This window comes from Bos javanicus, chromosome 11 (assembly GCF_032452875.1).
Source record: "Bos javanicus breed banteng chromosome 11, ARS-OSU_banteng_1.0, whole genome shotgun sequence".
NCBI lineage: Eukaryota > Metazoa > Chordata > Mammalia > Artiodactyla > Bovidae > Bos > Bos javanicus.
The window spans coordinates 46,296,012-46,439,099 of NC_083878.1; the positions used below are offsets into that span (position 1 = coordinate 46,296,012).

A 143,088-nucleotide genomic window follows, 5' to 3' on the forward strand; every position below is an offset into this window, starting at 1 on the left:
GTTCTTTGAAGTATTTGCGCATTTTTCTCTTTGGGGTTATTGATAGTCTTCTAGGAGCTCTTTCTGTATTAGGGAGGTTTGACCTTTGTCCGTGATATGAATTGCAAGCCTCCTTTCCTACAGTTTGCCATGTGTCTTTTGGCTTCCTGCATGGTATATTTTATTGTGGCTTTTTTTTTTTATTGTCATTGCTTTAATTTAAAATTTTTTTGGAAATAATTTTAAACTTCAAGTTACAAAGATAATATGGAGACATTCTTATGCGTGTTTCCCAGCTTCTTCCAATACTGACTTCTTTTGTAATCATTATATAATTACTGAACCCAGAAAATTTATATTGACCAACTACTGTTAACAAGTCTATGGAGTTTATTCAGGCTTTCCTAGTTTCTCACCTAATGTTCTTGTTCTGTGGCTTTGTAGTGTATTTCTTTTTAGCACTGAATTATATTCCATTGTCTGGACAAAGGAAGAGACTGTTTATCTGTTCACATACTGAAGGACCTCTTGGTTGCTTCCAAGTATTGGCAATTATGAAAAAAGCTGTAATGTAAATCCATGTGCAGGTTTCTGTGTGGACACAAATGTTCAATTCATTTGGGCAAATACTAAGAAGCATGATTACTGGATTGTATGCTAAGTATGTTTAGTTTTACACAAAACTGACAAACGGTCTTCTGAAGTGGCTGTACCATGTGGCATTCCCATCAGCAATGAATGAGTGTTCCCTCTGCTCCACAACCTTGCCAGCATTTGGTGGTATTAGTGTTTTGGATTTTGGTCATTCTATTTGTTGTGTAGTCATATCTCTTTGTTTTATTTATTTATAATAATTTCCAGCTGCATCACATGGCCTGTGGGGGTCTTAATTCCCCAGCCAGGGATCAGACCTGGGCCCCCAGCAGTGGAAGCTCAGAGTCCTAATCACTGGACTGCCATGGAAGTCCCTTTTCTTGTTTTTTTTTTTTCTTGTTGTTTTAATTTGCAATTCTTAATGACATATGGGAATTGCAAATTAAAACAGCAACAACAAAAAAGGGACAGTTAGAACCAGACGTGGACAGTTAGAACTGGACTTGGAACAATGGACTGGTTCAAAATCGGGAAAGGAGTACTTCAAGGCTATATATTATCACCCTGTGTATTTAACTTCTATGCAGAGTACATCACTCTAAATGCCAGGCTGGATGAAGCACAAGGTGGAATTAAGATTGCTGGGAGAAATATCAATAACCTCAGATATGCAGATGATACCACCCTTATGGCAGAAAGCAAAGAGGAACTAAAGAAACTCTTGATGAAGGTGAAAGAGGAGAGTAAAAAAGTTGGATTAAAACTCAACACTGAAAAAAAAGGAAGATCATGGCATCTGATCCCATCACTTCATGGCAAATAGATGGGGAAACAAAGGAAATAGTGACAGACTTTATTTTCTTGGGCTCTGAAATCACTGCAGATGGTGACTACAGCCATGGAATTAAAAGATGCTTGATCCTTGGAAGAAAAGCTATGACAAACCTAGACAGCATGTTAAAAAGCAGAGACATTACTTTGCCAACAGAGGTCCATCCAGTCATGTGGACTGGATGTGAGAGCTGCACTGTAAAGAAGGCTGAGCGCCAAAGAATTGATGCTTTGAACTGTGTGGTGCTGAAGAAGACTCTTGAGAGTCCCTTGGACTGTAAGGAGATCAAAGCAGTCAAGAAAATCAATCCTGAATATTCATTGGAGGGACTGATGCTGAAGCTGAAGCTCCAATACTTTGGCGACCTGATGTGAAGAACTGACTCATAGGAAAAGACCCTGATGCTGGGAAAGATTGAGGGCAGGAGGAGGAGACAACTGGGGATGAGATGGTTGGATGGCATCACTGACTCAATGGACATGAGTTTGAGCAAACTCCAGGAGACAGTGAAGGACAGAGAAGCCTGGTGTGCTGCAGTCCATGGGAACGCAAAGAGTTGGATGTGACTTTGCAACTGAACAACAAGAAGCTTGGTTTGGACTCCAAAGTCCATGCCTTCTAGAAAGCGGAAGTACTTCCCAGGATCTCCATTGTTTCTCTGGAAATTGTATTCTCATATTATCTCTGATGTAAGCTATTGTTTCTATGAATGCTGCCCTGTTCCATGGTTCCAGATGGTAAATTTCAGCCCTTTAGGTATCTACAAAGGGACTAGCTTGCCCCAAGCATGTCCGGTAGAGGGGGCTTTACAGAAGATTTTGAGCGGACTGGGGATGTCGGGAGGACAGAGCATGGGTTAGGGCGCCGGTGGCACACAGGCAGCTCTGTCATTAGAGGGTCCTTACTTGGGGGCACCATTAGCTTCCTTCACAAACTTTATTGCCTTCCTTCTATCTCCTTTTGTCCCCATCTCTCTAGCTCCCTCCTGGGTGCAAGACTTCTGACTCCTGCAAGAGAATTATCCCCATCCTTCAACCTCACCTTGCTCCAAGGGGCTTAACTGGCCACCCATAACAGAGCATGACCTGCACAACTAGATTCGGGGGCCTGTTGCTATTTGCTTTTCTGGATTTTCCAGTGCTTTCTGGGAACTCTGCTTTCTAAAACTGAGGTATAGGAATTAGGGCATTTCCTGGTGTGGGAGAGATGAAGAAAGAACAGATGGGGAGTCTGTGTGACATGGGTGGGAGCAGATTGAGAAAGGACAATTTTAAAAGATTCTAATTAAAAAAAATCTGGAGGGACTTCCCTGGTGGTCCAGTGGTTAAGACTCTGCGCTGCCAATGCAGGGGGTGTGATTTGATTCCTGGTTGGGGAACTAGGACCCCCCATGCCATGCAACATAGCCAAAAGATTTATAAAAAAGTTTGGAGACAGGGAGGCAATATAAACACAAGGAAAAAAAATCAAATTGTAAATAAGAGTATACAGTGAAGAGTCTCCCCTCTCCACCCGCAGTCCCTTAGTTCACTTTCTTAAAATAACCACAACTACTGGCTTCTTACTGACTTTTGGGAAATGTTTTATGCATATATAAGCATAAATTGTATGTATTAAGTGTAAGTATGCTCCCTCTTTAAAAAAGAAATAGTAGCCTGTTATACATAAGGCTTTTCTTTTAACTTTTGAAAATATAACAGTATATCTTTACTATTTTTAATGGAGCCACTTATAAGTATATTACATAAATACACACACATACAAGCACATATGTATTTTCTTGTATTTGAAACCTAGGTGACCCCCTTCATGCACTACCGGTGATGCTTTCTAGGGCATGGGAGTTTCCACAGGGAGAGGGATTCTGGTTGTCAAACATTCCTTTTTTGTTTTTGGCCGAACTGTCTGGCTTTTGGGGATCTTAGTTCCCCAACTGAGGGTTGAATCTGGGTCCCTGGCACTGGAGGCATGGAGTCTTAATCATTGAACCACTGGGGAAATTCCCTGCCAAACATTCCAGAGGTCATATTCCAGGATGTGATGGCAAGCTGGGAGCCTTGTATCTGAGAGCTCAGAGCTGTGGTTGGCTATATAATTTTTATTTTTAAATTTTCTTGGCTGTGCCACACAGCACGATTTATGCACGAGGCATGTGGGTGCCTAGATCCCCGACCAGGGATTAAACCTGTGCCCCTTGCATTGGAAGTTCGAAGTCTTAACCACTGGACTTCCAGGGAAGTCCCTGGTCAGTTGTATTCTTGCTCCCAGTTATTTCCTGTCTACTCTGTAGAGGGTTCTGCACACTTGGATGTGAGCTCTGTCCCCGTGGGAGGAATATATTGGTACTTCTTCCTCTCACTGGCTCTGGATTGATCACCTTCCTGGGCTAATGGAAGTGAGAGTGATGCTCACCATGTCTGTGTCAAAGCCTCAAAAGCCAAGGTGGGCTTCTTTGTTCTGCCTCTTTGTCCTTGACCATGAGAATGGAATCGGGGTGGTTCCTTCAGCCTGGGTCCTGGAACAAGATGGCATATGGAAGACAGCCACAGTTGAGTCGTATCTGATGAGTAATTCGGGCGAGAGGGAAAGCTTCCTCATTGTAAGTCCCTAAAATTCTAGGACTGTTTGTTACAGCAGCCTCATCTAGTGAAAGCTGACTTACGCCAGGATTGTGCTTTGTTACAAAGTCCAGGTGACTCTAAGGAAATGATACCTGCTGACACTGGCCTCTGGGTTGGATCTGAGTCTACTACCAGTTAATAAAGGAGTTCTGGTTGTTATTACAAGAATCAAGACATGCCACAGGCACAATGATGGCTCTAACTTTGCTCATAGCAGTGCCAATGGCTTCAAATGTTCAGAAAGCCCTTTGGTCATGTATAATGAGAGTCTTAAATAAATTTTACTTCTGGAAATCTAGCCCAAGAAAAAAATTCGAGATGTATGCAGAGGTCCACTGTAAAGTTATTTGAAAAACTGGAAACAATGTCAATACCCCATCACAAGGGAAGAGTCTATACATTATTCTATATGATGGACACTATGCAGTCATTAAAAAGCAAGTAGCTGTGGACTTCCTGGCAGTCCAGTGGTTGGGACTTTGCCTTCCAATGCAGGGGGTGTGGGCTCAATCCCTGCTCAGGGAGCTAGGATCCCACATACCTCAGGATTAAGGGACCACAGCATAAATCGGAAGCAGTCTCATAACAAAATCAATAAACACTTTAAAAATGGTTCACACACACAAAAATCTAAAACTAAATCAAGTAGCTGAATATTTAATGAGATAGAGGAGATGTTTGTATTTTAGTACTGAGTGAAAGAAACAAGATAGGAAACTATATCCCTATGACAATTCTAACAAATTTAGGATCACACTGTTTATTTTTGTCTCTTTTTTCACTTACATTATGTGAATATATATTCCCCCCAAAAGTCAAACGTGTAAATATTTCCATACCCATGAGGAAATAAGGAAAAACAGTGGCTATCTCTGGGTAGCATTTTCTTGTCTGTATTTTCTGTATTTTCCAAACGTGCTCTGATGAATATGTGCTAGTTTTATAATCAGAAGTAAGTAACTGCTGTTTAAAAATAAGAATTATTCCGGTCACTTCTAGGGCTGTGCCTTTGCGCTGTGGCTGCCCAGGGGCCTTAATTGGGGCTCCTCATCTAAGAATAAGCCTGTGTGTTTAATTAGGTCACTCTCCTGCCGACCTAGAATCTTTGCACAGGGCTTAGCTTGTGCTGCCCGAACTCCTGGGATGCACCCTGCCTGAACTTGGAGCCTCACAGCCAGGAGCTGGGTTGCTGCCTGCCTTTAGCTTAGACTGAATTTGAGAAATGTATGATGCCTGTCTAACGTATCTCCCTTAAAAATTAACTGGGACCTAGTTGTTTTATTGAAGAGAAAATGAAGACTCAGGAAGTAAGTGTCCTACCCATTTTTGAAAGAAAGTGAAAGTATGAAAGTGAAGTTGCTCAGTTGTTCCAACTCTTTGCGACCCCATGAATTATACAGTCCATGGAATTCTCCAGGTCAGAATACTGAAGTAGGTAGCCTTTCCCTTCTCCAGGGGATCTTCCCAACCCAGCGATCAAACCCAAGTCTCCCACGTGGCAGGCAAATTCTTTACCAGCTGAGCCACAAGGTAAGCCCAACAGTTGAGACATGGCTAGAGTCCAAGCCAATTCGTCCCTGGGTGGGCTCGAACCATGAACCTTTTGATTAATAGCCAAATGCGCTAACCGATTGCGCCACAGAGACTATCCATTTTTGGATGGATATAATCTTAGCTTCCCAGGTGGTTCAGTGATAAAGAACCACTACCAAGCAGGAGATGCAGGTTTGATCCCTGAGTTAGGAGGATCCCCTGGAAAAGGGCATGGCAACTTACTTCAGTATTCTTGCCTGGAGAATCCCATGGACAGAGGAGCCTGGTGGGCTACAGTCCATGGGGTCAAAGAGAGTTGGACACAACTTAGTGACTAAAACAACAACAGTCTTGGCTGAGGAAACTGCTGTGCCTGGCAGCTATTGTTCATGGTCCCCTGTGGCCTGCCGGGTCTGTCCTGGGTCACATACATGGAGGTCCCGAGAGACTGGTGAGCAGACAGGGGATATTGAATGTGCCTGAGAGCCGGAAGTCCCTTAGAGAGGAGCTCGGTTCAGAGGAAAAGGAGCCCAGTGTGACCAGGCTGGTCCTAGAGGACCTCAGCTGTAGTGGGCCAGCCAGGGCTACTCCACTGATATGGTGTCACTAAAGCCTTTATCCAGGTTTGGTCCTTGTGAGAGTGTGCCACGTGGTGTGCGGTGTGTGTGTGCACTGTGTGTGTGGGGAGGTGTCCACACTGTTGCCCAACAGAAGCTGCAGTGGATTTGGGGGCCAGACCTGGGCCAGACAGGGAGGAAGCAGCTGGAACCGGCAGTTTCATTAAATAAACCATTAATAATACGGTTTTTCCTGTGGTCATGTATGGACGTGACAGTTGGACTGTGAAGAAGGCTGAGCGCCGAAGAATTGATGCTTTTGAACTGTGTTGTTGGAGAAGACTCTTGAGAGTCCCTTGGACTGCAAGGAGATCCAACCAGTCCATTCTGAAGGAGATCAGCCCTGGGATTTCTTTGGAAGGAATGATGCTAAAGCTGAAACTCCAGTACTTTGGCCACCTCATGTGAAGAGTTGACTCATTGGAAAAGACTCTGATGTTGGGAGGGATTGGGGGCAGGAGGAGAAGGGGACGACAGAGGATGAGATGGCTGGATGGCATCACTGACTCGATGGACATGAGTTTGAGTGAACTCCGGGAGTTGGTGATGGACAGGGAGGCCTGGTGTGCTGCAATTCATGGGGTCACAAAGAGTCGGACACGACTGAGAGACTGAACTGAACTGAATTGAACTGAATACAGTGCCACCCACTTTGCAAAGTAGGTTTTCATAGCCGTTTCACATCATGTCACTGTTTCATTTTTTGCTTTTGTTTTTTGTAAATTTTTATTTGTGCCACAGGGCATGTGGGATCTTGGGATCTTAGCTCCCCAACTGGGGATCAACCCCATACCCCCTGCATTTGACTCTCGGAGTCTTAGGCACTGGACCACCAGGGAAGTCCCTACAATCATGTCACTATTGAGGGGCTCAGTTGTCCAGGGGGCACGTGGTTCCCTCCTTTCTCAGACTCCATCAGCCTCCCTGGGATCTGCTTCAGCCCTGGATTGCAGGGCCTGGTCCTCTCCTACACTGCTTCTCATCTGAAACCCTCAAGTCCATCATCCTTAACTTTTTTCCTTGAGGTGTAATGTACAGACAGTAAAATACATGAGTTCCTTCTCTTTTTAAAATTTTTATTTATTTATTTATTCCTGGCTTCTCTGGGTCTTTGTTGCTGCACTCCGGCTTTCTTTAGTTTCTGCAGCTGGGGCCCACTCTCAAGTTGCAGTGCACGGGCTTCCCTTTTACACCAGCCTTTCCTGCTGCAGAGCACAGGCTCTAGGTGCACAGGCTCCAATAATTGTGGAGCACGGGCCTAGCTGCCCCAGGGCATGTGGAATCCTCCTGCCCCAGGGATCAAAACTGTGTCCCCTGCATTGGCAGGCAGATTTTTATCCAGTGCACCACCAGAGGAGTCCCAATACATGAGTTCTTATGCTTGACATTGTGTCCGTGAAATTCCCAAGTTATTGTGGGCAATACAGTTTATTCTCCTTCTAACCCCATTGGATGGATAAGTCACTGTTTATCTTTTCTGGTCTTGATGGGCCTTCAGGTTGTTTCCAGTTTGGGGATTATTGTGAATAAAGATGCCACGAACATTCTTATACATGTCTTTCAGTGGATGCCATTTGAAATTTTTTTTATTGGAGTATAATTGCTTTACCATGTTGTATTAGTTTCTACTACACAATGAAGTGAATCAGCTATTGCTGTTGTTCAGCCATTCCTTTGTGTCTGACTATTTGGACCCCATGGACAGCAGCGTGCCAGGCTTCCCTGTCTCTCAGTTATATGTATACATATATCTACTTCCTCTTGGACCTCCCTCCCACCCCCATCCCACCCCTCTAGGTCATCACAGAGTACAGAGCTGGGCACTCTGTGCTATACAACAGCTTCCTGCTAGCTATCTGTTTTACACATGGTAATGTCTATATGAGCTTCCCTAGTGGCTCAGATGGCAAAGAATCTGCCTGCCATGCAGGAGACCTGGGTTCAGTCTCTGTGTTGGGAAGATCCCCTGGAGGAGGGCATGACAACCCACTCCAGTATTCTTGCCTGGAGAATCCAATGGACAGAGGAGCCTGGTGGGCTACAGTCTATAGGATTGCAAAGAGTTGGACATAACTGAGCGACTAAGCATGCACGCAGTGTCTATGTGTAAATGCTCATCTCCCAGTTCATCCCACCTTCCCCTTGTCCACATATTTGTTCTCTACATCTGTGTCATTATTCCTGCCCTGCAAATAGGTTCATCTGTACCATTTTTCTAGATTCTGCACATTATGCGTTAATACACAATATTTGTTTCTCTTTTTCTGACTTACTTCACTCTGTATGACAGACTCTAGGTCCATCCACATCTCTACAAATGACCCAATTTCATTCCTTTTAATAGCTGAGTGATATTCCATTGTACATATGTACCACATCTTCTTTATCCGTTCATCTGTCAATGGATACCCAGGTTGCTTCCATGTCCTGGCTATTGTAAATAGTGCTGCAGTGTCTTTGAACTCACTTTCTGTCCTTCATCTTCTCTGTCACTCATCGAGACCCCAGGTCCTGCAGCCGCACCATCAGTCTAATTCTGTAACCCAGTCTCATTGCTTTTTTGGCCAGATCAGATCAGATCAGTCGCTCAGTCATGTCCGACTCTTTGCGACCCCATGAATCGCAACACGCCAGGCCTCCCTGTCCATCACCAACTCCCGCAGTTCACTCAGACTCACGTCCATCGAGTCAGTGATGCCATCCAGCCATCTCATCCTCTGTCGTCCCCTTCTCCTCTTGCCCCCAATCCCTCCCAGCATCAAGAGTCTTTTCCAATGAGTCAACTCTTGGCATGAGGTGGCCAAAGTACTGGAGTTTCAGCTTTAGCATCATTCCTTCCAAAGAAATCCCAGGGCTGATCTCCTTTAGAATGGACTGGTTGGATCTCCTTGCAGTCCAAGGGACTTTCAAGACTCTTCTCCAACACCATAGTTCAAAAGCATCAATTCTTCGGTGCTCAGCCGTCTTCACAGTCCAACTCTCACATCCATACACGACCACAGGAAAAACCATAGCCTTGACTAGATGAACATTTGTTGGCAAAGTAATGTCTCTGCTTTTGAATATGTTATCTAGGTTGGTCATAACTTTCCTTCCAAGGGGTAAGCGTCTTTTAATTTCATGGCTGCAGTCACCATCTGCAGTGATTTTGGAGCCCCCCAAAATAAAGTCTGACACTGTTTCCACTGTTTCCCCATCTATTTCCCATGAAGTGATGGGACGGGATGCCATGATCTTCGTTTTCTGAATGTTGAGCTTTAAGCCAACTTTTTCACTCTCCTCTTTCACTTTCATCAAGTGGCTTTTTAGTTCCTCTTTACTTTCTGCCATAAGGGTGGTGTCATCTGCATATCTGAGGTTATTGATATTTCTCCCAGCAATCTTGATTCCAGCTTGTGTTTCTTCCAGCCCAGCATTTCTCATGATGTACTCTGCATATAAGTTAAATAAGCAGGGTGACAATATACAGCCTTGACGTACTCCTTTTCCTATTTGGAACCAGTCTGTTGTTCCATGTCCAGTTGGTTCCTGCAAAAGGAGGTCTTCACCTGTGGCTCCCCCTTCCCTGCCCTCTGCCCTCATTCTACTGCTACTACCTCTTGCCACTGACATCCCACAGGGTCCAAGTCTCCAGTCCTGTGACCTTGGGCCTTTTCTGCCCCTGGTTTTTCTGTAGCACTGTCACTGTTCATGGTTCCTTCTTTCCTTCTGGGGTTGCTGGGACAGCCCTTCCTCCTACTTCTTCCCTGTAAATCTGGCAGCTCCCTCTCAGCTTCTTTTGCTGGGTCCTCTCCTGCCTCGGCCCCCACATGGTTGTTGCCAGGACTCTGTGCTCAGCTTTCTTCTGCTCCTGTCTCTCTGAGGGGCCCACCTGCCACTGGGTCTTCAGCTACCATAGTTGCTCAAGCAACATCCCTCATCCTCAATCTCACTTCCCCAAACCCAAAGGATTTCAAACTCATTTGGTGGCAGCCTTGATTGACCTGACCTGAGGTTGTTTATTGTCTTTGTAGACCTACTTCGTGTGAATGAATATTCATGGCTTGGCAGCAGGAATGCTAATGTATTAGATTATGGGCTGTTGCATCAGACTTCAGCAAGTGTGTGATCATGCATATATACAGTAAATCATGTGTTACCTCCTTAGACTCAGAAAATACTGACTTCTGAGATATATCAGGCCCCAAGGGTGTCAGGTCAGCGCTGGTGGAGCCCGAATGCTCTCTCTAGTTTGTGGACGAAGGCTTTGTCTTAACAAGCCCCTGCTCTTCTTGCTGATATTTCTGGTTTGGTGGTCATATACTTGCAGGTTTCTCAGTGTCTCATCCTCATTTCCCTCCAGAATCCCCTTCGGTTAATCAGTCCCCAGGTCCTGATGAGCCCAGTGACTCCCTGGCCAGCTCTCCCTTACCCCCTCATGAATCCAGGCGCTCACAGCTCCTGCCTGGGCCATGGAGGTCAGCTTGGCAGCTCCCCTCATCCTAGCCTGCCCAGCCTCCCCTGCTCTGACACCAGAGCGGCTTTGACACCTCATCCTGCTCAAAACGCTGCCAGGGCTCCCCACCAGCTGCGGAGTCCAGGTCAAGCTCTTTTATTAGGGCACAGGAACCTTCTTAATCTGGTCTTGCCCCCTCCCCCACCCGCTGTGGGCCCTGGGAACAGTTGTGGGTTCATGACCCCTCTTTCCCCCTTTTACAGCTGCAGTTGCTTGGCTAGGAATTTTTCATATAATCTCCGGGGAAGCTCCTGCTTACTTTTCAAGAGGCTGGTGGGCATCACCTTCTGGAATTGCCCTTATCCCAACAGACGTGCTTTCCTGTCCCTCCGGATGGCTGTGTCTGGACATTGTGGGCAGTATTGATTGGCTTGTGTGGGAGGTTGTGGGGGGAGGTGAATATGGAGGGGTTGGGGGGGATGGGCATGGTGGGGATAGGAGTGGTGGGGGTAGGGTGAATGGTACAGTCAGCACCAATGGGCTCATCCCTTAATGCCCCAAGGCAGTTCAGGGCAGGTGCTCACAATATGCATAAAGGAAAAAAAAAGAGGTTTTACTCAAAAAACAGAGAATCTTAATGTATACATCATTTTCTGTTCCTTTTTCAGTTAGCATAAACATTTCTTGAAATTTCTATGTCATTTTATGTAGTTGAAATTTTATTATTGAAATAAAGATACCAAAAATAAATTAAAATTAAATATGGTCCTGCATTTTACCCAGACCCTCCCCTGGGTGATTCATATGCATGTTAAGCCACTCTTCATTTGAATTATTTTTTTCAGCCTTTGTGTATGCGATTTGTTAATGGTTGACAAGCCTGTGCAAATGCAATTTGGGGTTCTGATTTTCTTTTCCCCATGTGGGAAAAGCATTTTCACGTTTTCTGAGTTAATCTTCTTGACCACAATTAGCAAAGTTTGTGTAATAATTTATAAATAACAGCGTCTCCTCTTCTCTAGATGGACATTGAAGGAGCCTTTGATTTTTCATGAATTCTCTCTCTCTTTTTTTTAAATTAAGGTAGAGTTGATTTACAATGTTATTTAGTTCCAGGTGTACAGCAAAGTGATTCTTTTTCAGTTTCTTTTCCCTGATAGGTTATTGCAAAATATTGAGTATAGTTCCCTGGGTTATACAGTAGCTCCTTATTGCTTATCTATTTTCTGTTGTATACATAGTAAAGTGTGTATGGAGTTTCTCTGGTGATTCAGATGGTAAAGAATCTGCCTGCAATGTGGGAGATCCTGGTTTGACCCCTGGGTTGGGGAGATCCCCTGGAGAAGGGCATGGCAACCCACTCCTGTTGTTTGCCCAGAAATTTTCCTTGCTAGGAAAATTCCAGACAGAGAAGCCTGGTGGGCTATAGTTCATGGGGTCGCAAAGAGTTGGACACGACTGAGCAATTCTCACACACCCACACACAGTGTGTATATGTTAATCTCAAACTCTTAATTTATCTGTCCCCCATCCGTGAATCCTCTTCTTGCATTTAGCTTTTTCTGTTTTCTGTATACTTTTAGGATGGATTCTCAGAACAGGATGGTTCCAAGGAAATGTACATTTTCATGACTTGATCTGCAAAACCAAGTGGTTTTCTAAAGCAAGTCTCATTTCCCTGGGGGACTGGTTGATGACACAAAACACTGTGTGCAGGAGGGGTGGTCATTCTAGGAACACGGCCTATTAGACAAGCTGACCTCCCATCCACTTGAGTCCTGCCTGATTCTGTTGCAGGAAGGCAGATCCCTTCCACGGCCCAAAACTGGGCTCTTGTCTAACACTCAGAAATGAATTGTCCAAGGAGACACAAATGCTGACAAAGCAAGAGATTTTATTGGGAAAGGGCGCCCAGGTGCAGAGCAGTAGGGTAAGGGAACCCAGGAGAACTGCTCTGCTGTGTGGCTCACAGTCTTGGGTTTGATGGTGATGGGACTAGTTTCCGGGTGGTCTTTGATCAATCATTCTAACTCAGAGTCTTTCCTGGTGGTGCACGCATCACTCAGCCAAGATGGATGCTAGCGGGAGGGATTCTGGGAAGTGGATGGACACGCGTTGTCTCCTTTTGACCTTTCCCGAATTCTTCCGGTTGGTGGTGGCTTATTAGTTCCGTATTCCTTATCAGGATCTCCTGTCATAAAACAACTCATGCAAATGGTTACTATGGTGCCTGGCCAGGGTGGGCGGTTTCAATCAATGTGCTTCCCGTAACAATTCTATATGAGATGTGGGGCCTGGCCAGGCTTCAGAAGGATTTACCAGATGATAAAACAATAAAACATTGGGATATGACCCTTCTCTCCTACCCTCTGCTCATTTCTACCTTGGGCTGAACTCCTGACAATTCCTGGGCATTTCTGTTCTTACCCCTGAAGTGCATCTGGCTAATGGGTCAAGTGTAAGAGGGACCAGTAGCCCCAGAAGGGAGGTGACTGTTTTCCTCCTTTGCCCCCACAAACTGCAATGGAGTGGTGACTGATTCCCAAGGGCAGGCTACAGAGAACGCGCTAGGAAGTGAATCTCCCCCCACCCCTGCCGCTAAATCTTCCTACCAACCCACTGCTGGTGGGCTTCTCTGGTGGTCCAGTAACTAAGACTCCATCCGCACTCCCAATGCAGGGGGCCAGGGTTCGATCCCTGGTCCAGAGACTAGATCCCACATGCTGCAACTAAGAGTTTTAATGTCACAACTAAAGATCCTGAGTGCTGCAATGAAGATCAGAGATTCCGTGTGCTGCAACTAAGACCTGGTGCAGCAGAATAAATAAATATTAAAAAAAAACAAACAGTGCTCATGTTGTCTGTGGTGGCGGCTGACCTTTAGAAGGAGGGGTGGTGAAAGGACAGGTGAAGCCTCCAAGGAGTGAGTGAGGTTCTAGAGCAAGTCCTTCACCCAGCCCAGCCTTTGTTGGCCTCTCTAGAAAAAGAGGATAATAATCATGGTGATAATATCTACATCACAGGGCTGAGGTGAGAAGCAAATGAGAAAATGAATTTGGGACACAGTCAGTCCTATCCAGACACTGAATATTTCCAGAGGCATGAGACTCCCAAGGTAGGGTGATCTCAGCTTCCTCTTGCACTCATTACGTCTATCGTTGGCTGGATGTGTTGAATGACTTTTAAAAGCCGAGGTCCTGAAATTTTGTTATATATTAGAGTCACCTTGGTGGCTCAGAAGGTAAAGAACATGCCTACAATGCAGGAGAACTGAGTTCAATCACTGGGTCAGGAAGACCTCCTGGAGAAGGAAATGGCCACCCACTCCATTATTCTTGCCTGGACGAGCCCATGCACAGAGGAACCTGGAGGGCTACAGTCCTGGCGGGCTACTTTTGTGGTTGTGAAGAGTCAGACATGACTGAGCAACTAACACACAGAGTCACCCAGGGAGCAAAAATGCCCCATGGCTGAATCCTACCCTAGACCAGTTCCATGAAACTCTCAGAGAGGGAGGGGTCCCCCCACTAGGCTGTTACTCAGCACTGGCTTTGGCCATCCTTGGCTTCAATGTGCCCATCTGCCCTTGCCTGACTGCTTCCCATTCACTAGAGACTTCATTTTAATTTATTTATTTTTCTTTTGGCTGCTCTGGGTCTTGTTGTGGCACATGGGCTTCTCTGGTTGTGGCTCGCAGGCTTAGTTGCCCTGAGGCATGTGGGATCTTTGTTCCTTGACCAGGGATTGAACCCGCATCCCCTGCATTGGTAGGCAGATTCTCAACCACTGGACCACCAGGTAAGTCATATGTCAGAGGTTTTAAAACTCCCTTAGTCATTCCAACTTGCCAGCTAAGGCTCCACTCTTGTCACTGAAATATAGTGAGATGGGCATCATGCAACTATCTGAGCCCTTGTGAGCAATGCAGACTCCTGGGACCTACCCCATACCTCCTGAGTCAGAAGTTGCATTTTATTTATTTATTTATTTTCTTCTTTATTTTTTAAAAATTTATTTATTTTAATTGGAAGCTAATTACTTTACAATATTGTAGTGGTTTTGCCATTGACATGAATCAGTCTTGGGTGTACATGTGTTCCCTATCCTAAACCCCCTGCCCCCTAGAAGTTGCATTTTAACTAGACTCCTGGATGATTCACATGCATATTGAAGTTTGAGAAGCACTGAACTGGCCTCTGACTCCTGGCTGACCCTTCTCATGTGTCCTCCTCCACCCTGAGCCATGGCAATCCACCCCTGGGTACATGGGACCAGATCATTCTTCTCTTACACTCCTTTGCTCTCATCACCTCCCAGAGAAAGTCTCCACCTGTTAGTGTGGCCTGGAAAGCTGGCCACAGTGAGCCCCAGCTGACACCCCAACTCTGTACCCCAATCAAGCATGTCTGTGACTCCCACATGCTTGCCAGGCTGTCGATCAGCACCCTTGGAGGCAGCCCTTGAGTGGCTAATTCCTCCTCCAGGAAGCCGTCCCTGACCTCCCCTGGGTTCTCTGGGCATGTTTAGTTACTAAGTCGTGTCCGACTCTTTTGTGATCCCATGGACTGTAACCAGCCAGGCTCCTCTGTCCATGGAATTTCCCAGGTAAGATACTGGAGTGGGTAGCTATTTCCATTTCCAGGGGATCTTCCTGACCCAGGGATCAAAACCAAGTCTCTGACATTGCAGTCGGATTCTTTACCACTGAGCCAGTAGGTTTCTCGTTTCACTGTTTCCTATTAATGAGCGTTGTTTGTCTTCTTTCTTGGACTGTCAGCTACTTAAGGGCAGGTAACACTTCATAGTTTCTCTAAAATTTTTATTTTATTTCTGGCTACACTGAGTACTTCACTGCTGTGTGCAGGCTTTCTCTAGTTGCTGCTATGCTATGCTATGCTAAGTCACTTCAGTCGTGTCCGACTCTGTGTGACCCCATAGACGGCAGCGCACCAGGCTCCCCTGTCCCTGGGACTCTCCAGGCAAGAACACTGGAGTGGGTTGCCATTTCCTTCTCCAATGCATGAAAGTGAAAAGTGAAAGTAAAGTCGCTTAGTCGTGTCCGACTCTTAGCGACCCCATGGACTGCAGCCTACCAGGCTCTTCCGTCCATGGGATTTTCCAGGCAAGAGTACTGGCGTGGGGTGCCATTGTCTTCCAGTTACTGAGAGCAGGTCTAATCTCTAGTTGCGGTATGAGGGCTTCTCATTGCAGTGTCTTCTCATTGCAGTGTCTTCTCTTGCTGCGGTTCTCAGCCTCTAGGCCACAAGGGCTGCAATAGTTATAATGCTCAGGCTTAGTTGCTCTGTGGCATGTGGGATCTTCCTGGACCAGGGATTGAACTTGTGTCCCTTGCATTGGCAGGTGGATTCTTGAGCACTGGACCACCAAGGAAGTCCTCTTCATAGTTTTAAATCCAGCTTCTAGCAGAAGCTTGGCATGAAGTAGACACTTAATGAATGCACAGTGTCTGACTAGATGGATTTATGTGCAAGAAAATACGGCACATAATACTGAAATGCACCATATCTCTGACTCTCGTGCAGCTTCCCTTTGCCCTGACCCTCTGTGCAAGCCGGCACTCATCCTACCTAGTCCCCTCCTGTCTCTCCTGATCACAGCAAGGAGAGGTGTGGGTCTCTGTCAGGGGTGGAGCCTGCCCCTGCCTGTGGCTCTCAAGCCTCGTGACCCAGCCTCAGGCATGTCTGGCAGGTCTCAGATGCCCTTCCAACATGCCCCAGGATGTCACCAACCTTATGACCTAAAGCGAAGAGGAATTAAAGAGCCTCTTCATGAAGGTGAAAGATGAGAGTGAAAAAGCTGGCTTAAAACTCAACACTCAGAAAACTAAGATCAAGGCATCCAGTCCCGTCACTTCATGGCAAATAGACGGGGAAACAAAGGAAACAGTGACAGACTATTTTCTTGAAGATGGTGTTTGGTAGCCATGAAATTAAAAGATGCTTGCTTGGAAGAAAAGCTATGACAAACCTAGACAGCATATTAAAAAGCAGAAACATTACTTTGCCAACAAAGGTCCATTTAGTCAAACTATGGTTTTTCCAGTAGTCATGTATGAATGTAAGAGCTGGACCATAAAGAAGGCTGAGCGCTGAAGAATCCATGCTTTTGAACTGTGGTGTTGGAGAAGACTCTTGAGAATCCCTTGGACTGCAAGGAGATCAAAGCAGTCAATCCTAATGGAAATCAACCCTGAATATTCATTGGAAGGACTGATGTTAAAGCTGAAACTCCAATACTTTGTCCCCCTGATGCAAAAGACTGACTCATTGGGAAAGACCCTGATGCTGGGAAAGATTGAAGGCAGGAGGAGGGGATGACAGAGGATGAGTTGGTTAGATGGCATCACCAACTCGATGGACATGCGTCTGAGCAAGCTCTGGGAGTTGGACAGGATGGACAGGAAAGCCAGGGATGCTGCAGTCCATGGGGTCATAAAGAGTTGGACGTGACTGAGCAACTGAACAACAAACCTGCCCCAGACCTGTCTTGGGGCCTTCCTGTAGCACCTCACCCTCTGCCCATCAGGATCACCAAGCTACATGTTTACATTGAGTCTTGCCCCAAGGCCACAGGTGCGAGGCCTTGTACCACGGCCAAGAAGAGGAGCCCAGAACCAAGGTCACCTCTGAAGCTAAATGAGCCCCTTTGTAACTCTTGCCAAAAGCCCCGATCATCACTAACAAGCTTTATGTTGAAAATTAGGCAAAGATGCCCACTCCAGTAATCATCCTGCATACTAAGTTGCTTCATTCATGTCTGACTCTTTGCAACCTCATGGACTATAGCCCACCAGGCTCCTCTGTCCCTCAATCAAGAATACTGGAGTGGGTTATCCTAACCAATCACCTAATGTCAACCTTCTGGCAAGAATTTTCTTTGTCTCGAGGCTATAAAGATTGACAATTAACCCACAAAAACTGTGGCATCTTCCTGGTCTGTCAGGAGGTCGGCCCACTGCACTCACAGTGCCCTTGTTATCTCTGCTCTTTGTTCTTTTTAAACTCCTTTCCTTCCAAAATGCTCTTTGTCTGGAAATTCTTTTCCAACCCGGGCTCAGACTGCCTCATCAGTTTAGGGACAGGAGGGCACTATCTCCCAGGCTGTGGCTTCTTCTACCTCCTGCCAGCCTCAGATCCTGTGGGGACCCTGGGTCTGCAAGATTGTGTTAGGGGTAGACGAGGCCTCACCTCACTCCCTCAGGGGCCAATTTTTCCTAAAAGAGTGGCCCCAAAGTGCTGTATGATGTCCTGAGGGGGAATGTTGGCCCCTCGCCTCCCTACCCCCACCCTGTGCTCTTGTAGGATGGTCAGAATGGCCGAGTGGCCAGTCAGTACGCACGCATACACTCATGCCCACTTTCACATCTGCACTCACACCCACACAACAAACTCCCAGACACTTCCTTTATTTTGATGGTGAGAGAGACAGGATCTTGCAAGTTTCCTAACCTCTTACCCCAAATGTCTCCCTCCATGGTCCCCCACCCATTTAGGGGACTGGCCTTTTCCCTGGGTGGGGCAGGATTGGGGCAGAATTGTATGTGGGCCCTGACTCAGCCCCAGGCCCTTCTTGCAAGTGGAGTCACGTCCCTCCTTATTCACCTGGGGGTAACGGGTGACGTGTCCTTTGGCTGTTGTGGCCACATCAGAGGGGAGGAGCCCCCTTGGACCAGCCCGGGCTCCCATGGCCAATGGCCTGTAGGCAGTGCCCAGCCTCCACTGTCCTCGTGGGTCAATTTCTTTTCAGCCCCTAAGCACTGGGCACACTGTGGGCTACATGAAATCTCTTTCTCTTCTAAACTAATACAAATCCTACATTTCCAGAAGATCTCATTCAGGATGCCCCTTTGTTGAAAAACAAAACAAAACAAAACAAAAAAAACTTCCTGGGATTTCCCTGGTGGTCCAGTGGTTAAAATTACATGCTTCCAATGTAGGGGGAGTGGGTTCCATCCTTGCTCAGCGAACTAAGATCCCACGTGCTGCATAGTGCTGCCAAGAAAAACAAACAAACAAACAAACAAAAAGTCTTCCTGATGACGCTTTCCCTTTGGCACGCCCACTGAAGATCCTGCTGTTGCCATGAGCTTCTGCCCTGCCTGGTGTTACTGGTAACATGAAAACAAGCTGAACCCAGAGTCTCACTTCTGCTGAAATGTCCCTGATGCCAAGATCCACATCTTTGACCTAGGGTAGAAGAAGGCAAAAGTGGATGAGTTCCCACTCTGTGGGCACACAGTGTCTGATGAGGATAGGCAGCTGTCCTCCGAGGCCCCAGAGGCTGCCTCTGTGTGTGCCAACACGTACATGGTGAAAAGCTGTGGCAAAGATAGCTTTCACATCCAAGTGTGGCTCCACCCCTTCACATCACCTGCATCAACAAGATGCTGTTCTGTGCTCTTAGGCTCTGATAGGCTCCAGGAAGGTATGCACGGTGCCTTTGGAAAGCGCCAGGACCCAGTGACCAGGGTCCACACTGGCCAAATTATAATGTCCATCTGTACCAAGCTGCAGAGCAAGGAGCATGTGATTGAGGCCCTGGTGTGTGCTAAGTTGCTCAGATGTGTCCAAATCTTTGTGACCCCATGGACTGTAGCCTGCTGGGATCCTCTGTCCATGGGATTCTCTAGGCAAGAATACTGCAGTGGGTTGCCATGTTCTCCTCCAGGGGATCTTTCCCAGCCAGGGATCGAACCCGTGTCTCCTGTGGCTTCTGCTTTGCAGGCAGATTCTTTGCCGCTGAGCCACCAGGGAAGCCCTGAGACTCTGTTCATGGCCAGATTCAAGTTCCCTGGCCACCAGAAGATCCCTGTCTCCAAGAAGTGAGGGGTTTACTGAGTTTATTAATTATTTTTAAAAAATCTATTTATCTGCCTGCATCGGGCGGGTCTTAGTTGTGGCATTCGAGATCTTTAGTTGTAGCATGTGAACTGTTAGTTGTATTATGTGGGATCTCAGTTCCCTGACCAGAGACTGAACCCAGGTCCCCTGTCTTGGGAGTGCCAAGTCTTAGCCACCGGACCATTGGAGAAGTCCCGGGACTTACTAAGTTTAATGTAGATGAATTTGAAAACATGGTGACAGAAAAGTGGCTCATCCCAGATGACTGTGGTCAAACACATCCTTAATTGTTGCCCCTGGGCAAATGGTAGGCCTTGTGCTCCGGAGAGCCTTGGCGCTGTCCCCTTCTTATCACACTCACCAATAAATTCTACTTTCCTGTTAAAACAGAATAAAGGCCTTCCTGATGTATTGCTCCACTTCCCATCTCGATCCCTCCACATACCAGCCACCCCTGTGTGAGGAAGCCCGGTCTACAGGAAGTTTCTGGTGATTTTGAGAGGGTTTCTCCAAACTCAGGGGAACAAAAGGCCCCTCAAACTCTGTACTGCAGTGGACCAACTGTGTGGAATAATGCCTCCGGCTGAAGGTGGAGGTGAAGTGTGAGCGGTGACTGACCTCCCCCATGCCCTGGGCGAGTGTCAGGTGGCCACGGGGAACAAGGCCATCACATGCTGGGCTTGGACACCTTCCAAACAGGCACAGCCTGGGTGTGAGAGTCAACAGGATTGCAGGCTGAACGGTCCTGTTTTTACGCTGCCTCTGGGTGGATGGGAGGGGCCCGGCTGGGAGCTCAGAAGAAAGTGGGAGCAGAAGTGACCATTCTAGGTGGTAATGTGGCCACCTTGGACCTCCTTAATTAAAATATATATTTTTAAAAGTTGGAAATAATTCCAACTTTTATGAAAAGTTGTAAAAATAAAACATAGTTCAAAGAACATCTTTATTCTTTTTGCCAAGATTTACCTATTGTTGGGAATTCCCTGGCAGTCCAGTGGTGGTGTTGTTGCTGTTCAGTCACTTCAGCCGTGTCCGACTTTTGTGATCCCATGGACTGTAGCCTGCCAGGCTCCTCTGTCTGTGGAATTTTCCAGGCAAGTTTACTGGAGTGGGTAGCCATTTCCTTCTCCAGGGGATCTTACCGACCCAGGGATTGAATCTGAGTCTCCTGCGTTTCCTGTACTGCAGGCGGCTTCTTTACTGCTAAGCCAGCAGGGAAGTCCCCAGTGGTTAGGACTCCACATTTTTCACTGTTGAGTCCCCAGGTTTAATCCCTGGGGCAGAAACTAAAATTCCACAAGCTGTGTGCCTCCCCCACCACCGAAAATAAAAAAGATTTACCTGTTGCTAACATTTTACTCCATTTGTTTTATCGTTTTATCATCTGTCCCCGCCAGTATGCACACACACAAATGGACACGCACACACATATGTGTACATGCATAATTTTTTCCCTAAACAATCTGAAGGTAAGTTACACATGTCATGACCTTCACCCTGAATACTTCGATATTTTCCAAGAATATTTTTCTTGTGGTGTCAACTTTAGAAATTGACCTAGAGCCAGTGCTTTAAGCTGCCGTTGATCTTCTAGTCCTATTCGTTGATCTTATTATGTCCTTGGGTTAAATCCCCTTCCCTGATTGAATATCTGAGAGTAGATACTACAATTAGTTGGCATGTCTCTTTAGCCTCCTCCTCTGAAACATTCCTTCTGCCTTTGTCTTCCGCGCTGTTGAAAAGTCTTGGTGAGGACTCTAAGCAGAGGTGGGTGAAAATGAGCTAACGTACCTCCTGCAGCCTCCATACTCTTGCCTCACCATCTAACCGTTGTTCATTTGGAATTACCAAGTATGGGACTATTTCACTGAAATATTTTCTTCCCCCAAGATAATTTCTATCCCTTCAACAGTGCCTAACTTCATTTAGTTTGGCCATTTTGGAGAGAACAAACTTGTGTTCCTTTTTAAAAGAGGACATGCTACATCCTTTAAGTCTTTCTGGATGATCCACATCAAAACTCTAAATGGAAATCATCGTGCTTTGTTGCAAAACCAGCAATTATGGACCCTTAGGGCCTGTTTGGGTTTCCCTGGTGGCTCAGATGGTAAAGAATCCATCTGCAATGCAGATACCTGGGTTTGATCCCTGGGTTGGGAAGATACCTTGGAGGAGGGCATGGTAAACCACTCCAGTATTCTAACCTGAGGATTCTCCGTGGACAGAGACTGCTGGGCTACAGTTCATGGAGTCGCAAAGAGTCGGACATGACTGAGGGACTAAGCACAGCACAGCACAGGGCCTGTTTACAGCTCTGCACTAAATGATCGCAATTACTCTGCTCTTGGGTACTCATTTTTGTTTTTTTTTTTCCTGATTCTGAGATTCTACTCATCTGCCATTTTTTACAGCTCCTGGTACACTTCTAGGGCTTTCCTGATAATTCAGAGGGTAAAGACTCCACCTGCAGGGCAGGAGACACAGGAGATGTGGGTTTGATCCCTGGGTCAGGAAGATCCTCTGGAGAAGGAAATAGCAACCCACTCCAGTATTTTTGCCTGGAGAATTCCGTGGACAGGGGAACCTGGCAGGCTACAGTCCATGGGGTTGCAAAGAGTCAGACACAACTGAGCAACTAGGCACACTTCTAGCAATTCTTTTTTTCTTTTTACAGTTTATTTTTATTTATTTGGCTGTGTCAGGTCTTGGTTGTGACATGCAGGATCTTTCTTTGTGCTCGGACTCCAGAATGCATGACTCAGTAGTCGCAGCTCAGTACTCCATGGCATGTGGGATCTTAGTTCCCTGGCCAGGTCACCTGCATCTCAAGGTGGATTTTTAACCCCTGAGCCACCAAGGAAGTCTCCAGAAATGACTTCTTTAAATGGCCTTGGGCTAGGAAGATTGGATAACCCAACATGCAAGAATTGTTTGTAAAGCAAGAATCCTAAGTGCTTTTTTTCTTTATTAGACACTTTTATTTATTTATTAAAAGAAAATCTTTTAAACAAAATTCACATTTTATTTAGGTTGAAATTAACTATGCAAAATTGATTTCCTTCACTAAAAATACCCACAATACTTTGTGTATTATTCCTAGGTAAACCACAAAACACTTATATTTTTAGGTTTTCTAGGTTTTGCTTGTAAATCAAGATGAGGCAGTAGACACAGTCATGTCTTCTGCTCAGCCAATAGCTTGATTGTCATGCCACATTTAGTAAGTGAATGATGGAAAATATCGAAGTTTATCATGAATTTTGGTTTGAGGAAGCCACAAATGTGGCAAGCAAACTTGACATTCAGATGAGACTCCAAGGGAAATTTTGCAGAGTTCAGCACAGTAACCTGGAATCTCAGTTTGCCTTTGAGAGCTACGGTAAAGAAACTCTAAGTCTTCTAATAGTGGACCACATTACTCAGGAACAGAAAGATATATTCTCAGAACAGTACCTCAAAGCTCTTAAAATGCTTATCTCTGGTACCCTCTGTCATGGGACAGTCTTTTATTTTTAAAGCACGTGAGTCTCCTGCTTTTGCAACCCTATGTTTGTTGCAGTCTGAGTTCTCTGCTACATTCTAGGTCGTTGTGGTCCTTGGATGCATAAATTCAAGAAGTGAAGATAGTACAATATAGATGAATTGTTCTTCCTTGATTATTACTGCTTTCTCTCTTAAAAAACAGGGGCTTCCCTGATGGCTCAGCTGGTAAAGAACTAGTCTGCCAATGCAAAAGATACAAGAGATGTGGGTTCGATCCCTGAGTTGGGAAAATCCCCTGAAGGAGGAAATGGCAACCCATTCCAGTATTCTTGCCTGGAAAATCCCATGGACAGAGGAGCCTGGAGGGCTGCAGTCCCTGGAGTCTCAGTTGGACACAACTGAGCACCCAGGCACATGCACTTAAAGAACAGAAGGGACACCAGAGACTGTCCTGGCTGACTCCTCCCTCAAACGAGGAGGAGATGGGGGCCCAGGGTGGGGCCAGCAGGGTCAGCAGTGGTGTCTGAAGGTTTGAGGGAGAGGGGAGCTGCTGGACACCACTGATAGTGGGCAGGTGACTGGAGAAGGAACCACTGCCTTCTCACTCCTGGTGGCGATGGCCAGTGTGGACGGGGGAGAGCTAAGGGAGCCCAGAGGGGAGCTGCAGGCCCTGGAGCCGGACTGGCATCAGTGGTGAGATGAATGGGAGAGGGGAGGGGATCATGATAAACACCCCATTTCCTGACATACCCCACACAACATAGCAGCCCCGGGACTGACTCCTTCAAGTACACAGAGATGATGACACTCAAAACACAGGCAAGCCCCTGCTCTCAAAAGGGAACATCCCCTTGTAGGTGGGCAGTGGCTGACCACATGGAAAACTGACTGTGTACGCTCAGTGGGGGGAGGGGCTCTCCCCCTCCCCCACCCCCAGACATGGTGCTTTGTGCTGCCCACCTGGGACAAACATAACATCTCTGAGCTTGGACACAGTGACCTCGATCAGGAAAGTGACACCCCCACTGATCAGGGCACATCCTTGTTCTTGGGGATGCCCCCAGCACACTCCCACGGTGAGAGGAGCCCTGCACACGCTGGCACTTGTGTTCAGATACACACATGTGCTCAGACACACACAGGCCCAGGGAAGCCCTGGCCCTTGGAGTTTGGGGACATCCTCCCCTTTCCAGGATTTTTGTCAACTGCAGCCTGGTGATGGGGAAGATTGGCTGCGGCTTTGACATGGACTACACTCTGGCTGGTAGCAGAGAGGGGGAGGGATGGGGGGTGGGGGAGTGAGGAATTGGGGGCCAGGGGTGCCAGCTGGGGAATGGGCACCAATGGCCTTGGGTCTGCTCGGCCTGCAGTTTACAATTCCCCAGCTTATGAGACACTCGCCTTCAAGTTGCTGCTGGAGCGCCTGGTGTGCACAGGGTACCCGCACGAGATCCTGCGCTATACCTATGATCCCACCTTCCCCACCAGGTGAGCAGAGCCCAGAGGGCGGGATGCTGAGCCGAGTCCCGGCCCTGGCACCCCATTCACAGCCTCTGTGCCCTCACCCACGGGGCTGGTGTTCAACGTGCTCTACGGAAACCTGCTGAAGGTGGATGCCCACAGGAACATGCTGCTGGGCACCCATGGCTTATCCTCCCTCTCAGAGTAAGGCACTGGCTGGGGGGCAAGGATGGTGCAGGAAAGACGTTGGGGCTGAGGGGTGAGTCAAGCACACAGCAGGGGCTTGGCAGTGCCACCTGGAGAAAGAGGGACAGGAAGATGGGGAGAGGTGCGAAGGAGTGGCAGAGCCTGGCCGACCACTGGTGGGCGCTGTGGAGGAGGTGGCATCATGGCACAGTGCTCACTTCTTCCCCAGGGCGGAGGTCTGGGGCTTCTACCTCAGCAAGTTCATTCAGAGGGATGACCTGCAGCGGTTTCACAACCTCAACATGCTCTTCAACCTGCCTGGTGAGGGCTGATGGGGTGAGGGCTGATGGTGAGGTAGTCTCGGCTCTGGCCTGGATCCTTGGACCAGAGACTGACTGCTCTCCCCACCCCCAGAAACCTACCTGTATGCCTGCCTGGTAGACTTCTCTGGCTGCTCCCACTACATCAAGTGCATTCTGTGCCCCTCCCCTCCCCCCGCCCTGGGTGACCCAGCAGGATAGCGCTCCCCTTAGGGGCCAAGCCCTGAAATGGGGGCTCCAGCAAGAGGCAGCGGCTCCTCCTGAGGAACCCCTTCAACAAGGGCTTCAAGAACTCAGTGGGAAGGCCTTAGATGTGGGCGCCCTCAACTCTATAACTGATAGCCCCAAGGGATGACCCTCAGCACAGGGTGACACCCCTCCCAAGAGGGCTGGTGTCCTGCTCACTGTGGATGGAAGGAGTCCTGCTGGTAGGGCTCCAGGGCGGTGGTCACCTCAGGGGCCCATATCAGCCTCCCTCTTGGCTTGACTCAGCTGTGACACAGGCTATCAGCACGGGAACCTCTTCATGTCCTTCTGAAGCCTCTTCCAGGATGTGATGGATGCCATGGATTATGTCCACCTTTTGGTGAATGTCCCAGGACCCCAGGCCACACCCAGGTCCCCAGACTCCATAAGGTTTCACTCTGCTTCCGGTTGAGGATGGTGGTCTGTGTTCCTCCATCTTGGATGTATGCATGTGCACGCATGCCTGTGTGCACATACACACATACACATATGAGCACGTGAACTCACAGCTCTGCTCCCTCCTGCAGGGCTGTCTCAAGGAGAAGACCTTGGAGGACTTAGAGAAATTCTGGAGAAGGATGTGAGTGGCCTTAGACTAGGGTCATGACTAAACCTTGTCCCCCCCTCCCCCAGGGCGGTGGGGCTGCTCCTCCTTTCCCTGGCTCTTTCTTCAAGATGTAGACAGAGCTCTGCACCCTGGCCTTGTTCCTTGCCTTCCTGCCTGACCTGGGGCCCCCTGCCCAGCCATGGGGCTGAAACCTGAGAACAGGCTCCCAGGGCAGCTCCGGGGAGGCCCCACTGCTGGAGGTGGCTCCTCTCTCTGCCCCAGGCATGAATCCTCGTCCTTCTGGACAAGATGAAGGAGGTGGGAAAAGTGTTCCTGGCCACCAACAGCAGCTACAACTACACAGATGTGAGTGTGTAAATGGAGGTGGGTGGAGGGGCGGAGCTCAGCCTCTGGGCCAGAGAACTTTCTTTTCTGGCTCTGGGGAAACTGAGGCCCTGCAGAAACAGTGGGGATGAAACCCTCACTGCTTGGTTGGTATTTTGGGTTCCATTTCTTGACCTTTTAAGGTCTCAGTGAAATGTTAGTCACTGTCTGTGTCTGACTCTTTGTGACCCCGTGGACTGTAGCCAGGCTTCTCTGTCCACAGGATTTCCCAGGCAAGAACACTGGAGTGGGTTGCCATTTCCTTCTCCAGGGGATCTTCCTGACCCAGAGATCAAACCTGCCTCTCCTGCACTGCAGGCAGATTCTTTACCCCGAGCCACCAGGGAAGCCTAGGGTCTCTGTGAAATTATCCATTTCCCCTCCATCTTGCTCCTGTGGTGCCCGGTGTGTCCTGTGGGCTGAGGGCCTTGGCTGCCCCTGGTCCGACCCAGCTAGGTGCCCTAACTCCTGCCTTGTCCTTGCCAGGCCATCATGACCTACCTGTTAGGTGCTGGTGAGGTGAGTGCCATGGGCCTGGCTGGTGGAGGCTGTGTCTAGGGCAGGGAGACCAGGCCACCTTGCTGCAGGTCCCTCCCATGTCCAGCTCTCTCCTCCAGGAGGAACCAAGGGTATGGGAAGGATCGTGTCACCTGAGTGGGCCCGTCGGAACCTCCCCAGTGGGTGCTGGAACTTCCCCAGTGGGTGGAGGCTGGTGACTTCAGCCAGGCTATGGGAGGAGCCTGGAGGGGTGGAGAGACCTTGGAAAAGTGACTAGATATTTGGGGACGGGCTGGATGGGGCAGAAGCGGGTGAGGGAGGGGGTGAGAAGTGGCTTTGGCAGGCCTGGGGGCAGGGAGTGCAACATACCTTGTGGGGACCCAGCTGGCTAATGGGTAAGCAGGGCTCCAGCTTGGGGGTGGGGTGGGGAGGAACCTGTGCTCTCGTCCTGTGTCCCTGGGTCTCTGACTCTGTGCTATGAGGGACTCCAGGGGCTGACACAGCCCACTCGACATCCAACGCTGGCCTCTGCTAATAGCTTTGGAGCACTTCCTGCCAGCATGGCTGGGGATGTTGGATGGTCAGAGGCCCCGGTTCCTGAGCCTCGGGATGTCCCATCTAGCTGAGAGGCCAGGGCTGAGATGGGGAGCTGGCGAGTTTTCACCGGTCCAGAGCCAGGCATCCCGGTCAGGTGTGGGTGGGGCAGCTGTGGGTGAGGACCTGGCTGAGAGCCTGAATCAGATTTTTCAGGCTGAGCGCGCGTGTTGGCATGTGCCTCCCCATGTGCCCCACCACGTCTCGTCCTCCCACCTGCAGGCTGCAGCCAGGCCCTGGAGGTCTTACTTTGATCTGATCGTGGTGGACACACAGAAGCCCCACTTCTTCGTGGAGGCCACAGTGCTGAGACAGGTCAACACGGTAATGCAGGGGTCGAGGCCTGTCCTCCGTGACCCATGGACTGCACTGTGGGGAGGGAGCCCGCCTCTCAGGCTTGACCTGCCCTTGGTGGTGGCTGCTCTGCTGTCTGTCTGTCCCTGGAGGCAGGGATCCAGGGAGGGGACTCCTTCAGGGCCCTGTGGCCCCCTTCTCTCCTTACCCCATAGCTACCCCTGCTAGTCCCAACCCCCCACCGTCTCTGACCAGGGCAGCCCTCTGCCCCCTCCAGGACACGGGCAAGCTCTGTGTTGGTACCTACACTGGCCCCCACCAGCCCTGTGCTGTCTACTCTGGAGGAACCAGCTCCCCCTTCTCCCTCCCTCCCTCCCATTCCTCCTTAGCAACCCACCTTCAACTAGAAGCCCACATCCCAGGCCTGCCCACCAGGATGGGACTAGGAGCCCCTGTCCCCAGCCTGCTCGCTAGGACAGGAAGGACTGTGAGTGGGCCTGTCCTCCCCTGGTCCGGCAGGGTCATTGGACGTGGTATGTGAGCTGCTTGAGGTGCGGGGGAAGGACATCCTATACATTGGGGATCACATCTTTGGGGACATCCTCAAGTCCAAGAAGCCGCAGGGCTGGCGGACTTGTCTGGTGGTTCCTGAGCTGTCCTGGGAACTGGGCATCTGGGCCCAAGAGAAGGGTGAGTTGTAGGGGGCAGACCAGCAGGGGGCACTGGCCAGCAATGCTAAAGCCTGCACCATGGTCCTTATCTCCTCTCTCCCATGTGGGGTCAGTAGTGACCATGATCATACTGTCTGCTCTGTGGTTTATGAGAGTGGATCTATTTATTCATGAGGAAACAGAGACCCAGAGAGGTTAAGTGTCTTGCCCAAAGTCACACAGCCTGAAGGCATCTGTCCCACAGGGCTCTCCCTGCTCTGCCCTGGGCGGAGTCTCCCTCAATGTAAGGAGAGGGGCAAGGATGTTATGCACACAGCTGGGCCCGGGGCAGGGGAGTGGGGTTAGACTCCAGTGATCTTTCCACCCTGACCTCACTAGCTGAGCTAGGCCCAGGACAAAGTGGGCAGGGCTGTCATGCCCCCTGTCACCTGTCTGCTTTTCAGAGCGAATGGAGATGCTGAAGAGGCTGGATGTGCATCTAGCGGACCTGTACCAGTGAGAGCCCTGACCTGTGACCCCTACCCCAGGAGGGGAGCAGGATGGAGGGTGGTAGTCCATGTCCACGCCTGGCAGCAGGATCCACGCCAGGTTGCTCAGGAAATCACGATCTGTTTCAGACTGGGCTTCCCTACTAAACTGGACTCTGACCCCCTTGAGATGCTCACACTGACCGCTAGGCCCTTCCTCCTGAACCACTGACCCTGTCACACGTGGGCACACACCCAGCTCAGCGCCCCCACTGGGTGCCCGCAGAGTGCCTCCCACCCCATGGCATCTGGGGAGGTTGTACCCGGAGACTCCGGGGCCCCCAGCTCCTCTCCTCCTGGGTCAAGTGGCCATTTTTGCACCAGGCACACAGATGGCAGCAGTTACGGCCTGCAACTCATCAACTCCACCAAGAGGGAGATTCAGGAAAGAGCAGGGTGCTGAGGAGGAGGGGGTGGGCCTGGCGGGGCGGTGGGTGAGGCATGTGACTCCAGGTTGCCTGCCTGGATTAGCTCTTTCCCAGGTCTCCAGAGCCCTATTATGACTCCCGCAGTCTCCAGGAGTGCCACTGGGCCTTGTTAGCCTGTGCCCTCTGCTGGCCCTCGTGCTGAATGACAGCCGTGTGCTCTTGAAGGCTTGAGGTCCTTCCATCTCCACCATTAACCTTGAGAACTGCCTGCCTCCTGCATTGGGTCCTCAAGTGACCGACTGCCTGGCTCATGTCTGGGGTCAGCCAGGCAAAGGGCCTGAGAAGACCTTTTGGATTTAGGGTGGATGCGCTGGTGTGTCTGGGTAAGGAAAGGACACGTTCCCTAGTGTCATTCCTGACCAGTCACTAGAGGTGGAAGAGTCCCACAGGGGTTCAGGCCACTCGACCTTCCCAGGCCCAGTGGGGACCAATAGTGTAGGACCTTGGCTGAACCTCTTGTGGGGAATTCAGTGCTTTCATGCCATGTGATCCTCCCACATCCCCTCGAGGGGGACTGGACAGGGATCGTCACCCTTATTTTATAGATGGGGGAACTGAGGCACAGAGAGGGTAACAAAGACATCCTTGGTCACTCTGGGAGTAATATTGGACCACTTTTCTTTAAAAAAAAATAAACTATTTGTTTGTTTTTGACCTGGGTCTTCACTGTTGTGCATGGACTTTCTCTAGTTGTGGCATGTGGGCTTCTTACTGTGGTGGCTTCTCTTGTCACGGAGCACAGGCTCAGTAGTTGTGGTGCACAGGCTTAGTTGTCCCCGAGGCACGTGGGACCTTCCTGGAGCAGGGATGGAGCCCGTGTCCCCTGCACTGGCAGGCAGATTTTTAACCACTGAACTACGAGGGAATGAATGCTTTTCTAGATTCTGAAAGCAGGGCCTGTAATGAGGCAGGGGCCTGCTAGTGGGGTGGGGCAGGAGTGGGCCTGGGTGTGTGGGTCTTACCAGAAAGTAAGTGACGCTGAGAGTGTAGAGCAGGCTGGTCGCTCTCCAGGACCAGGCAGGAAAACAGGGAGTGGGACCTGGGGCCAAGGAGAGAGAGCCGCCCCACCTCCCAAAGCCCGGGCTGGCTGAGCGCCATGGCAGCTCCTTCCTTCCCTGCGGTGGGCGAGGGCCTCAATGTCTTTAGGGGACTGTTTCCCAGGAGGGCAGAGCTGGGCCTGACCCTGGCAGACAGGCTTGCTTGTGGGTGATGCAGGTCCTGTGCGTGGGGGTGGGGGTGGGAATGGGATCTCGAATCAGTGAGCTGCCCCTCTGCCAGAGAGTCAGCCGGGAGCTGGACCTGTGCTACAGTGTGATGGGCAGCCTGGTTCCGGTGTGGTTTCCACCAGACACTCTTCTCCAGCCAGCTGATGCACTACGCCGACCTCTACACAGCCACCTGTCTCAGTTTCCTGTACCGCCCACTCAGCTCGCTGTACCGGGCAGCTGGGGAGCTGGTATGTCCCCGTGGAACCTCCCTAGCATCCCTGAACCTCCATCTCAGAAGGACCCATGGATGCTTGACCCTGCCAAGAGCATTTGAGATCACCAGACCCCCTTCTCCCATCTCCAGGCACAAACGGGCCAAACCCTTGCAGATAACTGTCTCATAAAGAATGCTCTGGAGGGGTTATGATTCTATAGATAAGATGCCTCTGCTGAGAAGTTTTCCTCCTGCTCAATTTTAACTCCTGCTTTAAACTGAGACTGCATTATCTCCCTAGGACACATGATACCGCTTTCAAGGAGGAAGGCTGTGGTCCCCTTACCCTCAGTAATCGCAGTACAGTGATCGCAGGGAAAGTGGACGAAACAGCAGACTGCATAGTAAACACTCCAGCTGGTTTTCCTCTGGAAGACCTGGAATGCTTCTCAGTCAAGAGCAATGAGGTGAAGGCGACAGTGACGCCACAGGGTTCATGGAGGGCATGAGACTGACCAGTGCAGAGCTCCCCAGGGCATGCATGTCCCTTCTCCCAATGAGCAGTCATTATTTCCATCTTAGATGATGTACCGTCTGCAGTCAAGGATCTAGACTTGAAGCTAGTTCTCTGGGGTTCCGTGAACCCTATTTTTCTTGCCACTCTCAGCTGCCTTCCTGATAATTGAGAGCAGGAGAAACCATTTTATGTTTCTGGGCTGGGTGTTTTTTTTTTTTTTTAATTGATTCTGCTTAATGCTTAATATAACTCAGCAAAGTAGGTTTTCTTCTCCTCATTTTACCACTGGTGAACTGGAAATGCAGAGAACCTAAATTACTTAGGTTCAGACTGCTGCTAGGTAGACTGCAGAGTCAGGATTTGAATCCAGGGCCACTTTGTCCACTGCGTCACACTGCCACACTGAGCTCTCACTGTGCAGCCTCGTCTCATCTCTGGGCTTTTAAATGAGCAGGCTGGAGGATTCCTGTAGGCAAAATGGGGGGTCTGAGGCATTATCGTGCAATTAGACACCGTTGCTAAAGTAGAGACCAGACAGATGAAGAAACAGCATCAGGAGAGCCCAGGTGAAAGAGCTAAAGAAACCTGAACTTACCCAGCAGTGCTGCCTGGGATTTTTGAGGAAGTCCATCTGCCAGAAACTTCCTCCTCCTGCTGACCCTCTTGGGCTCCCTTTTCTGTAGCATCACTGGGCAGGAAGCTGGCAGCTGTGGGCAGAGGATGGCGTTGGGGGTACTGATGTGTAACTGGGGACTCTGGAAGGCCTCAGCACTGCTGGAGCTCCTCCACCTCCGGTGTTGGTCCCTACAGGTGCCCCATGAGACAGCAGTGGAGCAAGAAAGGGCTGCTCTGGTTCCCGCCTTCAGCTTCTTCTCTTGCAGCCAGAGGGTGAGTTACTGGAAAGTGAGGGCTGCCAGCTGACTGGCCGGGGAGCTCAGAGACTTGGGGGCTCCTCTTGGGCTACAGCAGGGGTCCCAGTGGAGCAGTATCAACCCGAGGGGTTATTTGGGAGGTCTGCGGGAGCTATTTTGTCTTCTAGTACAATCATTCCTGAATATTCATGTAGGAATACATGTTATTTTATTATACGTTGCTTTTCACTTCTTGTTTGTTATAGTTAAGGTATGATATTGATTGTTAAGATTATAGAGACAATCATATTGTCTATGAATCTCAATTCATAATCAAGAAGAGCAAATGAAAATATTTATTTAATTGAAGTATAGTTGATTTGCAGTGTTGTGTTAGAAAGTATTTGGTTTTAAGACGAGGCAGGGGGTCTGAGAGGGCCAAGAATCACTGGCTCTCAGACTCACAGGTCCTGCTCAGCTGACTGAATGGGGTCCCATATCTCCCCACATCTCTTCTGGATCATTCCTCTGACAGATCCATCCTCATTCTGGGACAGGTGACAGGACACAGACTCTCCCCGGCCAGGCTTCCTCAGCAGGTGACTTTTATGGACACAAAGTGGAGGGGCTTCTTCTTCGCCCGCTCTGTGACTCTGCCCTCTGAGTGGAGACCCAAGCTTTCCTGAGTGGCAGGCTTGGCTCCTCACCTAGTTCTGCAGCCCTGAGCCCTGCAGGAGGGTTCCTGTTTCTACCCTGGTGTTCTTAGGGCTTGATTTTCAAAATGCCCATCTTATCGGTTCCCTTTAGTGTGGTGGCTCCAGGCTCAGTGTACATTCTTTCCATCAGTGTTTTTCACCAGGTGCCTCCCATATGCCTGACAAAGTAGAATCTGAATTATGAGCCACTTTACTCCTGCCCAGGAGAAGCTCAAAATTCAAGTACATCAATAACATTAAATGGCAAGGACCTAACAGAAGCAAAAGAAGAACTGAAGGTCTTAATGACCCAGATAACCATGATGGTACGGTCACTCACCTAGAGCCAGACATCCTGGAGTGTGGAGTCATGTGGGCCTCAGGAAGCATCACTACGAACAAAGCTAGTGGAGATAACGGAATTCCAACTGAGCTATTTCCAATCTTAAACCAGTGGTTTGCAACTATTTTTTCCCTCCCAACCCACCAGGGGACTAGACCCACTCCCCTCTGTAACTGTGGGTTCTCTGGGGATGTGTTGGTTACTCTATCCTCTCATCTCCATCCCAGCACAGACTAAGGCATTTGGACACATTTTCTACCCCTGGCTGGGAGTCACTGTGTGAACCTGGGAAGGTTCCATAACCAGCTTTCTTTGTTTCTTGTAAGGCTGAGGGCAAAGCGAGAAGGACCAGGAGGGCTGCATGGAGGCAGACTGAATCCAGGACATGGCTGGCATCACCATCCTCTTCTATGAGATATTTTTCAGATAACAGGAAAAATATGGGAGAGAGAGAAAGCAACCATATTGAAATCTAAATGTAACAGATCTGGAACCCAAGAGCCCCTCTTTTAGGGAGGAGGAAGGGGTCTTGGTCTCCCTGGCTGCTGGGCCATTTTTGTGTACTAAGTGGAACTATTTAACCCAGTTCCCCTGAGTGTATCCTTTCTCATCCATTTTTATTTCTATCAATGTTTTAAAAAATAGTGTTTCTGTGCACTTTTGATTCTGTTACTAGTAACGACAATGGCTATCGATGACTTCGTTAACTGTTCTTTCCAGTCACTGTGAAAGACAGCGAGATAGTCTTTGAACTTGATGTATATACATGCATTAAAATCTATGAAAAGTCCTACTTGTGATTTTAAAACTTGATTCTTCATTCTAGTTGGAGCTCCTCCATGGTGTTAAGCCCTTGCCCTTTACTGAATTTGAATTCACTTTTCTTGTTAATGGTATCATCTGGAGGCTTTTGTTGTTCAGGCTCTCAGTCGTGTCTGATTCTTTGCAACCCCATGGACTGCAGCATGCCAGGCCTCCCTGTCCTTCATTCTATCTCCTGGAGTTTGCTCCAATACATGCCACCCAAACATCTCATTCTCTGTCACCTCATTCTCCTCCTGCCCTCAGTGGAGGCTTAGAAGGAATAGATGTTTGAAATGAAAGCATGTGATCCAGTTCACTAGTTTTATTTTCTGTGGGTAAATAGGGGAAACATTTGGAATATCTGAGGATAAATAAGGGACAACAGGCCCTGTGCTCAGAGTTCACACTTTTTGACATCTCCTGTGCATTTCAGAAGCTTCCAGACCTTTCATTCTTCTTCCTGTGTCGACTTTTGTGCCTCAGAGTCACCAGGGGCAAGTTTTCCAGGAAAGGACTAGGTACCCCTGACCTTGTGTCTTTATTTTTTAAAGAAACAGAAAGTATATTTTTAGCTGTTTTCAGTCTTTTAAAACATTTATTTGGCTGCACCTGGTCTTAGTTGCAGCATGCAAACTCTTAGTTACGGCGTGTGGGATGGAACCCGGGCCTCCTGCATTGAGGGTGCAGTCTTAGCCACTGGGCTTTCAGAGAAGTCCCTGGCCTTGTGTCTTTAAACACTAGACTCTTATTAAAGGCCTGCTGCTGCTGCTGCTGCTGCTGCTAAGTTGCTTCAGTCGTGTCCGACTCTGTGCCACCCCAGAGACAGCAGCGCAGCAGGCTCCCCCGTCCCTGGGATTCTCCAGGCAAGAACACTGGAGTGGGTTGCCATTTCCTTCTCCAATGCATGAAAGTGAAAAGGCCTAGAGGATAGTATTTTACCAGCAAAACTGCTCAGACCCTAGGGTGCATGCTTTTCTTTGAAATCCAGTAGCATTATAAACGGAGAAGGCAATGGCACCCCACTCCAGTACTCTTGCCTGGAAAACCCCATGGATGGAGGGGCCTGGTAGGCTGCAGTCCATGGGGTCGCTAGGAGTCGGATATGACTGAGCGACTTCACTTTCACTTTCATGCATTGGAGAAGCAAATAGCAACCCACTCCAGTGTTCTTGCCTGGAGAATCCCAGGGACGGGGGAGCCTGGTGGGCTGCTGTCTCTGGGGTCGCACAGAGTCAGACACGACTGAAGCGACTTAGCAGCAGCAGCATTATAAAAAGTATTTTGTTAATACTACAAAAATGAACACTTAGAATTCCCTCCTAGGGCAAAGAGAATGCAGAAATGGCCTGGGGGATAAGCAGCCTGGCAGAAGATCCTTAAGGGGTCTGAGGAAGAGATGAGGCAGAGGGAGGGGAAAAGGCGTGGAGAGGGGGAGGGGGAGGGGGAGGGCAGACCCGCAGAAAGAAGAGGTGGTCAAGGCCCCTTCCTGTGCTTCTCCTTCTATCTTACCTCTGCTCCTCCCTCAGGTCTCAGGGGCTTCCCACCTCCCTGATCCTCTTTCTCAGGATCATCACACCCTGACATTTGTGATGCTCTAACATGTGTCCCCACTAGACTTGTGGCTCCATGGGGACAGGTCATTTGGGTCACCACGGTATCTCTGTTGTCCAGTGTCCTGTTTTATTGCATGAGCCACGTAACCTGATTTATCATTACTCTGGGTCGGCATGTAGACTTGCAAGGAAAAGAGTGGGGCTACAGATATATCATAAAGACAAGAGGAAGTGGGGAAAGGCTAGACAGCTTTGGATTAGAACTCTGCTCAACTCCTAGGAAGTCATCTGTATTTCTATCTGGGGGCTGTTCATTTGATGCAGTTTGTGTGTGTGTGTGTTAAAAAAAAAAAAAAACAACATTATGTCAGGACTTCCCTGGTGGTCCAGTGGTTAAGACTCCACCTTTCAATGGAGGGAGTGCAGGTTCAATCCCCATTGGAGAACTAAGATCCCACATGTCATGCGGCAACTAAGCCCGTGTCCTGAAACTAGGGTTGACATATATATGCTGCTGCTGCTGCTGCTAAGTCGCTTCAGTCGTGTCTGACTCTGTGCGACCCCATAGATGGCAGACCACCAGGCTCCTCCATCCATGGGATTTTCCAGGCAAGAGTACTGGAGTGGGGTGCCATTGCCTTATCCCATATATATGCTATCATGTGTAAGTATTAATAGATAGCTAGTGGGAACCTGCTGTATAGCAGAGGGAGCTCAGCTTGATGCTCTGTGATAACTCTGTGATGACCTAGAGGGGTGGGATGGGGTGGGGAGCATGAAGGAGAGAGGTCCAAGAAGAAGGGGATATATGTATATATATACCTGATTCATGTTTTTGTACAGCAGAAACTAACAATATTGTAAAGCAGATATCAGTTCAGTTCAGTTCAGTCGCTCAGTCGTGTCCGACTCTTTGAGACCCCATGAACTGCAGCACGCCAGGCCTCCCTGTCCATCACCAACTTCCCGAGTTCACCCAAACTCACGTCCATTGAGTTGGTGATGTCATCCAGCCATCTCATCCTGTGTCGTTCTCTTCTCCTCCTGCCCTCAATCTTTCCCAGCATCAGGGTCTTTTCAAATATGTCAGCTCTTCGCATCAGGTAGCCAAAGTATTGGAGTTTCAGCTTCAACATCAGTCCTTCCAATGAACACCCAGGACTGATCTCCATTAGAATGGACTGGTTGGATCTCCTTGCAGTCCAAGGGACTCTCAAGAGTCTTCTCCAACACCACAGTTCAAAAGCATCAATTCTTCAGTGCTCAGCTTTCTTTATAGTCCAACTCTCACATCCATACATGACTACTGGAAAAACCAAAGTTTTGACTAGACAGACCTTTGTTGACAAAGTAATGTCTCTGCTTTTTAATATGCTGTCTAGGTTGGTCAGAACTTTCCTTCCAAGGAGTAAGCATCTTTTAATTTCATGGCTGCAATCACCATCTGCAGTGATTTTGGAGCCCCAAAAAATAAAGTCAGCCACTGTTTCCCCATCTATTTGCCATGAAGTGATGGGACCGGATGCCATGATCTTAGTTTTCTGAATGTTGAGCTTTAAGCCAACTTTTTCACTCTCCTCTTTCACTTTCATCAAGAGGCTCTTTAGTTCTTCACTTCCTGCCATAAGGGTGGTGTCATCTGCATACCTAAGGTTATTGGTATTTCTCCTGGCAATCTTGATTCCAGCTTGTGCTTCATCCAGCCCAGTGTTTCTCATGATGTACTCTGCATATAAGTTAAATAAACAAGGTGACAATATACAGCCTTGAAGTACCCCTTTTCCTATTTGGAACCAGTCTGTTATTCCATGTCCAGTTCTAACTGTTGCTTCCTGACCTGCATACAGGTTTCTCAAGAGGCAGGTCAGGTGGTCTGGTATTTCCATCTCTTTCAGAATTTTCCACAGTTTATTGTGATCCTCACAGTCAAAGGCTTTGGCATAGTTAATAAAGCAGAAATAGATGTTTTTCTGGAACTCTCTTGCTTTTTCGATGATCCAGCAGATGTTGGCAATTTGATCTCTGGTTCCTGTGCCTTTTCTAAAACCAGCTTGAACATCTGGAAGTTCATGGTTCACATATTGCTGAAGCCTGGCTTGGAGAACTGTGTGAGATGAGTGCAATTGTGTGGTAGTTTGAGTATTCTTTGTCATTGCCTTTCTTTGGGATTGGAATGAAAACTGACCTTTTCCAGTCCTGTGGCCACTGCTGAGTTTTCCAAATTTGCTGACATATTGAGCGCAGCACTTTCACAATATGATGTTTTAGGATTTAAAAGAGCTCAACTGGAATTTCATCACCTCCACTAGCTTTGTTTGTAGTGATGCTTCCTAAGGCCCACTTGACTTCACATTCCAGGATGTCTGGCTAGAGGTGAGTGATCACACCATCATGATTATCTGGGTCATGATCTTTTTTGTATAGTTCTTCTGTGTAGTCTTGCCACCTCTTCTTAATATTTTCTGCTTCTGTTAGGTCCATACCATTTCTGTCCTTTATTGAACCCATCTTTGCATGAAATATTCCCTTGGTATCTCTAATTTTCTTGAAGAGATCTCTAGTCTTTCCCGTTCTATTGTTTTCCTCTATTTCTTTGCATTGATCACTGAGGAAGTCTCTCTTATCTCTCCTTGCTATTCTTTGGAACTCTGCACTCAAATGGGTATATCTTTCCTTTTCTCCTTTGCTTTTGGCTTCTCTTCTTTTCTCAGCTATTTGTAAGGCCTCCTCAGACAGCCATTTTGTTTTTTTGCATTTTTCTTGGGGATGGTCTTGATCTCTGTCTCCTGTACAATGTCACAAACCTCTGTCCACAGTTCATCAGGTACTCTATCAGATCTAGTCCCTTAAATCTATTTCTCACTTCCACTGTATAGTCATAAGGGATTTGATTTAGGTCATACCTGAATGGTCTAGTGGTTTTCCCCACTTTCTTCAATTTAAGTTTGAATTTGGCAGTAAGGAGTTCATGATCTGAGCCATGGTCAGCTCCCGGTCTTGTTTTTGCTGACTGTATAGAGCTTCTCCATCTTTGGCTGCAAAGAATATAATCAATCTGATTTCAGTGTTGGCCATCTGGTGATGTCCATGTGTAGAGTCTTCTCTTTTGTTGTTGGAATAGGGTGTTTGCTATGACCAGTGCATTCTCTTGGCAAAACTCTATTAGCTTTTGCCTACTATACCCCAATTAAAAAAACAAAAAAGAGAATCGGTTGTCTCATATTGGAAAGTACAGGACTTGGCTGGCTCCGGGCTTTAGCCCGGGGATCAAATGATGTCACTGGATGTCACCACACTTTCTCCAGCTCTCACGCTTATTCCATTTTGGTGCCATTCTCAGGTAGGTTCTTTTTCTCCATGGGTATAAGTAGATTTACAGATTCCCATCCTATTTCTTTGGCAACTCTACCAGGAAAAGTCTCACTGGTTTTGTGTGAGCCACAACCGCATCGTCCAGTCAATGTCATTAGCCAAGAGGTACTGGGTGCTGGTCGGCCTGACCTGGGTCATATGCTCTGGTGGGTACAGTCCATTCCTCTTAAGCTACAAACTGTGAGCAGGAAACAAGTGGTCCTCAGGAAATCAGGGTGCTGTTTTTTAAAGATAGCTATCTATTTTTATTTATTTGGTTGCTCCAGGTCTTAGTTGTGGTATGTAGGATCTAATTCCCTGACCAGGGATTGAACCCACGACCTCTGTATTGGGAGTGTGGAGTCTTAACTGCTGGACCACCAGGGAAATCCCTAGGGTGTTCTTATTAGGACTGCATGCCCGGCAGGAACGATGGATGTCTTTTATAGCAGGAATAACCAGTAGCTAGTAAACAGTAATAACTGTCATACCTTCTCCCTTCCTTGTCTTCTAGTTCCCAGGCATTCTGCACCTGATGTCAGCACATAACCCTCCCTATTTATCTTCAATACTCACACTCCCCTCTCCTAAGAAGCTGTCCCTACATATTAGACTTAATTCTGTTTAAAGCCTGTATCTCCGCCAATTCCCTGTGAATCTTCCTGCCAAGCAATTAAGGGCCTGCCTTCTTTCCTTCCCACCTGCTCTGCTTTCTAGGAACAGTTATTTACTGAACAAGAAGGTTACTGAGAACCTACAAAGAGCTCCAGAATCAGGGTGTAGTTTTCTGCAGCTGCTGTACCATCCACTATCATTTCCACATCCTTTTAGATCTTGAAGATGCTACTTAGTCTAATTAGGCTGTTTAAATCCTCTAATTTGTCAGTTTGAAAACTACACATTATTAGATTCCAATAATTCATCCTGCATTGTCAGAACCCAGAATGGTACCGAGACATCCTGCTAAGAATTGGCAACGGTAAAGTTGCTCTTTTGAGAACTAGGAGGGATGTGCTTGACTCCTGTTGTCTGCTGATTTCGAATATTTGATTTCTCCCAGTCCCATTTTCAGTTTCTGTTCCTTCTAAGCATTATTTGGCCTCACAGATCAAGTGAGTCTGTCTATGAGGGGAGGAAAGGGCTGGCTGCAGGGATTCCTGCATTTTCGTTGTGGTGATAGTCTATTTCTCATCGAGAGTTAGTCTATTAGCTGCAGGGTTTTATAGCTCAGTTTTATGAATCTTGTTTTTATAAATCTTAGAGATGGCTGCTTGCCTCACAGTGGGAACATCCACATCCTGGGTGAAGCTGGGGGTCAGATCAAGGTGAGTTCTCCAGGGTAATGGGTGTTCCCTGTGAGGGCTACTAGTGTTTCCCAGTTGATGTTGTTTAGTCACTAAGTTGCGTCTGACCGTTTGGGTCCCCATGGACTGTAGCCTGCCAGGCTCCATTGTCCATGGGATTTCCCAGGCAAGAATACTGGAGTGAGTTGCCATTTCTTCCTCCAGGGGATCTTCTTGACTCAGGGATCAAACCCAAGTCTCCTACTTGTCAGGCAGATTCTTTACCACTGAGCTACTTGGGAAACCAGTGTTTCCACAGACACACCCCTAATTCTCTAGGCCAAGCTACCATCACAGTTTTCTGTAATAAATAAGATAAATAAGCAGGAGTGAACAAAGGTTAATTTTTTAAGATAATATAAATATTAAGAAAACAAATCTAAAATACATCGACTAGGTCCTTCTATACATTATATTTACACTGATTCTGATTGGGAAAGGCAAATGGGGAGTCTCTGGGGCTTAGGTGGTCTTCTCAGGCCAGATGTTCCCTACAGAGCATAGAACTGAAGAGGCAAGGGTCCTCTCCCTACTGCTCTCTGCTACTCCCTTTTGCTTTTATCTGAAGCATTTCTGAATAATAAATGTAAACTAGGTTTGAATATAAAAAGCTTAATGACCACCCCAATTCAGGATTGTGTATCATTATAGGAAACAAGGCACAGAGAGGATGGGAATTACCCCTCATCTCCAGGGATCTGTGAGGGAAGTCAAAGATCACACAGAAAAGTCATTTGTGATCTCTGAGCCAAGGCACGGCTGGTGTAAACTCATCAGCTAAATGAGGGCATTTGACCAGATGGTGGGTTACATTCCATCTAAGTGGGGATGGCCAGTGTCTACGCTCAGGTCTTTCAGGGTGCGAGGACCTGCCCTCTCTGCTAGGGTGGATGCAGGAAGGAAAGTTTATTGTATTGTGGATCTGACCTCCTGATATAAAAAGTAACTATGGTGGGATTAAGCTAGGTCAATAAAATTCAAAAATTTTCTGTATTTGTGGGATATATTAATTTTCAAAAGCTGGAAATTTATGTATGCTGTAAAACTGTGGCCAACTCCAGTCTTAAATAAACCAGACTTTCCTGCAAGGATATAAAATTTGAGAGTCGGTCCTGATGAATTACTTTTCAAGTTCCAGGGGCCCATGGCCTGCATCCACAATGCCTCTCTATTATACAGTTTCTCCCAGGTCACCTGGGTAAGTGCATTTCTTGTCTCACGGAGGCTCTGAAATGTCTCTTAAAAAAGAAAGCACTGAGAAATTATGATTCAGAGACTGGAAACCCTAACGTTACAGGCAAAGCCTCATTTTTGCGGAATATAAAGCACTCAGTCTCTTCCACTTCTAAGAGCTCGTTGAGAGACGCCACCACGAGGTCATGTTCCTGCAGCATTTCCGGGTAGCGGGACACGGCTCGTTCAATCCTGGCTGAACGCCTCACGGGTGTGATCAGCTTCATGTCCTGCACCTCTGGCATCCCATTTATCCTAAGAGAGCAAGAGGTGCATTTAAAACCCTGTAACTCCTTTCAAAATTCTACTTATTATTTTCTTCTTATTCTCTAATAAAACATGAGAGAATTTCAACGTTGGCTGATACAAGAGATGTATCTAGGGCAGCTCTCATCCTAAGATGGATGTTCCCTGAATGTTAGAATGAACTGGGTGGACTCCACCATCTGTTCTCAGATGGTGTCAGCAGAGGGATTTCATTGAATGAAGTGCTAAGTGTGGTTTTGTTTGAAGTCAACTACTTGGCAGTTGGTGTTTGTTTATTCCATGAACTTCCACAGAGTTGACATCTTTTGGGGAAATTGGGCCTAACACCAAAAAAGGCTGGACTAAAGAATTTAAAGACACTTTCTAGCTTCGACAGTAAAATCCAAAAACATCTTTGAAGATGGTGGACCAAACCACAGATGGAGACTGGAGCAAATTGGGCATCTTCCTGGTAAAGGCTTTAATGCATTCCTATAACAGCCTGAAAGATAAGCTGCTGAGACTTTCCACGGAGTGAATCCTGGCCACAGGATACAAAATCACAGATTACATTAGTCTTATAAAACTCATAGCCAGTCTGCTGAAAATGCTCCTAAAAATTCCCGAGCCAGTGAGAGGTGGCTTTCACATCAGCAGCTTAACTTCACCCACCCATAAGTGGAGTATAGTGGGGAAATGATACATCTGAGAGAGGTGTTTAGAGTGGAAGAAGCCCAGCCGTGCTCCCCAGGAAAGTAAGACAAAGAACTGTGGTCTTGGTGCTTTTGTTTGAAATTTTCCTTTCAAGAGCATGAACAATGACATTGATACCCTGACACAGTTCCTTAAATTATTATGGATTCTGTCTTAAACTTCCACTTGTTTTAGAACCAAACACTTGATATGAGCAAGTGATAGATGAGCAGCCTCTAACTAGTACAGTCCTGACTGCCCTCCTTGTTCTTACAGGTTATCCATGGCCCCTTCCTTCCCATAGCTCCAGAGGTTGCCCTTGCTTAGCAATTAGTGCAGCACCCCCACTCCTGACCCCCAGGAAAGGTGGATGGGATCTGCCATTGCAGGACAAATGAGGGTGAAGGGGGAGGACCGATTTCAGGAGGAAGGGGTGACTCCACTCCAACATCCCTCCTGAGTCTGGCCACTCCTTCCTCACAGGAAGGTCAGATCTCCTTGGAGGTGCTATGGTCGGGGGGTGGGGGAGGTGGGTGTGTGTACCAAGGACTGTCTCCCTGGCATGGGCTCCACCCCCCCCCTCTTTCCCTTGACACCAAAGATCGATGAGATCACCTAGTCCTCATATGAGGCAGGAAGTATTCATATCACTAATCTGCTGGTATTCCGGATCTTCGGAGGAGAAGCTGACAATTGGATTTAATTTAGACCTGCGAACACAAAAGCTTTACAGTGTGCTTACCGAGGGATTGGGGCGATCTGTAATTTGATACCAGGATGACCATCCTGTTCTGACTTTGTTATTTGGGGTGTTACTGACATCTGTTCACTCTCTTTTGGGGAAAGGCAAGATGCCCCAGATTCCGTCTTCTTGGCCAGCTCTTCTATTGATGTTATGTTAGTTTCAGCAACTAAGGAGTTAGAGGTCATTCCTATGTATATAAGGTCAAAAGGAAAGACTTAGTAATTTAATATTGAAGCTAAAAAAAATCAATACAGTGAAACAGGTATATCTCCATGACTTCTTAGTGATCCTTATGGATTCCATATGCTAAATAAAGAGTAAGTGATTTAGAGTGGGACTTACAACTAGTTTTTCCCACTAAGCCTTGTAGTAACACCCTGCTGCATTAAGCCTCCTCCTAACCAGTCCTCCACACAACCTTTGGGCCTGTGAGAATAGATCCCTGCTACCCTTTCAACATTCTGAATGCATCCCCGGTCTCTTACTCACTCTTGAGGGAGCTCCCCTAGTGACTAACCATTGGCCTCCTCCCCTCATTCCACACCTTGGGTCAATTCTCCTAACTCATTAGGGTTAACCCACTTGACCTTCTGATCCCCTCCAACCCAGGGATGACCATATGGCTCTCACCTTGGACGTAGGTGTAAATGTCTTGTGTTAACACAATGTGCATCATAGCCTAACCACCACAGCAACCAAAACGAAGGGAAGGAAATTTGACTGAGACATACTGTGGCTGGAGGCTGAGACCCCACGAGAGGCCAACATGTGGAAAAGGCATGAATTCTTGTCTCTCTCTCTCTTTTTTAATCCTTTAAAGAACACTGCCATATATTATAAATAAATATCTGAATTGTAGCATCATTCTCAGTATCATTGAGTATATATATATACTACAACTTATTCCTAAAAGTAATGGGTTAGTTGGCTATAATTCTACATGGCTTGATTGAACTTTGGTTCCCCAAAGTTCAATCTACTCTTAATGGAAAAAGATTTGTCACCTTTTAAGATTATATAAGTAATCCATTTCATTTTCTCAAGGTGTCTTCCCCCCAACCCTGATCATATCACAAATATAATAATATATAATGTGCCACTCGCTTTATTTGGCATATTTTTCATAAGGGCTCTCTAAAGGTTTTGGCCAATAACAGCAATGGTGAATGAACTATGTGAAATGATTCCTGAAATGGCTATGTTATAAAGGTAGAACATGAATTTGGATGTATCCGGGTTGGTGGGCATGTAAAAATTAAACACATAACTTAAACTAAAGCACCTCTCCTCTCTGGCTCAGTCTCTCCTGGTAAAGAGCCTCTTGTCTTCTCTCCAGGGAAGCAAGTCACCGTGGTCTAGGATGCTCTGCTGGGAACCTTTGTTTGGTGTTGGAGCAGTATATTTACTTGTAATAACAGAAATCAATCAGCTGATGATGAAAGCTGAAAGGTCCACACCAGGGAAACCAAGAAGTGAGAGGCATTTCAGGAACTTATAATTCTTTCCCTATTTGTGTTCCTCAGTGACCTTTACGTGAGTAGCTTGAGGGAATGAGTTTAAATACAAAATAGCAGTACCTTCTGTGGTTCTGTTTCGGTCTTGCAAAATATTAAGGACAACTTCCCGCAACTCTTGTATTGGCTAGAAGGAAGAAAATACATGAATGATATATTAAAAACATTCATGGAAAAAATGATCCAAGGAATTTATGATGTTGTTTAACATCAAATAGACTTTTTATAACAAGAATGTTTCCCTTTTTAATCTTTTGTCTAATTAAAAGGCTTCAGTTTTAGCTTTATAGGAAAAATAAAGGAAGAGAAAAAATACTGGTTAAATGCTGGCATGCTTGACTTTAATGAAGTGATGAATTTATGGAACGTTGTCTATAATAAAATTTCTTTAAATCAAATTAGGTTTCTTATTGACTAACATGATCCCATCAAAGACGTATTCCCATATAAAGACTCTAATCCAAAGATATATAACTAAGCTATACAGAAAATTGATATGTTTTCAGTGTTGTCTTAACTGAATTTTTGTTTTCATCATGAAAGTCATATATGTCCATACAGACAACTGAACAATAGGTCAAAGTTAAAAGGGAAAACTACCCATAATCCCATCATCTACATATAACCTTTAGTTAGCATTTTAGACAATTTCCCCCCAGCTTTTCCTTTAATTCTTTTATTTGGTAATGTAATATAAAAAACACTAAACTAAAAGCTATCACAGAAAAGTAATTTTCTGATAAAATTATCTGAGATAGTCTTCCTTTTTTCCCCCCCTTCTTTTTTAAAGTATGTAAACGATGCCATGAAACAGAACATCACAAACGAACTATACTTTCTCATAGGAACACAGTATTTGGAGGCTGGTCTTCCTGACCTGGGACCCTATATCAAATAAATAACAGATATAAACTGAAAATAGAGCATAAAAGCAAAGCTGTCTATACATTTTTACAAAAGCTAAAATACTTAAGAGCTAAATGCTTAAGGAAATGGGAATAAATGTACAAAATACATTGCAAAGCATCTTAACTATATAAAACACTCATTAAGTGTATATTTTCACAAGCTTCTAGTTAAAGATGATAGACTGAGTACACAAATATGCCTAATCCCTCTTGAAACTCTTCTGAAATGATTTTAAAAAGGGGTTAAAAGGAGGCAATAGCCACAGAGAATAGAAGAAATAGCAATAAGAATGTAGAAGGAAGAGGTAGCCAGCTTGACCAACGAAAGAGTCAAATTCTATGCTGGCAGTTTGGCTGAGAAAGAATCTGATTCAACCTCAAAGCCTCTGAAAGGCTCAGGAATTGCTGGAGGGCTCTAGAGCATCTGTCAAAAAGCAGTCAAACCTGGGAATTGCCTGGCAGTCCAGGGATTAGGACTTGGTGCTTTCACTGCCAGGCCTGGATTCCATCCTGGTCAGGGAAGATCCCCAAAGCTGGTGGTTTGGCCAATCAGTCAATAAAAATCATTAGACCTCCAAATCCACCCTGTATCCCTGAACTCCATGCAGACTGCTGGCTCTGTCCCGCCCACCTTCATCCCAACAGGGCACCAGGCACATATGCTCCAAGTCTCCGGATGATATCATGCAAGACTGAGGGTGGGAGTGTCTGTTGAAAAAAGGGATAAATGGAAGTTTCCATGCTGAAGGTTGAGACTCCCAGCTCCCTTTTCTCCAATAAAGGGGAATTGGTAGCCTGATTCCTGGTTCTCGGGAAGGAGGATAAATGAGCCTTCTTCAGAGAATATGACCAGCCTTAGAAGAAAGATCTCTTAGATCTTTCTTAGATCTTAGAGGGGGTTCCTCAATCAGCTGACTCAGCCAGATCACTCTATGGTAAAGCCTCATCTGTGACCAGAGTTTTTAATAAGTTTTTAAAACCCACTTCATACACATACAAATGGTCCAGTTTCACCAGCATCTGAGTAAAGCCTCTAATGAATAATAGAGAATACAACCTTCAAAAAAAAGGATATGAGAGAAGAAAAAGCATTGGAAAAGAATCAGGCAGTACAGGAAGAAAAGGTAACTTGATAGTTCTGGTGAAAGGAGATCCCAGAATGACAACTGATAAAGATGGGGGTGAAGAACCACCAGTTGGCCACTCACCACAACCAGAGAAAGCCCAGCAGTGCAACAGTGAAGACCTAGCATAGCACCACCACCATCCCACCCCCCCACCCACCCCCCGCCAAAAAAAGAAGAATAACCTGAGGAGAAGAAATCAACAGAATGTAATGTTTTGAAAGTATTGAAAAGTATAGATAATTATAGAAGAGTTTGGAAATACTAAGCAAAGGGAAAACAAGAAAATAATTTCAGGAAAATTAGAAAACCATACTTAAAAGGCAAAGTAACCATAGTATGTACTACATGGATCAGTATATACTTCTCACCTATTTACATATTATAGGGAAAAGAGTTTTAAAACTATTTGATGCAGTCTTTGTTAAATTATATAGAGACAGTGGTTTTACTAGGTTTTAGAATTACAAGTTATTTCATGAAATGGCTCTGAATGATTGATCTATGGATATTGATGTGTTGGGTTTAATATATTTTTTAGGTTCTTTATGGTGAGGTATGAGTATTGGAGGAGAAGGCAATGGCACTCCACTCCAGTACTCTTGCCTGGAAAATCCCATGGAGGAGTAGCCTGGTAGGCTGCAGTCCATGGGGTCGATAAGAGTCGGACACGACTGAGCGACTTCACTTTCTCTTTTCACTTTCATGCATTGGAGAAGGAAATGGCAACCCACTCCAGTGTTCTTGCCTGGAGAATCCCAGGGATGGGGGAGCCTGGTGGGCTGCCGTCTATGGGGTCACACAGAGTCGGACACGACTGAAGTGACTTAGCATAGCATAGCATGAGTATTGGATTTCTAAGTATTGGATATTGATGTTATACTATAATTTTCTATGCTATTGCTTTCCATAAGTGCACATTTCTGCAATGAGTTTTAAGTGAGACATATTCACTTGACACCACCCTTATGGCAGAAAGTGAAGAGGAATAAAAAGCTTCTTTATGAAAGTGAAGGAGAGTGAAAAAGTTGGCTTAAAGCTCAACATTCAGAAAACTAAAATCATGGCATCTGGTCCCATCACTTCATGGGAAATAGATGGGGAAACAGTGAAAACAGTGTCAGACTTCATTTTTTGGGGTTCCAAAATCACTGCAGATGGTGACTGCAGCAATGAAATTAAAAGACGCTTACTCCTTGGAAGGAAAGTTATGACCAACCTAGATAGCATGTTCAAAAGCAGAGACATTACTTTGCCAACAAAGGTCCATCAAGTCAAGGCTATGGTTTTTCCAGCAGTCATGTATGGATGTGAGAGTTGGACGGTGAAGAAAGCTGAGCTCTGAAGAATTGATGCCTTTTTTTTTTTTTTTTTTAGAATTGATGCTTTTGAACTGTGGTGTTGGAGAAGACTCTTGAGAGTCCCTTGGACTGCAAGGAGATCCAACCAGTCCATCCTACAGCAGATAAGTTCTGGGTGTTCATTGGAAGGACTGATGTTGAAGCTGAAACTCCAATACTTTGGCCACCTCATGCAAAGAGTTGACTCATTGGAAAAGACCCTAATTCTGGGAAGGATTGGGGCCAGGAGGAGAAGGGGACGACAGATGAGATGGCTAGATGGCATCACCAACTCAATGGACATGAGTTTGGGTAGACTCCGGGAGTTGGTGATGGACAGGGAGGCCTGGCGTGCTGTGATTCATGGGGTCGCAAAGAGTCAGACATGACTGAATGACTGAACTGAACTGATTCACTTGACAAGAAAGTGACTCTATTTGTTTACATGTGACACTATTTTCTAGAAAATAAATATTTTAATTAAAATGTTCATGAAGGACATATTGTACTTCATATTTTGCATATAACTTTATGAAGTTATATTTAACATTACATTATATAACTGCCATTTTGCAAACAACAGAGAACTCATATGAAAGAGGAGTTTTAAGAAGTCACCCATTTAAGACAGATACTTACTGTGGCCCCATTTCTAATGGCCTCTTCGTAGAGCCCAATAACATCAAAGGTGCCTTTGCTTGCCAACAACTTTGCTTTGCAGATCCAAAATTTAGCAAATTTTTCAGCCTCAGGAATACTGGACAAAATGGCAAATACTTCATTAGAAAGTACACCCTGGAAAAAAGAAAAGTACCCAGAGGTAATTGTTACTTGCTGTTATTTTCACATCTCCTAATACTTACCATAGCAGGTATGCAGAAATCAGTCTGATAAGTGGTTTTTTTTTTAATTAAAAATATTCAATTTTACTGAAGTAGTTTATATAATAAAATGAACCTATTTAAATAGTTTGAGGAGTTTTTGCACTGATGATTAAATTTTAAGAGACCAAATAGAAAAATGTTTATCATAGCTCAAAGTAAGAAATTGTTCTACCTGTTTATGTAAACCCCAAACCTAACCAAACCCTAGAGTAATCAACCTTCCATGTACTTTTTACATAGTCATAACAACGTGAACATTGAATAGTGACCAGAATTTCTGCTTAACTAACAGAAGCATAAGGATGCATAGGTGTGAAAGGGTCATGGATGTACATATGTATGTGTTGGGGATCCATGCACGTATATGTGTGTGTGTGTGTGTGTGTGTGTGTGTGTGAGTCATTCAGTCGTGTCCAACTCTTTGCAGGTATATATAAAGAAGGTTAAACCACATACAAAGGAACTTTATAATGGCTTCATAGGTTTGGACCCTTTCTGCCTTGTACTGAGAGCAGCGCGGTGACATGGACTAGAAGGAAAATGGGAGCTACTATGCTCAGAAATCCAGGTAGTGGCACACTGAACCAAGTAGCACCTCCTACTCTTCCTGACATGGGAAAGACAAAGGGGTAAGCTCACAGTCAAGAGTCACTAATTTCTGAGGAAACCAACACTGCATGAAAGAGGCATAAAATGCAACAACCAGAAGAATGAACACTGCTGCAAAGAGCTGAGGGCGCAAAGAGGAATAAATTTTAAGAGTGTTGCAGTCAATATCTTCAGAGTGATAAAATACTGCCATCATAAAACTAGAATCAATGTTATGAAAAAGAATCAATAGATGGGCAGAACAGTGGCACTGTTGAAGAATAATCAGTGAGCTGAAAAATCCAGCTGTGGAATTCTTCCAGAACCCAGTGAAACAGAACAAAGAAATGAAGTATATAAAAGAGTTCTGGAGGACACATGTATACTCTATATTGGATATATTTATTAGATACATCTATATTGGATATATTCCAATATCCATGTAACAGAATTTCTTCAAAGACACAGAAAGAACAAAGCTGAACATGCATTGCAGTTATAGAAGAAAATTCCCAAGGATTGAACAGAGAAACAAATGTTCAGACTGCAAGGTCCCCAGAGAGCTAAGCAAGATGGATGAAAAAAGACCTATACTAAGAAAACCAAGGATAAAAAGAAAATCTTAAATTCTTCCAGAGAGGGGGGAAAAAAAACAAGATTACCTACAGAAGAATGAGAGATTGACACGAGACTTTACTAAATCAACAATTCCAGATGCAAGAAAGAAAATGAAACAGTAACTTTCAAATCTTCCAGGAAAAACCATCTGAATTTAGACATTTCCCCCAAACTATGAATCCAACATGAGGATGAAATGATGACATTTTTATAAGCATAACAACTCAGAAAGTTTACCATTCAAAAACCATAAAGTTATTAGTGAATGAACTTTAGAATTCAACTGGAAGACTTGAAACAAAAATAGCCACAAGAAGAATATGATATATAACTGCACACCATGTTTGAACTCATACTTAGCACTTTCTTTTGTGATTTCAAATTATATGCTTTTTTTATGAAATGAAAACTGGATCAAACAAAGACATGAAGAAAAATAAACCAAAAAATACTGCATGTAAATTGAGTTACTAAATAAAATTAAACACATATGTAATTACATATATGTTTAAATAAAGTTAAACATATATGTAATTATAATAAATGTACATGGGCTAAATGCACTTTTTAAAAGCAGAGAGTTTTCCATATTTTGTTAGAGAAATTAAACTATGTATTCATATGAGACATACCTTTAAAAATAGAGAGATAGGGAAAGATTGTAACAACAACAAAGCAGGTGTGGCAAGATTAATATCAGATAGAAAAATCAGAGCAAGTCATGAATCTTTATGCACTTAACAACATAACTTTGAAAAATAGAAAGTAAACATTGATAGAAAGACAAAGTGACATTATGAAATCACAGTGCTAGTAAAAGACTTTGGTATATTTTTTTCAGAGAGCAAAAAAAAGCAAGTAAACGAACAAAAAAATAATCGTGCTATTTAAAATTTCTAAGTTTGATCTAATGGATATCCATGTAGAATTTTCTATTCAGCAGAGAATACATACACTTTTCAAACACTTTTGGAACATTCACCAAGGCTGATCAGACATTAAGATCAGAAAGAAAATTTCAACAAATTCTATAAAGCAGAACACATATAGGCTACATTCACCAACCACAGTGCAGTATAATTAAAAACTGACAGACAGGTAGCCAGAAAAACAAAAACAAACAAAAAAACCAGATACCAACAAAACCAACTACCTATCTGGAAGTTAAAATACTCTTCTAAGGTAACTTCTGGGTTGAAGACCTCAAAATGGAAATGTCAAACTAGCAACAAATGAGAACGTGTCAGTTATTGAGCTTCAGTGTCTTAGCTCTAAACCCACCTTTTATCCTCTGCTTTGTGATACAGAATTCTGTAAGTCTATAAATCACTTTGTTTTGACAGCAGTTCCTTGATGGGCTCAGCCAGTGTGGGGCAGTAGAGGAAGGCTGCAGGCTGGAGAAGAGAGGGGACTTCCTCTTTTTCGTTTGCTTTCATCACCCCAGGCTCTTCACTCTGGCAGCAGCAGTTGGTTCTAGCCTCTACCTTTTTCACCCTGGCATGCACGGATCCTGTCTCACTGTGCTCCTTCAGAGGCAAAAGCCCCAACTGGGTAGTTAGCATCCTTTTCTCCAGGTCTGAATCCCAGCCCCGTAGGCCCCTCCTGCAGCTCCTGTGGTGCCAGCATCCTTAGAGTTGGAGTCCCATTTACACCAGGGTTTGTCTCTCCCAGCTTCTAGGTTCTGACGTCCCCAACCTCTCTTTGTTCCCCTAGACCCAGTGGATGCTGCTAGCTGCTTCCTGCAGTTATTGCCACTGTTACCTGAGATTCATTTCTGCTGTCCGTTCTGTGTGCAGCACCCCTATCTCCTTTGATGATTCCTTTATCATTTCTGTGCACACAGGCTCACAAAGTACTTTACAGGCAGCATCTCTGCCTCTTTGTAATGTGTCCATAGAGTCAGAAGGGACTGGGCATTTTTGACCCCCAAAGGCAGCCATTAATCAATGACCATGGAATGACTAATGCCACAGTTTCCTTGCCCCGATCAGGACAGCTCTGAGAGATGAGACCGGCACTGTCTCTGCAGCTCCCAGGTGGGACTGTGACGCAGCGACTCTCCATGAACTCTGCTTGAGACCATGCCTTGCCTGCCCTCTTTCTCCTCCTGGTCCCACATCCCCAAATCCCCTTCCAGTTGTCCCCTGGAGCCTCTTCCTAGTAAACTACTTCCACACAAGTTCTCCTTGTACGGTCTGCTTCCAGGAAACTCACATAAAACACTGTGAAAGTGATTTTCATATTACATTCTTTCTACTGAGATTGCTTGTGTTTCTGTTTTCCTGACTTGACTCTTGACTGATATGAAACATTACCTAGTCAAACCTGAAGGATAAGACCAAAGCCAAGTTTGGAGGCTAGGCCTTGCCTTTTGACTATAGCTTCACCTCCAAATGTCAAATGTGAACTCTTTGGACCTTGATACACAAAGAAGGCAAAGTTCCTTTTGGATCATTCTGGATCCAGACTGCTTGGGTTAATTTCCCAACTTCTCTGGGCCTCAGCTTCATTTATAAAGTGAATATAGTAATAGTTGTTATGATAATTATATGAGATAAGTGAAGTGCTTAGAACAGAACCTGGCATACCAGGAGCCATTATTTAAATATGTATCATTATTATTATTACTATCACTCCTCCCTATTAAAAGGAGTAGCTAAATTTCTGCTTAGACAGAGGTTGTCTCCCTGAAACTATACTTAAGAAAAGTGTTTAAAAACCTTAAGACTTGGCAAAGCTTTGGAAGATTATCGTTCTCACTCACCCTTTCAATGAGCTGCAGACATTCTGTCAGAGTGTTGTTAATTTTATTGGACAGTTCAAGTTGTGCTTTCTTTTCTTCCTCTTCTTTTTCCATACTCTTCCAGAATGAAATATTCATTTCCTCTATTATTTTCCTTTTTGTTTTAAGCTCCATAGGAGGCCGTTTATAGATTTTCCCCTTAGATTTCCGCCATTCTTCCAACTGTTTCCTGTTATACAATTAAAACAGGGAACAGGTTTAAGGTTTTTTTCTGGTACCTGGATAAGATTCTAACATACGGTGAGCATAGATTAGCACTGCACACCTTCAACTGCAAAGTCGGGAGAATGTTTTGAAAACAATTTACTAATTGCTACGGAGGCACTGGTTGCTCCCACCCTTCAGAAGGTAGATGCCAGATGGAGTACTAGGATTACAACATGTGGTTAGCATCTCCATCTTCAAATTTCTTAACTTCCTGATTGTTATTCAGTCGCTAAGTCATGTCTGACTTTTTGCGACCCAGACTGCAGCATGCCAGGCTTCCGTGTCCTTCACTATCTCAATAATTCCCTGATTATTCTTTAATATTATTCCCTGAAAATTTTTATTTCACCTGTATGCTACTTCTGACAGTTGCTTTCTTAAGACATCCCTCCATCTTCACGATCACTAACTCAGCACTCCATTTCTCTTCTCATAAGCTCTGTATCTGCCACTCAACCAGATGTACCAAACCTATATTCTGCACTCAGTAGGGTCTTGGCCACTCAAAGCAACCCACTTGGCCCAGTTTCTTAAGCCTCTCCTCATGACACAGGACCCCTGCTTCCCCTAACAAGGGCAATAATTTCAGGGCTCTTTTCTTAGGTAGCTAGTCTCTGATGGCACCAAGTCCTAGGCTGCACCCTCCCCATACTGTTCCCACTCTGCACTCCTGCTTTGAGGCAGTCCACTCTTGGGGGTGGCACCAAAACACGAGGACCCAAGCATCTGAGTGTAGGCTCTTCTGCTTCTCTAAATCACAACTGCACTTTCATGACTCACAAATGTACATTTCAGCCCAGATCATTCCCTAGGGCCCCAAACTTTGTAAAACCCTCTGCCTAATTGATATCTGTTGTTTGATGTCTGGCAGGTATTTAAAATTTAATATCGTCCAAAACAAAGCTCTTTATTTTCATCTCTAAATCCTTTCCCAGAGCCTTCCCTACATTGGTAAATACTATCCCCACTTACCCAGCTGCTAGGGCCTAAATCCAGGAGATGTCGTGAGTAGCCCCTTCTTTCCTCGAATCTGACACGTCATCGTGTGGTCAGTACTGCTTCTGTCCCCACTGCTACCATTGGTCCAGTGCACCATTACCGTCTGCCTGGAGTGCTGCAGCAAGCCTCCTAAGTCACCTCCTTGCTTCCACTCTAATCCTTTTCCAATTTATCCTGTGCACAGCTGCTGGTGATCTTTACAACATAAACCAGAGTCACTGCCAGGAACTTCTCATGGCTCTTGGTATAAAATTCAAAATGTTCTCCATGGCCAGAGCCGCAGAGCAATGTGCCCCCTGCCTACTCCAGACTCACGTCTCACCACTCTCCTGCTCACCCCCTGCCATCCAGGAGCCCTGGCTTCCTTCCAATCACCTGACCCAAACTCATTCCTGTCTCAGGGCCTTGTATTATCAATCTTTGGTCCTCTACTCAAATGATACCTCCTTGAAGAGGTAATTTTCTGTAATTAATCTTATTTAATCAATGTGTTGATTTTCTATTAATATCTTCTGCACTGGAATGCAAGGTCTGTGAAGATGGAAACCTTGGATGGCCTAGTGCCTAGCACGGTGTTTGGAACACAGTAAGTGTTTGATTGCTGTAAAATTCACCTTTTCTGGCACACAGTTCTGTGCGTGTCAACAAATGCATGAATATCATGTCACCATGATTACAATCAAGATATAACACCCTTAAAGATTCCCTGATGTTTCTTGGTGGTCAGCCATGCTACCCACGTCCAGCCTCCAGCAATCACGGATCTGTTTGCTGTCCTTATTTTGCTTTTGCCAGAAAATCAACAACTATTAACGCTCTTAGAATTTGCCTTTTCTAAAGTCAACTCATTCCCAGGACTTGAAAGCCATAGATTTGTTATTCTAGTACTTTCCATATACACACCAGAAAAAAACCGTTCCCTAAGAGTAGACTGCGACTGTGTGCACACCACTATATCTCTCAGTTCCTGACACATTGTAGGTGCTGAAGGAACACCACAGGAATGAGTGAAGATCTATTCCCTCTACAGACTCCTTCTCTTTTGGTCATCAACGCTGGCCAATTGTAATCAGACTATCTTATGATCCACTGTAGGTTATGTGGTCTAGACTGTGAGCTCCAGGGTAGGGACCCTGGCCTCCTCGTTCACCAGCTCCAGGTCTCTGCATTCAGTTTTCTCTCTGTTAAGACTTGTCTTTCTTCTGGTCACTGTCCTTTTTCAGCCCAGTTGTCACTGTTGAAAGTACCTCCCCTGACCTTTCTATCTAAAAAAGTCATCCCGGCCTCCCTCTCTCAATCACCTCACCCTGAATCAAGTTGTTTATTTTCTCTTTCTTCAGGGGGCAGAGAGCTTGTCAGTTGTGTTCAGGGCTGTATCAGAAAATAAATCCTGCCCTCACTTCACTCTGCTACACCTTTTAGCTACCATCGTATTTTATGTGGTCCTTTCGCCCTTGTCAGGAATCTCCTTATTTTCTACTCCAACCAAGTATACCGAGGTGCTTCTCCTGGGATGTTCACCACATCGTGAGAACATATATGGTCCTGTGCAGAAAGTGTATGAAGTCCTTTGGCTCAGTTTCAAGCATCACCTATGTTAATGCCTGAGGTCCTGATTTCTACCATCTGAACTCTATGTGAACTGCTTAATTCTCTCTGCTTCAGTTCACTTTCCAAAACTTGGCCTGCTCAGACTCATAGAAGTTGCCTGCTCCTTCTTCCCTGATAACCTTTCTGGCTTTACACACTAGTTGGCTTGATGAGGGATTACCATCTCTGCACTTCCTATCTATGCAAGTTCACTACTCTGGCTGCTCCCACCCTGCCTCTGTTCTGTCCCTGTGGGGCAGGCACTTCCTGCATGAATAATCTACCTCTGCAACCCCTACTTCTTGGTCAACTATTTTGCTTGAATTTCTTTAAAAAAAAATTAAAAGAAAACTAAAAAATAAATTATTTCAAGCATACAGAAGATTACAGAGTACAATCTCCACCCAGTTCTATCAAGTCTTAATATCTGCTTTGAATTTTTAAGAGTTATAGCTAAAAATTACCCAGGAGCCATTATTTATGACCCATTTCCTGACTTTAGCACTCCTGATAGTCAATTTGCCTAGCCATCTTAATTTGCAAAAGTATGGAATTAAAATAAAGTACCTTCGATCCTCTGCCGCGATCTTCTTACATGGATTAGTTTGGGCCCCATTCGGGACTCCTCTTCCACTTATGGTTGGGCCACCAGCTTGAGTCCGGGGAGCTGTCTTGTTTAGAAAACATTTCTGGGGAGGAGCGCTTTTGAACTTGGAGTCCAGAGTCCGCGCTCTTTGTTGACAACTGTTGTTGCATTTATTCCCAGTGGCTCCATTTGCTCTTATGCTAGGGGTGCTTGGAATGACCGAGTTAAAGCTGCCAATAGTCAAATTTGGCCTTTGGCTTATGGCTTTTGATTTCTGCAGTGCATATGATGTCTGAGGTCTACAACAAGCCTGAGTGGGTTTATGATCTTGCTTAATGTTTGGATGTCTGTGGTTACACCCTCCTTGAAGCACACTGGGGTGTGTACTGGGTTTGCTGTGTTTTACTTTCTGCTCAGTAACAGTGTATGACTGTAACTTAGCTTCATTTGGTCTTTCATACTTACTTCTATTAACCTTTATAGACTTTATGTCCTTAACCACTGTTTTCTTTGTGGCTTGAGTCCTATTAAGTGTCTGGACAAAGTGAGAAGGGAGGGTTTTGGGGGGTTTTCCCCCTGGTCTTATAAGGTCTGCTACTCTAGAGAGTTTCTGAGACTTCCCTGGTGGAACACTGATTTGTGTTTCTTCAACAAATGGTTTAATAACTCCCTCTTTCAGAGCAGCACTGTTCACTGAGCTTTTGTCCAAGACTTCTCTAGTAGAAGCCAAACTGCTTTTGGTTTGATTAGTTTGGGGCTTATTTATGGTCCAGGATTCAGGATTTGGCTTCCTTTCCGAGTTTGGTAAGTCTTGGGGCAAGTTCTCTTTATTCATCTCTTTTAGACAGCCACCCAGGGATTCATTTTCAACATGGGTATTGTCCACAGGGTCTGTACCTTTAGCAGTTCTTTGATCTGTTACCTGCTGCTTTGTAGTTTTCAGTTTCTGTATATTAAGTGATCCCATGGTTTTTCTTGGCTGTTTTCCATCAGTGGACGATCCAAATCCACGCAGCTGTTGACTATTGCCAGGAGGCTTACCGTTTGGGTTAGAAGAAACACTTTCTGAAGTGAGCCTTTTGCCTAGTTTTGGTGGCTCCAACTTTGGCCTCTGGGACCTGGTGATATTGGCAGGTCTGGATTGCAGTTTAATGCTGATGGATCTTGTAGTTTTGACAGGCAAGGCAACATGGTTGGTAACATCTTTTTTGGGTCCAATAGTCTAAAAATACAAATAAATTAAAGGTAAAAACATTAGTCCATTGTTTTTAAAGTAAAAAAAAAACCAACTAGTTATTTTGTTGATAACTTAAGAAAATTGACTTGACAAAACAAAGATTCACTAACAGATGACTTTTATAACTTGAGTTCCTATTAGAAATATATTAGAATTAATAGAATTCTAATAGAATTCTGCAGATCTGCAGTGAACACACAAAAATTGCTGTTTAACAAAATAAACAAGTACTTGCTGAGTGCTCACGGTATCCCAGTGATGTATCCTTCCTGGAATTCCAGAAAGATACAAACATAATAAACTTATGTTAGGGTACCTCCTGAGTTCCTCCTCATACTTTCGTTTGTTTTTTTTGTTTTGGTTGTATTGAGAGGCAAGTGGGATCTTAGTTCCCTGACTAGGGATCGAACTCGTGTACCCAGCAGTGGAAGTGCTGAGTCTTAACCACTGGATCACCAGGGAAGTCCCTTCCTTGTACTTTGTATTGCTACACTAATTCTCTTAAAACAACACTGCCTTTGAAAGGTCAGAGTGTCACTCAAGGAACACTGTCTCATCCTGGAGATTAGTGGTATGGAGTGGTGGGAGATGCTGGCAGGCCTGACATACTGTGAGACAACTCTGAATAAGCATCAAATCTCAGTAGAAAGTGAGTCATATCTGTGAAGTTAGGACAGGGTTTTAAGGTTAGATTCTACATTATTCATAAGTAAATATTTCAGTCATGTGACTTAATTTTGGGTAAGAAAGGGAGGACTAGGTAGCAGAAAACTGAAAACTAGGGAGGGGTGTTTAGAATTAATATGGTAAAAAACAGAAACAGGCCACTGAGGATTCTACAGCATCCACACTGAAAGTGATTACTTAGAAGGGAGAATTTGTCAGAGATTTATTGACTATCTAGGGAAAGATATGTCAGTGCTAGAGCTACGACTTTCTGCTTTTGGTTTGGTTAAATGATGAATAATTACTATGTAAGTTTCATGAATGTGTAACCAGACCCACTTGGCATTAACGGCAAAGACTAATTTCTACTTACAGATTTAGAAGGTGGAGGATTTGGGCAATTATTCTTGGCTTTTAGGTAAGGCCTAAAAAAGATGAAATAAGATTAATTCTTAGTACAGAAGAATCAGCAAGGCTTGGGAATACAGTGATTAAAAATATTAAAAAATATTATGGTTATAATTTTAAATCATTAGCATTTCCATGTGGTAAAAAATTCAAAAATTAAAATTAATAAAAAGTCTCCTTATCAACCTTTCCTTAGTCCTATTATTCCACTCCTTGGTGACCATGACCACTCTTACCTATTTTTTTTCTGTGATCCTTTCATAGATGTCCTATACATAGATACAACATTCTAACAATATTAATAAAATATGTTTTCTTCATATCTGCATAGTCTTACTCATTTAAACATCATTCTCTGAACAATGCAATGTGCCAGTCACTAGAGATTCAATGCCAAATAAGTGCTTCTTTAAAACACATGTTTGTTTTCTATGAGTCTGTTTTGCAAATAAATTCATTTGTATTAAATCAGCTACACTTCAACTTAAAAAAACTTGCTTGTTTTTTAAGTGTCTTCAACTAGTTAATTTTTAGGTGAGGAAAGCGATATAAATAAAAGAACATAGAGGCACACATGAAAACTAGCTAGTGAGACAGAAAAATTAAAAAAAAAAAAAGAAAAGTAGAGGAGAATTTAGATTCAAACTTCACGGATCATAAACTGCCAAACAGGAACTTTGATCAGGACTTGATGTTTGTTTCTCTGGTCTTGGATGCACATCCCAGGAGGGCAGGGACTGCTTTGTTTTGGTAAGCACCTTATCTCTAGAACCAAGAGGGATTGATACATTATAGGTATTAAGTAAATTGTTGAATAAATGAATTAAGTTTATTTATTTAATCAAGGAAATCAAGTCAAGTAAAAACTCAAAGTAAAAGAAGGCAAGAATATACAATGGAGAAAAAGACAGCCTCTTTATTAAGTGGTACCAGGAAAACTGGACAACTACATGTAAAAGAATGAAATTAGAACACTTCCTAACACTACACACAAAAATAAACTCAAAGGGACTTCCTCGGCAGTCCATTGGTTAAAACTCTGCGCTTCCAACGCAGGGGGCATGAGTACGATTCTTGGTTGGGGGAACTAAGATCCCATATGCCATATGGCTCAGCCAAAAAAAGAAAAAAACTCAAATTGGATTAAAGATCTAAATTTAAGGCCAGAAACTAATAAACTTAGAGGAAAACACAGGCAGAATACTCTTTTACATAAATTTCAACAAGATCCTTTTTGACCCACCTCCTGAAGTAATGGAAATAAAAATAAACAAATGGGACCTAACTAACCTTAAAAGCTCTGGCACTGCAAGGGAAACTATAAACAAGATGAAAAACTCAAAGTAAAAAGAAGCTAAAACAAAGGCTGAAAGCTAACTTAGTTTGTAAAAATTTGTTTTCAACTAAAAATTTAGCAACACGTTGGGGAAAAAAACATATCAGTGCTAAGGTAAGCATGGTGACACCATTGAGATGACAAGATGCCAACAAAAGAGAAAAGTGAGGCCGTCATATTCTGTTCACCTCCACAGTCAGTGCTAAGAGGAATACCCAAGCACATTCTCAGGCTAGAGGATGGGGATGTGCAGTTTACAGTGGATGGATTATATAACTGGTTTTCATTTTAGAAAGCAGCACCAGGACCAGGACCATCCCTCTCCCAGCAAACAAAGCAGAGATGGGAGAAGCTTCCAGCATTGTAGGTGCTACTGTAGACCCTTCTCTCTCACCTTGGGAGACTCACAATAATACTGCTTTTAATCTTTGCCAACATTTTTATCACAACTGCACCAAAATGCCCTTTTTGAATAATCCTAGGATCCTAATGCAGTCTGAGCAGACTGCAAACAAAAGGGCTATGTTTTGGCAGAGCTTTAAATTGCCATTAGCAACCAGGGCAGCAGGACTTGCATAACTGTGGGAAATAGACTCACTTGGTGTTTTGGCACTTCAGTTTTCCCTTGGCTGCTAGGTACTCCTGCAGCTTTCTCTGCCGCTCTTCTGCAAAACAGGCAAGCAAACAACAGAATTTTAGCTCAAGATTTTAACAAGCTTACTTATATTCCAAAAGAAGGCACTTTTCTGTATTGACTTTGGTGTTGGACCATAATGTTTTAAAGTCCCTAGCCTTACAGACTTGCCTCCAGGTTCACATCAACATTGACAATAAAATTCATATGTCTCATTCTATGCTAAGCTCTTTACACTTACATTACTTCCTTTAATCTGCACAAAAATCCTATAAGGTATTTTACAGTCTGAAATTTAAACATGGATAAATGCTATACAGGGAATTTCCTGGTGGCTCAAGCAGTAAAGAATCTGCCTGCCAGTGCAGGAGATCCTGGTTTGATCCCTGGGTCAGGAGGATCCCCTGGAGAAGGAAATGGCAACCCACTCCAGTATTCTTGCCTGGGAAATTCTATGGACAGAGGAGCCTGGCGGGCTACAGTTCATGGGGTGGCAAGAGTCTGACATGACTTAGCAATTAAACAACAACAACAAAATGGTATACAAAGCCAGATTTTGAAACCAGGTTTATTCAACCCAGAGCCCTTGCTCGTATCCACTGTTTTCAGCTACAACCTATCAAGCTTTGCATGAAGAAATGCTATTACTGGCCCACCTGAGCTGGTGAGTTCAGGGCTTTATTAATCCCTTCTGACAGGAATGATGATTTTTGCCCACAAACCCTTTCTTTTGGAACTAAGGACAAAATAGGCTAGGCTGGAGGTTCATCACAAACATCTATCCATACAGTGACTTTCTTTCTAAGCAAGCCACCTGTGAGGGGATGAAAAGTTAATATTTCTCTCTTTGAGAAGTTTCATCCTGGTAGTGGTGATAAAAGCAGGTCAAAGAAAGAACTATGGGAGTCCAGAGGCAGGAACTGAGTGAGGGGAGCGGGTCATTGGAAAAGGCTAAAATTAAGATGGTTGTGGTGTGAAAAAGACCCTTGGGAGTCTCTTGGACATCAAGGAGGTCAAACCAGTCAATTCTAAGGGAAATCAACTCTGAATAATCACTGGAAGGACTGATGCTGAAGCTGAAGCTCCAATACTCTGGTCGCCTGTTGCAAAGAACCAACTCACTGGAAAAGACCCTGATGCTGGGAAAGATTAAAGGCAGGAGGAGAACGGGATGACAGAGGACCAGATGGCTGGATGGCAACATCGACTCAATAGACTTGAGTTTGAGCAAAGTCCAGGAGACAGTGAAGGACAGGGAAGCTTGGTGTGCTGCAGTCCATGGGGTCTCAAAGGGTCAGACATGCTTTATCGGCCAAACAAAAATAACAGCTGTGTTTTGATATCTGGTTCTGATCTTTCCCCAGGAGACAGCTGTGTTGAGACGGCTGATGGAGCTGAGAGATGTGGCTGGAATCCCAGTTCTATTATGTCTAGCCAGTTAGCAAACCTTGCTGTTGCTGACCAGGTAAAATGGGGCAGAAATGCCCATTTTTAAGGGCTGTTGTGTAAAATGCCTAGGGCAGTGCTTGGGCCCTGGAAACAATCAACAGGTGTTATTGCAGAAATTAACAAAACTGTGCATTTTGGAGCAGGTGACAGGTATCTGAGCAGGAATGTTTAAAAAGTCAACAAAGGGCTCCAGACACATTTAGGAAAGTCAGGGAGCCCAGGACCTTCAGCATCGATGCAGATTTAACCCATCAGCCTCCAGGGCGCGTCTGGGTGAGACCCGCCTTGACAGCTGTCACAGCCCGCTCGGGCGGGCGGCGTTACCCCGAGGGCCACACCCCGGCTCTGCCTGAAGCCAAATCTAGGCCGCGAGAGCGCTCGGCTTTCCACTGGTTGTGCGATCTCGGGCAAGGACCCTCGGTTCTTTACCCAAACGAGGTGACAATGACAGCTTTTTGCAGAGCTGCTGCGGGACTCTTTGGGAAGGTGCCTGGAGGCGTGGCCCCGCGCACAGCCTCCCAGCCCCCCAGCCCCGTTTTCTCACCGAGGCCTGGAGCGTGGGCTTGGGTCAGCCCCCGCAGAACCAAAAACGCCCACGGGGAGACAGAGGCAGGCAGGCAAGCGATCGGGTCACTTCCGCTCACTCGGGGGCCTCCCTTCGTCCCCGCCCGTAAGACAGCTGCTGGAGGTCATACTCACCCGCGGCGGCGGAGAGTCCAGGCCGCACCATGATTCTCAAACGACAGTTTTTCTTCAAAGGCCGCGCCTGGAGAGAAAGCCGGAGCGCCGCGCTTGCGTCCGCTCTCATTGGCTCCCGTGGGTTTGAAACCTGCCAATCGGAAATAGGGGAGGGCGGGCCCAAAGGAAATAGAAGCGTTTCGGTTGGCTCTACCCTTCAAGCCCCACCCTGGGGCCATTTGATTGGAAGAATGTACAGGGAAAGGGCCGTTGGCATTGAAGATGGCTGGTTGGGCGGGAGGCGGAACCCTCCCCACCCCTTTAAAGATGAGGTTTCTGGGTTGCTGTGGTTTCAGTTACGAGAAAGGTGGCCAGGACTGGCGACGGGGAGCTGCACCCGGGCCCCACAGACAAAGCTCCTCCTCCGCCGTTTCAGGTCCTTAGGTTCACATAAAAATAGTATAAAACCAAAATGATGAATTTGGCAGCTCCTCACGAGTATACTTCCTACTTTTTATGGATCTCTGAAGTTAAATGATCTTAGTTCTTAGTACAGCAGTTCCTGGGTGCTCAGTCGCTTAAGTCGTGTCTGACTCTTTGCGACCGTATGTGCTGTAGCCCGCCAGGCTTCACTGTCAATGAGATTCTGTAGGCAAGAATACTGGAGTGGGTTGCCATTTCCTCCTTCAGGGGATCGTCTCCACCCAGAGATCAAACCCGCGTCTCTTAGGTCTCCTGTTTGGCAGGATTCTTTGCTATTAGCGCCTTCTCTGGTGGCTCAGAGGTTAAAGCGTCTGCCCGCAATGCGGGAGACCTGGGTTCAATCCCTAGGTCGGGAAGATTCCTTGGAGAAGGAAATAGCAACCCACTCCAGTACCCTTGCCTGGAGAATCCCATGGGGCTACAGACCCCACCCACTCCAGTATTCTTGCCTGGAGAATCCCATGGACAGAGGAGCCTGGTGGGCTACAGTCCATGGGGTCGCAAAGAAGGGAAGTTATGACCAACCTAGATAACGTATTCAAAAGCAGAGACATTACTTTGCCAACAAAGGTCCGTCTAGTCAAGGCTATGGTTTTTGCTGTGGTCATGTATGGATGTGAGAGTTGGACTGTGAAGAAAGCTGAGCCCCGAAGAATTGATGCTTTTGAACTGTGGTGTTGGAGAAGACTCTTGAGAGTCCCTTGGACTGCAAGGAGATCCAACCAGTCCCTTCTGAAGGAGATCAGCCCTGGGATTTCTTTGGAAGGAATGATGCTAAAGCTGAAACTCCAGTACTTTGGTCACCTCATGCGAAGAGTTGACTCATTGGAAAAGACTCTGATGCTGGGAGGGATTGGGGGCAGGAGGAGAAGGGGACGACAGAGGATGAGATGGCTGGATGGCATCATCGACTCGATGGACATGAGTTTGAGTAAACTCTGGGAGTTGGTGATGGACAGGGAGGCCTGGCGTGTTGCGATTCATGGGGTCGCAAAGAGTCGGACATGACTGAGTGACTGAACTGAACTGAAAAATTAATAAATAGGAACCCCCAGTAGATTAGGGAGACCAGCAGGGGGAGATGTCATATCCTGTGACCATAAGTAAATAAGTGAAAGTTGCTCAGTTAGTCTGACTCTTTGCGACCCCATGACCTGTAGCCTGCCAAGCTCCTCTGTCCATGGAATTCTCCAGGCGAGATACTGTGAACATAGCAAGCCCCATAATAAGAAGAAAGACTCCTTTTCCCTGACAAAGACTTGCCAATGAAAAGCCAGGGACTCAGTTTATTACAATCCCCTTTCCCCAACTTTCTTTCTCCCCTCTTTATAGAGCATTTTTCTTCACTTGACTTGAATGCGGTGGCTTGCTGTGGTTGCAGACCTCAAATTGCAATTTATGTAATTCTTTATACTGAAGTTGTTTCAAAGTTTAATGAACAAATTATCAACTGCATGCAGTATTTTCCTTGCATTAGTTTCTACAATTAAAAAAAATAGTGTTAAAACGTCTGTTTATAAAAAAAAGAGACATATTTCCTTCTGAATGAAGTCAGCATCCTGTCAGTAAGGAAGAAGGGGAGATGGTGATTGTGTGGACTACTAACAGTGTTCATCATATTCTTCTCTCTCTGATGTCACTTTTAAGATTTTACCTACTATAAACCTACTGACATCTTCCAAATCTGTATCTAGTTCTAACTTCTCTTGAGTTCCAGACACATCATCATCTGCTCATTTTACATGGGTGTCCTGCCATTAGCTAAAATCATGTATCTAAAATGGTACTCATTATGTTTTATCCTGGAGCTTAGCACTCCATGCGTGCTCAGTTGTTCACTTGTGTCCAACCCTTATGACCCCATGAATTGCAGCCTGCCAGGTTCCTCTGTCCATGGGATTCTCCAGGCAAGAATGCTGGAGTGGGTTTCTATTTCTTCCTCCTGGGGATCTTCCCCATCCAGGGATCGAATTCATGTGTCCTGCATCTCCCAGATTGGCAGGTGGTTCTTTACCACTAAGCCACCTGGGAAGTATTTCCACCAAAAATACTGATTAAGACACCACTGCTCACCCACTACACTCAGTGCCCACAACCCTGCATCAGGCCACCGCCGACCCATGCCTCCGTAAGAGACTCCTGAATACACATGGGCAAGTCTGGGTCAGTCTCTTTTGGGTCACAGCTCCTTTCACACAAGGTTCTGTTTGTGCCCTCCAAGAGTCTTCTCCAGTCTTGTGTAAGTTCTGGTGACTCTATTGTGGTGTTAATGGCAACCTCTTCCAAGAGGGCTTATGCCATACCCAGGTCTGCTTTACCCAGAACCCCTGCCCCTGTTGTAGTTCACTGCTGACCTATACCTCTGCAGGAGACACTCAAACACAGTTCTGTCTCAGTCTCTGTGGGGTCTCTGGGTCCTGGTGTGCACAAGGTGTTTTTGAGCCCTCTTAGCATCTCTTGGACGTGGGGTAGCTCCTCTCGGCCATGCTTCTGCGAGGTCCATCACAGCTGGCATGCTTCTGCCATGTGGTCCATCGCAGCCGGCATCAGTTTTCATTCCAATCCCAAAGAAAGGCAGTGCCAAAGAACGGTCAAACTACCACACAACTGCACTCATCTCACCCACTAGTAAAGTAATGCTCAAAATTCTCCAAGCCAGGCTTCAGCAATACGTGAACCGTGAACTTCCAGATGTTCAAGCTGGTTTTAGAAAAGGCAGAGGAACCAGAGATCAAATTGCCAACATCCAATGGATCATCGAAAATGCAAGAGAGTTCCGGAAAAACATCTATTTCTGCTTTATTGACTATGCCAAAGCCTTTGACTGTGTGGATCACAATAAACTGTGGAAAATTCTGAAAGAGATGGGAATACCAGACCACCTGACCGGCCTCTTGAGAAACCTATATGCAGGTCAGGAAGCAACAGTTAGAAATGGACATGGAACAACAGACTGGTTCCAAGTAGGAAAAGGAGTACGTCAAGGCTGTATATTGTCACCCTGCTTATTTAACTTCTATGCAGAGTACATCATGAGAAACGCTGGGCTGAAAGAAGCACAAGCTGGGATCAAGATTGCTGGGAGAAATACCAATAACCTCAGATATGCAGATGACATCACCCTTATGGCAGAAAGTGAAGAGGAACTCAAAAGCCTCTTGATGAAAGTGAAAGTGGAGAGTGAAAAAGTTGGCTTAAAGCTCAACATTCAGAAAACTAAGATCATGGCATCTGGTCCCATCACTTCCTGGGAAATGGATGGGGAAACAGTGGAAACAGTGTCAGACTTTATTTTTCTGGGCTCCAAAATCACTGCAGATGGTGACTGCAGCCATGAAATTAAAAGACGCTTACTCCTTGGAAGGAAAGTTATGACCAACCTAGATAGCATATTCAAAAGCAGAGACATTACTTTGCCAACAAAGGTCCATCTAGTCAAGGCTATGGTTTTTCCAGTAGTCATGTATGGATGTGAGAGTTGGACTGTGAAGAAAGCTGAGCGCCGAAGAATTGATGCTTTTGAACTGTGGTGTTGGAGAAGACTCTTGAGAGTCCCTTGGACTGCAAGGAGATCCAACCAGTCCATTCTAAAGGAGATCAGTCCTGGGTGTTCATTGGAAGGAATGATGCTAAAGCTGAAACTCCAGTACTTTGGCCACCTCATGTGAAGAGTTGACTCACTGGAAAAGTCTGATGCTGGGAGGGATTGGGGGCAGGAGGAGAAGGGGATGACAGAGGATGAGATGCTGGATGGCATCACTGACTCGATGCACATGAGTTTGGGTGAACTCTGGGAGTTGATGATGGACAGGGAGGCCTGGGGTGCTGCAATTCATAGGGTCGCAAAGAGTTGGACACAACTGAGCAACTGAACTGAACTAAGCATCTCTGGTGGGTGTGGGATTTGATTCTAAACGTGACTTTGCCCTTCCTACAGTCTTGCTGGGGCTTCTTTGTGCTTGGACATGGGGTATTTCCTCAAAGTCGCTCCAGCGCCCTGCAGCCGCTGCTCCAGTGCTGCGCAGCTGCCACTCCAGTGTAGCAATGTGTGCATGGGACCTTTTGAAGGAGGTCGCCATTATCTTCATTACCTCCATCACAGTTTGGCCCCAGGTGGATGAAAGGAAGGGAACACAGCCCCACCAATCAACAGAAAATTGGATTAGAGATTTACTGAGCATCCCTCCCCATCAGGACAAAACCCAGTTTCCCCCTCAGTAAGTCTCCACCATCAGCAAGCTTCCATAAGCCTTATATCCTTCCCCATCAGAGGGAAGACAGACTGAAAACCACAGTCACAGAAAACTAACCAATCTAATCACATGGACCATATCCTTGTCTAACTCAATGAAACTATAAGCCATGCTGTGTAGGGCCACCCAAGATGGTCGGCTCATGGTGGAGAGCTCTGACAAAATGTGGTTCACTGGAGAAGGGAATGGCAAATCACTTCAGTATTCTTGCCTTGAGAACGCCATGAACTGTATGAAAAGGCAAAAAGATAGGACACTGAAAGATAAACTCCCCAGGTTGGTAGGTGCCCAATATGCTACTGGAGATCAGTGAAGAAACAACCCCAGAAAGAATGAAGAGATGGAGCCAAAGCAACAACAACACCCAGCTGTGGATGTGACTGGTGATGGAAGTAAAGTCCGATGCTATAAAGAGCAATATTGCATAGGAACCTGGAATGTTAGGTCCATGAATCAAGGCAAATTGGAAGTGGTCAAACAGGAGATGGCAAGAGTGAATGTTGACATTTTAGGAATCAGCGAACTAAAATGGACTAGACTGTGTGACTGTAACTCAGATGCCCATTACATCTACTACTGTGTGCAAGAATCTCTTAGAAGAAATGGAGTAGCCATCATAGTCAACAAAAGGGTCTGAAATGCAGTACTTGGATGCAATCTCAAAAACAACAGAATGATCTCTGTTTGTTTCCAAGGCAAACCATTCAATATCACAGTAATCCAAGTCTATTCCCTGACCAGTAATGCTGAAGAACCTGAAATTGAATGCTTCTATGAAGACCTATAAGACCTTCTAGAACTAACACACAAAAAAGATGTCCTTTTCATTGTAGGGGACTGGCATGCAAAAGTAGGAAGTCAAGAGATACCTGGAGTAAAGGCAAATTTGGCCTTGGAGTACAGAATGAAGCAGGGAAAGGCTAATAGAGTTTTGCTAAGAGAATGCACTGGTCATAGCAAACACCCTCTTCCAACAACACAAGAAAAGACTCTACTCATGACATCATCAGATGGTCAGTACTGAAATCAGATTTATTATACTCTTGCAGCCAAAGATGGAGAAGTTCTATACAGTCAGCAAAAACAAGACTGGGAGCTGACTGTGGCTCAGATCATGAACTCCTTATTGCCAAATTCAGATTTAAATTGAAGAAAGTAGGGAAAACCACCAGATCATTCAGGTATGACCTAAATCAAATCCCTTATGATTAAACAGTGGAAATGAGAAATAGATTTAAGGGATTAGATCTGATAGACAGAGTGCCTGAAGAACTATGGACAGAAGTTCATGACACTGTACAGGAGGCAGTGAGTGATTAAGACCATCCGCAAGAAAAAGAAATGTAAAAAGGCAAAACGGTTGTCTGAGGAGCCTTACAAATAGCTGAGAAAAGAAGAGAAGCCAAAAGCAAAGGAGAAAAGGAAAGATATACCCATTTGAGTGCAGAGTTCCAAAGAATAGCAAGGAGAGATAAGAAAGCCTTCCTCAGTGATCAATGCAAAGAAATAGAGGAAAACAATAGAATGGGAAAGACTAGAGATCTCTTCAAGAAAATTAGAGATACCAAGGGAACATTTCATGCAAAGATGGGCACAATAAAGGACAGAAATGGTATGGACCTAACAGAAGCAGAAGATATTAAGAAGAGGTGGCAAGAATACACAAAAGAACCATACAAAAAGATAATCAGGATGGTGTGATCACTTACCTAGAGCCAGACATCCTGTAATGAGAAGTCAAGTGGGCCTTAGGAAGCATCATTACAAACAAAGCTAGTGAAGGTGATGAAATTCCAGTTGAGCTCTTTCAAATACTAAAAGATGATGCTGTGAAAGTGCTGCAATCAATATGTCAGTAAATTTGGAAAACTCAGCAGTGGCCACAGGACTAGAAAAGGTCAGTTTTCATTCCAATCCCAAAGAAAGGCAGTGCCAAAGAATGCTCAAACTACTGCACAATTGCACTCATCTCACATGCTAGCAAAGTAGTGCTCAAAATTCTCCACGCCAGGCTTCAACAGTATGTAAACTGTGAACTTCCAGATGTTCAAGCTGGATTTAGAAAAGGCAGAGGAACCAGAGATCAAATTGCCAACATCTCTTGGATCATCGAAAAAGCAAGAGTGTTCCAGAAAAACATCTATTTCTGCTTTATTGACTATGCCAAAACCTTTGACTGTGTGGATCACAACAAACTGTGGAAAATTCTTAAAGAGATGGGAATACCAGACTACCTGACCTGTCTCCTGAGAAATCTGTATGCAGGTCAGGAAGCAACAGTTAGAACTGGACATGGAACAGACTGTTCCAAATCAGGAAAGGAGTATGTCAAGCCTGTATATTGTCACCCTGCTTATTTAACTTGTATGCAGAGTACATCATGAGAAATGCTGGGCTGGATGAAGCACAAGCTGGAATCAAGATTGCTGGGAGAAATATCAATAACCTCAGATATGCAGATGACACCACCCTTATGGCAGAAAGTGAAGAACTAAAGAGCCTCTTGATGAAAGAGGAGAATGAAAAAGTTGGCTTAAAGCTCAACACTCAGAAGACTAAGATCATTGCATCTGGTCCCATCACTGCATGGCAAATAGATGGGGAAACAATGGAAACAGTGAGAGACTTTATTTTTGGAGCTCCAAAATCACTGCAGATGGTGACTGCAGCCATGAAATTAAAAGACGCTTGCTCCTTGGAAGAAAAGTTATGACCAACCTAGATAGCATATTCAAAAGCAGAGACATTACTTTGCCAACAAAGGTCCATCTAGTCAAGGCTATGGTTTTTCCAGTAGTCATGTATGGATGTGAGAGTTGGACTGTGAAGAAAGCTGAGCGCCGAAGAATTGATGCTTTTGAACTGTGGTGTTGGAGAAGACTCTTGAGAGTCCCTTGGACTGCAAGGAGATCCAACTAGTCCACCCTAAAGGAAATCAGTCCTGAATATTCACTGGAAGGACTGATGTTGAAGCAGAAACTCCAACACTTTGGCCACCTGATGCGAAGAGGTGACTCATTTGAAAAGACCCTGATGCTGAGAAAGATTGAAGGCAGGAGGAGAAGGGGATGATAGAGGATGAGATGGTTGGATGGCATCACCAACTCAATGGACATGAGTTTAAGTAAACTCCGGGAGTTAGTGATGGACGGGGAAGCCTGGTGTGCTGCAGTCATGGGGTCGCAAAGAGTCGGACATGACTGAGTGACTGAACTGAACTGAACTGAACTGAGCTCACCCACTCTGCAATAGCGGGAAACTGCGAATCATCTTGAACTACTCCTTCCCCATTAATTCCCACATCTAATTCCAAGATCTCTTGATTTCAACTTTTTCCAACTCAACATACTTTGTATTCATGCTTTCCAAAAGGATTCATTAGTCTTTAATGTGGTTCTGAATGTGTGAATTTGTATAAACACATGAACACACATGCTGCGTTTAATACAAGTTTTAAATGAACCAGGGAATATTATCATTCCTAATGCCATTTATGCATACTGATAAGCTAAAAAAGAGGAGAGAAAAAGCATAAAATCTGGGTTTAGTTTTGTAAAGTAATACTAATTATAGTTATTTTTATGAATTCTTATCATCTGTTCCTAATTATACCATGAAGTAAACTAATGGTTAAAATGTGCCAGATTTATTTTTTTAAGCTTTATTCAATTATGATTGATAATAATGTGTCAGTTCTCATTGTTGATGGTAATGTAACACTACGATTGGATCATAACTTTTAGAACCTAGAAGGAACATTGCTTATGTTCCAGAAACGAAAGTTTAGATAACGCTTGTTTCATGGTTGCTAAAGTTAAGTTCATCCCATTTTAGCTAGTAGGATTTGATAACAGATGAAACTGAGTAACACAAAAATGCCAAATCAAGTTTAAAGGCAGAGGAGTGAAAGATTTTGGCCAACTACCATCTCAGACAAACAAGGCAATTAATATAAATTTATTATCATAATCACAGGGCTCCCAGGTACTGGAATACAGAAGTTCATGACAATGGAAAAGGCACTTTGAACCAAAGTGTGTTAGTACCTCGGACTTACTCAGCCTAGAAAACACTGTCTACTATTATTGAAGATACCTGGTCATACTCAGAGATTGCAAGGAATTGCCATAAATATAATAATATGTTATAAATAATAATAATATCTTAGAAATAATGCTTATAAATATATATGCATATAAATAATAACTTAAAATAACATTTCATGCTTTGCATTTTTCTTGAGGCTCAGCTTCAAGAAAAATTTTACTTAAATGAACTCATTGGCATAAAATACTGTTGAGGTAGGAGGGCTATAGTCATCATTACCTTGATTTTGAAGATGGTCAAACTGAGACCCCGGAGAAGGCAATGGCACCCCACTCCAGTACTCTTGCCTGGAAAATCCCATGGACAGAGGAGCCTGGTAGGCTGCAGTCCATGGGGTCGCTAAGAGTCGGACATGACTGAGCGACTTCACTTTCACTTTTCACTTTCATGCATTGGAGAAGGAAATGACAACCCACTCCAGTGTTCTTGCCTGGAGAATCCCAGGGACTGCGGAGCCTGGTGGGCTGCCGTCTATGGGGTCGCACAGAGTTGGACATGACTGAAGTGACTTAGCAGCAGCAGCAGCAGCAGCAAACTGAGACCCCAGAAACTTATAGTATTTGATAAAGGGTCCATCAGTGGCTTAAAAGTAGAAGCTGAGCAGTTGGAATGAAATTGTGTGTCCACAGCTTATTCCAACTGCTGTCATGGGTATTAGTATTCTTATGCCTTAGTTTACTCATCTATAATATGGAAAGAACCTTTTGTAGCCACAGATAGTAGCCTCAGTCCTCCCAAGATTATTGTGCAGAATAATAATTAAATTGATTGGTAGTTTGCAAAGTATAGGGTGTTCTTTAAATAACAAGCAACATTATATGTTAGTGTTGGACTTTGTGTTCTCTCTTACAAAGAGAGTAAACATTCATTTAGAATTACAAAAGCTCAGCACATGCTCAGCGAGTGACTAACAGTGAAGGGCTCGACTCCTTCATGTACATAGTACATACGGATGGTCACCACTTTACAAGTAAGTAGAGTGCACAGTCAAGGCTATTTTTCCAATATCTGAAAGTCAGTGATCGAGGGCGGCCCACTTGCCATGTGCACCAATTTTTCTTGCTTTGTGGCAATAAACAACTTTGGATGGGCAACTGATTTGAAGTAGTCCATAGAGCCATGCTTTTCCCAGAAGAAGAGGAGGTTGGTCTCATCTTTGATGATTTTGGGTGTCTCAGGCATCTCCTAGGATACAGAGAACAAAGATCTGTTAGAGAACAAGAAGATGCTAAAAAAAGAAGTGACCTCAATCCTTTGGCATTTGGCCTTCGTGAGAAACACAGCACTTTAGGACTATGACTACGTAACATGATGATACAAGTTCTTCATTTGTTCATTCCAAAAGCGTTCATTACATGCCTATTAGATGTATGGCCCCATCTATTCATAATAATTAATTTCCTTAGTTAAGTGGAGAGAAATCCAATTTCATCATGCAGATTGCCAAGTACACTAGTGTCTCGTTGTATCCTGGCAGGTAGGGTGAAACATTGCCTCTAACACGGGCATAAAGCATTATCAAATTAGTGCTCAAATCTGAGCACTAATAACTCTAAGCCCTGAAAACCTTTTGACCTCTAAATGTCCAAAGCATACTTTGGGAAAATAATTTAGAATTCAGACATGTTTATCTCTGTATTTAAGTCAACAATTGAAAGTAAAAAAAAAAAAAAAACCCACCTCAACACACACAACTTCCCAGGCATATCAGCAGTCCTTTGATATGCAATCCTTTGAAAGGCAATCCTTTCAAGACAATTTTTTGACAGTTGTAATCTCTTTAGATCATACTCCTCTTGTGAGTATGAGAAAAGTCTAAAAGTGCTTTCATGGAAAAACAAAATTAAAATTCTAACTTGAGATGCTTCTTTGTTCTTTTAATCTAAAAGAACTAAACATCCTTTTGAGGTTTCCCTGGGGTTTTCAATGTCAACAAGGATTTTGTTTTCCAAACCTATTTTTCTCCTGTTTTTTCCCCCCTATCTCAGTAAATGGAATCTCCCCTCTTCCTTCTGTTGGTTCAATTTCCAAAATATAACCAGATTCTGTCTCCTTCTTTTCACTTGTCTCACAATTCTCCTCACTCACCCCAACTGTTATTACAGCATCCTAATTGGACTCTATTGCCTCCTTTCTATTCTATTCTCCAAGTTAGAAAAAATATACAAAAACAGGACACTTCTCAGTTTGAATTCCTTTCCTCTACTTATCTTTCCTCTTTTGCAGAGTACCCTAGCTTCCAGATCCTTGGGTGTTCCTTCTGATCTTTAAAACTCGCCTGTAACCTCTTGAAGGTCTAGGGCTAGGCGCACTCAGACCTCTCTATTTGGAATGCTCGCCCCATCACCCCTTTGATGGTATACTCCTTTCTATTGACAGCTCTCATCTCACAGGGAGCTCTGTCTAAACAGTACGGTCCTATTTTCTCTCTCAGCACAATGTTCATTGGCTTTACATCATCTTGCCCTTTTTTTTGCTGGTCATTTGGCTCATCTACTGTCTGTGTCCCTTGGAAGATTGAGTTCTATAAGACTTTGGCTCACTACTGTCTACTGAGTTGTTTGACACTCTGCTTGAAAACCAGAAGGCTCTCAATAAACAACGTTTGTTGAATGAATTCACGATTGAAGCTACTGCCCTACTCTGTAGACATCACTTTCATCTCACTTCATCCAGGAAAGAAACACATGCACCCACATAAATCCTAGTTAGGGAGGGACTGGGTGGTGAATTATACATTTAGTGAATAAGAGTCATCTACTAGTCAGTGGAGAAACATTTGGCTGTAGTGGGCATGTGTTTATGTCTTTATGTTCGGACGGGAAGGTGGTAGTGGAGATGAGGCTGATGACACAGAAAACTGGCACCATGAAGAGAGGGAGGAGGTGGAGTCAGAAGGCCAGGGTTTGGGGCTTGGCTCACAGCTTTCTGCTTTGTACCCTTCGACAGGTGATTCATCCTCCCTAATCTCAGTGGCTTACTGAATTTCTTAGAGGCAGACTCCATTGTCCTAACGCCTACTATCACGCAGGTCAGGTAAGTGTCAGTAGAGCTCAAAGAGGGATGGAATAAATAGATGCCCAGGAATGGGAGGTGAATAAGGATCAGGCAGGGAAAAGAGCAAGAAGAAGGCAATTTCCCTTTTATGTACTTTGCCACTGCCATCTTGCTCCGTCTTGCTGTCTCACAGATCCTGCCTAGAACTGCCTCTGGGGATAGTGGGTCAGAAGTAGGATGGGAAGGTAGGTAGGCAGGTGAAACTGTGGTAGGAAGGAAAGAACTGGGTCATCCTGCTATGGGTGTCTGCCTCTTGGGATCATCTACAAATGCATGGGCTGTAAATGAAGGTAAATTGGAGACTGGGAACAACTGACCTTTAGCAAGACGGGTTCGTCTTCATTTTGAGCACTCACAAACAGTTGAGTTTTTGAGATTCTTAGAGTCACAGGAAGCTGAGAATCCTCTTCTGATACATAAGCAACCATGTCAAATTTCACTGGCAAAGAGAAAAGCCAAAAAAGAAAGTAAATCCATTGTATTTGTATAAAATCAAGTGTTCATGAAGATGCTGTGTGTGTGTGTGTGTGTGTGTGTGTAGTTATGTCCCCAACTATGATGTAAGTACCTGAAGCTCAGAAATGGAATTTATATTGATACATCTTTGTATCCCTCACAATGTCTGCCATATTCACTAGGCAAGTAAATACCTAATGACTTTAGAATTTTCTATGTTGAACGAATGTTTGTGGGTGGAGTATTATTGAATCTCTTATAATTATGTTAATGGGATAAGACCCTGGAATTTGTGAAGTCATGAGTAAAATGGGGAGATTTAGGGAAGCTGATCCATTCATATGTTGCTAAGAATAGTGAAAAGCAGTTCAGCTTTCCTTAGAGAGCAATGCTTAATAAGAGCTGTAAAATTATTTATGCCTAGAAATCCAGCATTTGGAATATGCTCCAAAGAAATATCCTCATAGGAAAAGAAATAATTTATACAAAGACATGTGCAACTGAATTATTTAGAGGAAACCCTGGGCACCTGCATAGCAACATGACTGAATATCCTAGTGCCATTAAAAATGGCAAATAACATATACTCTGTCCATATATGGGCAAATTATGTGAAATAATATCAAGTAGGAAAACAATTTATTTTGTAGAACACAAGATAATTTGTGAATGTCATAGAGTAGAAAGCATGTTAGCTGAAATATACCCAATCAGAAACAGCCCTGCTTGTTAGCACAGAGTAACCTCTTTTGATCTCTGGAAACCATTTTGTTTACTGATGACATGTCCTTAAGCTAAAAATATGTGCAACATGGAAGCTGGCTCGGTGTAACAAAATTTCTTGGATCCTAAATTTCATTCTTCAGAACACATGCAAATCTTCCTGTTTTTTTTTTTTTTCCTTTAAAATTATTGGGTGCTTTGCATCACAATTATGTTATCAAAGATAAGGATTCTTTCTAGTTTGGTGTTATTAGGAAGTTTGATCAGCAGGCTCCTCATTGGCTTCTGAGTAAATTTGGGTAAGTCATTATATATTTCTGAGACTCAGTTTCCTTACCTTTAAAATCTGAGGATAAGAGTGTCTCAGAGAACCAAGGGAGATAATACCTCAGAAAGCTTTTTACTGCACTTAGTGCTTTCAGAGCTAGGACACTTGTTAAAGCTTTCAGATTTGGCTGAAGTTTCTGGCCTAACCCAGAAGTTTTTTTCTTTTTAAACCAGGGGTGAAGTGTTTCATGTGCAAAGCCAGGAATCTAGAAAGGTTTATTCTTTAAAAGCAGAAAGCTTAAAAGAAATGCAGAAATAAAAAGGTGAGAAGAGGGCTTCCCTGGTGGCTCAATGGTAAAAGAATCCGCCTGTGAATGTGAGAGACAAGGGTTTGATCCCTGGTCCGGGAAGATCTCACATGTGGTGGACAACTATTTAGCCACTGCTTGAGAGCCCAGGAACCACAACTACTGAGCCCTTGTGCTACGACTGCTGAAGGCTGAGTCCCCCATAACCCCATGCTCTCCAATAAGAGAAGCTACCATAATGAGAAGCCAGAGCACTGCAGCTAGAGAGCAGGCCCTGCTCCCCACAACTAGAGAAAAGCTCTTGCAGCAATGAAGACCCAGCACAGCCAAAATTAAATAAATTAAAAAAATCATTTTTTTTTTTTAAAGATGGGGAGATGACAGAATTGTCCATTTACCTGCCTCCTCCAGATTATTTAATGTAGTAGCCGTCAGGTATGGACCTGACATATCTCGAATTATACTTTGATTGAGGGCGTCGTTCAGGATGCATTCCTGGTGGATGACTCTCATAAAGTTGTATTTCACGTTACTCTGGAAGCTGTAATGTGCTGATCTGGGCTTGATGATTTCTAAAACCATTATCACAAGCTTAGATTAATGTCCAAGTACAAACACAGATGATGTATCTTCTCTAATACAAGCATACAAAGTAGTTATTGAAGGCACCTGAAGAATATCCCCAGGGAGGTGAGGAAATTGACACAGAAGTGAAATCACCCTATCAGCGGAATTGATTTCAGGATTACCCCTGTGGTTGCTGCTGCTGCTGCTGCTAAGTTGCTTCAGTCGTGTCCGACTCTGTGCGACCCCAGAGATGGAAGCCCACCAGGCTCCCCTGTGGTTACTTATCTCTAAAAACTTTGATTCTTCAGGCAATGGTGGTTTTTTTTTTTAAGAGATCACATGTACAACTTTTTTGGTTGTTTGAAGGTTTGGAAGTAACTGGGAAGACTCCTTGTATTCTTCAACTACATTTTCGAATGAATGCACCCTGAGAAAAGAATCCACTAAAAATTTTATATGTCACTGAGGTGCCAGTATAAATGTCTGCCATCTTTTTGCTTTAAAAAAGTTTTTTTTTTTTTTCTATCTACCACCTTTCTGAACGGTGGTATGTTTCAAAGCTTTACAAATCTTCATGGCTCTGAATAATTTTACTTCCAGGAATCTTTTATCACTGAGGAAATATATGATGACAGAAATCAAGATTTATTACAGAAAAGACTGTAAGGAAAGTAATGTAGTGCTAGCAGTGGTAAACTCTGTGGGGTAGTGTAAGTAATTTTATTTTTTTTCTTGTATTTTCTAGGTGAACACGTGTGATCAACTGTTACTTTAAAAATATTAGATTTATAATTCACGAAGAGGCTTGTACAGAAGAGGCATGGGAGAAAACTCATGACATCTATAGTCAGGTAGAAGTGATATGATTTGATGCTCTACCCTTACACACTGTGAGATTTTGGGCAGGTCACTATCTCACTGAGCTTAGTTTCCTCACATATAAAATGAGAATGCAGGGTTGTCTGAAGGTTAGAGATAATGCAATCATTAATAAGTTAGTAGTGTTTGTAGTATTAGCAAAAGTAATAATAACAATAATAGCGAACATTTATTAGGTATTTTCTATGTGCCAGGCATTATTTTCGTTCAGAAGCTAGCAAGTGTTGACTCATTTAATCTTCACAACAAGTAGGGGCTTGGATTAACTCCATTTACAGTAGAGGAGACCGAAGAACAGAAAGGTTAAGTAACTTGCCCAAGACATAACTAGTATGTGGGACAGCATAACTTGTAAGTGGTCACTCACTAACGGTATATAATTACTTTCTGCCAACAGGCTAGAAGTCACATGACTTAATCATATGGCCACCAAGTAAGCCTGTGAGCACATATGCTAAGCTCAAGTACCTACTGCTCTCTGCCCTTTGCAGAAGGACAAAAATTAATTTTATTTCTTATAATTATCAAATGGGTGGTTGCCCTCTTGTTACTCTTATTTTAGGTTTTATTTTCCCCTGTACTCTGCTGTCTGCATTTTCTTGAAAACAGAAAACAAGGATATTATTGTGTTTGACCCCTTACCTTCTTCTGTGTTATTGGCAATGGCTTCCAGGTCATCATCGGTGATGAACTGATTTAAACTCAACCGTCTCTTCTTCAGAATCTTCCCACTGGCTGCCACCATCACCACATTCTCCTTGAAGCTAAGCCTGGATGTCTTAGAGGTTTCCGAGGTATCCAGGGACATAAACTTATTCATCTGGTCCTCACGAAGTGGCTCATAGCTTGCATCATAGAAGGACTTCTGCGATGAAGGAAAATAGAAACTAAGAGGCTAGTGAACAAGACTCCTTTACAGTAGGAGTTTTATTCAACAGTCTCAGAGAGAAGAGTGGCCATTTTGGCCTTGGCGACCCACGTTTCATTGGACTTTCTCTCCCCCCACTCTCCTTCCCCCTTTCCTCTGTATCCCTCCCCTTTCCCCTTTTCCTCCCACCTCTCCTTTTAGGATTTCCCTCAAAGGATGTGATCTTGGCAAGGTTTTTTGTTATCCCTCTTCAGACTCAAAAATGAGACCTTGTTATACTTAGTGAAGTAAGTCAGAGAAAGACAAATACTGTATGATATCACTTACATGTAGAATCTAAAAAATAATACATGGCTTCCCTGGTGGCTCAGTGGTAAAGAATCCCCCTAACAAGGCTCACTTCCACAGGAAGCTCTGTGGAGCAATTAAGCCCCTATGCCACAACTGTTGAGCCTGTGCTCTAGTGCCCGGGAACCACAACTACTGAGCTCACACGCCGCGGCTACTGAAGCCCATGCGCCCTAGGGCCCACGCTCTGCAGCAGAAGCAGCCACCCCATGGAGAAGCCCGAGCACTGCAACAAAGAGTTGCCACTGCTTGCTGCAACTAGAAAAAAGCCCGCGCAGCAGTGACCCAGAACAATCAAACATAAATAAATAAAATTATTTAAAAAATAACTTGAAAATACAATGAACCCATATACAGATCAGCAATAAACTCACAGACATAGAAAACAAACTTAATGGTTACTAAAGGGGAGAGGGAAGGTGAGGAGGGATGAATTAGGGGTATGAGATTAGTAAATTCAAACTACTATGCATAAAATAGATAAGCAACAAAGATTTACTACATAACACGGGAAATTATATTCAGTATCTTGTAATAACCTATATTAGAAAATCATCAGAAAAAAATGTATCACTGTACTCTACTCCTGCAGCTAACACAGTATTGTAAATCAACTACACTTCGGTAAAAAAAAAAAAAGATGTTGTGATGAGACAGGTCTTCAAGTGATGCTAGTGAGTAACTTAGCCTTCCTGTTAGTTCTTCCCAGAAGGCTAAACGTCTACTTGACAAGGCTCAAATATTTTAGGAATACTCCTTTAGATACAGATACAGCTTTTAGAGTCACTATCAAAGACACACAAAGCAGGACCTATACTGTTTTGTGGTCTCTTAGCGAAATAACACAGAATCTGAATGACTGCAGATTTTTTACTTTCAGTTGGCCTGCTTCCTCCACCTCAGCTTCATGGACTATTAGATCTAGAAAGCGGTCTCTAATCTCTGGAGCTGATGTTAGAGAGGATATCCACAACGTATCATTTAAGACCCCTGGGGAAGTAGCCCAAGGGGGCTGGCCCGGGAGGGCATAAGCAACTTTCTGATGGAAGGCTGACCCAGGAGATTTCATTCTTGGAGTTTCAGGTTCATTCTGCTCTGTTCTGGGAAAATCCACTGAGATGAAGGGTGCCATCAGCTGTTAGTCTAGAGAAGGAGCTGGCCTCACTTATCATGAAGAAATGAATCTCTCTGGACTTCTAGTGAAGGCAAAACAAATGCATCTAAGATTCAAGCTGTTGCTGTTCTAGTAGAGAAAATACTGTGTACGGATAGCAATCTTCTAAGAATTACAGTCATTTGCTTACCTGATTGAGAGAGAGGTGGTCAATTTCAGAAGTATAGTCTTCATTTTCACTGTTAAACAAGATGATGAGAATTTAATTCTGTTTGTTGTATCACTACATTCACTGGGCAACATATTTTAATAACCAAACTAGCCTTGGGTAACACACATGCATAGCCATTATTGTCATCTTTGAAAATTAAGGACTTCTATGCATTCACATCCATACAGTAATTTGTACCTGATAATCTGAAATTAGTAATCATCAGGCCAGGCCTTGAACTTTACTTGTATTCTATCAATAAAAATGAGGCTTGGCCAATTTACTATATAGCACAGGTACTGTAACCTATAATGGAATATAATCTGAAATACATATATACATATATAACTGAATCACTTTGCTGTACACCTGAAACTAACACAACTTTGTAAGCTAGCTATACTTCAATTAAAAATTTTTTTAAATTAGCTCCCCCTTCACCAAAATAAACAAATAAATGAGGCTTGGCTAACGGATTGAAGAGTGGTAATTGAATTTCAGGGAAAAAATTTAAACTTAAGAGAGAAATCCTTTTGAAGCACTTCATCTAAATTTGAATCAAATAGGTTATTTGTTACACTTTGCTTTCATGTATTCACTAAAACAGATTTAATCATTTATACTTTGCAAAACATGCAGGCAATATTTCCACTGTCTACTTTGTGTTAGTGTGTAGGTAATGTGGAACACTGCATCTGTTTAAGGTGTTCTACAAGTTAAACTTTTTATTTATTATCTTTCTTTCGCGTCTGAATGAGACTGACTGCGTAGGTTTCACATGCTCAAATTGCTGTGAAGCCATTTCCCATTCCAGATTGAGATCAAGAAGTTTTCCTAAGAAAGGTTTCTCTTTCTGACAATCTATTACTGTAGCAGGGCATGTGAATTTGACTGAAGCTGGGTCTAAGTAGATGTTGAGAATTGCTAGGAGTCAGGAGACCTTAAAAGTAATCTTTCTAAAATGGTCATCTCCCTGTCAACAATTTCACCTTGGTTTACCTACTAGATGCTTAATTTCCCTGAGTCTTCTCTGAATCTGCCCTGACTTCAGAGATAGAACACATCTCTACAGCCTCTGCTGGTCTTGCCCCATTGATAGTTACTGTAATCCTAGCTGAATTCTTTCTTTCTTTTTAAAAAATATTTATTTTATTTACTTGGCTCAGCCAGGTCTTAATTGCAGCATGTGGGATCTAGTTCCCTGACCAGGGATGGAACCCTGGGTCCCCTGCATTGGGAGCACACAGTCTTACCCACTGGACTCCCTGGCAAATCCCTCCTAGCTGGATTCTAATGTGCCTTGCTTCCCTCATTAAGTCACAAGAGACAGAATCTCTTTTCTACCTGTAACAGTTCTTCAGGTCTTCAAAGAGGTCAGGGACTTTGGCCATCTTCACTTCTGCAACAGAAAACACCAGTAGCTGTCAGTCTGGCCATTGTGTGAATAAGACACCTGCAAGGGGAACCACCTCCCTTCTAAGACACTTAATGAATGACTGAGCTCACACCCAGCATTCTTCTTTTCACTCCCTTTGAATGATCTGCATATGTATTTGCCTCCTCTGCTAGACTGTAAACTTCTGTTAGAATCTCGGTATCTCTTAGGCATCCAACCCAAAGCATTGCATTTGGTAGGCATTTGATGAAAATTTGAATAAGTAAAAAATCAAAACTGAAAAACCTCAACAAGCATGAAATATTTAATTTATACAGTTGCAAGAGAGAGAAAGAGTTAGAAATTCCCAGTTTTCTCTGAATAGTTTTTGATAGCAGAGAGTACCCCCAAAGGAAGGGTTGGCTGTAATCTCACGCTCTCATAGGAAACCAGTTCCTCTGTTGCTCAATTTCCCACCAGCAGAGAATCATTTTCTGAAATCTGACTATGATTCTAATTCACCCGCCAAACCAGAGTGGGACGGCAAAGGAAGGAAGAGGCTTCAACTTCAGAGAGGGCAATTTGAGAGATCACAGCCAAGGAGGAAAAGCAAAAAATACTATAAGAGCCAAACATGTGATAAGGACGATACCTTTGCTGAACCGAGCTAGCAACAATGAGATGACTGGCTCCCTCGTCTTCGCGTGGAGGCTTGAACTGAGTCAGGCTACTTCGCCTTTTGTCTGCTCCGGAGTGGGCGTGGCCACGATTGCGATTGCGTCACTGGGAATTTACAAGAATTCTGTTTTGTATGTCAGTTCATTCAACCTATACCGGTCCAAATAATGACAAATTATATACTTGAATATAGTGTTTCCAGGAAAAATTCCTAGAGATTCCAGGAGTTTCTGACTTGATTCATTTATTTATTGCTTTTGCTGTTAACAGTTTTAAACGTGTGGTCTTAGAAAAGGGGGAAAGAGCAAGAAATTTAAATTTCTAAAAGTATTTGATGGGGGAGGGAGGGAAAAGTCCTCAAAGCAGAATTGTAGATGGTTAGAGTTGGAGGGGTGCTTAGAAGCTTGTGTTTCGGCTTAATTCGTTTATTGCACCCCGGGGCTGAGTATGACTTGACAGCCCCTGGCAGCTAAGGAGTGGGTCTTGAGGGAAGCCTATCCATCTTTTCTGAAGAGGGACGTTTGCTTGAGTAGCCATAAATCACTCTGAGTGTGGGAAGACAAGCTCCCAGTTAGGGCAGGGTAGAAGACGGAAAATCGACAGTCAACCACTGAAGTCAATCCTTTTACTCCTCTGAATACTGTCAGTCTGTTTCAGACAGAAGTGACAGAGCTTTATGAGAAAACTCTATGCCCTGGCTCATGTTACAGCAAAGTTACCTTCTACCAGAGCCCAAGGAGAAGTCTAGTCTTCTCTAGGTTAAACCCAAGGTATATTAGGATAGCTGGAGACTCAGGGAGTAGCTGGATTCAAGGGAGATTGGGTGAACTTCCCTGGTGGTCCAGTGGTTAAGACTCCACACTTCCACAGCAGGGGGCATGGCTTTGATCCCTGGTTGGGGAACTAAGATCATGCATGCCATATCGCATGGCCAAAAAAAAAAAAAAAGATTGGGAGAAAGGAAGGAGGAACTCTTATACATGAAACTGATTCAGTGTTGCCTGGCTGTTATCATCAAAGACTTTTTAAGTATCCCGAAGATGGCCCAGTTCAGGTGGCAGAACACCAGACTCAGCAGATAAATGTTTCTGTTTTCCTGGTTGGAGTTTAAGCCACATAATTTTAAATAAAAGAAATGGATGGAGGAATTAAAAAAAAAGGTAAAGAGAGAAAGGCAAGGCACCAAAGTGCAACATGTTATTGAAAAGCAAAAAAGCTTAGAACCAGAAGTCAAGTGTGAGTAAGGTATGCTGTTTGGTTTTGTTACTTGTAAATGATGAGGCTGATTTTGTGATCATTAAGGTCTGTCCTAGGTGCAAAGTCTCTGGTTCTGATTCTGTAGCCCAGTTCAGTTCCTCCTGGTCATAGACCTGGTGTTATAATAGTTATGAACAAGAGCCACAGAAATAAATGGTATCCTGGATGCTGTCCTGTGCTTAGTCGCTCGGTTGTGCCTGACTCTTTGTGACCCCATGGAATGTAGCCCACCAGGCTCCTCTGTCCCTGAGGATTCTCCAGGCAAAAATACTGGAGTGGGTTGCCACGCCCTCCTCCAGGGGAACTTTCCAGCCCAGGGATTGAACCCAGGTCTTCCGAGTTGCAGGTGGATTCTTTACTATCTGAGTCACCAGGGAAGCCAATCCTGGATGCAGGCAATGTAAATGTAGGACCAGGCTGGGTCCAGCTTGGGGATCTCAGAATGGATCCTCTTGTGGACAGTGATGGCAGCCAATTCTCTACATCTGTGCTTCCCTTTGGGCTCCCCTGGTGGCTCAATGGTAAAGAAGACGTGGGCTTGATCCCTAGTCAGAAAGATCCCCTGGAGAAGGAAATTGCAATCCACTTCAGTATTCTTGCCTGGGAAGTCTCGTGGACAGAACAGCCTGGCAGGCTATAGTCCATGGGGTCGCTGAGAGTTGGACATGACTGAGCACACACACATGCACGTGCTTCCCTTCAGGCAACACAGAAATATTAAGCCCGATCACCCCCTCTTGCCTCCTACAGATCTTGTGAGAACTATTACTAAGAAACAATTGCAAAGCACATTGTAAATGTGGGCTGCTATGGAGATGCGACTAAACAAAAATAATAACAGCGCTAATGATGGATTCTGTTTCTTGGGAACCTGTATAGTCATCACTGTAACACTTTAGTTCACTGAAGAAAATATCGTTCATATGAAAATAGTAATTGGAAACTTCGATAGGGAGGACATTTTCAGGTGAAGGCCTCCACCGAAACCCTGAAGATACCCAGTTTCTGGGAGGGATACATACCACCTCTTTGGTAATCCAGGAAAATACCCTTGGTTGTATTGGCAGTGGCAACGCCCATCCTGGCCGATGTCACATCTCAGTTGTAGAAAATTCCTCAAATGTGGTTGTTGAATTCTTCAAGGAGGGTTTGAACGTTTCTTTCTAGTCAGCCAATTCTGGTTGGAGTCTTTTTCCAGGACGTGACTTTCCTTGAAACCAGTTTTCAAAGAAAGAACAAAAATGTGGGTGAGGTTTAGAGAGTGAGAGGTCCTTGCTTTGTTTTGGGGAACTGCTTTTCTGTGAATGTGAACAAAACTTGACTTGTGAGTAAGTCTCAGCATCAGAACCCCTCTTTCTCAGAAACAGAGAGAGAAACTTATGGAACCCCAAGAGTGTTTGGAGGTTGTCCTGCGACTGGGACTTTGGGTGGCTTCATGTTATACCCACTTCTTGATTCTGAGGAGACCTCAACAATCCTTCTTTAGTCCTATTTACCTACATCATTAAAAAATTTTATGGCTCACTTCTTCTGTGGCGGGTATTTTGCTGGGCATCGGTATATTTTCTTTCATGATTCACAAAATTAGGTATGTGGGATAGATGATGTAGTATTTTGGTTGGTGAGTAGATACGTTTTACGAGCTTGAAGGCTGTGGGTCCAAAAAGTCACAGTGATACTTTTCATTTGGAAACTGCTTTACGTAGTTCACAAAGAGCTCTCACCCAGGCAGTCTCGCTGACTACCTGCTTTACCTATGAGAGATATGGATCACCACGCCCTTTTACAGCTGAGGACTCTTGAAGAGGTTAAGTGACCAACCTACAGTCACAAAACCAGCAGAAGCAGCTCTCGAACTCAAGTTTCTGATTCCAAGCCCAGGCTTCTCTTCCCACTGCATATAGATTGATGCTTATCTCTTATCACCACCAATGCCAAGTGACAGGGCTGAAATGGATTGTTCTTGAAGATCTTTCCTGCTTTAAACAGCCTATCATTCAGTGATTCTGGGGTTCTTTGTAAAAGAAAAAAAGATAAACAAGGAAATGTTTGAAATAGCTTCCCTCTCTTCGTCTCCAATGAAATATCACTTTTTTCTCTGAAATACAAGAAAGGGGTGAAGGTGGTGAGTGTACTCGAGCACATAGTCCTGGTAGAGTCTGGCTGAGGACTTTAGTGATGCTCTTGCCTTTGTACCATGAAGATGGGAAACGTCTATATGCATCTTGGGGACCAACTTTAAAATCATTGCAAATAGTGGGATGTAACAGGGTGTCTGAACAGAGAGAGAAATGTAACTCCTCTCTGTGAATTATCGGGGGATGCAGTGATGAGGTGAAAAGCCTCTTCAGAGAAATAAAGTGTGCAGAAACCATCACATGCAGAGATTTTTGTTTTAACTGATGCCCTACGTAGTTGTAATCTGCTTTTTTAAAATTTAAATTTATTTTTAATTGGAGGATAATAGCTTTACAGTATTGTGTTGGTTTCTGCCATATATCAACGTGAATCAGCCCTAAGTACACCTATATTCCCTCCCTCTTGAACTTCCCTCCCACTTCCCACTCCTATGATCTGCTTTTAAATTCCAGTTAGTGGGAAAGAGGAAAGGATCTAACAGGTAACCTTGTCTTTGATGTTCTGGGTGTTATACTACATTATCTCCTTTAATCCTCTAATCACACGTGTGGTATGAGGGCAGTACTCTTATCACATTTACAGAAGAGGAAGTCAAGATCCAGAGACTTGAAGCAGTCTATCTAAGGCCTCGAGGTTACCAAATTGCTGAAACAGGATTCAGAGTCCAGAGTTTCCAGAGTTTCACTCAACCACGAGGGACTCTCTTTCTCTTAGTGTGACCTCCTCCTTTCTTTTGCCCTTGTTGATGTCTACTTTTTCCTGCTTTGTCTTGTTAGTCTATCAAAGGACCTAGAAAGATATGTTGGAGAAGGATGCACTGCAGACACTCTAAATTAAACTCTTACTTGATCAAAGAGGGAGTCACTCAGAGGGAAAGTAAAAAGTCCCAAGGTCACACAGAGACCTCATTATGAGAGTGGGAAGGAAAAATGAAAACCGTTTCTTGATTTCAAAATACCCTACTATCTAGCGCTACTGACTCTTTTTAATTTTATTTTTGGTTGCATTGGGTCTCTGTTGCCACTTGCATGTGGGCTTTCTCTAGTTGCAGGGAGCGGGGACTTTTCTTGTGGAGCACAGGCTCTAGGCATTCGGGTTTCAGTAGCTGTGGCATGGGCGTTCATTAGTTGTTACTTGCTGGCTCTAGAGTGCGGGCTCAGTAGTTGTTGCACACAAGCTTAGTTGCTCTGAGGCATGTGGAATCTTTCCTGACTAGAGATCCAACCCATGTCCCCTGCATTGGCAGGTGGACTCTTACCCACTGTGCCGCTAGGGAAATCTGACCCTGGCTCTATGATAAAGAAAGGTTAGGTTAAGAAAAAAATCTTTTTATGGTGTCTCACCAGTATGTGAAAAAGGAATTAACAAAATGAGATTCCATTCAGCAAGCAAAACCATCTGTATTTTCTACTCTTCTGGAAGCTGACAGTAAAGGCATTCATCGATAATCCCCTCAGATCAGTTCAGTTCAGTCACTCAGTTGTGTCCGACTCTGCGACCCCATGAATCGCAGCACACCAGGCCTCCATGTCCATCACCAACTCCCGGAGTTCACCCAAACTCATGTCCATCGAGTCGGTGATGCCATCCAGCCATCTCATCCTCTGTTGTCCCCTTCTCCTCCTGCCCCCAATCCCACCCAGCATCAGGGTCTTTTCCAATGAGTCAACTCTTTGCATGAGGTGGCCAAAGTACTGGAGTTTCAGCTTTAGCATCATTCCTTCCAAAGAACACCCAGGCCTGATCTCCTTTAGGATGGACTGGTTGGATCTCCTTGCAGTCCAAGGGACTCTCAAAAGTCTTCTCCAACACCACAGTTCATAAGCATCAATTCTTCGGTGCTCAGCTTTATACAAACTGAGATAAAAGTGTTGTGAGAGCATCGAACAGAAGAGCTAGTCTGAGATTGGGAGTGGGTAGTTCAATGGGAGAGGGAAGAGGGAACATTCCAGGCAGCACAAAGGCTGTGGGGGTCAAATGATGAAATGAAAGTAGGGCATTGAGGCTGGAGCCTAGAGTTGATGGGGGGAAGGGACCTAAGAAGGTGGTGAGATTAGAGGGGAAGGAAAGCAAGAACCTGTCAGACAGGGCCTTGTGTTGCCCCCACTAAGCTCTTTACCCATTTAATTTTGGGTAAACTTTGAGCAAAAAACTAAGATCATGGTATCCAATCCCATCACTTCATGGTACATAGATGAGAAAACAGTGGAAACAATGGCTGACTTTATTTTCTTGGGCTCCAAAATCACTGCAGATGGTGACTGCAGCCATGAAATTAAAAGACGCTTACTTTTTGGAAGCAAAGTTATGACCAACTTAGACAGTATATTAAAAAGCAGAAACATTACTTTGTCAACAAAGGTCTGTATCTTCAAAGCTATGGTTTTTCCAGTAGTCATGTATGGATCTGAGAGTTGGGCCATAAAGAAAGCTGAGCACTGAAGAACTGATGCTTTTGAGCTATGGTGTTGGAGAAGACTCTTGAGAGTCCCTTGGACTGCAAGGAGATCCAACCAGTCCATTCTAAAGGAGATCAGTCCTGGGTGTTCATTGGAAGGACTGATGCTGAAGTTGAAACCTAATACTTTGGCCACCTGATGAGAAGACCCTGATTCAGGGAAAGATTGAAGACAGGAGGAGAAGGGGGCAACAGAGGATGAAATGGTTGGATGGTATCACCGACTCGATGGACATGAGTTTGAGCAAGCTCTGGGAGTTGGTGAAGGACAGGGAAGCCTGGTGGGTTGCAGTCCATGGGATCGGACACCACTGAGCAGCTGAACTGAACTGAACTGAAACTTTGGGCAGGTGCTCTGAGAACTCAGAGAGCAGAGGGGTGGCTGTAACTTTCTCCAGATGGAGAAATTCAAGTTGGCAGAGTCAGGAAGGGACAGTTTCATGATCGGTTAGCAAATCCTTATTTAGCTGTGATCTCCTCGCTTTGCATAAAGCTTATTTGTTCCCTAATGTATGTGCTTTCTTGTTTCTAAATTCGCTTTCATTTTCTCTTGGGGTGGTGGTAAATAGGGCTGTGTCCCCTCCTGGCCTTCTCTCTTGACCCTGTGTCCCTTTTTCTCTCTTTCACAGACAAGCTATAGAAACCAGAGCTCATCAGAAAGCTTCCTGTGTGGCAACAGACATGTTTGGGCCTGTTTCTCATTTTCTTCTTTCTGGCTAATTGTGATTGCTTAGTTAGAACTGCATTTTTAAGTAATTTCATTTTCTTTTGAGTCATTTTTTCATAGGAGTCATGTTTATCTCTGGTCTGAACTTGTTTCTCAGTTAAAAAAAGCTTGTATTACTTTTATGGGTTCTAAAACATGCAGATTAAATATTGCCAGGGAAATTTTTAAAAAATGAAGAAAATACACCCCCTCTTAAATTGAATAACTAGAAATATTCATTATTACTGTTTTGGTACATTTCCTTTCAGTCTCTCTTTTTTTCAAGCCATGAATCTATTTGTTTCATACAAATGAGATACTCCAAGTACTTTCATATTTGCTTTCCTGGGATTTAGGGAGTATATATTTGGTAGACCATGTTCATCAAATATTTGTCTCATTTCTGGGGTGAATTAATAAGTGTCTGTCTTTATTTCCTGGTCTCCCTTGCAGTTAGATTAGATACACAGTTTTTCCAGCTAGTGCCCTGTGAGCCGGAAGTGAGACAGGACTTGTCACATCTCTAGGGTGATGCAATCAAGGGCCAGTGTTCGCCACCATCATTGCCAAGTTCCCCTGATGCAGCAACTTCAGAGGTCATGTGTTCCAGAGGGTGTGGTCACAAATGCATGAGGTGTGGGCGGAAAAAGCCTGCGATTAGAACAATCTGCATTAGTGTTAACAGTACTGAGATTTTAGGACTTATTTGTTACCCAGGTATAACTTAACCTATTCTGACTACTACTATGTATGCTCATCCTTCCTTTCTCTATCACAAACTCTAAGATGACATATACTTTTCCTCAAAACTCCTCTTTCATACAGTCGATTCCTCCTTGGACAAAAGTGTGTCTTAGAATTCTTCTGGTTACATTCTTCAACCTCTGGGAGATGACTATTCCACTAAGGTCAATCAAGAATATAATCAGATGTTTTCATTTTGGCTGAATTTCAATTTCAGATATAAAGATCAATTAACTGTGAAAGCAAAATAGCCAATGATAAAGTTGAATTAACCTCCCGGAATAGAAACACATAATAATTACATTAAAACTCTAACCTGTATACGATACTTTACAGTTTTTCAAAGCATTTTTTCATCAACAAAACTTTTGAGTTGGCCCAAAAGTTTGTTTGGGTGTTTCTGTATAATGCTATGGAAAAAACCTGAACAAACTTTTGAGCCAACTCAGTATAAGCACTGAATACAGCTTATTATGCATGCAAATGTTAAATCGCAAAGGTTCCATGCCCAGCACATGATTCTCTCCTCCCTCCCTTTGGTATGAACTCCTGGAAGCTGGAGAGAATGCTCCCTTGATAAGAGCAATTGTGGCCCAGGGAGTGGAGTCACAGCTGTGGCAGACAGGGCAGTGGAAGAGGCAAGAGATCTTGGATCTGACTCTGACCCTAACCAGTTGGTGACCTTTGGCAATTACCACACATTCCCCAGGCTTTCCTTATCTATAGAAGGAGGAAGTTTTACTGAATGACTGTACGGACTTCTAGCCCAGATTGTCCATTCCACATTTCTTGACTACCCTGAACATGACCGTGGCACCTCTGTGCCCTTGAAATGTTATGTTCCATTGTGTAGAGCCTACACTGGACTCATTCCGCACTATGCTTTGGTCAAATCTTTCTCAGTCACACATACAGTTGAATCACAAAGACATATATATATTTTTCATGATTCCAATGGCAAATTTGATTTGTCACTCTGAATATAAATAGAAATAATTTCCTTTTCTAGGACAGAAGTACGTAACAGTTGCTGATAAATTGGAAGGAAATGGCAGTTGTACTCTTATCTGTTAAGTGATGATGACTCAGGCTTGTTTTCTAGAAAGCTTGGTATACATAGAGGACCATCTGAGTCCTTATTACCCTCAAGAAAAGGAAGTTTAGGTTTCTGAGCCTGAAAGGCTGGATAATTGTTGGAGTATTTTGAAAAAAGATAAAAGAACATCTAAGAAAAAAATATGATCTTAATTTCCTCCTTCCATCCAGGGCTGTCCTCAGTAGACCACTATATTCTCTGCAGGTTGCTCAAAGCACTGACTTCCTTGGGAGAGAAGGGGCAGCCTAAGAGAGCCTGGACTCAGCAGGGGGACCTGGAGGCAGAGGGGAGCAGGTGATTCTATAGAGCACACTTCCATGAAACCTTCCTGGAGCCCTCTTGACAACCTGCTTCACACATCCATCCTGTGTAAGGCATTGTATTGGAAGCCACATGAAAGAGGTGAAAAAGAACTCCATTGGGCCTTAACAGCCTTGGAACTTGTGGGCAAGACCTGTGCAGATGCTGACAGGACAAGCAGAATAAAAAAAGTGCTGTAATAAGACAGAAGCAGATAGATGGGAAAGGAGTTACTGAAGCTCAGTTGGTAAAGAAGTGAAATGAAGTTGCTCAGTCATGCCCGACTCTTTGTGACCCCATGGATAGTAGCCTGCACCAAGCTCCTCCGTCCATGGGATTTTCAAGGCAAGAAGTACTGGAGTGGGTTGCCATTTCCTTCTCCAGGGAATCTCCCCAACCCAGGGATCGAACCCAGGTCTCTCACATTGTAGACAGACGCTTTACTGTCTGAGCCACCAGGGAAGTCCAGGTTCCAGTGACCTAGGTTTGATCCCTGGGTTGGGAAGATCTGCTGGAGAAGGGATAGGTTGTCCACACCAGTATTCTTGGGCTTCCCTTGTGACTCAGCTGGTAAAGAATCTGCCTGCAATGCAGGATACCTGGGTTCGATCCCTGGGTTGGGAAGATCCCCTAGAGAAGGGAAAGGTTACCCACTCCAGTATTCTGGCCTGGAGAATTCCATGAACTATATAGTCCATGGGGTCACAAAGAGTCGGACACGACTGAGCGACTTTCACTTTCAGGACCTCTGAGGGCTGGATTTTAGCTTTGTCTCAAAGAATTAGATCTAGATAGTGGAGAATGGACAGTACAGGCTGAAGAAATAATGTAAGTAAAAGCATAAGACATTTCATATCTGTCTCCCCTGCTCTGTGTGTGCTCAATTGTGTCTGACTCTTTGTGACCCTATGGACTGTAGCCACCAGGTTCCTCTGTCCATGGGATTCTTTTGGCAAGAATACTGGAGTGGGTTGCCATTTCCTCCTCCAAGGGATCTTCCCAACCCGGGGATCAAACCTACAAGTTTGATCCTGTTTGTCTCCTGCACTGGCAGGCAGGTTCTTAACCGCTAGTGCCACTTGGGAAGCCCACTGTGCCCTGGGCAAATTCCTTAACTTTTACAGCTTTAGTTGCCTTATCTATAAAACTGGGCTAGTAATTCTTTAGGAATTTTGGAAAGGTTAAATGAGGTTGCAAAAGTGTTCAGTTTGTTTATTTATTTATTTAACTCTTATCTTGAGATTTTTATTATTCAGTTAGCACATTAGCTTAAGGTATAGTTCTGCTACTAAAAGGAGGAATACTGAGTCATTTATTAGACACAGAACTTGAAACCACTCATTCTCCCCAGTGAACTTCAAATTTCTAGTGCATCTGCAGTCAGGAAATGCCAATCAGTTTTTAAAATTAATTTTTAATGGAGTGTAGTTGCTTTACAATGTTGTGTCAGTTTTTTACCATACAGCAAAGTGAATCAGCTATACTTACACATATATCCCCTCCCCTTTGGACTTCCTTCCTATTTGGGTCACCATAGTGCATTAAGTAGGCTTCCCTGGTGGCTCAGACGGTAAAGCATCTGTCTACAATGCAGGAGACCCGGGTTCGAGCCCTGGTTTGGGAAGATCCCCTGGAGAAGGAAATGGCAATCCACTCCAGTACTATTGCCAAGTAGAGTTCCTTGTGCTATACAGTAGGCTCCTCCCACTCCCAGAGCATTCAGTTTACTACTAGTTTCCTTTTCCTTCTCCCCAAATGTCCCACATTCTCCCATCTTTCCACCCTTCCTCAAGCTATTCCCGCTTTGGGATTTATTCCGCCTCTTCCATCCATGGAATTAGGACCTTTCTTTCCTAGCCCTATTCCCTCCTGGACACAGAATGGAAAGCATAGATTTGCTGCAGGGAATGTCAAACGTAGCTGGTAAGAGATCAGGTTACAGTCAAAGGAATTCTAATGCAAGCTTGTCTAGAGTGGGTATAGTAGGCTGGAGTAATTATTAAAGGTTATCAGTTCATTCATTCATAGAAGATGGGGATCTTTGATCTGGGAACCTGTTTGAAGCCAGAGAGTGATTAGGAGAAACATGGTTCTGGGAATTCCCGGACGATCCTGTGGTTAGGACTCTGAACTTTAGCTGCCAATGGTGTATGTTCAATCCCTGGTCAGGTAACTGAGATGCTACAAGCTGCATGGCACAGCCAAACCCCTCCCTTCCCTCTGCCCCGCCCCCAAAAAACAACCTCATGGATCATTTCTGCTAGCCAGAAACCATATCTTGCACATGTGATCACAATTGTGGGTGGTTATTAAGAAAGCTGTCATGTGGGATGCTATGGAGATGTATATGGGGTGGGGGAGGGGAGAACTGAATCTATTCTTAAAGGGAAACAATGTAATGCATAGAAAGAGGAGAATTTATCCCGATGAATGTGCAAGTAGATGTAGGGAAAGCGATTCACATCTTGAGCAATGAGAACAGCATGCATGTTGGCCCCCAATCTAGAAGGACTATGGTGTATTAGAGAAACTGAAAAAAGGGCCAGCTTGGCAGAAGCCAAAATAGTGAGGGGACTTTAAGTGGCTTGACGTGAGGGTGAAGGGGTTGTCAGGGCTAGGTCATGACTGGCAGCCTTGTAAACACATTAAGGACATCAGATTTACCCTGAAGGCAGTATCGAGCTGTTTTGAGCAGGTAAAATCAGGTTTGTATTTTTAAAAGATCTGTATTGTGTTTAAACTGGAGAAATCAAATGAGGGGAGAAAGCTACTGAATCCTCCCAGTAAGAGATGAGGATGGCTTTGACGTGGGTCCTGGCAGTGGAGGTAGAGAGAAAGGGTGTATTTGGGTTATTAGAAGGTAGAACCTACAAAACTTGATGATTAGACAAGGGATGTGAGGAAGATAGATGGCTCCAAGAAAACTATCCTCTCGGATGGCTGATGTATTTTATTAACAGTTATCCCTATTGTGGAAGGAGCAGTGAGGGGAATAATTACAGCACTATATTCTAAGATAAATGGTAACGGACTTGCAGAAGAGGCTGTGGAGTGGGAGGAGCCTGTGACTGAAGCCAGTGGGAGTTGGGGCCATATGTTTACAGCTCAGAAAGAGCCAATGGGCTGGAGATGGTGATGTGGAATCCTTAGCAGTGCAAGTCTTGAGAAAGGGTGAGAGGCTCTGAGAGGTGCAGCTGGCAGTCAGAGGGCAGGTGCCTGGGAAAGGGTGGAAAGAGTAAATGGGAAGCCAAGGAAGTAGGGAAAGCATAGAGAGTGTGAGTTCCTGGGAGTCAAAGAAGCTGCCAGCTCTGGTCCATCCATAGGGCACAGTGCAGCTGAAGCCATCGGCTCACCTGTGGTGTTACTCATTGCTCCTTCTAGCTTGTTCTGACCTGTTCCAGCCCTTTCATTTTAGTCACCCCATGGCCTATTGTGCCCCAGCCTTTTCGTGGCTTAGAGGAAAGTGATCTGATAAAATCTTCCATGCAAAATTTCCAGGACCAAATATAGTGCACCTTGCAGATATTGATGTCTCTTGAAAGAAGAGCTTGGAGAAAGCAAGGTCTTAGGCTGGGCCTGAGAACTGTGCTTTGTGAGGGTACTGACCCACTGCTGTGCAGTGCTGTGCTCAGTCATGTCTGACTCTTGTGACCCGGTGGACTGTAGCCTGCTAGGCTCCTCTGTCCATGAAATTTTTCAGGCAAGAATACCAGAGAGGGTTACCATATTCTCCTCCAGGGGATCTTCCCTACCAAGAATGGAATTTGCATCTCCTGCATTGGCAGGTGGATTCTTTACCACTTTGTCAACTAGGAAGCCTTACTAACCCAATGAGAAAAGTAAATACATGAGAATTAAGGTACAATGTAATTTAAAATGTTAGAAATTAACATTGGGCACTGTCATGCTTTATTCAATACTTGGATAAATAATACTTAAATCCAGCTGAGACTGAAGGTAAAAGAGGAGAGAAATAACGATATGTTGAAGAGATCAATTGAGAGCTTGTGTCAGAGGAAGGAGAAAAGATTGAAGAGGTGGGTGGGGTTCCCAAGTTGTGGTGGGCATCACTAAGTATAATATCTGAACTTCCATTTATGTCCAAGAAGGAACCCCTGGAGTGTTTGGAGCAGAGCAATGCTGCATGGGGGAAATTTCTGACAGTGATTAGCACAGGAAGTGAGTCAGGGTGGAAGCTCAGTCTGCTCCTCCAGGTGAAAAGTGACAGAAGGCTGGGCAGAGGGAATTCGTGATGGGACCGGATGGAGAAAATGGATCAGAGAGGCCCAAGTGGGGAAAGAGGAATGGACCCTGATGGGTCCTGGGTGTTTGAGAGAGAACGAGGACTCTACTGTGACATCAGTCTGGACAATAGAATTGGAGAAGTCTGGAGGCGGAAATGGTTTGGGGAGGAAAATAATGATTTATGCTCTAGACAGTTTGAGTCACATGGGGTGGGCTTCACGCATAGAAAGCGTTTCCCGTATTTCCCCATTTTATTTAGTTCTGCTTTGTCTGTGGTCCTGAGAATTTCTACAAAACGGAACCAGTGGCCTTTCCTTGCAGAGTTTGGAAAGAAGAAATTCATAGAAACAAAGTGAAAAAAAAGGAAGTGACGTATTCTCTGTCTCATAGGCTTGAGGGAGGAGACAGGATCTTCTGAGGCTCAGTCTAAAATTTCCTGAAATGTAGCCTGAAAGGTGGTGGACTCCATGTCAAAGCCAAACTTCCAGTATTTAAAAGCAGTGGGGGAATACTTACGTTAATGAATGAATGCTGTTCAGGAAGGAATCATCCACTGAAAAAATGAAAAGTTTACCTTCTCCATGCCAAAAAGTGCTGGTCTCTCAGTCATGTCAGACTATGTGACCCCATGGACCATAACCCACCAGGCTCCTCTGTCCATGAGATTCTCCAGGCAAGAATGCTGGAGTGGGTTGCCATTCTTTCCTCCAAGGGATCTTCCCGACCCAGGGATTGAATCCGGGTCTCCTGCATTAGCAGGCACATTCTTTACTGTCTTAGCCACCAGGAAAGCCTCCAAATTCAAATTCAATTCCAAATAAATGAAAGGCATAGACATTAAAAAAAAAAAGAAATCATAAAATTATGAGAAGAAAGTAAAGGCAGATATTTACATAATTCTGGGTCTTGGTTGTGGCATGTAGGGTTTTTAGATGGCCTGTAGAATCCTGGGGACGGCGGAGCCTGGTGTCCGACTCAAGCGACTTAGCAGCAGCAGCAGCAGTGAACTCTTAGCTGTGGTATGTGGGGTCTAGTTCCCTCACTAGGGATCGAACCCAGGCTCCCTACACTGGAAGCACAGTGTCTTAGCCACTGGACCACCAGAGAAGTCCCTATTATTACTTTTTAAAACTTCTTTATAAAATAATAATGTAAACTCATTGACTCCATTGAAGCAAATATGTTTTTTCCCTTTTGGTCTGCATTTCAGTTCCCGAACAGTGTTTATGGTCCCATGTTATAAAAACAAATAAGACTGGTTGGATATATACCAGTATGTCACAAACAGAAATATTTTGAATTTTCGATTACAGATATTTAAAATTTTCTTCTTTGTGCTTTTCTTTATTTAAAGTATTTCAACCACAAACATATATTACTTTTGTTATACTAAGAAAAACATTTAAAACTGTTTAAAAGCATTTAAAACATTAAAAAAAAAAAGTCTTTCCCAATTGCTTATGAAAATTTTACAAGAGCTCTTCCTCTGGCCTTCAGCTCTTGGGGTTTTTATCTTCTGGGCTTCTGAAGGGGGTGGTTATGCCTCTTTTCATTGGATATGTTGATAGTTTTTTGGGTAGCAGATCATTGTATAAAAGTCCCTCCAGACTATTCCTCTCCAGTTGGCCTGGGCCCATGTTTAGCTTTACTTAATATTCTGGGAAATCTTCTTTTTCAGCCCTCTTCACTATAATTGAGCCAGGCCCTAGAACTCATTACTTCATTTCCATCCACTTGCGTTGTCTTAATGCAATCTCTTAATGTCTAATTTGGCATTTCCTGTCTCAGTTCTTGAGTTTCATTAAACAGAGACCTTAGAAAACTCCTAGTATGTGATCGACCATACCTTACTTCTTAGAATTTTGGACTGTTTTCCTAGTCCAACTCTTCCTCATGGTAGAAGTAAGTACCTTCACCTGCATTTCTTGCAAAGACTAGGGTGATGTGAGAGATGGGGGTACTTGTAGCTTTGTGAAGCATGCTTCCCTGATGGCTCAGTGGTAAAGGATCTGCCTGCAAATGCAGGAGATGCGGGTTCAATCCCTGGGTTGGGAAGATCCCGTGGAGGAGGAAATGGCAACCCACTCCAGTATTCTTGTCTGGGAAATCCCATGGACAGAGGAGCCTGGAGGGCTACAGTCCATGGGGTCGCAAAAGAATCAGACAGGACTTAGCAACCAAAACAACAAACAACGACAAACTTTGTGAAGCAGCCCACTCTGCAAGTGGACAGCTCTGCTAGTAGAATGTTCTCGCTTTTGGTGAATGAACTGAAGCCTGTAAGTACCTCTGTGAGTTCCAGCTGTTGATCCAAGATATATCCGAAAAGATGCACGGAAGTTAGGACACCACAGCAGAGCTCTTGAGGAAGGTGATGACATTGATCATATGCACTGCCCCAACCCCCGCCCCCTGCCAAGTTTTCTCTGAGTTCTCTTCACATAGCTTGTCTCTCAGACCCCTCACTGAGCTGGTTTCTCTCCTCAGTGAAGGCTCAGCTTTTCTGTGGCCCTCCTGAAATATGTGGACTCCTGAGTTCTCCAGGTGTGAAGAACAGTATGGGCTGGCCTTTCTGCTGCTCATGCTCTGCTCTGTCTAATGGAGCTAAGGTGAACCACATTCTTCTTTATTTTAATTACAATTTAAAATTTTTTTATTTTTTATTTTTATTGAAGTATAGTTAATCTACAATTTTGTGTTAGTTTCAAGTGTACAGCAAAGTTGTTCAGTTATACATCTATCTATCCTTTTTCAGATTTTTTTCCCTTATAGATTATTAAAAGCATTGCATATATAGCCAGTAAAAACAATGAAATAATGCCATTTGCGGCAGCATGGATGGACTAGAGATTGTTGTACAGAGTGAAGTAAGTCAAACAGAGAAGGAGAAATATCGTATGACATCCCTTACATGTGGAACCTAAAAGGAAACGATACAAATGAACTGACTTACAAAACAGAAAGAGACTCACAGACTTAGAGAATGAACTCACGGTTGCTCGTGGGCTGGGGTGGGTTTGGGGGAGGGATAGTTAGGGATTTTGGTATGGACATGTACACACTACTATATTTAAAGTGGATAACCACCAACAAAGACCTACTCTATAGTACAGGGAACTCTGCTCAATGTTATCTGGCAGCCTGGATGGGAGGAGAGTTTGGGGGAGAATGGATACATGTGTATGTATGGTTGAGTCTCTTCACTGTTCACCTGAAGCTATCACAATATTGTTAATGGGCTATACCCCAAGACAAAATAAAAAAAGATTGAGTATAATTCCCTGTGCTTTACAGTAGATCCTTATTTTGTATATGCTATGCTGTGCTTAGTTGCTCAGTTGTGTCTGACTCTTTGCCACCCCATAGATTGCAGCATGCCAGGCTCCTCTATGTGGGGATTCTTCGGGCAAGAATATTGGAGAGGGTTGCCCTGCCCTCTTCCAAGGGATCTTCCCAACCCAGGGATCGAACCCAGGTATCCTGCATTGCAGGCAGATTCTTTATCGTCTAAGCCACCAGGGAAACCCAAGAATACTGGAGTGGGTAGCCTACCCTTTCTCCAGGGAATCTTCCCTACCCAGGAATTGAACCAGTGTCTTCTTCATCGAAGATGAATTTTTTACCAGCTGAGAGACCAGGGGAGCCCCTATTTTATATATGGTAGTGTGTATATGTTAATCCAAAACTTCTGATTTATTTCTCTTTCCCCCATTCCCTTTGGGTAACCATCAGTTTATTTTCTATGTCTGGGGTTCTATTTCTGTGTTGCATATAAATTCATTTGTAACACATTCTTTTTTTTTTTTTTTTTAAATCCTCAACAACTTTGTCTCTAGGCCTGGCGAAGCTATTTATGTTAAGGATTGGGTTGAGAATGATTGAGGAGATTATTGGGAAACTACAACTCCATTCAGCTTTGGCGGACAGATTTCACATAGGCAGGGTTCCTGCGTGGTTAATGCATCTGTGGAGAACTAGTTCCTTCACTTCTTGCTGCAGGAAGGAGAACCTGGGCTTTAGAGTCTGACAGACTGATGTTTTCTAGCATCTGAAATGGGGTACCTCTCCTTATAAGGTAGGTGTGGAAATCAAACAAAAGGTGAGTTTCCTGGTAAAAAAAATAAATGCTCAAAAATATTCAAATTCTCTGCTTTTGCATCTGATGCAGTCCTTAAAATATTTGGAAATTTGCATCTCTCATAGAAATGAAATTTCTGTAATATGATAGAGGAAAACTTTATTCACTGATAAAATTTTGACCAACCATGCTGCCAAGTCGCTTCAGTCGTGTCCGACTCTGTGTGACCCCATGGACTGCAGCCTACCAGGCTTCTCCATCCATGGGATTCTCCAGGCAAGAACACTGGAGTGGGTTGCCATTTCCTTCTCCAATGCATGAAAGTGGAAAGTGAAAGTGAAGTCGCTCAGTCGTGTCTGACTCTTAGCGACCCCATGGACTGCAGCCTACCAAGCTCCTCCATCCATGGGATTTTTCGGGCAACAGTACTGGAGTGGGGTGCCATTGCCTTCTCCCTGACCAACCATAAACTTATGCAAATCAATTGTTCTAAAGTTTCCCATTTTACAGATAAGAAAATTGAGCCCCTGGGAAGTTGAGTGAGTTGCCCATGGCTACTTAACTCATATTTTACTAGATATTCTGTCTTCTCTGCAACATTGTCTCTGTGTCTGTGCCTTTGGTTAGGCACAGTTTAACCCATAGGACTACCAGTTAGTAACTGATTCCATTTACTGGAAGAAGATTGATCAATCAAGCAACAAATATTTCCCCTAGGCCTGGCATTGTTCTTGGTGCCAAAGAAGATACCGGTGTACTCTAGACTCTTTAGACCTCATATCACACCTACAAGAATGTCTGCTATGAAAAAGACTGACCATACCAAGTGTTGATGAATATGTAGAGGAATAGAACTTTCATACTGTACTGGTGAGAACGAAAATGATACAACTGCTTTGGGAAACAAGGTGACAGTTTATTCATTTAAACATTTATTTTACCATATGACTCAGACCTTCCACTTAGGTTTTTATTTATCTAAGGGAAGTGAAAACATATGTTTAGACAAAAGCATATACAAAAGTATTTATAGTAACTTTGTCATTATTTGAAAATGGCAAGGACTTCCCTGGTGATCCAGTAGCTAAGACTCCACACTCCCAGTGCTGGGCACCTGATTCAGTACGTGATTGGGGAATTAGATCCCACATCCTGCAACTAAGATTTGACATGCTGCAACTAAAAATCCCTCGTGCCACAAATAAAACGTGAAGCAAGCAAATATGTAAATAAAGATAAATATTTTAAAAGTGGCAACAACCCAATGTCATCAGTAAATGAATGGATAAACAAACTGTGGTACATCCACACACAGTGGAAAACTGCTCAGCTTCCAAAAGGAATAAACTGATGACATACACATCAATCTGGATGAATCTCAGAATAGTTATGCTGAAAGAAGCCAAACGTGGAAGAGTACATGTTGTATGATTTCATTTATAGAAGGTTCTAGAAAATACAAACTGACTTATGGGGCAGTAAGCATTAGTAGTTGTCTGGTTTTGGGGGCTGGTTAGGGGAGGGGGGGTTACACAGGGGCATGAAGAAACTTTGGGGGTTAATGGAAATCTTAATTATCTTGATTGTGGGGATAGTTTCACGGGTGTATGCCTTTGTCAAAATGATCAGACTGTACTCTTTCAGTGTGTGCATTTTTTTAAACTGGTCAGTTGCATCTCAATAAAGCTGTTAAAAGACAAAACAAAGGTACTCTGGGTCTCACAATTGTGTGGGTGTAAAGAAACTGCAAAAACAAATAAGGACCTACTGTATAGCACAGGGAACTCTATTCAATACTCTGTAGTAAAAATGGGGACTTCCCTGGCAGTCCAGTTGTTAAGACTCTGTGCTTCGCATGCAGGGGGCATGGGTTTGATCACAGGTCAGGGAACTAAGGTTCTGCATGCCACATGGTGTGGCCAAAAAACAAAACAAATATGGAAAGGAATCTAAAAAATAAGTGCATGCATGTATGCATGCTCAGTCATGTCCAGCTCTTTGTGACCCCTTGGACTGTAGCCTGCCAGGCTCCTCTGTCCATGGAATTTTCCAGGCAAGAATATTGGAGTGGATTGCCATGTATATGTATAAATGATTCACTATTCAATAAATCTGAAACTAACACAACATTGTAAATCAACTACATGCCAATAAAAATAAAAAAAAAAAAAAAAAGAAGAAACTACAAAAGCGTAATTCCAGTTTCCCCTGACTGCTGTTTCCTTCTGGCCAAGAACTCAGAGTCTGCTCCTGTGTCTCACCCGGCTTATCTTAGAGGCAGAGATAGCTTTGACACTATCTCATATGTAAATTGGCCTGGGAATTACAGTCTCCACAGTGGCACTGACGCTGCTCTTGTTGGGAGTGGCTTGTGATGCTTCTTGAGGGCATGGTGCTGGCCCTGCTGCCGGGTATCAGCAGAGAAAACTGATGTACAGGCCAGAGGCACGGTCCCTCCAGGAGGGGCTGCCCTCTGAGGACCTGCCTGTGGACAAGCATCAAGGCTATTCTGCATCAGGACGGAAGAGAGCAGATCATGTCCCTACCACCTGCCTCTGTGTCTTGGGTACTTTTTTACCCCCACCTCTCTTGGAGTCTCTGATGAGATAACTCTCCCAAGCCCCTTCTCTGGTTTCAGTGCCTGAACAGAGGCACTTACTAAAGAAGAATGCCACAATGTTTCCTCACCGCAGATTCCTGGGTGGATTCTCCTGCCCCCGCATTCAAATCAGCTCATGCCAATGAGGGACTTCCTGCTGCTTGCCCCACCTGCTCATCTGACCTGCCTGGACCAGCTGTCTCCAAGCACTGGCTTGACCTAGGTTTCCACCCGGCCCTCCCATCACTCAGGGCAGGCTCGGTCTGGTTGGCAAACCCCAGACATGAAAGACTTTCCCTACTCCCCACTGCTTCTTCCTAGGCTCCAAATCAGGGAGGAAGGTAGGACAGAGGAAGAAGGGCAAGGAGGAAAAAGTGAAGGAACCGACATGCCTCTTTGTCCCAGAGCCATGGGCCAGGCTGAGTGGGACCCATGAGAAACTTTGAATTAGATGTGAGATTGGTATTTTTGCTTCCTGTCCTCCCCTGCCAGTTCTCACCACAAAAATCCTTAAACATCCAGACAAGTTTGAAAAGTAGCACAGGTTCTTCCTGTAGCGCAGGTGGTCCAGTGGTTAAGAATCTGCTTGCCAATGTGGGGGACACAGGTTCCATCTCTGGTTCGGGATGAGTCCACATGCTGTGGCACTAGTAAGACCGTGTGCCACAGCTGCTGAGCCTGGACACCCTGGACCCCATGCTCTGCAACAAGAGAAGCCACCACAGTGACAAGCCCCAGCACTGCAGGGAAGCAACTAAACCCACTTGCTGCAGCTAGAGAAAGCCCACCTGCAGCAACGAAGACCCAGTGGAGCCAAAAATAAAAATAGATAAATAAATTTAAGCAATTACTGTTTGTAATACTTCTCCCACCTTCAGATATACTTGGTGTTCCCTAGTTCAAAGACACTTTATTTTACAGCCTTTACAGAATCAATTTGTTGTCTTGTATTAGCATGGGAAAAATGATCTGTAGATCTACTTATTAATTTTTTCCCCTAGTAATGTCATTTTAATTATTGTTTGTTGTTGTTGTTTAGTCACTAAGTCATGTCTGACTCCTTGCTTCACCATGGACTGTAGCCCACCAGGCTCCTCTGTCCATGGGATTTCCCAGGCAAGAATATTAGAGTGGGTTGCCATTTCCTTCTCCACTTTATTATCCAGATGTTAAATGACTATCATATTGCTTTTCAAAAACACTGAGCCAGGCAGCAACAAATGAGAATTCCCTCACAGCCCTGTCAATACTTCTGAAAAAAAAAACAACTTTACTGAGGTAAAAACAACTTTACTGAGGTAAAACCAACATATGATAAATTGCGCATGTTTAAATTGTGCAATTCATATGTTTTGATGTACCCATGCAAAACCATCACGACAATCAAGATAGTGAAGGCATTCCTCACTTCATAAGTTCCTGCAGGCCTCTTGATAATTCCTCTCCCCTCTTTCATTTCCAGCAAACACTGATCTGTTTTCTGTCACTGTGACTTAGTTTACATTTTCTAGAGTTTTATGAAAATAGAATTGCACAAGATGTACTGTTTTTTGGTCTGTTTATCAGCTTTTAAGCAACTTTCCATAGTTTAACCTCTACTCCCTTTTTCAGAGATACTAGATGTTGCCTGGTTCTCAGTTTTCCCTCTGCTCACTTAAGGTCAGCTTCCACTGGTCCAATTACTGCTTTCCAGCTTTCAATTTTTTTTTTCCCCCTTGAAAAACTCCTGTGTGAGTCTGGGAACTCTTGCATCTCTATTGTGAAGGTGAACTCAGCACAGGGCATGCCAGGGAGCTGTCTGGTCTTCACCAGACAGCTCCCATTGTTGCTGTCTCCTTTCCTGTTCTCTTCATCCTTGTGGGTTTGTGCCTTTAAAGACCCCTTTAATGTTATTTTAGTGGGTTTGGGAACAGAAATAACAGTAGTGAATGAGTTCATATCTGCCATCTTTATCTGGAATCTGAGACTGTTCAAAAATGGAGATTATTCGAGAGAAAGCTCTGCACTGGTTGGAGGCATCAGAGGGCTCTGACAGCATGTTTGAAGCAGTTGCTGCAGGAAAACAGATGAAAAGATATACTGCATTCTTGGTTTAGAAGAATCAATATTGTTAAGATGACCCTATCACCCAAGGCACTGTACAGATTTACCGCAATTCCTATCAAATTACCGATGGCATTTGTCATAGAACTAGAACAAATCATTTTAAAATTTGTATGGAAACACAAAAGATCCCAAATAACCAAAACAATCTTGAGAAAGAACAGAGTTGGAGGAATCACTTTCCCTGACAATACCACAAAGCTACAGTAATCAAAACAGTATGTACTGGCACAAAACCAGACATATAGATCAATGAAACAGGATAGAAAACCCGGAAAAAAAAAAAAAAAAAACAACCCATGCACTTATGTCAGTTAATCTATGACAAGGCTCCCCAACTGGCTTAGTGTTAAAGAATCTGTCTGCCTATGCAAGAGACACAGAAGATGCAGGTTTGATCCCTGAGTTGGGAAGATCCCCTGGAGGAAAATATGGCAACCCACTCCAGTATTATTGCCTGGAGAATCCCATGGACTAAGGAGCCTGGTGGAGAAGGCAATGGCACCTCACTCCAGTACTCTTGCCTGGAAAATCCCATGGACGGAGGAGCCTGGTAGGCTGCAGTCCGTGGGGTCGCTGAGGGTTGGACACGATTGAGCAAATTCACTTTCACTTTTCACTTTCATGCGTTGGAGAAGGAAATGGCAACCCACTCCAGTGTTCTTGCCTGGAGAATCCCAGGGATGGGGGAGCCTGGTGCGCTGCCGTCTATGGGGTCGCACAGAGTCAGACACGACTGAAGTGACTTAGCAGTAGCAGCAAGGAGCCTGGTGGGCTATAGTCCAGGGGGCTACAGAGTCGGACATGACTGAGCACAACAACACAACACAACACACACACCGCAATCTATGACAGAGGAGGCAAGAATATATAATGGAGAAGATAGTCTCTTCAATAAGTGGTGCTGGAAAAACTGGGCAATTACATGTAAAGGAGTGAAATTTGAATATTCTCTAACACCATACACAAAAACAAGCTGAAAACAAAATCATTTCATGTTGCCATTCGTGCTGTTCAGACTGCCCAATGTACTGGTTATGTTTACTGTTCAGTAAAAGCTCGTTTCTCCTTCCTTCCCTCTCTGTCTCCCTTCATCCCTCCTTTTCTTCTTTTATTTCAGCAGCTGATGTGGGGAAACTGCCCAGGAGGAGAACGTGCCTGCCGTGAGTAAGGGTAAATGAAGACAAATGAGATGCTGCAGCTTAGTTTAGGATGCTGTGAAGGTCAAGAGAGGCACCTCAGGAGTCAGTTAAAGGTGAGTCTTCCTGCCAAGAAAAGAAGAGGGAGAAAGGGAAGGGAGTTAAGATAAGCCTCTGAGTAAGGGGATTCTGAGCTTCCCTGGTGGCTCAGATGGTAAAGAACCTGCCTACAGTGCTGTGGGTGGGAAAGTCCCCTGGAGAAGGGCAGGGCATTCCACTCCAGTATTCTTGCCTGGAGAATTCCATGGACAGAGGAGCCTGGTGCACTACAGTCCATGGGGTTGCAAGAGTCAGACACGACTGAGTGACTTACATTTCATTTCTAAGGGGTTCCAGGGCCTGAGGCCAGGAAAAGACTTAGTTTTTATTTTGGGGACTATGCTACATGACATGTGGGATCTTAGTTCCCTGACCAGGGATCAAACCTATGCCCCCTGCAGTGGAAGCATGGAGTCTTCACCACTGAATCATCAGGGAAGTCCCAGGAAGAGAAATTTAAGAGCGTATAGTTTCTGAGGTGGCAGGAACTCAGCTGATGAGGAGCAGCCTGAAGGCCTGGACTTTTTTGGTGACGAGGTAGAAAGTTCCTTCCTCATACAGAAAGACCAAGTGGCTGATGAGTGGGTGGGTGTGGAGGGACAGGTTTGGGAAATAGGTTCAGGTAGAGACTACAGAGTTCGTCTAGATGAGTTTTTGTTATCCTAATCTTAGTAAATGGAATCTAAGGCTTCCTGAGAGTGGAGAGTGGCTGGGAGGAGGAAGGGTCTCTGGGGTTTAGGCCCTGAGAAACTAGGGATCCCCTGCCCAGGTGTCTCTCAGGGGCTCTGCTAGGGTCACTCCAAAGGTAAGAGTCTCTTAGCCCTGCTAGATAGTATCGGCTGAGAGAATCTTATTATAGCATTTACTTCCTTTTCTTTCGATGAAAGTTTAAAGGTCACCATTTGCTCTTGCAAAGGAAGTTCCACAAATATTCCATGTGCAGCTTTAGAAATAAACAGCAGGACATCAAGTTCATTGCAAACTCCCTGTTCTGGGGGAATTCCCAAGGAAGTGGAGGCAGAGTTCTGGGAGAGACAAGACGAATTCAGAGTGATTACTCAGTAGCTGCAGCAGGGACCAGAATTTCCCTGCACGTTTCCCAGGTTCTCATTTGCCAACTCAGCCTAGAGGTATTTGTTGACAAAAAAAAAAAAAAAAAAAAAAGCTGTGGGTGAAATAATTTATTTTTCAGGCATTGGCCTCCACCCCTGCTTGGCTTGGAGGACTGGTTCCTCTTTGTCTGGGATGGCAGAGGAAGAAGGCCCTGGTGTCATTATGGAGGAAAGGGAAATGGGTGGGTATCCACTTGTAACAGTAAGCAGAGCTGAGTATCAGCTGTGTAGACATTCTACAGGTTGTATCTGAATCCCCATCTGCCACTTTCGAGGTATTGGCGAGGACTGTGAATGGTTCTGGGACATCCATCCCCGCTTTGGGGCAGATAACCCAAATCTCACTTTCTATGGATGGAGGGTGGGAGGTTAAATGTAAGTTATGCAGCCATACTGCAGGCCAGAGAGTAACATGCCAGAGTCTCATATGTCATTCATCATTTGCGAATAGCTGTGGTATCAGGTTCAAGGTTAAGGCCTTCCTACTAGCTCTGGGGAAACAAAATTTCCCTATTAGGCTGAGATACTTCTGAATAGAGAAGCACTTGGAGGGTTGAGGGACTAATGTGTTATTTCCAGATGCTTTGCTTTAAAAATATAGATTTCTTGGACTTCCCTTGTGGCACAGTGTTTGGCACATCTGTCTGCCAATTCAGGGGACACAGTTTCTATCCCTGGTCCAGGAAGATTCCACATGCCTCAGAGTAACTAAGCCCATGTGCCACAACCACTGAGCCTGCACTCTAGAGCTCACAAGCCATGACTATTGAAGCCCATGTGCTGCAACTTCTGAAGCAAGAGGGTCCTGAGCCTGTACTCTGCAACAAGAGAACCCACCTCAATGAGAAGCCCATGCACCGCAATGAAGAGTAGCCCTCGCTCGCAGCAGCTAGAGAAAGCCCATGCAAAGCAATGAGGGCCCAGCACAGCCAAAAATAATAAGTAATAAATAAATAAAAAAAAATAAAAAAATGTATACTTCTTACTCAGGTGAGGGAGCATGGTGAGTCCGAGCAGGACCAGAAGGACAAGGACAAAAAGAGGAGGGAAGAATTCAGGGTATCAAGTATGACAGTGTGTATTAATTAGGTTGGTACAAAAGTAATTCGGTTTCAGACCGTGAATTTTAAATCATTATAACTAGGTTAAAATCATTATAACATCTTTATTAATCAAAATAGGAACCATTACAATCAACCCATTTTTGCCAATGAGAAATGAGTTTATTTATTCCTGTAGCATAAAAATCCATGCTTTTGGAGTCCACGAACTCATAGAAAGTATTTTCTGCCTCCTGCGGCTTGTGGAAGCACTTTCCCTGCAAAAAGTTGTCAAGATGCTTGAAGAAGTGGTAGTCCGTTGGCAAGAGATCAGGTGAATATGGCAGATGAGGCAAAACTTCACAGCCCAATGCATTCAACTTTTGAAGCATCTGTTGTGCGACGTGCAGTTGGGCATCGTCGTGGAGAAGAATTGGGGTCGTATTGTTGATCAATGCTGGCTGCAGACATTGTAGCTTTGGGGGCATCTTATCAATTCACTGAGCATACTTCTCAGGTGTAATGGTTTTGCCGGGATTCAGAAAGCTGTAGTGGATCACATGGGCAGCAGACCACCAAATAGTGACCATGACCTTTCTTTTTTTTTTGGTTAAAGTTTGGCTTTGGGAAAGTGCTTTGGGGCTTCTTCTCAGTCCAACCACTGAGCTGGTCATCATCAGTTGTATAAAATCCACTTTTCATCACACGTTACAATCCAATTGAGAGATGGTTCTTTCTTGTGTAGAGTAAGAGAATGCTTCAAAATGATGATTTTTTCAATTTTTGGTCAGCTCATGAGGCATCCACTTATTGAGCTTTTTCACCTTTCCAATTTGCTTCAGATGCCCAATGACCATATAATGGTCAACATTTTTCTTTGGCAACTTCTCATGTAGTTGTAAGAAGATCAGCTTCAATGATTGCTCTCAATTGGTCATTGTCAAGTTATGATGGCTGGTCACTATGGTCCTCATCTTCAAGGCTCTCATCTTGTTTGAAAAACTTCTTGAACCACCACTTCACTGTATGTTAGCAGTTTCTGGACCAAACGTGTTGTGTATGTTGTCAGCTATCTTTGCTACTTTATGATCCATTTTGAACTTGAATAAAAAAAGAATCCCTCAAATTTGCTTTTTGTCTAATATCATTTCTATAGTCTAAAACAAATGTAAAATAAATAGCAAGTAATAAGTTGTTAGCCAAAAAAAAAAAAGCAAGAAATGAGCATTAAAATGATGTATAACATAACCACATTTATTTAAGAATGTGTTCCAGTAGTAAAGAGCAAATTTCAACAATGCAAAACTGCAATTACTTTTACAGGGGAGATGGCTGAATAGAGGGAGAAATGTGCCTACATTTGCCCACCCCTAAGTCCAACTGATAGTCATTTTGTACTTTATTGAAACAACAAAGACAGTAGGGCAAGAACTCTCTTATTGTCCACTTGAAACACCGAGTTCACCTATCTCTGCTTCTATTATGGTGGACGAAGTGTCCCTAGGGACAATGGTCATCTTGAACTCTGGCTTCTACATCTCCCCTCGTGCCCCAGCCCATGGTCTGTTCAGGACCCTTTTCTCAGCTACATCATCCATCCCTCCCTCTTTCCCAGGTCTCTGCCTAAGTTCTGACCTTGTGAATAAGTCCTTTTTGACCCCACATCCCTCTTCAGCCACCACCTCACTTCTTTGTGTTCCTTCCTGGAGGGTTGTAATTCTGCCCTTTCTTCATTCTACTCCAGTGTGATTTCTGTGGCCACCACTCCCCTGATGCCAAAGCCAATCCTTGACCACCATCTTGCAGCTGGTTCTCTGTCCTCATCTGCCCCAACCTATCAGCAGCACTGGACACAGGTGGCCACTCCCTTGTTTTTGAAGTGCTTCCTTGCTTTGGTTTGTGTGACACTTAATTTTCCTGGTTTCCCTCTTACTTTTCCTCTGCCCCTGGTTGCGCTTTTCAATCACCTTTGCTGGCTCTTCCTCTCCTACCTCTTAATATTGGCATGTCCCAGGCTCAGCTTTGTGTCTGTCTTCTTTAGTCCCATGCTTCATTTACCCTCTGTTTGTCCACTCCTAAGTTTATATCTTCAGCCTGTGTTTGTTTTCTCTGAGCTTCAGACTTGTACATCTACCCAACTCTTTGCCATCATCACTTGAGTATCTAATTGATATCTCAAACTAAACATGCCCGAATGAGAATCTTTGACTCATCACCTACTTTAAGCCTGTTCCTCTCTTGGTCTTCCTCAGTAAATAGCACCAAGATTTACCTAGTTAATCTTAAGAAGTTCTCTTTTCAAAAAACTTTTTATTGGAGTATAGTTTATTTATAAGTTTGCATTAGTTTCTGCTGTTCAGCAAAGTGAATCAGTTATACATACATGTGTATTCACTCTTTTTTAAGATTCTATTTGCAGGTCATTACAGAATAGAGTTTCCCTGTGCTATAATTAGGCCCTTATTAGTTATCTATTTTATGTATAGTAGTGAATATATGTCAATCCCAATCTCCTGAAACAATTTTTTTTAAAGAAACTATCTGATTCATTAATTTTCCTCATTCCCATATCCAATCCACTAGGATGACTATTACTTCTACCTCTGAATTGTATCCAAAATCATTTTTTTCTTTCTTTGTTTTTCTCTAGAGAAATTTGGATGCAACATATTCTGAGCCACCATATTCCTTGGATGGTGCAGTAACTTCCTAATTGGTCTCTCAGCTTCCACTTCTGCTCCTGGCCAATCCATTTTTCACACAATGGTTACAATAACGCTTAAAAAATGTAAATCTGGTAGTGTTACATTTTACTTAACATCTTACAATGGTTTCCCAATAATCTTATAATAGCTCCAAATTCCTCAAAATGATTTATAAAACCTGATGATGTTGGTCCTTATCAGTTTCATTTCATACCACGCTCAGTAATGTGCTGAAGCCACTTACATCTGCTTCTGAGATGACTCTGTGCCAGGCTTTCCAGGTTCGCATTTATTGATACCATGTTGGTAGCTTGAAGTTGGCCATGATGGAACTATTGACACCTTGGAAACTGGTATATGACAAAACCCAAGAATTTTTGTTTTCTCTCAGAGGGTCTCCTCTTTCTTATGATGCTCCAGCCACACTGGCCTTCTAGCTTTTACTTGAATTCATCCATCAGGTTGCTGCCTTAGGGTCTTTATGCTTATATAAACTTATAGTTCTCTTGGTCTGGATTGTTCTTCCTTTCCGTGGTTGACTTGTTCTTATCATTTAGTGCTTAGTTCAGAGTCATCTCCTGGGAGAGGTCTTCCTTGATGAACCTCCTTAATTCTGCTGTGTCACTCTGTTTTATTGCTGACACAGCATTTACCTCTAACTGAAGTAATTAAGTTTAAATTTTATTTATTTATTTTCTTTTCTGCTGCATGGGGTCTTCACTGCTTTGTGTGGGCTTTCTCTAGCTGCAGCGAGCGGGGGTTCCTCTTCTTTGTGGTGCATGGGCTTCTCATTGTGCTGGCTTCCCTTGCTGCAGAGCTCAGGCTCCGGGCACCGGGGCTTCAGTGGTTGTGGCTGGTGGGTTCTAGTGTGCAGGTAGCTGTGCAGGTTTTAGTTCTGTAGTTGTGGTGCCCAGGCTTAGTTGCCCCAACGCATGCGGAATCTTCCTGGACCCAGGATCCAACCTGGGTCCCCTGCATTGGCAGGCAGATTCTTATCCACTGCACCACCAGGGAAGGACTAAATAATTTTTTTACATGGTTACTGTTGTCTCTTCACATTAAAATGTTGCCTCCTGTTGCCTCCTAGTACCTAGAACAGGGTCTGGCACATGGTTGGTGCTCACTAAACATTACTGAATGAATATGTTAACTTCTTTATGTTCTTTATCCTCCCGGGCCTTAATTTCCTCATCTAAAACAGGATCACTGAGGTGATGTCACAAGATGGTGATAGGAGACCCCATTCTCTGTCTCCCAACAAGGATCAACACTTAGACAGCTATCTATGAATGAAAACAGCTTCAAGAGAGCTCTGGAATCCACTTACAAAATATCAGCAAGAAGGTGGAAGAGAAAAAGAGAGGAAGAGAAAATCTGAGCATAACCGCACAAAACGGGAAGGAAGAATAGTTCCATTTTGCCTACATCATCCCATCCCTCGAGCCAGTGTTGCACAGCACCAAGAGGGAATTCCCCAGCTTGAGAGAGTCCCTGTTTCTGGGAAGGCAAAAGCAGGATCAGCCACCAGCTTCCCTTTTGGGGCACTACGTGAAGGACTCACTTCATTTTCACCCCACCTGGCGACAAACTACACTTACGTCACATAAAATAGTCATTAAGTGAAGAGCTGTAACAAGACACAAGGTAATTGTTTAATAATAAAGGTGTTAATTCATCAAGAGGATATAATAGTTGTAAACATGTATGTACTCGACATTGGAGCACCTAAATCTATAGGCAAATACTAGTATACATGAAGGGAATAATAGACAACAGTACAATAATAGGGGACTTTCAACAATGGATAGCTCATCTACACAGAAAAGCAGGAAAGACATACTGAACATGAATTGTGCTTTAGAGTAAAAGAACCTAACGGACACATATAGAACGTTCTATCCAATAGCAGCAGAATAGATGTTTTTTTTCAAGCACGTGTGGAACATTGTCAGCATGGATCATATGTTAGGTTACAAAATGTATCTTACACATTGTGTATGCTCAGCTGTGTCCAACTTTTGCGACCCCATGGACTCTAGCCCACCAGGCTTCTCTGTCCATGGAATTTTCCAGGCAAGAATACTGGAGTGGGTTGCCATTTCCTCCTCCAGGGGATCATTTCTTAGCAGATTTTAGAAGATTGATATCATACCTAGTAACTTTTATGACCACAGTGCTGTGAAACTAGGAATCAATAACAGAGGAAAAAGGAAAATTCACAAATCTGTGGAAATTAAGTGATACCCTGAGGAACAACCAATGAGTCAAGGATAAAATAGAAAGGAAAATAAAAAAATCTTGAAACAAACAAAAAAAGAAACACAATATACTAAAACTTACAGAATGAAGCAAAAGCAGTGCTAAGAGGGAAGTATATAGTGATAAACGCTACATTAAAAGAAAGGAAGTATTGCAAATAAGTAGCCTAACCTTACTTCTCACAAAAGTAGGAAAAGAATGAACTAAACCTAAATTTAGCAGAACAAAAGAGGGAACAAATTTCACAGTAGTAATAAGTGACATAGAAATTAGGAAGACAATAGGTGAGAGTGACAAAACGGAGTTGATTTTTTAAAAAGATAAACACAGTTGACAACCCTGAAAAAAAAAGAGGATTCAATAAGCAAAATTATAATTAAAGAGAGTTTTCAACCGTGATTTCAAATCACAGAAATACGAAGGAGCATAATAAATGACTATGAACAATTATAAGCCAACAAACTGGACAACCTAGAGAAATGGATAAAACCAATACAATATTGTAAAGTACAAAAAAAAAAAAAAAAAGAGAGAGAGAAAGAAATAAAAGAAAAGAAATATAAAATACAAAAAAAATTTTTTTAAAACACCAAAAAAAAAAATAGAGAAATGGATAAATTCCTAGGAAGGTATAATCTACCAGTCTAAATTATGAAGATATAGAAAGTCTGAACAGATCAATAATGAATAAGGACTTTGAATCAGTAATCAAAAACTTTCAACAAAGAAAATTCTAGGACCAGATGGCTAGTGAATTCTACCAAACGTTTAAAGAAGAATTAATGCCAATTCTTCCCAAAATCCTTCCAAAAAATATTTAGAAGAGGAGGGAACAGTTTCAAACTCATTTTATGAGGCCAGCACTACCCTGCTATCACAACAGGCTACTAAAACTACAGGCCAATATTCCTGAAGAATATAGATGCAAAAATTCTCAAAAAAATTTAGCAAGCCAAATTCAACAGTACATTAAAAGGATCATACACTATGATCAGGTGGGATTTACTTCTGCCATACCAGAATGTTTCCACATTAATCAGTCAATGTGAAACACCATAGAAATAGATAAAAGACACAAATCATATAATCATCTCAATAGATGCACAAAAAGCACTGAACAAAAATCCGCATCCTTTAAAAACAGAACTACTGGGGACCTCCCTGGTGGTTAAGACTCCACAATTCCAGTGTAGGGGGCCTGGGTTCCCTCCCTGGTTGGGTAACTAAGATCCCACATGTGGCTCAGTGTGACCAAAAAGTTGTTGTTGTTGGTTAGTTGTTCAGTCATTTCTTACTCTTTGCAACCCCATGGACTGCAGCACACCAGGCTTCCCTGACCTTCACCATCTCCTGGAGCTTGCTCAAACTCATGTTCATTGAATCAGTGATGCCATCCAATCATCTCATTCTCTGTCGCCCCCTTCTTCTCCTGCCTTCAATCTTTCCCAACATCAGTGTCTTTTCCAATGAGTCAGTTCTTTGCATCAGGTGGCCAAAGTATTGGAGCTTCAGCTTCAGCATTAGTCCTTCCAAGACTGGTTGGATCTCCTTGCAGTCCCAGGGACTCTCAAGAGTCTTCTCCAACACCACAGTTCAAAAGCATCACTTCTTTGGTGCTCTGCCTTCTTTATGGTCCAATTCTCACATCCGTATATGACTACTGGAAAAAAACCATAGCTTTGACTGTATGGATCTTTGTTGGTAAAGTAATGTCTCTGCTTTTTCATATGCTGTCTAGGTTTGTCATAGCTTTTCTTCTGAGGAGCAAGTGTCTTTTAATTTCATTGCTGCAGTTACCATCTGCAGTGATTTTGGAGCCCAAGAAAATAAAGTCTGTCACTGTTTCCATTGTTTCCCCGTCTATTTGCCTTGAAGTGATGGGACTAGACACTATGATCTTTGTTTTTTTTTTGTTTTTAATGATCTTTGTTTTTTGAATGTTGAGTTTTAAACCAAAAAGGAAAAAAAAAAAAATGAACTATGGTGTGATTCAAATGTCCTTAGACTTCATCAGCCAGAGAATCTATGTTATGTGGGCTTCTGCTTGGACTTGCTGATGTGTGACCTCTCCCTTCTCGCCTCGTCTCTTCCACTGTGTCAGGAATTTCCCAAAGCCATGGTGCAACCCAGGAGCTTCAGAACAGATCCACACACGTTTTTGCTTCCTCTCATTTGCACATGGCTTCCTTGAGCTCCAGTGTAGGGGAGGGTTTCCCAAAGTTGCTCTACAGTCTGTAAGTTGAATTGGGAGGGGCCTTCAATACTTGTGCTGGCCTTTGGCTTCTCCTAAGCAGCATGAAACACAAAAACTCTCAACAAGTAGCTCTCTGGCCCTAACTTCTCCCTCCTCTGAGAACACAAAACCAGTCTACCAGAGCATACATGTAACCTCGCTGATGTAACAAAACATCGGATTTGTCTAATCTTTCACCTTTTTAGAGCAGATATTATACATGTAAAATATGCATTACCTAAAACATACACACTATACTATATATCACATATATTATGTGTGTATATATGTAATGAATGTATATAATATGTATTATATTACATATATATACATGTAAATTATGTATACAAGTATCAATATGTATATAGCAAAGCTAGATACAAACTAGGGTAATAATATAGTTCACTATTTTCTCTGGGCAGGATTGATTTGCTATCCTATGGGAAAAAAATGATTCACCACTCATCCATCTTCTGCAGATCAAGATCTAACTCAACACCATCTGGGCCTTGATCAATAGTAAACAGTAAGTTAAACAAAAACACTTTTCCTCTAGAGATTTTCCTGGCGGCTTAGTTGTTAAGAATCCACTTACAAGGCAGGAGAAGCAGGAGACCCAGGTTTAATCCCTGGGTAGGGAAGATCCCGTAGTGAAGGGAATGGCAATCCACTCCAGTATTCTTGCCTGGAAAATTCCATGAAGGGAGGAGTCTGGTGGGCTACAATCTATAGTCACAGAGAGTCAGACACAAATGAAGCAACTTAGCGCGCACGCACTTTCCTCTGGAGAAGGTGTTCAGCAAACTGACCCATGAGTTTAATCTGGCCTTTTGTTTGTTTTTGTAATAAAAATGTATTGGGACACAGCCTGTCCATTTGTTACAGGTCTTATGCCAAAGCAATGGTGTTGACCAATTGTGATGGAGATGTTATGACTCTCAAGCATAAAAGATTTACTATCTGTATTCTTCTAGGAAATAAAAATATTTAGAACATCTGGTGCCTTTTAGGCATGCTAGTTAGATGCTGCAGCTACTGCTGCTAAGTCGCTTCAGTCGTGTCCGACTCTGTGCGACCCCATAGACGGCAGCCCACCAGGCTCCCCGTCCCTGGGATTCTCCAGGCAAGAACACTGGAGTGGGTTGCCATTTCCTTCTCCAATGCATGACAGTGAAAAGTGAAAAGTGAAAGTGAAGTTGCTCAGTCGTGTCCAACTCTTCGCGACCCTATGGACTGCAGCCTACCAGGCTCCTCCGTCCATGGGATTTTCTAGGCAAGAGTACTGGAGTGGGGTGCCATCGCCTTCTCTGAGTTAGATGCTGAAAAGGTGCAAATAGTTTTTTGTCTTTTCCCCATTGGATAAATTTTCTCAACATAATGTTTTTACTCTTATGCCTGCCTTAAATGGGCAGTTCTGCCTTAGTAAGTCCAATTGTTTAGACTTTAGTGATGTCAGTCGGTAAAGAGAAGGGGTCTAGGATATGCAGCAGAGATTTTAACAGAGAGCTTGGAAGAGAAAGGGTGGAGGCAGCTGTGAAGGAAATGGATGGAAGAGATAGGGACATTCTAAGAAATGGTACTCAGGGACTTCTTGGCAGTGCAGTGGTTGAGACTTGGCCTTCCAAATGCAAGGGGTGTGGGTTCAATCCCTGGTGGATGAGCTAAGATCCCACAAGATCTACAGTCAACATACAAAACCATAAAACAGAAGCAATATTGTAATAAATTTAATAAAGACTTTAAGAATGGCCCACATCAAAAACAATCTTGAAGGGAAAAAAAGAAGAAGTGATGCTTGGGCTATGGACACTTTTCATGGGGTTTGTGGAAATAAGCCAAGAATCTGAATTACTTGAAAATTGCTTTTTGTGGCCAAAATGTGTGTGTGTGTGTGTGCGCGCGTGCTGTGTTGGGTGGATGTTTTCCCTACTAGGACTCAGCCCTGAGACTAGGCAGCAGAGTTGTCCATCATTTGAGATTCAAAGGGGCCAGTGAGAATGAAGCATTCAAGGACTGTTAACAAGTTGGGAAGAAAGAAGAAGCACAGCATCCTGAAGACCACTGGGGACCAGCTTCTCTTAGTGGGATGACTTCCTGTGATGTTAGTTAATTCTTTTTTTTTTCCTTAAGGTTTGAGAGTTGCTTGTGTGGGAACTTCCCTGGTGGTCCAGTGGCTAAGACTCTGAATGCAGAGGACCCGGGTTGGATCCCTAGTCATAGAATTAGATCCCACATGCCACAACTAAGACCCAGTGCAGCCACATAAATAATTTTTAAAAAAAAGGAGCAATTTTTGTGTTTAGAAAAAACATTTATTTGAGCCTAAATTTGTTGTGAACTATACCCATTATTGGAGAAGGCAATGGCAACCCACTCCAGTACTCTTGCCTGGAAAATCCCATGGATAGAGGAGCCTGGTGGGCTGCAGTCCATGGGGTTGCTACAAGTTGGACACGACTGAGTGACTTCACTTTCACTTTTCACTTTCATGCATTGGAGAAGGAAATGGCAACCCACTCTAGTGTTCTTGCCTGGAGAATCCCAGGGACGGGGGAGCCTGGTGGGCTGCTGTCTATGGGGTCGCACAGAGTCAGACACGACTGAAGCAACTTAGCAGCAGCAGCAGCAGCAGCATACCCATTATAAATTTAAAAACCAAGATTTTTCTTAATAAATTCAAATTACAAACCTTGCTATTCTATTTATAAGGCTAATTTTTGATACAGCAATGAGAAAATCACTCTCATTTTTTAAATTAATAGACTGTTATTTCACTGCTTAAAATATTAAATCTCATTAAATATTTAGCTTTTATTTTAGCATAGTAAATTGTGTTTTCCTTAAATATTTTAAGCTATAAATTTAATATACCTACAAATTTAGTAAGTGATTCTTGCAAACACTTCAAAAACCTGCCAGGGGCAGATTTAGAAATCTAGTGAGTAAAGTATTTCTAAACACCTAAGCAATTTCTATAACTCCAAAAAAAGAAAAAGAAAAAAGAAATTAGTAAATTAGGCTCTAAAAATTCAAACACTTTTTACCAACATAATCAAATTTTCTATCCTTCAAATTAAAATCAGAAGCCTAATATCAATTACACATTTCAAATTGGAATGGCAAAGTTAATATTTCAAATTCTTTAATGTTTCAATTTTTTAATGGTTTCAGGCACATTAAATAACGAAGACAGTTTACCAGGAAAATCTTAGAAACTTATTTCTAAACTAATACCAAGGTGACAAAACAATGGATGTTATTTATATCATCAGTTCTACCCTTTTTTTTTCTCCTTTAAGTACTTTCCCAGTGTTGTTAAACTCCTTAACAGAGGGGCACAGATCATAGATTAACTGTCTTAGATGGTGTGTAGGTCAAAGATTCTGACCCTGAGGTTCCTGGGTGAAAGATTTAGGAATTTGATTTGGACCATTGGCTTGAAAATCTGAACCCGTTAGTGACCTCTTTTTGGATAATTCTCGACGCAAACCACAATGTAACACACTCAGTCAACCCTTAGTGTTGGAGTCAGGCTGCTGAGTCAGTGGCAAGCCTTCGGATCAGACTTTTTAGCTGTGAGTTGATTTCACAACTAAGCCCTATGGACGTCTTTCAAAGGGCACCCTTAGGCAATTTTTATCTTAACAGCTTTTCATCTTTTCCCCATCTCTTGTGTATAGATAGAATCTTGCCTGTTGTCTGGATTGTAGTTAATATCTCCCATTGGTTTATCAGTTGCAACTTTCTTTACTACCTGAATTTTTCGCCAAGTGTTCGTTGATGACTGAGATTCTGTACTCATTGTATTGATTAATGGGAACTTTAATACTCATACACATAACATTTCAGCATTCTCATGCATTTACTGCCTGTGAAAGCCACTGTTGACAGTCATCATGTAATAATGAATAAAGGGGAGATGACTTTCAGGGCCTTCTAGAACCTGGTACGACCTTAAAGGAGGTGAAAGTCTGAAAGCGTTAGTCACTCGGTCATGTCTGACTCTTTTGATTCTGTGGAACATAGTCCGCCAGGCTCCTCTGTCCATGGGATTTTGCAGGCAAGAATACTAGAGTAGGTAGCCATTTCCTCCTCCAGGGGATCTTCCTGACCCAGGGATCGAACCTGGGCCTCCTGCACTGTGGTCAGATTCTTTACTATCTGAGCCATTAGGGAAGCCCAAAAGAGCTGATGGTAAAGCACAATAATGTTTGGGGCTTGGCAGAGGAGACTCCACTAGAACATACATACATAGTCGGGGCAGCTCAGTCTGCTGGATCTGAGAGTAAGAGTGAGGCAGTGAAATAGTCCTGCTTAGGGAATCAGGAGAGGAGAACCCAGACTGTGCAGGACTAATGACCACAAGGACCTTGACAGCTGGCATCACTGAGCACTCTGAGCTGTCTCATTCAGAAGGCAGGAAAGAGCTGCTTCGTATTTCCATCCTAGGAATGACTGACCTACCTGCTGCTGTACCCATGTATATCCCTGCACACCTGCGCCAAGCATCACCTCCCCTGTGAGCTACTGAAGGTTTTGGCTCCTGTGATTCTCCTTTTTCTCTCCCCTCTACTGACTGACTCATATAAACCTCCCTGTGTGTTATAACAGCTCTTACCTTAAACACAAAATCCTCTTTTGACCCCACAGCCCCCTCCAGCTACCTTGGCATTTGTCTGGCCTTCTCACTCCCACTTTTATTTCACAGCAGAACTACTGAGAGGAGCCTTGCCTACTCACTGGCTTCACTTGCTCGCCTTCTATTGGATGTGCTCAGTCACTCAGTCATGGCCAACTCTTTGCGACCCCACGGACTGTAGCCTGCCAGGTTTCTCTGTCCATGGAATTTTCCAGGCAAGAACACAGGAGTGGGTTGCCATGTCCTCAGCTTTGTCCTTGCTTTTTTCTAAAATGAAAGAAAACATTATTTACTTATTTATCTATGGTTGCACTGGGTCTTCATGGCTGCGTGCAGGTTTTCTCTAGTTGTGGTGAGTGGGGGCTACTCTTCATTGCGGTGTGCAGGTTCTCATTGCTGTGGCTTCTCTTGTTGCAGAGCACAGACTCTAGGACACACAGGCTTCAGCAGTTGTGGTACTTGAGCTCTAGAGCACAGGCTCAGTAGTTGTGGTGCGTGGGCTTAGCTGCTCCTTGGCATGAGGTATCTTCCCGGAGCAGGGATCGAACCTGAGTCCCCTGCATTGGGAGGGGTTTTCTTGACCACTGAGCCACCAGAGAAGTCTTATCTTCATTTTCGTTATGGCCACACACCGCCTCTTTCTCACTGAATCCAGTGGCCAGGTCCTCATGTACTCAACCTGTCAGCATCCTTGGATTTGGTGGACCCCTCTTAATCATTTTTCTCCTGTCATTCTCTTCCTTTTCCTGATTTTTCTCTTCCCTCAGTCTTTCCTCCTCCTCAATGGGCAGCCTTCAAATCAAGCTTTTGAGCTGTGAGTTGATTTCATATCTAAGCCCCATGGACATCTTTCAAATGGCATCCTTATGCAGTTTTTATCTTAACCGTTTTCATCTTTCCCTCACGCAATGTAAATAGATAGAATCTTGCCTCCTGTCTGGATTGTAGTTAATACCTCTCTTTGAAGGCTCCATTTCTCCCTTTCCACCTCTCCACGTAGTGCCTCTGGCTCGGTCTTTGGCCACTCTCTCTTTTATAGCTACGTACTCTTAGTAGCTATTCTCACGAGACCCCCAGCATTTCATACCTTTACATGCCAGTTATTTCTGAATCTGAATCTCAAGGAGTATGCCCATTTTATATTCTCATAGAAGTCTCATATGAAATGAAGTTTTCACTCCTCAAATGAAACTTGGACAAAACAAGACTTCTGGACCACCCCTCCCCTCGCCATACCCTTTGTTCCTTCCCAAGTCTTCCCCACTTCCATTAGATACCCGCATTTGCCCACTTAACCAGCTTTCAGACCTGTGAGTTCCCCTTGATTACACTCTTTCCCTCACCTCCCACATTTACTCCATCCGCCAGTTCGGTAGTCACTACGCCAGAACACATCCCTTCCCACCTTCTCTGCTTTTACCCTAGTCCAAGGTAACATTATCTCCTCTGTAGTTCATTGCCACAGTCTTCCAACTTGTCTTTCTGCTTCCACTCTTAACATCCTCTCCTCTGTCCCCAGGGTCCATTCTTCACATGACAGCAAGAGTGATAAAGCCTCTATGACGTCATCCCTTCCGGGTGTAGTATGCTTTGTGTAACATGCTAAGTCCAAACTCCTTACACAGAGACCTGGCCCTGGCCTGCCTTCCTGTCCTCCTCTCCAGCTCTCTCTCTCTCTTTTTATTTTTATAATTTTATTTATTTATGTATTTTTGATGGTGCTGGGTCTTCACTGCCTCGAGGGCTTTTCTCTAGTTGTGGCGATCTGCGGCTACTCTCTAGTTGTGGTGTGCGGGCTTGTTGTGGATCATGGGCTCTAGGGCACATGGGCTTCAGTAGTTGTGGCATGTGGGCTCAGTAGCTGCAGTTCCCCGGCTCTGGAGCACAGGCTCAGTAGAGCAGTAGGGGCTTGATGGCTCTGAGGCATGCAGGATCTTCCTGGACCAGGGATCGAATCAGTGTCTCCTGCATTGGCAGGCAGATTCTTTACTACTGAGCCACGGGGGACATCCTCCAGCTCTCGCTCCTTTGCCCTTTCTGCTTCAGTCACATGACCTTACTTTGATGGGATTCAAAGCAGGCCACCTCCAAGTATGTCACTTAAATGTACTGATTCTTTTGAAATAAAGTTACTTTGGAAACAGTGTAAGAAGAAGGCTCTGACCCTCCTCTGTTCCCATGAATGCCAGAAATACATCTATCATGGAAAGTTACCCTACCTACACAAGACGGATGTCAGACATAGGGAATATGAGATAAGGAATTCAAGGCCAAGAAAGCTGTATAAACAAATAAGCTTCGTTACTTCACTAGTCTGCTGCCCCAAGCAAAATTCCCTCTGTTTTGTCAAATTTTCTCAAATTTTCTTTGTCTTACAGGTATAACAGTTGCCCGCTTTGGTCACTTCTTTGAGCTATATACCTTTGAGGTTCTTGGATGTGTGCAATTAAATTTGACTTTTTCTTTCTCTTTTTGATGTCTTTTGTCAATTTCATTACTAGACCAGCTCAAAAAATCCTAGAAGGGTAGAGGAAAGTTTTTTCCTCCTCTACACCTCATTCATGCCAAACTGATTTACAGCTCCCCTTAGTTCTCTCCCCTTGGCATGCTGTCCCCCCAAATCTTTGCAAGATTGGCATCCTCTTACATCTCTGCTCAAGCCACCTCCCATAAAATGGCACCTCTCATTGCACCCACCCTTTATTTTCTATCCTAAGAAAGATTGCACCCACCCTTTATTCTCTATCCTAAGAAAGCTTTGCTATTTTCCTATCACTGGTGTAGATGCTAGAGCCGATGACCCAACCTCCCCTCCACTCCCAGCATTACAGAGAAAGAAAAGAAGCCAGGGGTCAAAGTGGCCCCAGGCCCCCACTTCAGCCTTCTCCTCATCACTGTGCGGCAGAACTTGATTAAGTGTTGTCACTGCCATCACCTGACACACCGACATGAGCTGCTGTCACTCTTGGCATCGTTCAACCAGTCCAGGCAACACAGCACCAGGGCAACAGTCCCATGAATGCTGGGAAGGATGCTGGAGTGACCTTCACTTCCCATGTTACTTCTGTATGATCCCTGGCAGATGAAAGTTTTCATACCTTTTGTCTCTGAGGGCTGGTGGGATGGGGGCACAGGGGCTGGAGAGAAAGAGAAGCACTGGCCCTTTCAAACAGCTTGTGGGGAAACTCAAGACGAAGTTTGAGTTTAACAGACTCAAATAACAACCATAATTCACACCTTGGTTTCCAGAGGGCCCTTCCTGCCTCAGCCCACCTGGGCCCCTCTGTCTCTAGCTGCTCCAGTTGCCAGAAGGGAAATTGTTCTCAGAGGCAGTGATGTCCTGAGTCCCAGGCCCGTGGCACCTTCCTTGCACCTCCCAGTCTTACTTTTCCTTGTCCACATCCTGCATTTCATGGTTTTATAACCTGCTCTCAGAGAGGGATGTGAATTTTCACGATTACTGGTGTAAGCAAACAGTCATGCTTCTGCAAATAAGAAAAGCAGTACTTCTGGACTTCCCGTGGACGTCACTTGGCTTGCTTCCACACTGCCCATTTAGGAGCCAGGATGTGGGTGGGATGTGATAGGAATTGGGAGGAGGCTCTGACTGTGGCCCCACACCCCTGGGCGGGCATCTCACCAGTTCTCTAGATCATCCTCACCCCGGTGTCCGGTTCAACCAGATGGTTCTGAGTACTTCAGCAAGGTTGTACCAGGGAGTAGGGAATGGGTAGGGAGGAGGTCTACCCGAAGGCACAGTCTTACCCTTGTCCCTCTGACCGGGATGCTGGCACAGTCACCACCCCCAACCTGTCTTTCAGACCGGACATGCTCCCATCCATCATTGTATCATTTACCTTCCCGCACCTGCTTACTGCAAGCCAAGCTTACGGCATGAGCCACGCCCTAACCCTATGTTGGCTTGATACAGAATCCAGTACATCAAACCAAAATCCCCAAGCACTGGCCCCCTACTCTTCAAGTACCTGGATAGGATCTCCTTGAAAGATAGTTGGAGCTGTGGTGGTGGAGGGTGCAACCTGCTGGAGGGGCAGACAAATTGAATTCCCAGTTCATTGGAGAGACTTCCTACTTCCCGTTGTATTTCCGGTTGAGTTCATGGTGGGTGGGAGGGTGTCAGCTCTCCTCACTCAAACCCTCTGACCCTTTCCCTTTCCTTTCCAACAGACTATTTTCATTTGTTTTTCTCTTTATGACTTACTTCACTGTGTATGACACGCTGTATCTGGGTCCATCCAGGTCTCCAATTTTGTTCCTTTTATGGTTGAGCAACATTCCATTGTATACATGTACCATGTCTTTAGCCATTCATCTGTGGATGGACACTTGGGTTACTTCCCTGTCCTTGCTATTGTAAATAATGCGGCTGTGAATACTGGGATGCCTCTATCTTTTACACATATATGTAGAATCTAGAAAAATGGTATAGAGGATCTTATTTGCAAAGCAGAAACAGGGACACATATGTAGAGAACAAAGGTATGGACATCAAGGGGGATTGGGAGATTGGGATTCTCGTTTATACCCTACTGATACTATGTATAAGATAAATAACTGATGAGAACATACTGTATAGCACAGGGAGCTCTACTCAGTGATCTGGGTGACTTGAATGGGAAGAAAGTCCAAAAGGAAGGGGCTATTGCTGTACAGTAGAAACGGTCACAACATTGTAATGCAACTATACTCCAAAAAAAAAATTAAGAACAGCAAACAAAAAAAGAAGGCATGGAATGATACACACAGAAAATAGGCCATTTTTCTTTTCCAGGATAAGGCTCCTCAGTGCAGAGGAGGAGAGCTGGTTTTGGGAAATAACTTGTCCACAAACCAGGAATAGAACAGCCCTTGGAGGCTCTATTTTAGTCTTTGTCTCAGGTCCAGGAATTGAAACAATTAAAATACAATATCTTAATGAAAAATATTAAAATGTAAGTACATATATATATGTATAATTCATGAATATATTCCTCTTGTAAAAAATTCAAACATTAGGAATAAAGTTGAAGTTCCTCTTCATGACCCCCTCCCAGCCCCATCCCACTATTTTCAGCCTGGTCTGTACTCTTTAGGGCTCTTTGCCTTCCATACTCTTAGACTCGCATGGTTATGCATTTTACTTCTTTTTCCAAAAACATTTATTTATTTATTTGTTTGGCTGTGCTGGGTCTTAGTTGTGGCACCCAAGATTTTGGACCTCTGATCTTCACTGTGGCATGCAGGATCTTTTTTTTTTTTTTTAGTTTCCGCATGCAGGATCTTTAGTTGTGGTATGTAGAATCTATCTCCCTGACCAGGGATCAAACCTGGATCCCCTGCATTGGGAGCACGGAGTCTTAGCCACTGGGCCACCAGGGAAGTCTGGATTATACATTTTGGATGGGCAGTGTCTATTTTTTCTTTTATATGGATGATTTCATTCTGTGCTTAGAGTTCTGCAGTTTGACTTTTGCACACAATGATTCACCTGGATCTCTCTCCTTTCAGTGCTCTCGTTTTCTTTTTAATTTGCTGTGTTTTATTTAAGGTTTTTCCTAACAAAGGATGTTTAGCTTGTTTCCAGTTTACTTTTTCCTAAACAATTCTAAAGTAAAAGTCCTTAAACTTGCTTCTTTAGGGAAGACATTCAGTAGTGGAACAGTAAGTCATGTTAAAAATAAATTAGGCACTGTCAGGACTTCCCTGTCCAGTGGCTGAGACTCCATGCGCCTAATGTAGGAGATCCGGGTTTGATCCCTGGTCAGGGAATTAGAGTCTATGTGCCACAACTAAAGATCCTGTGTGCCACAGTAAAGTTTGAAGATTCTGCATGCTGCAACTAAGACCTGGCACAGACAAATATGAAAATAAATATAAAAAAATAAATTAAACATATCAATTTTCTCTCCAAAGTGGCTATACCAATTTACTCTCACATAGATGATTTGCAGGGCTTCCCTAATAGTTCAAGCACTAAAAAAATCTGCCTGCAATGCAGGAGACACAGGAGACTCGGGTTCAATCCCTGGGTCGGGAAGACCCCTGGAAGAAGCCATGGCAACCCACTCCAGTGTTCTCGCCTGGAGAATCCCATGGACAGAGGAGCCTGGTGGGCTATAGTCCATGGGGTTGCAAAGAGTCAGACACAACTGAAGAGACTGAGCACCTACACACAGATGAGTGAGACGCCTTCACAGTTTGTTGGTTTTCTTGCTGGCATGTCCTTTCTTTGGGGCCTGAGAGTAGTGGGTGGAGTTGAACCAAGGAAACGGAACAATGCCACCACTGGGGCTCCCAGAGGGCACATCTGCTTTCTCCCCCAAAGCAGCCGCCTGCCTCCCAGGAGTCCTATTCCGTGTTGTGGATGGGTACCACTTGGATGCCTGCTCCTAACAGCCGTCCCATCCTTTGCACTGCAGTTAGGAAGCAGACTGAGCTGGGAGAGAGGCTTTGCTGGGTTGCAGGGTCTAGTTCCATCCACATCTTGTGCCCTGGCTGGGAGAACTGTGAAGAAGGAGGAGAGGGTGTTGGCAGTGAGCCACTGAGGACCGGCACATTGTTTTTCCCCAACTAAGTCATATGCCATTTCTCCCTTTTTTGTTTTGATAGAAGCCTTTAAAAACAGTCCTATTTTATTTGAGTAGTTAATATATTCACATGATTCAAAAATCAAACAATATAAAAAGTATTGAAAGAAATGTCCTGCTCCCACCCTCATCTCCTTGTATCTTACTCCCCAGCCCCTCATGACTACATTTTATTTTATTTATTTATTTTTTAACTAAAGAACATTTATTTATTTTTCACCAAGACTTTATCTTGAGGACGTAACTAAACTGCGCCTCCACTCCCCACCCCAACTTGAAGGAGGATTAGTACAGTGGATGTTATAAAGAAGGTATGAACAGTTTGAGGGACTGGAACCAATGTTAACTGACAAAACCCAACTTCCATCTAAATCATCATAAAAATGTTTAAGTAAAAAAAAAAGGGGGGGGGGGGCAAAGGGGTTTTCAGATTGAACAAGATCATCACATTTTATCTAATACATTCAATTCTGGCTAGGATATACCAAAATGGAAACAGGAAAACTATAATACAAAACTTCCACTACAGCACACTGCACACACCTGTGTTCCAAGCCCACCCCTGTTCCCCTAATGCTTGCAAACTCAACTATTTCCCAGCCTGTTGGGCCTGTCCATGAAGGAGCACGTAGATCTTCTCTTTAATCCAATCTTTGTTATAAGGCTGGTATGTCTGGGTATCAGCTCGGTAAACAAGGCAGCTGAGGTCTGCCAGGTCATCAATAAAATCAAACAACTGACTGATATCATATGTGATAGAGGGGCTGTTGGGATTCATTCTCTTCAGATATTCTTCATACATTTTACAAACACCTTCCATACACTCATTCACAGATTCATAGTCAGCGTAAGTTCTGCCTTCTGGCCTCTTGGTAGGCTGTACCAGCAAGATGGTGTGAGACATCGCGCCAAAGTCTCCCGCTGCAGCCGATGCCGACTCCGCCGCCGCACCATGACTACTTTTTAAATTTGTTATGTATCTTCCGGAGTTCTCAAAATCAGATAAAAGACATTGGAAGGGACTGCCTTATTTCTTTTTAAACTTTTTATTTTGTATTGTGGTATAGCTGATTAACAACGTTGTGATAGTTTCAGGTGGACAGCAAAGGGACTCAGCCATACATACACATGTATCCATTCTCCCCCAAACTCCCCTCTCATCCAGCTGTCACATAACATTGAGCAGAGTTCCATGTCCTAATCATTAGAGTATTGCCTTATATATTTTTTTTCCTGCCTTTTGTTACATAAAAGCTGTGTTCTTAGTTGCTCAGTCGTGGCTGACTCTTGTGACCCCATAGACTGTAGCCTGCCAGGCTCCTCTGTCCATGGGATTCTCCAGGCAAGAATAATGGAGTGGGTTGCCATTTCCTTCTCCAGGGGATCTTCCCCACCCAGGAATTGAAGTCAGGTCTCCGGCATTGCAGGCAGACTCTTTAATGACTGAACTTTTAGGGAAGCCCACATAAAAGCTAGCACACTATAAACACTGCCTCTTGTTCTTTTTTATGTTTCACAATATCTTGGAGAGGAGTCCCATAATTCATTCTACGAATGTCCCATAATTCATTCTACGAATGTCTCACAATTCATTTAGCCAGTCTTCTTTGATAGAAACTTGAGTTGTTGCTCATCTTTTGCTGTTACAAGTGATGCGCAATGAATCATTTTGATCATTAATGCACATGACTGTATGTCCATTTGTAGGATAAACCCCCAAAAGTGAAATTGCTGGGCTATAGGTGGATGTGTATTTGTAATCTTCATAATTACTATCAAATTTTCCTCTGTAGGAGTTGAACCCATTTATTCTCCTCATACATGCACTGTAATGTTCAGGAGTGAGCGTTTCCCCAGTCTTCCCAACAGGGTGTGATGTTAAACTTTTGGTATTTGCTAAATCTGATAGAAGAGTGTAATCTCAAAGTGCTGTTAATTCAACTTTATTCTAAGTAATATGGAGCATCTTTTACTTTGTCCAAGATTAAATGGTATTTCCTTTTCAGAGGACAACCTATTAATATACTGTTTTATTAAATTTCCACCTATTGTTTTGATGGATTTTCATGATTGCTTTTTTCTACTGTTTTGTGGGAACTCTATATACTAGGCAAATTACCTCTTTGTCTGAGATTACAATTCCTTTTTTTCCCCCTGGGTTGTTTTTGTGTTTTGACTGGTGACTTCTGCAAACCTGAAAGTTTTCTCTTGGCCCCATTCATTCTTTCATCCTCCATGCCTGTGTTCATACTGGTCCATCTATCTAGGCTACTCTCTCCTTTTCTTTGTGTGGGGAACTCTTGCTCATCCTTTTAGGCCTGACTCAAACATCATACAACTTGACCCTCAGTCTCCAGAGCAAATCTTGTCACCCCTCTTAGCTGCTCCTTTCATACTTTGCCATGTCTCTACTTGTTACTCTGTCTTATTTTTAAAAATCCACCTTCCCTCTCTAACTAGGAACACCTTCAGATGAGATGAGTTGCTCAGTCATGTCCGACTCTTTGCAACCCCATGAATCGCAGCACGCCAGGCCTCCCTGTCCATCACCAACTCCCGGAGTTCACTCAGACTCATGTCCATCGAGTCAGTGATGCCATCCAGCCATCTCATCCTCTGTCGTCCCCTTCTCCTCTTGCCCCCAATCCCTCCCAGCATCAGAGTCTTTTCCAATGAGTCAACTCTTCGCATGAGGTGGCCAAAGTACTGGAGTTTCAGCTTTAGCATCATTCCTTCCAAAGAAATCCCAAGGCTGATCTCCTTCAGAATGGACTGGTTGGATCTCTTTGCAGTCCAAGGGGACTCTCAAGAGTCTTCTCCAACACCACAGTTCAAAATAATCAATTCTTTGGCGCTCAGCCTTCTTCACAGTCCAACTCTGACATCCATACATGACCACAGGAAACACCATAGCCTTGACTAAATGAACCTTTGTTGGCAAAGTAATGTCTCTGCTTTTGAATATGCTATCTAGGTTGGTCATAACCTTCCTTCCACAGAGTAAGCGTCTTTTAATTTCATGGCTGCAGTCACCATCTGTAGTGATTTTGGAGCCCAGAAAAATAAAGTCTGACACTGTTTCCACTGTTTCCCCATCTATTTCCCATGAAGTGATCCCGTGACCGGCTGCCATGATCTTCGTTTTCTGAATGTTGAGCTTTAAGCCAACTTTTTCACTCTCCACTTTCACTTTCATCAAGAGGCTTTTGAGTTCCTCTTCACTTTCTGCCATAAGGTGGTGTCATCAGCATATCTGAGGTTATTGATATTTCTCCCAGCAATCTTGATTCCAGCTTGTGTTTCTTCCAGTCCAGCGTTTCTCATAATGTACTCTGCATAGAAGTTAAATAAACAGGGTGACAATATACAGCCTTGATGAACTCCTTTTCCTATTTGGAACCAGTCTGTTGTTCCATGTCCAGTTCTAACTGTTGCTTCCTGACCTGCATACAGATTTCTCAAGAGGCAGATCAGGTGGTCTGGTATTCCCATCTTTTTCAGAATTTTCCACAGTTTATTGTGATCCACACAGTCAAAGGCTTTGGCATAGTCAATAAAGCAGAAATAGATGTTTTTCTGGAACTCTCTTGCTTTTTCCATGATCCAGCGGATGTTGGCAATTTGATCTCTAGTTCCTCTGCCTTTTCTAAAACCAGCTTGAACATCAGGAAGTTCATAGTTCACATATTGCTGAAACCTGGCTTGGAGAATTTTGAGCATTACTTTACTAGCGTGTGAGATGAGTGCAATTGTGCGGTAGTTTGAGCATTCTTTGGCATTGCCTTTCTTTGGGATTGGAATGAAAACTGACCTTTTCCAGTCCCGTGGCCACTGCTGAGTTTTCCAAATTTGCTGACATATTGAGTGAAGCACTTTCACAGCATCATCTTTCAGATTTTGGAATAGCTCAACTGGAATGCCATCACCTCCACTAGCTTTGTTCATAGTGATGCTTTCTAAGGCCCACTGGACTTCACATTCCAGGATGTCTGGCTCTAGGTCAGTGATCACACCGTCGTGATTATCTGGGTCATGAAGATATTTTTTGTACAGTTCTTCTGTGTATTCTTGCCATCTTTTCTTAATATCTTCTGCTTCTGTTAGGTCCATACCATTTCTGTCCTTTATCGAGCCCATCTTTGCATGAAATGTTCCTTTGGTATCTCTGATTTTCTTGAAGAGATCCCTAGTCTTTCCCATTCTGTTGTTTTCCTCTATTTCTTTGCATTGATTGCTGAAGAAGGCTTTCTTATCTCTTCTTGCTGTTCTTTGGAACTCTGCATTCAGATGTTTATATCTTTCCTTTTCTCCTTTGGTTTTTGCTTCTCTTCTTTTCACAGCTATTTGTAAGGCCTCCCCAGACAGCCATTTTGCTTTTTTGCATTTGTTTTCCATGGGGACGGTCTTGATCCCTGTCTCCTGTACAATGTCATGAACCTTATTCCATAGCTCATCAGGCACTCTATCAGATCTAGGCCCTTAAATCTATTTCTCACTTCCACTGTATAATCATAAGGGATTTGATTTAGGTCATACCTGAATGGTCTAGTGGTTTTCCCTACTTTCTTCAATTTAAGTCTGAATTTGGCAATAAGGAGTTCATGGTCTGAGCCACAGTCAGCTCCTGGTCTTGTTTTTGCTGACTGTATAGAGCTTCTCCATCTTTGGCTGCAAAGAATATAATCAATCTGATTTCAGTGTTGACCATCTGGTGATGTCCATGTATAGAGCCTTCTCTTGTGTTGTTGGAAGAGGGTGTTTATTATGACCAGTGCATTTTCTTGGTAAAACTCTATTAGCCTTTGCCCTGCTTCATTCTGTACTCCAAGGCCAAATTTGCCTGTTACTCCAGGTGTTTCTTGACATCCTACTTTTGCATTCCAGTCCCCTATAATGAAAAGGACATCTTTTGGGGGTGTTAGTTCTAAAAGGTCTTGTAGGTCTTCATAGAACCATTCAACTTCAGCTTCTTCAGCGTTACTGGTTGGGGCATTACTGTGATATTGAATGGTTTGCCTTGGAAACAAACAGAGATCATTCTGTCGTTTTTGAGATTGCATCCAAGTACTGCGTTTTGGACTCTTTTGTTGACCATGATGGCCACTCCATTTCTTCTGAGGGATTCCTGCCCGCAGTAGTAGATATAATGGTCATCTGAGTTAAATTCACCCATTCCAGTCCATTTCAGTTCTCTGATTCCTAGAATGTTGACATTCACTCTTGCCATCTCTTGTTTGACCACTTCCAATTTGCCTTGATTCATGGACCTGACATTCCAGGTTCCTATGCAATATTGCTCTTTACGGCATCGGACCTTGCTTCTATCACCAGTCACATCCACAGCTGGGTATTGTTTTTGCTTTGGCTCCATCCCTTCATTCTTTCTGGAGTTATTTCTCCACTGATCTCCAGTAGCATATTTGGCACCTACTGACCTGGGGAGTTTCTCTTTCGGTATCCTATCATTTTGCCTTTTCATACTGTTCATGGTGTTCTCAAGGCAAGAATACTGAAGTGGTTTGCCATTCCCTTCTCCAGTGGACCACATTCTGTCAGATCTCTCCACCATGACCCGCCCATCTTGGGTTGCCTCACGGGCATGGCTTAGTTTCATTGAGTTAGACAAGGCTGTGGTCCTAGTGTGATTAGATTGACTAGTTTTCTGTGAGTATGGTTTCAGTGTGTTTGCCCTCTGATGCCCTCTTGCAACACCAACCATCTTACTTTGGTTTCTCTTACTTTGGGCGTGGGGTATCTCTTCACGGCTGCTCCAGCAAAGGGCAGCCATTGTTCCTTACCTTGGAAGAGGGGTATCTCCTCACCACTGCTCTTCCTGACCTTCAACATGGGATAGGTCCTCTAGGCCCTCCTGCACCCGTGCAGCCACAGCCTTACCTTTCTGATTTCTGTACTCCCAGCCCCTAGGACATAACACTGGCTTAAGATGTTTTTGTTGAATAAATGAATAGAGAAACACTTGGCAGCTGTTACCACCAGCCCTTACTCCCTATAATACTTTAGCTGATCCTGTTTTTCAGAGGAAACTTGTGTGCCATATATACTTTTGTTGAATAACAGAAGTGAAAGGGAAGGGTGTTCAAGCTGGTCTTTGCTGGCCAGTGATGTTCCTAAGTGCTTTGCATTCAGTGATGAGGAGTGGGTTTCTAATTCCCCAAGGAGATCGCTCATGACTCCATTCATCTTTACTCTTCTACATCAGATCCAAGAAAAGTCAATGACCATGTGGAAAAAACATTTGTTTTCAGTGAAATTTATTTCAAAATCATTGAATAATCTGATCATTCTTCCCTATTCATAAATGCTATGCTATGCTAAGTCACTTCAGTCGTGTCCGACTCTGTGTGACCCCATAGACGGTAGCCTACCAGGCTCCCCCGTCCCCGGGATTCTCCAGGCAAGAACACTGGAGTAGGTTGCCATTTCCTTCTCCAATGCATGAAAGTGAAAAGTGAAAGTGAAGTCGCCTAGTCGTGTCCGACTCTTAGCGACCCCATGGACCGCAGCCTACTAAGCTCCTCCATCCATGGGATTTTCCAGGCAAGAGTACTGGAGTGGGGTGCCATTGCCTTCTCCGCTATTTATAAATAATTCTATTTAAATAATCTGAGCTTGTATACTTTCAGGCTTGGTGAAAGGACTTGACAGAAGGATGGCACTCTAACCCAAAGGAAATTGGTTCCACAGTTATTGAAGGCTAGGATTTTTCACAGATGCGCCTGCTTCTAGGCCCCCTGGAACTAAATTAAATAGACTAACACATCAATAAATAAATAAATAAATAGTTAAGTGGTTGCTCATCAGAAGCTGGGTGCAAAGGACAGAGGATTTCTTTGAAACTAGTGTGCCATGGTTTTTGCCAGGCTGGCTTTGAGTGAGTAGAAGTGAGAGAGGGGTGGCTCAGTGGATGGGGTCTGAGGATGGGCTCTGGGAGGAGGGGATTGTTCCTCCTGGCCGTGGGGAGATCTCTAAGCACTAATGCAGGGAAGGCAGTCGGGCATGGATCAGACAACAGTGAAGTTCAGGCTGCAGCTACATTCTTCCCTTCCCTTCTGCCAGTCCTCGGGGTTATTCAGCCCACGTGGACTCCCTGGGTATGGCTTTCTTTAGGGAGAGAGGGTTTCCATTCTGAAGTCAGTTATATCCTGGCCACCTCGAAAATGTCCCAGGAAGACGGGCCTTTCTTCGATTTGAGAAGTGCTGATGTACCAGTTAGGGTACAGGACAGACTCAAATTCAACTGTATTCTTGATTTCTGTCTTGTAGAAGACAAAGCGCTTTTCCATATTCCTCTTGGGGTAGACTTTGGGGTCTACTTCCTGCAGCAAAACAGAAATAAACATCTTTAAGAAGGAAAGGGCAAAGACATTCTACCCTGGTCTGGACAAAGTTGTTCTCTGGGTCATTTAAAAATGGGTCAGCAGGGCTCGGGTCCAGGAGCCAGACTCCTGAGTTGTCTTTGTGACCCCGGCCTTCTGTGCGGTGACAGAAGGCACACTTATCCTTCTCTGAAACTTAGCATCAAATGCTAGTGTGTATAATATAGGTGGAAATGTTTTCAAAAGTGAAAATTAGGTAAAAGCTTCTAGGTGTAGCTAGTTTCCAGGGACTTATCCTGTGTTTTTCCTCATGGCTCTGGCTAGAATGACTTCAAGTTGGACATGAAATTTTTGCTGGGAAAACTGGTGGGAAAAGGAGGTGTCGTTTTGGGAGTGCAGTGGAGATGGCAGTGACTGGTCCCTTGAACCGATTAAGTCCTCAAAGTGTCATCTATCAAATGGTGGTTGTTGTTTAGTCACTCAGAAGTGTCCGACTCTTATGTGATCCCATGGACTGTAACCCACCAGGCTCCTCTGTCCATAGCATTTCCAGGCAAGAATACTGGAGTGAGTTGCCATTTCCTACTCCAGGGTTTCTTCCCGACGCAGAGGTCTAATTGGAATCTCTTGCGTTTGCAGGCAGATTCTTTACCTCTGAGCCACCACGGAAGTCCCATCAAATGGAGGAACTCTAACAATGTATAATCTGTTTGGTGGCAAGACGGAAAAAAATCTGCAGAATAATTTACTTTTTGTGTTATGGGAGTGAAAGCTACATGCATTTGACACTTACATTAAATTGATTTCCATTTATGCAAAATTATCATGTAGATCTACTCCCAGAGGTTCTGGGGAAGGAGGAAAGTTAGTTGTCTGTGAAGTAAGTGATGGCTAAGGATGCCCCAGAAAAGCCTGAGAAGGGCCTTCAGCCCCTGGTATTCACTCACCTCCAGCTGCAGGGTGGGCGTATCACCTTTTTTCACACAAGACAGGTATAGATTCTTGTCCTTGATACCCAAGGCCACAGGAATCTTGTTGTCTCTTTCCTCTCCTTGCACAAAGCTCATGCAGAACACCACTGGGGAGAGGAGAAGGGTCTTGTGGTCAGGGATATGGCACTGCAGGGTCAGCCCAATCCCTGGACCCCAAGCCCAAGACTCATACAGTATAGCATCCTCTGTGGGAACCCACACTGAGGTTCTTATGGCAACCCACACTGAGGTTCCTACAGCCTAACAGATAGGGTAATCCCACAGATCATAGCAGCTTCAGTTTCTTGAAACAGGTGTTTCCCTCAAATGGTCTGGGGGCTTCTCAGAGACTCATCATAGTGGCAATGAAAAATCAGGGGGTCTAATTTTTAAAAATAGGAGAAAGCTCTCATGTCCCTGACTGATCCACAAGAACAGAACAGTATGATCAACATGAAAATTGAGAAAAGAGATAAAGCTGGGCTCCTGAAAGACACTGGTCATGGATCTATTTCAAGACTATAAACAGGAAAGTGGGAAGAACCTGGGAAAGGAGAAGCTTAGCTGGGAAAAGGGGTTCCAAAGAAAAGACATGCATTTTTAGTCTTCCTTAGTTATAGCTGTCTCACTTAGAGGCCCGAAGGTCATGCTCAGAACGCTGTTCTAAAGAAACAGGGTTGTCTTGGCTTGGTTGAAACCAGGATGCTTTCCCTCAGGGATGCCTCTCTTCAAGGTCAACACCCTTTGAAGAGAACAGTCTGGCTGCTCCTTTCAGCTGCCCTCTTGGTTACGCCCCTGCATACAGGGTTCAGCCACAGTGGCAAAGTGCCAGACAGATTCCTGCAACCCGTGGGCCACCCCTGGACTTGAAGCAATGCCAGTGACATGGGCTTGCCTGGTGGCTCAATGGTAAAGAATCTGCCTGCCAGTGTAGGAGACACGGGTTCGATCTCTGGTCTGGGGAGATCCCACATGCCACAGAGCAAGTAAGCCTGTGCGTCACAGCTACTGACACTGTACTCTAGAGCCCATGAGCCATCTACTGAAGCCCCCTCACCCTAGAGCCCATGCTCCACAGCAAGAGAAGTCACTGCAATGAGAATCCCATGCACCACAGCTAGAGAGTAGCCCCAGCTCATCACAAGTAGAGAAAAGCCCTCACAGCAACAAAAACCCACACAGCCAAAAATAAAGAAAAATTTAAAAATAAAAATAAAAAGGTTGCCAGTGACAGTAGAGAGATATAAGTTCCTGCTTGTCAGTTAGGTTTCCCTCTAAGGAACCATCTGGTTTTGGATGGGAAGGATGTTAGGGGTAAGGGGGCAGGGTTGAGTATGAGGAGGGACAAATTATCTCCTCACCATTCTAGTTTCAACCCCAACAACCGGAAGAAAGAACCCACAGGCAGTTAGGTCATGTCCATCAAATGACCTCTTTCTAACAGAAGCACTGCCATTAAATGACTTGGCTGGGCAGTGGTCCTGGGCTTGCTGGAGCAGTCTAATTTCTCAGAGTCACCTCTGTTGCTGAAAAATGAACGTACTAAGGGACTCAATGTGGTCTCATCACTAGAATCCAAACAAAACGTTTGCATGTCCTTCATTATTGTTGTTGTTATTTAGTTGCTAAATCATATCCCCTTGACTATAGCCCTCTAGGTCATGGAATTTCCCAGGCAAGAATACTGGAGTGGGTTTCCATTTCCTTCTCCAGAGGATCTTCCTGATCCAGGGATTGAACCTATGTATCCTGCATTGACAGGCAGATTCTTTACCATTGAGCCATCTGGGAAGCCCCAGCATGTTCTTTATTATATGCTATTTCACTGCCATGGATCATTTTCCTTAATGGGTCTGCTCTGTTGAAAATGTAGAGAATTAGCAAGCAACGAGGAGGCCAAGAAAAGAGACAAAGTCCCCAGGTACCTTCTCGGTTCATTTCCTGTGAGAGGAGGTGGAGAGCCTTCAGCACACATGGGCTAGCCAGCACCAGGGATTTTTGCTCTCTGTCCTGGAGTTTGCACTTTATTGACTGCACGGGTGCGTCACACAGAAACTCGTCGGAGGACGTTTCGAAGATGACAGGCTCTGAAATGTGGAGCACAGATCTTGTTTAGGGAGATTCCCAGGTGATTATGGGAGGCAGAATTTGTTTCCTTAGAGGACATCTGAGCATGCCTAGCTGATGCTCGATTACATCAGTGGAGAGGAAGTTGGGGTGGGTCAGAACACTGCGCCTGGCACCCTAAGACGTAGGTTCAAACTTCAGCTCTATTACTTGCCGTGGATGAGCCATGGAGTCACTTATGTAAAATGGTGGTGGCAACAGATGTGGCCGAACAAGGACATCCTGAGATTCACAGGATATAATATAAATGAAAGCATACAGAATGACTGGCTGCTTTGCAAATATGAGTAGTTATCAAGGTCCTATTTTAAGAATAGTTTCAACAACTAAAAAGGAGAGTGAAACCATCACCAAGTTGGATTCTATACAGTAGTGTATTGAAATGTAACATTTTGGGTACCATTTTATGCAAGTCTGTAAATTCGAGAAAAGCTTCCATAATTTTAGGATGCATAGCATGATTAGCCAGTTACATCATTATTTCATTAAGGAAGAATTCCTTAAAAAGTCTTTTAAGGGAGCAAATCAATCTGATGGAAAACAAAACAAAAAAAGACTGGTTTCAACTGAAGAGATGATTAACTGAGCTTCTAGGTGTCTCTGTTTTCCTCTCATTACTGGGCCCTCTACTTTTAAAGGGTTTCAGCCTCGGGGGTTGGGGGGTGTTAGCTGTTGGGTTATGGCCTCTGAGAAGGAAATGACCAGCGATCTCATGTCTGCCCTCAGCTCTCATTAGGTACCTTCTTCAAAGATGAATGAAAGGATGCTCCTCAGGTCATCATCATGGAAGACATGTGCGTAGGCACTGTTCCTCAGCTTCTCCATGGCCACGATGACCGACACCACCTGCCTGAAGCTTTTGTTGTAGAACTGGTGAGAAATCTGCAGCTGGATGTTTCCATCTCCCATGGAACCGAGGTCCAGGTGTTGGATGCAGCTCTGTGAAGAGACCAAAGAAGTCAGCGTGGGAAGGTGGTTGGGCCAGACAACTCCTGTTTTGACACGAGAGAGGAGGAAGGAGGAGATTCATGCGTGCTCAGCCACTCAGTCATGTCCGACACTCAGAGACCCCATGGGCTGTAGCCAGGCTCCTCTCTCCATGGGATTCTGCAGGCAAGAATACTAAAGTGGGTTGCCATTTTCTCCTCCAGGGAGTCTTCTGGACCCAGGGATCAAACCCACTGCGTCTCCTGCATTGGTGGGCAGATTCTTTACCACTGAGCCACCTGGGAAGCCCAAGGAAGTGATAACAGAGCTTCTAAAGATAAACTTTCATCTCTCTGCAACCCAGAGAGGTTAAGTGGCTTATCCAAAAACAGCGGCCAGTGAGAGGCAGACCCTAAACCATAATGTAAGCTTTCTAATGCAGTATACAACATTCTTCTAGAATAAATCCATTCTTACCTTATCTTTTCTTACACATGCTCCACCTAACCATAAACTTATACCTTCTAACACTATTTATCTTTTTGGAAGCCTAATGCACCAACGTTATGTATTTCATTTTTCAGGGCTATGATGATCAGATTTTCAATATGCCTCTGCCCAATCAACAATGTTCTATACAATCTTTTTCTCAAATGCTTTCTCATAACCATCCTGCAAAAAAGTGGTTACTATTATGAAATAGTTCCTCAATTCAGAGAAACTGTTTAACTAACTGCATTAAGCCTTAACTGAAGTTGCTTGCAAGGCATGATAATGGTTTAAAAGTTTGAAGGACAGCTCAAGAGACCTGTAACAACACAGAGGAAAGCTGAGTGGGAGGGACATTCTGCCCAGAGCAGAGGCCCCAGGAGAGACAGCCAGAATGCTGCAAGAGACTGTGGGAGGGAGGGCTGGACAGAGAAACTGGGCTCCATCTAGGGCTGGAGAAAACCAGTTGTGCTGGTTTTAAAGTCTTTAAAGAAAGGAACTTTCAGCAAGACAGGAATGCTTGATAAGGCTGGAGGAGGTTGTCACGAACTAAAAACATCTGAGAGAACAGCTGCCTGCTAATTGGTACAACTGTGCTAGCTCGGCTGATGGCTGAACTACCTGAGAGAGTTATTAGATTACAGGAGTTATTACATTTACAGAAGAGGAGGGACAGCTGGAGGGTCAACAATGCTCTCTGGGTCACAAAGCATCTGACACTACTGAGTGAGTGAGCACACACACACAAAGAAACACTCCTCTGCTAGATAAACTTAGCTCCTGCTGGTAATATCTCAGAGCCAAGGGTTGCAGGATGCTAGGGTCTCGGACATCATCCTGCTTATGACCCTTATTATTCAGACTAGCATCAAAGGGGTAAAATGACTTGCTCAAGATCCAACAGCAAGTGAATAATTTTCTCGTAACTCCCAAACTCAACTTTTTGTTTACATCATGACTTGTTGTCCTTAAGCTCCACTTCAGGGAGCAAAAAACAATCCCACCCTTAAAGGAGGCAGACATATTCATTCTCAAGGTTATCATCTCTGGGTCAGGTTCAGTTCAAGTGATTAATGTAACTTCATCACTTTTAGAGCTGAACACCTCTCCTAAAAGAAGAATTAAATTTGCTTGGAAGAGACAACAAGCACTATCTCTACTTAAATTCCCCTTCTAAAAGCCTCTGCAAGCATGGCCAGCATCACCAAGCCTCAGTGAAACACTGGTGGCATGGGAGTTGCAGAGTGGCCAGCTTCCATTTGTCTCACTGGAAGAGGATAAAGTCATTTTATCACAAAATTCCATAGGAACAAGCCGGCCCAGAACACTTCCCTTGAGTCTTTCCTCTGTCAGAGCCCCTCAACATGTTGGGATCAAAGCCCATAGACTCACCTTCATCTGTTTAGGGCCATCAGCCTCAAATAACAGCTCATTCTCGTCACTGTAATAAAAACAGAAAGATTGCTCAATTTCATCTCCTGGACAAGATTAGCTTTTCTTCCCTGTTGATAATCTTCACCATCAATGCGTGTGTGCTAAGTTGCTTCAGTTGTGTCTGACTCTTTGTGATCCTGTGGCTCCTCTGTCCATGGGATTTTCCAGGCAAGAATACTGGAGTATTGCCATGCCCTTGTCCAGGGCATCTTCTGGACCCAGGGATCGAACCCATGTCTGCTGCATCTTCTGGGTTGCAGGCAGATTCTTTACCCACTGAGCCACCTGGGAAGCTGGGCAATAGTAAACTGCAAACAACATGTTCCTTAGGGCTGCCTGAAGCAGGTAGTTGCCATGGTAATATACATGGGACAGCACAGGAGGAGGGCAGGTATCCATTGCTGTCTGAGCTCTCTGTTGTATCCTGAGACCTAACTTCCAGCCCGGTGAAAATCTGAGCTTTCCTTCTCAGTTAAGCCAAATCTGCCAAGGGATCCCCTGGATTGTCCACTTGGAACCTTTCTTTCCTGTTTCCATTTGCAGGAAGCCCCTGAAGCAGCATCTGGGTGGCCTAGGGGTACCATGGCTGGACTTGCAGTGGGACATCAGTCCTTAAACCAGGTTGACTTGGAACCCTGCTTGCCACTGTAAGAGGCAGTTTGGGAGACGAATCTGGTCTCTAAGCATATATAAAAATCCACTCTTGAGAGGAAAGCCCTGCTAACACAATTGGTATCAATTTTCCCACTGACCTGTAGTAAGCCATCATTTCGTTGATGGGTTCAGGTACGGTTGCCATGGCTGTTTCAGAAACCTGTGCAAAGAGGAGAAAAATGAGTGACCATTTGCCATGCCAGTCCCCATGAGGGCTGCCTTCTTCACATGTGAATTGCCCTCAGCATCTTGTACCTGGCAGGCAAGCAAAGAAGCCATTTTCAAATGAATGAGTGAATGCACGAAAGTCATCCTTTGGGTTCAGAGTAAGTGAAAGTCACTCAGCTGTGTCTGACTCTTTGCAATTCTTAAGGCCAGAATACTGGAGTGGGTAGGTGGGTAGTCTTTCCCTTCTCCAGGGCATCTTCCCAAACCAGGGATCAAACCCAGGTCTCCTACATTGTAGGCGGATTCTTTACAAGCTGAGCCACAGGGGTCCAGAGTAAAGCATTTGCTAAACCAAGCCCAAACCAGGAGCGGATCTCTTAGGTGATCTGGGGGAGAGGTAGGATCCTGAGCTCTCAGATGCCAGCTGCTAGATAAGTGGTATTAATTCCCCTATTATTTTGCAAGTTATGGTATTATAACATAGCTGGCAGTTTTGCAGAAAGCCCAGCTGTCAGGCAGAGAAGGAAGAGAAGAGAGAGGGAGGAAGACAGAAAAAAAGAGAGAGAGAGACTCCTTTAAGACCTAGTCAGAAGGAAGAATTAAAGTGGTACCTGGGCAATGAAGGTTGGCTGGAGAGAATAGGATCCCTGGGTGGCTTGCTGTGCCTCCAAGCGGGTATACTGTCTGCTGGTCTCTCCTACCTATTTTATGGCCTTCAAAAGCAGAAGTGGAGAGCTGAGAGATTTCCCCTTTGGTTAACTGATTTCGCAACCAAGTTAAAAAAAAAAAAAAAAGGATTGATGGTAACTCCTGGGAGAGAAATAATTCTCCAGTCCTTGGGAGGGCAAGTGATAGCCAACTGTGACACATCCTTGCAAATGTGTCATCATGCAAATATATGTTGGTTTTTCTGACAACTTTTGTGCAGATGATGTGAAACCAAAATAGCGGGTTTTCCTAGGTAAGAAGGATGTTTTAATTTCGGATCTCCGGGGACAAAGTGGAGGACACACAGAGGCACACGCACAAAATTGCTTCCTTGCTCACTCCTTGCACTTAAGTTTAGGAAACTTCTCACTTGGAGATGAATAAGTGAGCATAGGGAAGTGACAGTAACCCTGTGAATTCTGAACCCATCATGCTGTTTTCTACCTTGAAGGCTCTGGGTCAATTACTGAAGCCTCTGGGGAGACATTTGGTCTTGCTAGGATGAGGCAGGGAAAACACAGTTGTGCAGGGATGCAGGCTTCAGATGGAGCTGGGGGAACCTTGGAGACAAGCTCATCCAACCCATTCTGACCAGGTGCTGGTATCCTAGCCAATTGCATATGGAATCAACATTAATATTTGTTGGACAGTGAAATGAACCTGGATTGAGAACCTGTTTGAAAAGATTGTGAATAAGTTTCATAATCACATTCCCTTTTTAAAATGCAGAGACGTTGGGGTCTTTTCTGGAAGAACAGTGATTAAGACTCTGCGCTTCTACTGCAACGGGGTTAGGTTTGATCCTTGGTTGGGGAACTGAGATCCCGCATGCCTCATGGTGGGGCTACAAAAAAAACTGCAGAGATGGTTTATGCCTAACAGAATTTTTTTTTTCTGTTAAGTCTGAGAAGCAAAAAATTTCTAAATAAAAATATTCAGCTGAGACTATATCTGTTGGTAGCTCCAAGAGTTATTAGACATTAGACCTTTTTTTTCCTCTAGTTTTATTGCAATGCTATTTACATTAACCTTGTATAAGTTTAAGGTGTTCAACAGGGGCTTCCTCAATGGCTCAGAGGTAAAGAATCCACCTGCAATTCAGGAGATGCAGGAGATGTAGTTTCGATCCCTGGATTGGGAAGATCCCCTGGAGAAGGAAATGGCAACTCATTCCAGTATTCTTGCCTGGAAAATTCCATGGACAGAAGAGCCTGGTGGGCTACAGTCCATGGGGTTGCAAAGAGTCAGACATGATTGAGTAACTAAGTACAGCACAAGGTACACAAGTTGATGACTTTATATATATATGGGTGAGTATATATATATATATATACACATATAGCAAAAAGTTTAACCATTCATAAACTTATACATATATACACATATGTACTATATGTGTATATATATACATATATATACACATGGTGTTGAGAACATTTATGATTTACCTTCTTAGCAACTTTCAGCTATATGATACAGTGCAGTACAGTGTTAATTGCTCAGTCGTGTAACCCCATGGATTGTAGCTCACCAGGCTCCTCTGTCCATGGGATTTCCCAGGCAAGAATACTGGAGTGAGTTGCCATTCCTTTCTGCAGGGGATCTTCCCTACCCAGGGATCGAACCCAGGTCTCCCACATTGCAGGTGGATTCTTTACCACCTGAACCACCAGGGAAGCCCACATGATACGTAATGCTGCTAAGTTGCTTCAGTCGTGTCCGACTCTGTGCAACCCCACAGACGGCAGCCCACCAGGCTCTCCCGTCCCTGGGATTCTCCAAGCAAGAACACTGGAGTGGGTTGCCATTTCCTTCTCCAATGCAGGAAAGTGAAAAGTGAAAGTGAAGTTGCTCAGTGATGTCCGACTCTTAGCAACCCCATGGACTGCAGCCTACCAGGCTCCTCCGTTCATGGGATTTTCCAGGCAAGAGTACTGGAGTTGGGTGCCATTGCCTTCTCCGTGATACGTAATACAGTATAGATAGCTAAGTTCTGGGAATCTAATGTACAGTATAGTGATTATTATTAACTATACTGATACGTAATACAATACTAATACAATAGTTAATAATAATCACTATACTGTACATTAGATTCCCAGAACTTAGCTATCTTAAAACTGAAAGTATCATACATACTCTTTGACCAACATCTCCCATTTCTCTCACCCCCTAGCCCTTGGCAACCGCTATTCTTTTCTCTGTTCCTATGAGCTTTGCTTTTATTTTATTTTTTTTAAGATTCCATGTATAGGTGAGATCTATAGCTTTTGTATTTCTCTGACGTATTTCACTTTGCATAATGCCCCTCAAGTTCATCTGTGTTGTCAAAAAGATAAGATTTTCTCCTTTTATTTTTTTATGGCTAAATAATATTCTTTTATATACATGTTGCTGCTGCTAAGTCACTTCAGTCGTGTCCGACTCTGTGTGTGTTATATATCTCTAAATTGAGATATGTATCTTTGTAATATAGTCTGAAATCAGAAAGTGTGATACCTTCAGCTTTGTTGTTTTTAAGATTGTTTTGGCTATTCAATGTCTTTGGAGATTCCATACACATTT

General features: G+C 44.1%; 5 protein-coding genes, 1 non-coding gene and 1 pseudogene across 8 annotated transcripts; 2 read left to right on the forward strand and 5 right to left on the reverse strand.

Moving 5' to 3' along the window:
- Positions 1-5,598: 5,598 nt before the first annotated feature.
- On the reverse strand, positions 5,599-5,672 carry TRNAN-AUU (transfer RNA asparagine (anticodon AUU)). Its single transcript has one exon. It is a non-coding gene; the product is annotated as a tRNA-Asn (tRNA).
- Positions 5,673-18,746: 13,074 nt separating this feature from the next.
- LOC133256585 (large ribosomal subunit protein uL16-like) lies at positions 18,747-19,165 on the forward strand (annotated as a pseudogene).
- Positions 19,166-23,571: 4,406 nt separating this feature from the next.
- Positions 23,572-33,732, forward strand: NT5DC4 (5'-nucleotidase domain containing 4). The gene is given in 16 exon segments (XM_061431376.1): positions 23,572-23,648; positions 24,149-24,219; positions 24,326-24,443; positions 24,525-24,620; positions 24,832-24,923; positions 25,017-25,071; positions 25,415-25,508; positions 25,696-25,748; positions 25,961-26,089; positions 27,101-27,515; positions 27,763-27,837; positions 28,013-28,175; positions 28,600-28,651; positions 29,008-29,074; positions 31,861-31,938; positions 33,266-33,732. Coding segments are annotated over 16 exon segments (1,785 nt in total). The 3' UTR covers positions 33,416-33,732.
- Positions 33,733-40,320: 6,588 nt separating this feature from the next.
- On the reverse strand, positions 40,321-62,835 carry CKAP2L (cytoskeleton associated protein 2 like). 3 transcript variants are annotated; one of them, XM_061432563.1, is made up of 10 exons: positions 62,498-62,608; positions 60,314-60,380; positions 59,031-59,144; positions 58,345-58,396; positions 56,050-57,290; positions 52,648-52,855; positions 48,433-48,588; positions 44,485-44,548; positions 42,905-43,094; positions 40,321-41,478 (listed from the first exon to the last, which is right to left on the reverse strand). In XM_061432563.1, the coding sequence occupies exons 1-10, from the start codon at positions 62,604-62,606 to the stop codon at positions 41,253-41,255; spliced, it is 2,427 nt and encodes an 808-aa protein (XP_061288547.1). In that variant the 5' UTR covers positions 62,607-62,608; the 3' UTR covers positions 40,321-41,252. The 3 variants fall into 3 exon arrangements, with proteins under 3 accessions (XP_061288547.1, XP_061288549.1, XP_061288548.1); XM_061432565.1 differs by lacking the exon at positions 59,031-59,144; XM_061432564.1 differs by lacking the exons at positions 58,345-58,396; positions 59,031-59,144 and having other exon boundaries at positions 62,498-62,835.
- Positions 62,836-69,825: 6,990 nt separating this feature from the next.
- On the reverse strand, positions 69,826-82,238 carry IL1A (interleukin 1 alpha). Its single transcript, XM_061432566.1, has 7 exons — positions 82,145-82,238; positions 81,462-81,516; positions 80,097-80,145; positions 78,219-78,441; positions 76,529-76,702; positions 74,694-74,815; positions 69,826-72,504 (listed from the first exon to the last, which is right to left on the reverse strand). Exons 2-7 carry the CDS (start codon positions 81,506-81,508, stop codon positions 72,313-72,315), a joined length of 807 nt encoding a protein of 268 aa, XP_061288550.1. The 5' UTR covers positions 81,509-81,516; positions 82,145-82,238; the 3' UTR covers positions 69,826-72,312.
- A 43,842-nt stretch (positions 82,239-126,080) lies between these two features.
- On the reverse strand, positions 126,081-126,678 carry LOC133257087 (enhancer of rudimentary homolog). The gene has a single exon (XM_061432568.1). It carries the CDS (start codon positions 126,610-126,612, stop codon positions 126,298-126,300), a length of 315 nt encoding a protein of 104 aa, XP_061288552.1. The 5' UTR covers positions 126,613-126,678; the 3' UTR covers positions 126,081-126,297.
- Positions 126,679-131,963: 5,285 nt separating this feature from the next.
- IL1B (interleukin 1 beta) lies at positions 131,964-140,533 on the reverse strand. Its single transcript, XM_061432567.1, has 7 exons — positions 140,427-140,533; positions 139,746-139,807; positions 138,952-139,000; positions 136,884-137,082; positions 135,942-136,103; positions 133,993-134,123; positions 131,964-133,045 (listed from the first exon to the last, which is right to left on the reverse strand). Exons 2-7 carry the CDS (start codon positions 139,790-139,792, stop codon positions 132,833-132,835), a joined length of 801 nt encoding a protein of 266 aa, XP_061288551.1. The 5' UTR covers positions 139,793-139,807; positions 140,427-140,533; the 3' UTR covers positions 131,964-132,832.
- Between the last annotated feature and the right edge of the window lie 2,555 nt (positions 140,534-143,088).

Bases quoted from the DNA above. Each gene is read 5' to 3' on its own strand.
- CKAP2L (XM_061432563.1), bottom strand. From the start codon at position 62,606: ATGAGAGCGGACGCAAGCGCGGCGCTCCGGCTTTCTCTCCAGGCGCGG. The intron at 48,589-52,647 runs GTGAGTGAGAAC...TCTTTTTTCCAG, and splicing joins GTCTGCAGCTCATTGAAAGG to GGTGTACTTTCTAATGAAGT. The intron at 44,549-48,432 runs GTAAGTATCTGT...TCTTCCTTCTAG, and splicing joins CCATTAGAAATGGGGCCACA to CCAATACAAGAGTTGCGGGA.
- LOC133257087 (XM_061432568.1), bottom strand. From the start codon at position 126,612: ATGTCTCACACCATCTTGCTGGTACAGCCTACCAAGAGGCCAGAAGGC.
- IL1B (XM_061432567.1), bottom strand. From the start codon at position 139,792: ATGGCAACCGTACCTGAACCCATCAACGAAATGATGGCTTACTACAG. The intron at 134,124-135,941 runs GTACCTGGGGAC...TCCTCTCCCCAG, and splicing joins ACAGGAAATGAACCGAGAAG to TGGTGTTCTGCATGAGCTTT. The intron at 133,046-133,992 runs GTGAGTGAATAC...GTTTTGCTGCAG, and splicing joins CGCCCACCCTGCAGCTGGAG to GAAGTAGACCCCAAAGTCTA.
- IL1A (XM_061432566.1), bottom strand. From the start codon at position 81,508: ATGGCCAAAGTCCCTGACCTCTTTGAAGACCTGAAGAACTGTTACAG. The intron at 74,816-76,528 runs GTAAATGGACAA...TCTCTTTGCCAG, and splicing joins AAATAATCTGGAGGAGGCAG to TGAAATTTGACATGGTTGCT. The intron at 72,505-74,693 runs GTCAGTTGTTCC...TCTGTATCCTAG, and splicing joins ACGAACCCGTCTTGCTAAAG to GAGATGCCTGAGACACCCAA.